Here is a 144,179-nt window from a genome sequence, read left to right on the forward strand (position 1 = left end):
TTGACCGCGTTTGCGAAGAACGAAAGTCAGACCTGGGCAGAATGTTTTTAAGTCGTATTGTCCGCGATTTTGGGTCTATTTTCACCCATAGTTGATCATTTTTGAGAGCGTTTTGAAGGAGATTAAAGAGGGATTCAAGGAGAAATGACTTGAGGTAAGATTTATGGACTTAAAACTCGATTCTATTGTGAAATCTACCTAGAAAATCATGGAAACTTAAGCTAAAAATGGAAGAACTAGGGCTTGGAATTTTGGACCTTTGATTTGGGATTTGAAGGGTCATTTGTAGACGGATTTTGATGTTTTTGGTATGTATGAACTCGTGGGGAGATAAGGAACCTATTGGTGTAAAAATTTCTGAGTTTCGAGAAGTGGGCCCGGGGCTCGGGTTTTGCTAATTTCGGGATTTTTGGTATTTTTCGATTATTTTCGCTTGGGCTTTGTTCCTTTAGCATATTGTGACGTATTCGTTCTGATTTTGGATAGATTCGATGCACGTGGAGGCCAATTCGAAGGGCAAGGGCGTCGCGAGCTAGGAATTTAGCCGGTTCGAGGTGAGTAATGCTTGTAAATGATGTTCTGAGGGTTTGAAACCCCGGATTGTGCATCGTAGTACTATAGTGAGGTGAGGCACACGCTCGATGACGAGTGTGGGGTCGTGTACTAGTAGTGATTTGGACTTGGTCCGTCCCGATTGATGAGTTTACCGCGTATTTGATATAAAACTATTTGTTATCATCGTTTATTGGGCTGATTGCCATATTTGGGCTTCGTGCCAACTATTTGAACCCTTCGGGGCTTTTATTTGATATTTCCTCACTGTTTTGACTTATTATTTGAACTCAGTCATATTAAATTCCACTGTTTTACTACTCAGCCATTTTTACTCAGATTTTGAGATTTAAATGATATTTTAAATGATGTTTGGGCTGAGAAACACTGTTTTACTATTGCCCAAGGGGCTTGTGACTATTTTTGACTGAGTATGGCGGAGGGCCTATATTGTGAGGAGATACTGATACTGATTGGAGGCCGAGAGCCTGAGATATGTACGCCACGAGGTGGCTTGAATGATATGAGGCCAAGGGCCTAGATTTGATGCCACGAGATGGCTTGTTATTGCGCTTGGGCCGAAAGGGGCCCCTCCAGGAGTCTGCACACACCCTGTGAGCGCGGGTACCCATTGAGATGTGAGATTGAGCCCGAGGGGCTGTTACTATTGTGAGTTGTTGCCCGAGGGGCGGATGTGGTGTTACTGTGCCCGAGGGGCGAGCTTTTATTTGTTTACCTTATCATAATTATCTGTCCATTTCCTGTTTACTGGTTTAAAGAGCATTTTTCCTGATTCTTACTGGTTTTCCTGATTTTTAATGACTTTACTGCTTCATTGTAGACTGCCATGTGCTTTACGTGTTTTCTTGCTTTCAGTCATTATTTATATTCATTACTCACTAAGTTGGAGTACTCACTTTACTCCCTGCACCCTGTGTGCAGATTCAGGCATAGTTGGTTCCGCTCCGGAGTGTTGATTTCCTCCAGGTCCAGGCGGGCTTTTTTGGAGATTACGAGGTAGCTGTTGGCGTCCGCAGCCCCGTGTCTCTACTCTTCTATCATTTCGGTTTCTTACAAACACCTGTAGTAGTTGTGACTTTAGCAGACTGTACTGTGACTCGTAGATGCTCTTGACTTGTGACACCCCGGTTAGGGCTGTGTTGGGTTGGATTTCCGCATTTTACTTGATGTTTCAGCTGCTTAGAATTATTAAATCATGTTTAGACTATTTTGTGTTGTTTAATTGCTTTAAAAGATGAGCTGGGTTAAACTGGTTGGCCTTGTCTTCACGAGAGGCGCCATCACGACCGGGTTTGGGGTTAGGGTCGTGACATTCAAGTATACTTATGCTGGAACTCCAGCATAATATACTGGCGTATTTTTCGGGGTTTTAAACAGTGTTTTCGCTCAGATTTATCTTTACATGAAAAGTGGCTAAATTTCGATTACTTTTGAAACTGGCCTATTTTTGAACGACCAGTTGTAAATCTGGCTATTTTTAAATTTCACCCCTATTATGTAGTAATTACCTCTTAAACTATTCAAAGTGTGAAGATGCTATACTCCCAACATTATATAGTTTTTTCTTTGTTGTAGAAATTGTAATAAAAAAGAATTTGTTCGACCGACAAATATTAATGCCTTATAAAACTAAAATTCGCTTGCTAGATTCATGCTTTATTTGTGTTTCTCGTGAAAGTTTTCTTCTCGAATTTTATCCTATCAGCACTGTTTGCATTATATATCTATATGCTCATATGTTTGACTATAAATAACTCATTAAGGGTATCACGTTTTTCATTTATAGTTTTGTATTTTTATATAAATTTATTCTTGGGAATTTATTTGTTCTTTTTACATCTTTAAATCATTTTGATTATATTTAAGCATGCTGATTAGCTTAAGAAACCTTTTTTATTGTTTCTTGGATTAAATTTTTGCTCGGTAAAATATTATAATAAGTATATATTGCATCTACATGATTAAATGATAGCGAGTCACCGTTGTTTATTTTTGCATTAAATAAATAAATTTAAATATTTTAGGACCAAGAACATTGTCTACAAAAAGAGATATTAGGCGAAATACAATAATCTATTATATTTCTATACAATAAACACCAATGATTACAAATACTATATAGCTAACGTAACTAAAAAAATATCTTTGCAGGTTATTCAATTATTTTGAATTTAACTACTCCACCTAAATAACTTTTATTTTTGTCATTTATTTGAATGTTGCATCGATTTTAACGTCATTTGCAATTTTATATAATGTATTTTCTTGTATAAAATTTTTATTAATCAACGCGGTAAACACGTGCAACGCACGTACTAAAACTAGTACTGTATTAAAAGCACGAAGCCCCCTAAGTAAAATGTTGTTCGGCTTTTTTACCCTTTTAAAATAGAAATCACACTAGATGAAATAGTCATTTAATTATTTTCTTACTATTTAGCGTATTGAAGTCAACTAAAACTTTACTTATTAAAGTTTTCCTTATTTGAACATCTACACATGAATTTTAATATTTAGGACATCCAAATTAATTAAGTTATATATAATGCATAATATTGTAGTATAAACAATATAATATTTACGTATTATATTTCCTAAGAAGATGTAAAACAATATAATGGGAACGGTCAAAATTAGAATTGAATAGCCTGGCCATAATTTGAAAACTAACAAAGGCTTGATATTAAATGAATAAATAATTGAGCTATCAGAGAAACTATTCAATTCAATTCTTTTTCAGCTTTATCATATAGGTAAATTTATTTTTTAAGCTGATAAATAACTTTAGAAAGAAACTTGATAAGTGCACTTTATAATCAAATAGTCTAATCTTATCACTTCATTTATTTATATTAAGCATATGCTAATTAATCAAAAATAAAGAAGACAATTGAATAATTAGGTAAGTGGGGGAAAAGCGAGAAATCATAATAAAGCATTTGAGGATTTATGTAAAACATGATTTCTTATAAGCTTGCTAAATAACGTAATATTCATCAATTTTCGGACCTTATATTTTTTGCTGTAATATTTGTAATAACTCAAACACATTGGTAAATGTAGATTTTATGTATTTAAAAATTATGTAGTCATGAATTTATTATACGTTGTGTTACGATTCAATTTCTCCTATAGGCCGTGATGACGCCCAACGTCGCCGCTAGGCAAACCAACGGTGAACTAACCATGTGATTTCTCTTTTTAGTAAGTTTCCCATTAATTAAATTCTATTTACTAAAAAATTAAGGAGTAAAAAATTTAATAAATAAAACGAAGGCAATTGAGTGGCAATCATAGTGATATAAATACTCCAAAACCATAAAGTCTACTAGTATGTGTGCCAAGACCCTGTGATGACCCAAAAAGTCATCACTTGTTTTAGAAACAAATTCAGTGTTCCGAAGCCTAAAAAAACCTTCTTTTTACCTCACCTCGATTTGCGTGCGCAACCCGAGCGCGTAGCCGGAAAGCCATTATATGAAAAACTGTGGAAAACGATGAATTTTGCCCTTAAAATGAATTTAAGTTGATTTCGGTAAATATTTTGAGCAAATGGACCCGGATCCGTGTTCCGACGATCCCGGGAGGTCCGTAAGAAAATATGGGACTTGGGCGTATGCCCGGAATCGGATTCCGAGGTCCCAAGCCCGAGAAATAAATTTTTAAAGAAAATTATTTTTTGAAAAATATATGAGTTTTTGAAAATGAAATGTGTTTGAAATTTGATGGTATCGGGCCCGTATCTTGGTTCCGGAGTCCGGTACAGATCTTATATGTGATTTAAGTTGAGTCTATGAAGTTTGGTAAGAAACGGACTTGAAATGACGTGAACCGGACCTTATTTGAGAAAATTAGAAAATTTGATGTTCTTAAGTGATTTCATGATTTTGATGCTAAATTCATAGTTGTTGATGTTATGTTGGTGATTTGAATGCATGAGCAAGTCCGTATGATGTTTTTAGGTTGGTGTGCATGTTTGGTTTGGAGCCCCGAGGGCTCGGGTGAGTTTTGGATAGGCCACAGGGTGAAATTTGGACTTAGGATGTTGCAGATTTTAACTGGTATATTGCAGGCCTACGGGCTTCGCATTTGCGAAGCCTCGCTCGCAAATGCGAAGGCTATGTCGCAAATGCGAAAGAGCCCAGGCCAGCATTACCTCACAAATGCGAGGTGCCCATCGCAAATGCGATGCCTCCAGTTGTTGTCTTAGTCGCAAATGCGACTCCTGTATCACAAATGCGACTTCGCATTTGCGAAAGGTCTATCGCAAATGCGAAGAAGACCGGAAAATTGACTTGGTCGCAAATGCGACATCTTGTTCACAAATGCGAACGTCTCAGTATTCTGAAGGGTTCGCAATTGCGAACCCTGGTCGCAATTGCGACATCGGAGACATGTAAATTCATAACTTAGACGTATTTCAACCATTTTTCACACTCTTTCAAAACCAAAACACTCTAGGGCGATTTTTCAAAGGCAATTTCTTCTCCAAATCGATTGTAAGTTATTTCTAACTCGTTTTCTTCAATCTTTAACATCTCTTCACACGATTTCAACTCAAAATCAAAGATTTTCATGGGGGAAATTGGGTGTTTTGGGTAGAACCTAGGTTTTTCAAATTTTGGGGATTTGGACCTCGATTTGAGGTCCGATTTCAAAACAAATTATATATTTGAGTTCGTAGGCGAATGGGTGATCTGGTTTTGGTTCGAACCTCGGGTTTTGACCATGCAGGCCCGGGGTCGATTTTTGACTTTTTGGGAAAAACTTTAGAAAACTTATTTCCATGCATTAGAATTGATTCATTTAGCATTTATTGATATAATTAAGTAACTTGTGGCTAGATACGAGCGAATTGGCGGTGGAATCAAGAGGTAAAACGATAGTTGAGGCTTGAACTGTGTTCGAGTTATCGAGGTAAGTGTTTGGTCTAACCGTAGTTTGAGGGATTAGGAGTTGTGTCCTATTTGCTATGTGCTATTTGTTGAGTACGGCGTATAGGCATGGTAATAAGTATCTATACGTGGGGGTCAAGCATGCCCGTGGGTCTTATGTTATGATTAATGTAACTCCATTTGTATTGTTCATGTTTAATGTGATGATTGCTATTGTTGAGCAAGGTTTGTGGAAAGAGTATTGGTATTTGAACATTGAAGAGCGTTGGCTCAAGTGGTAAAGTGATTTGTGGAAGTGTAATTGGCAATTGAACCTTATAGAGCATTGGCTCAAATTGTGAATCGAGTTATGAAGTAAATGTGAAAAAGAGAAGAGGATTATGACATTGTTCCCTTGCCGGGATGTTGTTGCTTTTAATATTGTAACCTTGCCGGGATGTTGTTGCTTTTAATATTGTACCCTTGCCGGGATGTTGTTGCTTTTAATGTTGTTCCCTTGCCGGGATTTTATGGTGATTCTATTTAATTCCTTGCCCTTATTGTTTGTGTTTGTTGTTTGGGTGAGGAAGAGTGTTAAAGTACGAAGGGTGATGCCGTGTATGATTTTGTGAGGAAGAGTGTAAAAGCACGAAGGGTGATGCCGTGCCGCACGATATACCATTCTGTGCCTTTATATGAGTGATTATGTGAGGTAAAAGCACGAACGGTGATGCCGTGCCAATTACACTGATTTTCATGGTGAGGACGAGAGTAAAAGCACAAAGGGTGATGTCGTGCACTTGTCCTTGATTTTCCTGATTTTACTGGTGATTGAGTTATGGTGTTCTTTACGCTTACTTACTGATTTCCTGTTGTTACTTGATTTTATTGTGATGTTATTGATTCCCTTGCCCAAATTTTTGTATGATTGTTGCTTGGGTGAGGAAGAGTGTAAAGCACGAAGGGTGATGTCGTGCCTTGTTTTGGTGTGAGAGTGTTAAAGCACGAAGGATGATGTCGTGCATTGTTTTGGTGAGAGAGTGTTAAAGCACGAAGGGTGATGCCGTGCACTTGTCTTTGAATTTCTTGATTTTTATTGATAACTGAGCTATGGTTTCTCTACATTTAATTGTTGGGTTTCTGTTGATACTTGTTGTACCCCGCAGCATGATCCCCCTTCCTATCTTCAATTGAACTGTGGTGATCCTTATATTTATTCATTGTTCTTCTGTTTTTATTCGATGTCCCCGCAGCATGTTTTCCCCGTCCCATCCTTAGCTGTACATTTCTGCTTGTATTGTTCCGCTGTATATGATTTAACTGCACAGGTTTAATTTGGTATTCTGGTCCTAGCCTCGTCACTACTTCGCCGAGGTTAGGCTAGGCACTTACCAGCACATGGGGTCGGTTGTGCTGATACTACACTCTGCACTCTTTTGCGCAGATCCCAGTGTTGTAGATTTCGGACCGCGGTGAGGTTGCTTCTTGTGGTCCATCAGGCGACCCGAGGTAGTCCTGCAGGCGTCCGCAGGCCTTGGCGTCTCCTTCTAGCTATTATTCCTGTTTCTTTCTTGTATTTCCAGAGACAGTGTTGTATTATTTCTTTCAGATATTTATTTCTAGTAATCTTAGACAGTCTGTGAAGTTGTGACACTAGTCTTGGGTAAAATGGTTATGAAATGGTATTAGCAGTGTTATTAAAACTTGAAATTAAGTCTTCCGCTTGTTAAATTTTGTTGATTATTAACTGTTGGATTATAACTGTTAACGAATTTAAAAATGGAAACAAGGAAAATAATTTAGTTGATTGGCTTGCCTAGCTTTCACTAGTAGGCGCCATCACGACTCCCGAGGGTGGAAAATCCGGGTCGTGACAAGTTGGTATTAGAGCTCTAGGTTACATAGGTCTCACAACTCACAGACAAGCTTAGTAGAGTCTGAGGAATCGGTACGGAAACGTCTGTATTTATCCCCCAGAAGCTACAGAGTTAGGAAAAACTTCACATTTATTCTTTCCTGTCGTGCGACTTGATTTCTCAATGCTAGTTGAACTTCCACTTTTGTTCCTTTGCGAATAGCAAGGTCACATACCGCTTCTTCAGCGAGCAGCAGCACAGACCAGTGATAAATCAGCTACGTCTTCGGAGACTTAGTAGAGAGATTATCGTTTGGCTAGACCAGTTGGGTCACCAACTTTGACTTGGGATCAGATTTCTCAGCTGCTTTTGGAGAAGTTTCTTCCTACTGAGGGAGAGAGAGAGAGAGTGAGGAGGTTCATTGAGGGACTCATTCAGGACGTCAGGGTCAGCAGTCTCAGCAGCCGAGGGCTTGTTATACTTGTGGTGAAATGTGTCACATTGCTAGATTTTGCCCTCGGGCATCGAGCAGCTCTCAGCATCAGGGTTCCCGTGCATGATTCAGGCACCGAGTGTTCCACAGCCCGCTCAGCCAGCTAGAAGTGGAGGTAGAGGTGCTAGAGGTGGAGGTAGAGGTATTAGAGGTGGAGGTCAGGCCGCTAGAGGTGGAGTCAAGCCAGCAGTAGGCTGTCCCATAGATGTAGTTCAGAGTGGTGGGGCCCAGCCCCGATGTCATGCTCTTCCAGCTAGGCTTGAGGCTGAGGCTTCTGATGCAGTTATCACAGGTACTGTTCTGGTTTGTAGTAGAGATGCTTCAGTGCTATTTGATCCAAGGTCTACACACTCTTATGTTTCATCTTATTTTGCGCCGTATCTGGTTATGCCTAGTGATTCTTTGAGTGCTCCCATTTATATGTCTACACCGGTGGGTGATTCTATTATGGTAGATCGTGTCCATCGCTCTTGTGTGGTTGTGATTGGGTGTCTTGAGACCCGAGTAGACTTATTACTGTTGGACATGGTTGATTTGTATGTCATACTGGGGATGGACTGGTTATCACCTTACCACGCCATCTTGGATTGTCATGCCAAGACTGTGACCTTAGCCTTACCGGGTCTACCTCGTTTAGAGTGGAGAGGGACTCCTGGTCATTCTACCCGTAGCGTTATCTCATATATGAAGGCTCGGCGAATGGTTGAGAAGGGGTGTTTGGCCTATTTGGCATATGTTCGTGATTCTAGTGCCGAGGTTCCTTCTATTGATTCTGTGCCCGTTGTTCGTGAGTTTCCTGACGTATTTCCTTCAGACCTGCCGGGTATGCCACCTGACAGGGATATTGACTTTTGCATTGATCTGGCTCCGGGCACTCAGCCCATTTCTATTCCGCCATATCGTATGGCCCCGCCTGAGTTGAAAGAGTTGAAGGAGCAGTTGCAAGACTTTCTTGATAAGGGCTTCATTAGGCCCAGTGTCTCGCCATGTGGTGCGCCAGTGTTGTTTTTCAAGAAGAAGGACGGATCGATGAGAATGTATATAGATTACCGGCAATTGAACAAGGTCACAATCAAGAATAAGTATCCACTACCGAGGATTGATGATTTAGTCGACCAGCTTCAGGGTGCCCAAGTGTTTTCTAAGATCGACTTGAGTACTGGCTACCATTAGTTGAGGATTAGGGCATCCGATGTCCCTAAGACAGCTTTCCGCACTCGGTGCGGGCATTATGAGTTCTTGGTGATGTCATTCGGATTGACAAATGCCCCAGCAGCTTTCATGGATTTGATGAACCGAGTGTTCAGGCCTTACTTGGATTCGTTCGTGATAGTCTTTATTGATGATATTTTGATTTATTCCCGCAGTCGGGAGGAGCATGAGCAGCATCTGAGAATGGTTCTTCAGACTTTGAGCGATAGTCTGTTGTAAGCTAAGTTTTCGAAGTGTGAATTCTGGTTGAGTTCGGTTGATTTCTTGGGTCATGTTATTTCAGCGGAGGGTATTCAGGTGGATCCAAAGAAGATAGATGTTTACCGTGAAAATGGTAACTACAATTAAATTTGTTAAATGGGACTTTAAAAATACGTGATCTATTCCCGAGCTAGTTTGTTAATGCAGATGATGCTAGTATTATAAAATTTAGCGATAAGACGGTAGATAAACGAGATAACGGGCGAACCAAAGGGTCTGCTACCCGGGCGTGAGCTCGGTCGGATGGGACTTCAAGGTCGACCTCGGGGGTATTCGGGCGTAATCTAACAGCTAGAAATATAATCAAACGGAGCTATTTATAACCGAAATTGAGTTTGTACGATGAAGAGCTATTTATATAATGAAGAACACGTTCAAAGGCAAAGGATATCGAGGTATCCTCAGTATCAGTGATAACCAATGAGCTTTTGTAAGAAAAGATATATATATATATATATATATATATATATATATATATATATATATATATATATATATATATATATATATATATATATATATATATATATATTATTCACTTTGTAGAATTGTGGGAGCAACAGCAGTGGTTTACAAGGAAGGGTGAGTCCCCTTTATATAGGAGAGGAGACTTGGTAACGAATACATATATATCTAATGCACGAAATATAGAGATGTGACGGCTTGACTTGATATCCCAGCAGAGGCTAGGGATAGGCCGGTCCTAGCGTGTGCCTTGGGGAACTTCCCTCCTTTGTCTTTGTCTCGGCCTCGAATCGGTCCTTGACGAGCCTCGAAGGAGAGGTCTAAGTTGTGACTTCATATCATCGTGATCTCGAGATATCTTCCCGAGGTGGCTCTATGTTCTTGAGGTCTCGAGGTACCTCTCCCGAGATAACTTGATGGCAGGAAGTCGGGCCCTTCGATTTCACCACGTACAGATAGTCTCCGCGTTTCTCAGAACGAAGCTATGGGAAACGGTTATGACCATTGACCCCTCGAACTCCCCATGGCAATAGTGCATTTGGCGATCCGTGTTGCTGCCCCCTATAAATGGGTTACCTTGGCGTTGTTTTTCCTATTCTAGTGTATTCATCGGCATGCTTTGCCTATTCCTTCTTGCCACCTTCTTTCATCTTCGAACATCATGCTTGGGGCTTATAGCCTCAAGACCGTTGGGAGGGGTTTCCTTCAGTTGCGCTATGGCACTTTGCCGGGACGTTCCTGTGTTGAGCACAATCACGTCGTCCCACTATGGCCGTTGGTCTGTTGGTGTTTGCTGCTGCCGTTTGCCCGAGGTGGCGATGGACGGGGAATTGGTGTTCCCCTTATGTAGACAGTCGTTCAGATTATGCACCGCTGCTCACTCTCCTACCCGGCCTGGTGTGGCACCTCATCCTTAGGGCTCTTTCTTTCCCGAGGGATAAGGTGGCCCTCTCGGTCGTTGAGGTTGAGGCCCGCCGAATCTCCAACTTTGGTTTTGGCGGGCTATGCCTCTTTTCTCTGCCTCCTCTGCGTCTTCTCCTTTCCATCTTCTCCATCTCCTCCGGCGGGGATCCCTTGAGGGATTGAGCTGGGAACCTAGAGGAGGTGGAGGTCGAAGGGATTACCCTCGAGGGTCTCGAGGATGCTGATATCGGAGATGCACCCTCGAGAGCGGACTGGGCCTCCGGGTTTCATCACATGTACATCTTTCCGCTCCCTCGCTGTAGGGGTAAACTCCCATAGGCCTTAGCAATTTGTACGTAATGACCCTTCGGGGCTTTTGTAATTGTATGTATCGACCCCTCGGGGGCTGTTGTATGCCAATTTTGAATGAGAATATACTTCTACTTTCCTTACTTTGTTTTGTTTCAGTATGCTCCCATGCCCTTCGAGGACCTTTGAATGCCTTCACTTATTTGTTGTCCGCTGATATCTGCCTTGAGCGCTTGAGCGTTCATTCTGATCTTCTTCTGATCGGCATGGTTCTCCTCCGACCGATAGTCATACTTCGGACCCATCTTGGAATAATCTGGTAGGCCCAGGCTATCGAGGTCCTCCGAGTTGTTCGAGGATCATGCGTCAAATTCCAGGGCCTTCGGGAACGTCATCCCGAATGAAGGCCATCTTCAGGTACTCGGGGGTCCTTATTGATCTTGATGTAGATAACTCTTTTTAGAATGCATGGGATTGACTTTGGCTGAGGAGTTTGCTCGTATTTGGGCGATTCATCGGGCCTTCGTGGAGCTTTCGCGGTCGGAGCTTCCTGTGTTATTCCTCTTTTCAGGAAGAGGGAATCACGAGACCAGGTGCTTGCCTGGTGTCAAGTATCGGCGTTTAAAGCTTCACCGAGGCCCGACTTCTTTGAGTCGGGGGTTCTTGGCGTAGGATGCTTCCTCGAGCATGGAGATAATTTGAACGGCCCTTCGAGTTTCGACTTTTCGCTGGAGGATGCTTTCTGGATTGGGTACCGACCCGTTGATTCGCATCGAGGCTGTTGGCTTCCCGGGGTTTGCCTCGGGCGGGCGAGTCGTCGTTGCTTCTTGCATATATGTGGGGCGGCTTCAGCTCCTTAGGAAGATTTCGCTACTGTTAGATAGACGCCTTTCTGCTTTGGCGCGGGGTACTTCATTTCCTTAGGCGCAAAAAAAGTGTCGGTGCGCGCTCTTGCTTTGCTCTTTTTAGTATTACCATAGTCATGGCGACCATTTTGGGGGCGACATGGAAGAGGGCGGAGGGTGCTGTTCCCGGCGCCCGGGAGCTGAGGGATTTCATTCTGACAACGGTTTCTTTGATAAAAGGGGAGAATTTGGAGATGGTGAGAAAATACTGTGGATGGAGCGAGGGGGTAACGCTGCAGGTGCCTCCTTCGGGAGAGAACGTTACGGATTTCGCTGTCGGATTATTGAATGTATACCTGTATCCTTTCGCGTTTGGCCCTCTTTATAGGGTCGTGTTTGATTTTTGTATGAAGTATCAGGTTACTTTGGCGCAGATACATCCGTCGTTTTGGCGGGTAGTGCTGATGATGAGATTCTTCGCGGAGAAGGCCGGTCTCGAATTTACGCTCGATCACCTCATCTGGCTGTATCGGCACTTTCATCACCAGGGCCTGTTAATCCTGAAGTGTCGTTCATCCCCGCCTTTTGCTATTGATGACGAAGAGGAGGGGGGTCAAGAATGGGCCGGTTGGTTCATCCGGGCCCGGACGGTCGACAACATTCCCCCGAAGCTTTTACCGTTCCCCGAAGGGTGGAATTACGCAAGTGAGTGGACCGTTGTGGTGCTCTTTTAGGTTGTACGTATAGCGGAAGTTAGTTAAATAACGGTGTTTTTACCTTGTTGTAGCAATTTCATGGACGCCAGGCGAAGTCTCAGATCTGCCCGGCTGGGTTCGGAGGCTGGTGACCCATTCATCCTGCGACGAGCGTCGGTGGCGAGCTGTGCTCCGCGTTAGGTGGGGAGCGAAATACCAAGGTATGTGCGCGTGCTGGATTTGCCTCAGCCTTCATGTATTCGAGGCAACATTTTCCCCTTTTCTACTTACATTGGATCTGTCGCTTGCAGGTATCGGGCAGTTCTTCAGGATGAGGAAGTGTTCTTCCGAAGGTGGGAAGGAGTTGTTAACCTCTCTTCCCTCCCTTTGAGGCGATGGAGCTTCTAGTGGTGTTGGCCAGGCCAGCGGCTTCAGGGGGCGATATTGTCTAAGTCCGCTGCCCCCGGGGTACCTGATTCCAGGTCGTCGATGTCTTCGCACGTATATATTTTGTCCGAGGCCGGTTCTCCTGGGGGCGAAGGGACGGGATCAACAGGAGTATGCTCCGACTTCGAGGAAGTCCGCCGGCTTCACTTCGTGGTGAGTTTAGGCGCGGTCTTCCCTGTATTCCACGTCCTTCATTTGTCATTGAGTTTTCCTTGTGCAGGCCTGTGACAGGCTGATATCTGAGCTGGTCCGTCAAGGGGCCAAGTTTCAGAAAGTTCGGGATGAGGGAGAATCTCTTAGGCTGCTTAGCAAGGAAAAGGAGGACGAGTTGCTGCATTGGCGATGCGAAGCGTACAGGCACTCGAATTACGAGAGTTATCTGATGGAGCAGGTAACTTTATGCAGCTCAAGCTTCGCTTTCTTCGGCATTATTACGTTAACGTCCTGCTTTGTTATATCAGCTGCAGAAAAAGTTGGAGGCCATGGAGTACCTTAGGGGTGATATCGATCGTGTCAGAAAGGCTTGCAGTGAGCTCAGGGTTCAGGTGCAAACTCAAGTTTTAGAGGAGGCGAGTGCTTTGGCCAAGGTTCCTGCCTTAGAAGTCCAACTGTGTTTGGCTCGAGATAATGCCAAAACCCAAGCAGATGTGATCGAGAAACTGGAATCCGAACTTTCAAAGACCAGGGCCGAGGTAATTGATGCCCGGGCTAAGGCAATGCAAAGCCGAGCCAACGTTGATCGAGAGATGGCGGTCCGTATGAAGGATGCTGCGGACGCTCAGGCCAAGCTAAAGCGAGCCCTCGAACGGGAGAAAAATATCGAGGAATACGTCCATTGTAGATCCCGGAGGGAAGCACTCAAGGAGATTGGCGCGAGGGGCTTTATCCTTTCTGATGAATTGGACCGAGCAAGAGCGGATGAGCGTGACGCGTGGTCGTTTCTTGCTGACGGTGTGGGGAGTGAGCCTGGTGAGCTGTAGTGTAGCTCTTCAGAACGGATCATAAATTGTGTCGTTCTGTTGCATTGGTTTTGATGTGTGTAGAACATGCCTGTTTATTGAGAGTGTGTCTCCTCCCCCGTTTTCCTTCTGTGTTTTGTGGAATAAGAGGATACTTTGAAGTCTTATTTCTTCCGCATCTCCTTTTGTTATCGTCTTTGATCAGGCCGGTGTCGATGTCTGGCGAGATCTTTACAGGTCCCGGATCAACCGGGCTGGCCCTGGGCTCCTGGGAGCAAGCGTTGCGGTCCCTGCACTTTGTCCAGCCGTTTAGGTCCAGTCTCCGAGTCGCTTTGCGAGTCGAGCTGTTATTGACCTTTAAGCTCTTTCTTGTCCGCACGGGCGGGTGACGGTGATCTTCTCTGCCTTGGGTCGGAGTGAACTTATAAGTGGGTGACCCGGAGGCTCACTCGGCTGGCGATCGTGGCGTTTGTGNCACTTTGTCCAGCCGTTCGGGTCCAGTCTCCGAGTCGCTTTGCGACTCGGGCTGTAATCGACCTTTACGCGCCTTTCGATTTCGCGAATGAGGTAGTGCTTATTACTTGACCTTGGTCGTTGAGACCTTTCGGTATGTGGCCCGTAGGCTTGTTTATTAACTATTTTGGATCCGGTCTCCGAATAGAGTTACGATTTGAGCTCACTTTGATCCTCAAGTTGTCAATTTGGCTGGTGACAATGGCTCTTATGCTTTTTGGTCGTAGAGACCTTTTTGATATGTGGCCCGTAGGCCTGCTTAGCTGGTGACAATGGCTCTTACGCTATTTTTTGGTCGTAGAGACCTTTTGATGTGTGGCTTTAGTTAACTATTTTGGATCCGGTCTCCGAATCGAGTTATGATTCAAGCTCACTTTAATCCTCAAGTTGTCAATTTGGCTGGCGACAATGGCTCTTACGCTTTTTGGTCGTAGAGACCTTTTTGATATGTGGCTCGTAGGCTTGCTTAGCTGGCGACAATGGCTCTTACGTTGTTTTTTGCCCGTGGGCTTTTTGTAGGCTTTATTTTCTGCTCGTTAAGGTCTTTTTTGAAAGATTTTTTCCTGACCCGTCGTCGGTTCCAGAGGAACCTCGATTTCAAGTCTTAATCGGCGATAGTTCGGGCACCTCGGAAGGTACATAGCCCGTTGTTTGCCTGTTGAGGGAAGCCTGTTTTAACCGGTTCTTTCCGAAATGTATTCGAAGTAATGGCCTGCGATTTTAGCGACGGTCGGGCATCCCGGAGTTGCGTTATTTTGGCTGTATCAGCCGTTTTGACCGTAGTCATGTGCGTTCGGCCGTAGCCATTTTTCATCCCAAGTGATAGTTTAGGCGTCTACATCGAGGGTATGCCCTTTCGGGATTCTTACAAATGCGACGTATAGCCTAAACTTTGGGGTTTTCATGCCTATTGAGGTCTTACAGTTTGTCATGCCTATTGAGGTCTTACAGTTTTTTCAGTGATGTAGTATGGCGATTGTCGACAGTCTTCGAGTCATCAAGCTGTTTATGCATGAAGACCGCTTCTTGTGAACTCGGAGCTGCGTTTTTTGGGGCTTCATGAGCCCGGAGTTCCGGTACTGGAGTTGTGCGAGTGCCCTATTGCAGGCATTGAGTCTCTGAGTATTTCAAGATGCACTTGGCGGAAAGATCCCTGCCGGCAATGTGCTGTCATTTCCCCGTTGGGGGGACGGAGTACTGGAAAACGTCCTTTGATCTTTCGGCGCAATATACCTTGTTGTGTTGGCCCGACCCATATCGGGTCGGGGCTGATTGCTTGCAGATTTGTCCCGTCTGAAATACATTGCGTTCTTGTAGCCTCGTCCCGGAGGCCGTTTTGGGCGTTTTGAACCGTTGGCACCTGTTCCTGCGTATTTCGGGATGTTTCAGGGGGAAGATTAGTTGCTTTACTCTGGGAAGGAGTTCCCTCCTCGAAAAAGCATTTTTGATTTGTTGTACAATAGTAAACATTTTTGCTGACGAGGCTTGGATACACCGATGTTTCGATGCATCGCTTTTCTTACAGGAATCCCTGTCTGGTTTTTTTCCCAAATTCCGATGAGCGGGCCGCTCTTCTGGGGGAAATGCATTCTTGCTTTTTTAGCTGCCGATGGGTTTGTTTCAAAAATCTTGCGGGGTTCCCCTCCCGGTGGCTTGCAAATGTTGCCTCGTTAAAAACCTTGCCGGTAAAAACCTTTCTTTTTAGGGCAAAAACTCGGTCGAAGGAAAAGAGTGCAACGGATGCGCCATTGGGGCGTCGGGGTTCTGTAGTAGTAATAACGTCTGGGCAACTTCTGATTCGGGTGTCTGCGCAAGGGTTAATCTTGGATTTGAAAAATAACATAAGGAAAGGAGTGGTTGTACCTTAGAGTTACGTGCGCAGGCGACGTCTCGGGACTTAGATTATTATAACCTCCCGGGAACGGAGGTGTGACGCAAAATTTTCACTTTGCTTTGTCAAGTTTGACCGGGAGCGAGACCTGGCCTGCTCATGGTTTCATCCGGGGGTGGAAGCGCGAATGCTGGCACTACATCGTGTATAGCGAACATTTCCCTTGCTGCGTGCTATTCTCTGCATACGGTCTTGATCTCGTCCTTCGTCGGGAATTTTATCACCTGATGGAGGGTGGATGGTACTGCTCTCATGCAGTGTATCCAGGGCCGCCCGAACAATGCATTATACCTCATATCTCCCTCGATGACGTGGAACTTGGCGTCTTGGGTTATGCCGGCCACGGTAACCGGGAGGATGATTTCTCCCTTCGTTGTTTTGCTAGCCATGTTGAAACCGTTGAGGACCCGAGTGGCGGGCACAATTTGATCGAGCAGCCCAAGTCGTTCTATTACCTTCGCCCTGATAATATTGGTCGAACTACCTGGATCCACGAGTACATGTTTTATCTAAAATGAATTTATAAGAAAGGAGATTACCAGGGCGTCATTGTGGGGTCGGGATAAGGCCTCGGTGTCTTCCTCGCTGAACGTGAGGGCGTCTTCTGGGATATATCCCCGAGTCCATTTTTCTCTGGTGATGGATATCTTTGTTCTTCTTACTATCGGTTCATGCGGGGCATCGGCGCCCCCATGATCATGTGGATGGCATGTTGTGGTTCGTTTGCCTCATTTTTCTTGATCGCCTCCCTCTCTCGGAATTGATTTTTGGCCCGATCGCTGAGAAATTCCCGGAGATGCCCTTTGTTGAGTAGTCGAGCCACCTCTTCTCGTAGCTGATGGCAGTCCTCGGTCCTGTGACCGTGCGTGTTATGATACTCGCATACTAAGTTGTAGTTTCTCTGCGAAGGGTCTGTCTGTATCGGTTTGGGCCACTTGGCGTCCCTGATCTTGCCGATAGCGAACACGATGTCTGAAATATTGACGTAGAAGTTGTATTCCGATAAGTGGGGCGCATTAGCTGGTGCTATGTTTTGATCGAACCTGGTTCTGTTGATAAGTCCTCGAGGGTCCTATCCTCGATCTATCCTTCGATCGTTGCGAGGTAGGTTGCGTCTTGGGACGTTCCTTCTGTCTTCGAGGTATGGCTGGTACCTTTCTTTGTTTGGTCTCGCTTCTTTTACCGGGAGTCTGCTCGAGTATACTGAGCCCGAAGGGGCTCCCAGTTGGTCGTCCTCGGCCCTGATCTTTGACTGGTACCGGTTGTGGACGTCCGACCAAGTCACGGCCGGGTATTCGATCAGGTTCTGCTTCTGTTGCTTCGAGGCCACTGAGCTTCGTTCGTTAAGGCCTTGGGTGAAGGCCTGTACCGCCTAATCGTCGGAGACGGGTGGCAGCTCCATTCGTTCCATTTGGAAGCGGGACATGAATTCTCGCAGCATCTCATTCTCTCTTTGTTTGATCTTGAAAACGTCAGACTTCCTTGTTGCTACCTTGATGGCTCCCACGTGCGCCTTTACGAAGGAATCTGCTAGCATGGCGAATGAATCTATGGAGTCGGGAGCCAAGTTGTGATACCACATCATGGCCCCTTTCGAAAGTGTTTCCCCGAATTTTTTCAGCAACACGGACTCAATTTCATCAGTTTTTATATCGTTGCCTTTTACAGTGCAGGTATAGGCGGTGACGTGCTCGTTGGGATCGGTGGTACCGTTGTATTTGGGGAGTTCCGGCATCTTGAATTTTTTGGCAATGGGCTTTGGGGCCGCTTCCTCGGGGAACGGCCTCAGCATAAATTTCCTTGAATCCAGACCTTTTAGGACCGGGGGTGCTCCCGGAATATGGTCTACTCGAGAGTTGTAGGTCTCGACCTTCTTATCGTTGGCCGCAATCATTCTTTCGCCCGATTCGATCCTTTTGGTAAGGTCCTCCAACGTCTTCACTATGGTGAGGTCAGCCGTTGACCCGATATCATTTGATCTTTCGTGTATTTGCTCGGCGGGGCGAGCTGTCTCCGATGCTGGTGTGCTGGAAGTCCTCGGATGGCTTTGTAACTGAGCAATGGCCAGTTGTTGTGCCTGCAACATTTCAAAAATAACGTGAAGACTAACTTCCTGTTTGAACTTCCTATCGGTCGTTGTGTTGGACGCTTCTGGCGGCGTGAGAAGTTTCAATGAATTGCTGCGTGTCCTGTGAGTCTGCGTCTGCTAGTATTGGTTCGGGTGCGTTATCGGGATCCTGTGGTGGTGCTCCGGCGGCCGGGATAGCTACACCATTTTCCCCGCAATCATCGAGGTGGTCGTTCTCAGCTCTGTTCACCGAGCCAGACATTTTTACCTGAAATCAAAGGATCTTGGGCAAGAAGAAGCGTAAAAGATGATATGCGTTTGTGTAATGAAACTAGCAAGAAAATAATCACTATTATTTTTATCCCTACGGTGGGCGCCAAACTGTTTACCGTGAAAATGGTAACTACAATTAAATTTGTTAAATGGGACTCTAAAAATACGTGATCTATTCCCGAGCTAGTTTGTTAAAGCAGATGATGCTAGTATTATGAAATTTAGTGATAGGGCGGTAGATAAACGAGATAACGGGCCGTCGGGGGTATTCGAGCGTAATCTAACAGCTAGAAATATAATCAAACGGAGCTATTTATAACCGAAATTGAGTTTGTACGATGAAGAGCTATTTATAAAATGAAGAACACGTTCAAAGGAAAAGGATATCGAGGTATCCTCAGTATCAGTGATAACCAATGAGCTTTTGTAAGAAAAGAGAGAGAGAGAGAGAGAGAGAGAGAGAGAGAGAGAGAGAGAGATATTATTCACTTTGTAGAATTGTGGGAGCAACAATAGTGGTTTACAAGGAAGGGCGAGTCCCCTTTATATAGGAGAGCAGACTTGGTAACGAATACATATATATCTAATACACAAAATATGGAGATGTGACGGCTTGACTTGATATCCCAGCAGAGGCTAGGGATAGGCCGGTCCTGTCAGACTCAACCGCGTGCCTCGGGGAACTTCCCTCCTTTGTCTTTGTCTCGGCCTCGAATCGGTCCTTGACGAGCCTCGAAGGAGAGGTCTAACTTGTGACTTCATATCATCGTGATCTCGAGATATCTTCCCGAGGTGGCTCTATGTTCTTGAGGTCTCGAGGTACCTCCCCCGAGATAACTTGATGGTGAGAAGTCGGGCCCTCTGATTTCACCGCGTACAATAGAGGCAGTCAAGAACTGGCGTCGACCCACATCAGCTACAGAGATCCGGAGTTTCTTGGGATTGGCAGGCTATTATCGTTGGTTTGTGGAGGGGTTTTCAGTTATTGCAGCCCCGATGACCAGGTTGACCCAGAAGGGTGCCCTGTTCAGGTGGTCGGATGAGTGTGAGGCGAGCTTCCAAAAGCTTAAGACAGCTTTGACTACGGCGCCAGTTTTGGTTTTGTCCACAGGTTCAGGGCCATATACAGTTTATTGTGATGCATCTCGTGTTAGGCTTGGTGCGGTGTTGATGCACGATGGCAAGGTCATTGCTTATGCTTCGCGTCAGTTGAAGATTCATGAGAAGAACTATCCAGTCCATGATTTGGATTTAGCAGCCATTGTTCACGCTGAAGATTTGAAGGCATTATCTATATGGCGTGGCAAGTGAGGTGTTCACGGATCACAAGAGTTTGCAATACTTGTTCAAGCAGAAGGAGCTAAATTTGAGGCAAAGAAGGTGGTTGGAGCTGTTAAAAGACTATGATACCACCATCTTATATCATCCGGGAAAGGCCAATGTGGTGGCCGATGCTTTGAGTAAGAAGTCAGCCAGTATGGGCAGTCTTGCATATATTCCGGTCGGTGAGAGACCGCTTGCTTTAGATGTTACGGCTTTGGCCAACCAATTCGTGAGGTTGGATGTTTCTGAGCCCAGCCGTGTATTAGCTTGCACAGTTGCTCGCTCTTCTTTATTGGAGCGTATCCGAGATTGGCAGTATGATGATCCTCATTTGTGTGTCCTCAAAGACACGGTGCAGCACAGAGGTGCCAAGCAGGTTACATTAGGAATGATGGAGTTTTGAGGCTGTAGGGTCGAGTTTGTGTGCCTAGTGTGGATGGGCTCCGGGATTTGATTTTAGAGGAGGCCCATATTTCTCGGTACTCCATTCATCCGGGCGCCGCCAAGATGTATCAGGATTTGCGGCAACATTATTGGTGGAGGAGAATGAAGAAGGACATTGTTGCATATGTGGCTCGGTGTTTGAATTGTCAACAGTTTAAGTACGAGCATCAAAGACCGGGTGGTCTTTTCCAGAAGATTGAGATTCCTGAGTGGAAGTGGGAGCGTATCACTATGGTATTCGTTGTTGGGTTCCCATGGACTCAGAAGAAGTTCGATGCAGTATGGGTTATTGTTGATAGGCTGACCAAGTCAGCACATTTTATTCCGGTGGTAGTCTCCTATTCTTTCGAGAAATTAGCTGAGATCTATATCCAGGAGATTGTCCGTCTTCATGGTGTGCCCGTGTCTATCATCTCGAACCGAGGTACGCAGTTTACCTCACATTTCTAGAGAGCAGTTCAGCGAGAGTTGGCCACACAGGTTGAGCTGAGCACAGCGTTTCATCCTCAGACGGACAGGTAGTCCGAGCAGACTATTCAGATTTTGGAGGATATGCTCCGAGCTTGTGTCATTGACTTCGGAGGCTCGTGGGATCAGTTTTTGACTTTAGCAGAGTTTGCCTACAACAACAGCTACCAGTCGAGCATTCAGATGGCACCTTATGAGGCTTTATATGGTAGGCGGTGTCGGTCTCCGGTTGGATAGTTTGAGCCGGGAGAGGCTCGGTTGTTGGGTACGGATCTAGTATAGGATGCCTTGGACAAGGTCAGGATCATTCAGGATAGGCTTCGTATAGCTCACTCCAGGCAAAAGAGTTATGTCGACCGTAAGGTTCGTGATTTGGCATTCATGGTCGGTGAGCGGGTATTGCTTCGGGTGTCGCCTATGAAGGGCGTGATGAGATTTGGAAAGAAGGGCAAGCTTAGCCCTAGGTTCATTGGCCCGTTTGAGATTCTTGATCGAGTGGGAGAGGTGGCTTACAGACTTGTGTTGCCGCCGAGCTTATCAGCCGTGCACCTAGTGTTTTACGTGTCCATGCTTCGGAAGTATCACGGCGATCCATCCCACGTGTTAGACTTCAGCACTGTCCAGTTGGACAAGGACTTGTCCTATGAGGAGGAGCCGGTAGCTATTCTAGATCGGCAGGTTCGTCAGTTGAGATCCAAGAGTTTTCCTTCTGTTCGTGTTCAGTAGAGAGGTCAGCCTGCTGAGGCCTCGACCTGGGAGTCCGAGTCCGATATGCGGAGCCGTTATCCCTATCTTTTTCGCGACTCAGGTACTTCCTTCTTATGTCCATTCGAGGACGAACAGTTGTTTTAGAAGTGGAGAATGTGATGACCCAAAAAGTTATCACTTGTTTTAGAAACAACTTCAGTGTTTCGAGGCCTATAAAAAACCTCCTTTTTACCTCACCTCGGTTTGCGTGCGCATTCCGGGCGCGTAGCCGGAAAGCCATTATATGAAAAACTGTGGAAAATGATGAATTTTGACCTTAAAATGAATTTAAGTTGATTTCGGTCAACATTTTGAACAAATGGACTCAGGTCCGTGTTCCGACGATCCCGGGAGGTCCGTAAGAAAATATGGGACTTGGGCGTATGCCCAGAATTGGATTCCGAGGTCCCAAGCCCGAGAAATGGATTTTTAAAGAAAATTATTTTCTGAAAAATATATGAGTTTTTGAAAATGAAATGTGTTTGAAATTTGATGGTATCGGGCCCGTATCTTGGTTCCGGAACTCGGTACAAGTCTTATATGTGATTTAAGTTGAGTCTGTGAAGTTTGGTAAGAAACGGACTTGAAATGACGTGAATCGGACCTTATTTGAGAAAATTAGAAAATTTGATGTTCTTAAGTGATTTCATGATTTTGACGCTAAATTCATAGTTGTTGATGTTATGTTGGTGATTTGAATGCACGAGCAAGTCTGTATGATATTTTTAGGTTGGTGTGCATGTTTGGTTTGGAGCCCCGAGGGCTCGGGTGAGTTTTGGATAGGCCACGGGGTGAAATTTGGACTTAGGATGTTGCAAATTTTAACTGGTATATTTCAGGCCTGCAGGCTTCGCATTTGCGAAGCCTGGCTCGCAAATGCGAAGGCTATATCGCAAATGCAAAAGAGCCCAGGCCAGCATTACCTCGCAAATGCGAGGTGCCCATCGCAAATGTGATGCCTCCAATTGTTGCCTTAGTCGCAAATGTGACTCCTGTATCGCAAATGCGACTTCGCATTTGCGAAAGGTCTATCACAAATGCGAAGAAGACCGGAAAATTGACTTGGTCGCAAATGCGACATTTTGTTCGCAAATGCGAAGTATTCTGAAGGGTTCGCAATTGCGAACCCTGGTTGCAGTTGCGACATCAGAGACATGTAAATTCATAACTTAGACGCATTTCAACCATTTTTCACACTCTTTGCGAACCCTGGTTGCAATTGCGACATCAGAGACATGTAAATTCATAACTTAGACGCATTTCAACCATTTTTCACACTCTTTCAAAACCAAAACACTCTAGGCGACTTTTCAAAGGCAATTTCTTCTCCAAATCGATTGTAAGTTATTTCTAACTCACTTTCTTCAATATTTAACATCTCTTCACATGATTTCAACTCAAAATCAAAGGTTTTCATGGGGAAGATTGGGTGTTTTGGGTAGAACCTAGGTTTTTCAAATTTTGGGGATTAGGATCTCGATTTGAGGTCCGATTTCAAAACAAATTATATATTTAAGTTCGTGGGCGAATGGGTGATCGGGTTTTGGTTCGAACCTCGAGTTTTGACCATGCGGGCCCGGGGTCTATTTTTGACTTTTTGGGAAAAACTTTAGAAAACTTATTTTCATGCATTAGAATTGATTCATTTAGCATTTATTGATATAATTAAGTAACTTGTGGCTAGATACAAGCAAATTGGCGGTGGCATCAAGAGGTAAAGAGATAGTTGAGGTTTGTATCCTATTTGCTATGTGCTATTTGTTGAGTACGACGTATAGGCATGGTGATGAGTATCTATACGTTGGTGCCAAGCATGCCCCTGAGTCTTATTTTATGATTAATGTAACTCCATTTGTATTATTCATGATTAATGTGATGATTGCTATTGTTGAGCAAGGTTTGTGGAAAGAGTATTGGTATTTGAACAGTGAAGAGCGTTGGCTCAAGTGGTAAAGTGATTTGTGGAAGTGTAATTGGCAATTGAACCTTATAGAGCATTGGCTCAAATTGTGAATCGAGTTGAGAAGTAAATGTGAAAAAGAGAAGAGGATTATGACATTGTTCCCTTGCCGGGATGTTGTTGCTTTTAATATTGTACCCTTGCCGGGATGTTGTTGCTTTTAATATTGTACCCTTGCCGGGATGTTGTTGCTTTTAATGTTGTTCCCTTGCCGGGATTTTATGGTGATTCTATTTAATTCCTTGCCCTTATTGTTTGTATTTGTTGCTTGGGTGAGGAAGAGTGTAAAGCACGAAGGGTGATGTCGTGTATTATTTTGGTGAGAGAGTGTTAAAGCACGAAGGGTGATGCCCTGCATTGTTTTGGTGAGAGAGTGTTAAAGCACAAAGGGTGATGCCGTGCACTTGTCTTTGAATTTCTTGATTTTTATTGATAACTGAGTTATGGTTTCTCTACATTTAATTGTTGGTTTTCTGTTGATACTTGTTGTACCCCGCAGCATAATCCCCCTTCCTATCATCAATTGAACTGTGGTGATCCTTATATTTATTCGTTGTTCTTCTATTTTTTTTCGATGTCCCCGCATCATGTTTCCCCCTCCCATCCTTAGCTGTACATTTATGCTTGTATCGTTCGCTGTATATGATTTAACTGCACAGGTTTATTTTGGTAGTCTGGTCCTAGCCTCGTCACTACTTCGCCGAGGTTAGGCTAGGCACTTACCAGCACATGGGTTCGGTTGTGCTGATACTACACTCTGCACTCTTTTGTGCAGATTCCAGTGTTGTAGATTTCGGACCGCAGTGAGGTTGCTGCTTGTGGTCCATCAGGCGACCCGAGGTAGTCCTGCAGGTGTCCGCAAGGCTTGGCGTCTCCTTCTAGCTATTATTCCTGTTTCTTTCTTGTATTTCCAGAGACAGCGTTGTATTATTTCTTTCAGACCTTTATTTCTAGTAATCTTAGACAATCTGTGAAGTTGTGACACTAGTCTTGGGTAAAATGGTTATGGAATGGTATTAGCAGTGTTATTAAAACTTGAAATTAAGTCTTCCGCTTGTTAAATTTTGTTGATTATTAACTGTTGGATTATAACTGTTAACGAATTTAAAAATGGAAACAAGGCAAATAATGCAGTTGATTGGCTTGCCTAGCTTTCACTAGTAGGTGCCATCACGACTCCCGAGGATGGAAAATTCCGGTCGTGTCAGACCCGGTATCACAAGTGTTTGAACTAATAGAATATACAAAACTCTGACCACTGTCTGAAATAAAAGTAGACAGAAAATAAGTGCAAAAGAGAGTCTCTAGGTGCTGCAGAACGGCTCAGGAAGCACCTCACCACTAGGCCTCGGGGTAAGGGGGTGCGCGTCGGTATAACTGCCAAATGCACCTGCCTCAGATCCTGCACGGTTAGTGCGGAAGTGTAGCATGTGTACATAAACAATATGTACCCAGTAAGTATCTAGTCTAACCTCGAAGAAGTAGTGACGAGGGTGTTTGCAACAAATTTTCGTAGTACGAAAAATAAACTGCAACAAAAATAATATGAAGAAAAAGATATTTTATTGATAAATATTTGTGAGTACAATTCTATGTATCCCTTGATTCTCCTCTTTATAATTCTCCGTGATTCGAGGGCTTGAGAAGCGTATTTCTCGAATGTAGGATGATGCAGACCTCCTTGTGATGTATTAAATCGCCAAGAACGTTGAGCAGCACGTTGTTGTTACGGGTTGATCTCCGGGAAGAACTCTGTTGATCACTCCTTTGTTGAAGAACTAAGCACTTGATGATTGATCTCTCTGTTTGTGGATGCCTTCACCAATTGCGGAGTGTTCTTCTCCAACTCTAAATGTCTCTTGAGAGTTATGTAACCCCTCTATTTATAGTTGTAGAGGATGGACAGTCAAGCTACACAAGAACTCTCTTGCTTGATTCTGATTGGCCCATGTCATTTTAGCCACTTGGCGACTTGTGGTTGGTTCTTGCTTTTTGACTTGGATTGCCACATCATTTAACACATGGCAATATCTTTTTGGCTTGCAGTTTGACTAGATATGCCATGTCACTTGACACATGGCATGAGTCTGGGCCTTAAGATGAAATGGACATTGGGCTTGAAAAATAATAAAATGGGCTAATTTAACTTGTAAAGCCCAAATTAATTATTTAACCCAATTGAATTTAATCCAAATTTTGTATGGATTAGACCCAATAAGTTTCATATGTCTACAGATGCCCCCTACTTCAAGATTCGTCAAGTATAGGCTTGTCGAAAGTCGAAGACGAGGCTTGAAGTATCCTGGGAAGAAAGTAAATATTTTTTCCGTGAGTGACCTTTCAAGTACTCCAGAGAGTTATTCCTTCACAATAGGCATGTTGTCATATATACCTGCGTCTTAGATTCTACTAACAAAAATCAATTGTCACGTGACTTCGAGATTTGTATGTAATCAACTTGACTTTTGTACTATCACAATATGGTATTGATCCCAATTTAAGAAAGTCAATAAGTAGCTTTTATTGAACTTCATATTCCATTCTTTCCAAAAATTTCAAGTCAACTAGGAAATTTCTTTTTATTCAAGGAATCCTTCGCCTTCTTGGAAAAGAAAATATGAGACCTTGTTCTTTTTTTTCTTTTTTTTTCCTTTTGAATTAGCTCCTTTTAACAAGCAACCCAATTCTATGAGCAACCAAATAAGGAAAAGTTCAGCAACTTTTTCTCTATAAATTTTACAGTGGATCTTGCGTTTACTTTGCATCAACGGTCTTTGAAATTCAAAAGGAGAAGACTTGTTTTGAGTTTTTTTTTTACTCCTTTATCGACGCCACTGCCATCGTTTCAGCTAATATGTAAACTGATGTTCATGGCTGATTTACGTTTTTTCTTTCTTCTTTTTCTTTTTACAACTTTGTCTTAATTTCTTTTTTTTCTCAGTAGTTTCCAGCTTTGCGCGTTTGTGTAAAGAATCCGCATCTTGGTGTAGGAGTATCTGAACTACGAGCTGTTTACATCGTTGGTAAGGAGACTCATTGAGATACAACATCTATAAACGTCGAAGCTCCAGCCCTTTTGATCCAGACGCAACAAATCTTTGTTCAATCAAGTGCCGGAATCGAGAGGATTGTTCGGACAGCATACTTCTTTTTTCCCTTTTTTTTGTTGCAGGCTCGGAGATTATATACACGGCGAGTTCTCCAATATGCATCATGAGAAGAAGGGGATGATCACCACTCCTTTTTTGTAGGTTCATGAAGCGTATGATCTATCGAGATTTGACGGAGAAGTGCACGTCACAATGCTCACAATCTGCATGGAACCGTCGTGTCATTGACATTGGTACTTGCTGCTGAATCAAAGCTTTGTGTCATTGGCACCAATCAATCATGTGGGATCAACAGCTTCGTATCATTGGATCGTGTCGGTAAGCAGAAACGTCGTGCTATGGCACCGATATCCATTAATCGAGCTGATCGTCGTGCTACTCGCACCGTATCTGCAAAAGCGTCATCTTGTTGGCACCGAGGGTTCCAAATCTTTTCTTATTTTTCCAGGTTCTCAAGAGAGTACAACAGCAACTTGGTACATCCCTTCTTGCAGCTTGACGAGAGACATTTAGAGTATTCCTAAGCGAGCTTGATCGACGAGCCATACCCCCACTTTGTGACATACGAGCGAGGACATGGTGCATCTCAGCCTTGCGACTTGGCAAGAAAGAGTCTTGGAGCTCGAGCGACCATATTTCATCCTTGGCGGGCTAGTGCTTGTTGAACCTTTGCAAAATTATTAATTTCTTGATGTAGGAGCAATGAAATCTGAAGCTTCTTGCTTTCAAAGAATCAAAACTTGAAAAGTTACATTCTTTAAAGAATTCACGGATAAATTTCTTGAGGATTAGCTGGAGTCGACTTTTGAAGCTGGTATACATATCTGACATTTTGACTTTAAAGCACTGTATGCTGTCATCAAAACGTATATATCTCAAGATAGGAATGTCCAAATCATAAGCCGTCTGCGCCATTGGAAAGAAGATCAGAGATAATGAAATCCTCAAGATATCATAGAAGAATTCCTAGCAGATTGCCCGCAGCAACTTTCTGAACTTGACCCATCTGTCTGCGAAATTGCTTTTCAGCTTTGCGCACTTTGGTGGAAAAATTCATATCTCGAGTTAGGAGACTCCAAATTGGGATCCGTTTGCGCCATTAGAAAGTATATTCATAGAGCTGCAATACATATGAGTTTCGTGGCAGAACTTCTTTCGAGCTGGAAACAGAAAATTCTCAAATTCCACCTAGCTGCAGTAACTTTCAGATTAGTGTAGTTCCGCCAACAAAAATCGTATCTTGAGCTAGGAGCCTCCGAATCGTAAACGGATCATGTTGTTGGAAACTAGGCATCTAAATCTACAACATATAAAATGTTTGGGGTAGAACGTCTTCTGGATGGACCACAGTAGTTTTCCAAAGTTGATCTCGCCATCCATTGAGCTCGCTTCCCATCTCTATGCTCTCTGAGTTGTCCTTTGAATGTTGTTGTTTTCTTGAAATTGACTCTACAGTCTTGAATATAGCAACTTTAGCTATTGCGCTTCACAAATCTTATCTCTTTATTTATTTCTTTTGCAGACTTGCAAAGAAGTTCAACGAGTCCAGATATTAGTCTGAGATGTCATACAAGATGCGGAGTCACCCCTTCACCAACTGTTGCACTTGATTTGTTGACGGTCTTGAAGTTTATCAATGGCGGATCCCGTGGTGATTGAAGATTTTTTCAAGAGAGATGACTTCTTATATACAAGGCATTGAGGATAGTGTATTAAAATGTGGAGACGTCATACGGACTTGGAAGAAGCATTCAAGACGAGTCGGCCGCAAAGCCTAGTTTACGGCCGTTTTCATGACTTAGGCTTTTGTATAGGAAAACGACTAATTCCTTTTGTCTCTACATTTTTTGATGTATCAACTTTTGTACTATTGAAGCAATAAAACATCTTTTATACTTCAAAGAAAATCGTCTATTTTCCTCAGAGATATGTGCCTCCACACTTGGAAGAATTAATGTAATGATCCGATGACGCCAAACTTTTATTTTTTAAAACTCATGCGACTGAACTTAGAATGAAACTCTAAGCTGCCTACGTACCTCGGTGAAGAGGATCAAGTCATAACGTAGTTAAGAGGGGTGAGTTCTTTTTTTTTTATGTCCTAATTTTTGCCTAGGCCGCCTCTCGCGAGGTTTTCAACCTAGCTGACTTTTTTTTTTTTGCCTAGGCCGCCTCTTTCAAGATTTTCAACCTAGCAGACTATTTTTTGGGCCATACACAGTTTAGACTCATGCGGGCCAGGAGTGTAGCAACGTGCAGTTTAGGCTCATGCATCAAGGAGCCTCATGACTTGCAGTTTAGGCTCGTACGTCGAGGAGCGTAGGCGACTTTCATGGGAAGTACTGCTTCAAAAAATTTCCGTTGATCGGACCAACTCTGAGACCATCCTTATCGACAATTTTGTATACTCCGCTTGAATAGGCTTTCCTTCACAACATATGGCCCATCCCATTTTGAGGTAAACTTGTCGCCTATGCGTTTGTTGAGGATTATGGGTCATCGAACGGCTAGGACTAAGTCTCCCACTTGGAATGATCGTGGCCGCACTTTCTTGTTGAAGGCTCTAGCTAGTCGAGCTTGATAGCACTCTAATTTTTGTTACGCTTCTAATCTTTTCTCATCCAAGATCTCTAACTCTGCTAGGCGAAGTTGAGCATTCTCTTCGGATGTGAGCCCTTCTTGGATTGCGATCCGCAATGATGGAATTTGTTTCTCCAACGGAAGGACTGCTTCTACGCCATACACCAAAGAGTAAGGAGTTGCTTGTGTAGCAGTTCTGAAGGTTGTCCGGTATGCCCACAAAGCTTCACCAATTTTTCTCATGCCAGTCTCTTTTGTTCTTTGCAACAACTTTCTTCAAAAGGTTACCAAGCGTCTTGTTAAAAGTTTCAGCAAGGCCGTTGGCGGGTGCATTATACATTGAAGACTTATGTTGCTTAAAGCCAAACTTCTCGCACAGACTCTTCATGAGCTTGTTGTCAAATGGCGTTCCATTATCGGTGATTACATATCTTGGTATGCCGTACCTAAAAATTATATATGACTTGATAAAATCGACAACAGTCTCCTTTTTCACCTCCTTGAGTGGAGCAGCTTCGGCCCATCTAGAGTAGTAGTCTGTAGCGGCCAATATGTAAATATGTCCCTTTGATGACTTTGAAAGCGGTCCAACAACGTCAAGTCCCCATGCATCAAAAGGCCATGAAGCTACAGTTGGATGAAGAGGCTCGGGAGGTTGGTGGATGTAGTTAGCATGAAAATGACACGCTTGGCATCTTTTGGCATGATCCATGCAATCTTTCACCATTGTCGTCCAGTAGTATCCCATCCTCTTGATGCGGAAATGGAGCTTTGGACCCGATTGGTGTGCTCCACATGAGCCAGAATGTGCTTCCTCCATCGCTTGACGGGCTTCTTCTTTGTCAAGACATCGCAAGAATAGTCCTTCAAAGGAGCGGCAAAATAATGTCCCCTTGTAGAAGATGAATCGTGGTGCCCTTCGCTTGATGTCTGTTCTTTGTCGCGGATCTTCGAGTAACTTTCCATGGTCAAGGTATTCTATCAATGGTTGCCTCCAATCTTCTTCTTCAATCACTCGAACCGACGTATGATGGCTTTCGTTGATTGAAGATCCAGAAGTTTAGGAATAACCCATCGATGACACACATATACCTTTGTTGACTCATTCTCTCCAAGTGCCATCGTCGTGGCCAAGTTAGCCAAAGCATCAGCCTTGCGATTTTCTTCTCTTGGGACGTGGTTTAAGAACACTTGATCGAATTTTTCAAGTAAACCAGAAGCGTATTGATGGTATGGCAATAGATCTTCCTTTTTTACCTCGTAACTCCCCAAAAGTTGGTTGATGATTAGCTTAGAGTCGTCGTAGATCTCCAACTGTAGAATCTTCATTTCTAATGCCATTTCAAGACCGACGATCAAATCTTGGTACTCTGCGGCATTGTTGGAGCATGTTTCACCTAAAACAAAGGAGAATGGCAAGACTTGTCTTTCTGGAGAGATCAACACAACACCTGCCCCCGCACCGTTACGACGTGCAGATCCATCGACGTCCATGGTGGAAACTCTTCGATGAACAAAACGTCTTCATCTGGAAACTCATCCGAAAGCTCCCATTCCGCCGGAAGAGGGTGATCCCCCAGAAAATTGGCTAGTGCTTGTCCTTTCACAGCTTTTGAGGTGTGTATGTGATCTCATATTGGTTAAACAATATGGACCATCTTGCTAGGCGTCCAGAAATAACAGGTCGAGTCATCACAAACTTCACAGGATCTGCTCGAGAGATGAGTTTGATGATGTATGCTTCAAAATAATGCCTTAGCTTCTTTATCGCATAAAGTAACGCTAAGCATATTTTCTCAACAGGCGTATAGTTCATCTCAGCTCCTATCAGAGTTCGGCTAAGGTAGTACAGGGCTTGTTCCTTTCCTTCCTCATTCTCTTGAGCAAGCAGTGCTCCAAGTGAATGTTCCTATGCCGCGATGTAGAGTATCAATGGCTTCCCAAGCATTGGTGCCCCTAACACAGGTAGATTCAACAAGTATTTTTTGATGCTTTCAAAAGCATTTTTACATGACTGATCCCAATGAAAAGGGATACCCTTCCTCAATAGATGATTGAAGGGTTGACACCGTTCGGCTAGATTAGAGATGAACCTCCGGATGAATGCTAAGTTTCCTTGGAGACTTCGAAGCTCTCTCAAGTTCTTTGGCTTGGGCATTTTCTGAATGGCGTCAATCTTTGCAGGATCAACTTCAATTCCACGATAACGCATAATGAAGCCAAGAAACTTTCCTGAGCTAACTCCAAATGCACACTTGAGTGGATTCATCTTCAGGTCGAATTTTCTTAACCTTTCAAAAACAATTCGAAGGTCTTCAAGGTGATAACGCCTATTCTTCGTCTTCACCACGAAGTCATCGACGTAGCATTCAACCCTCTTATGAAGCATGTCATCAAAGATGTTTTGCATCGCGCGTTGGTAGGTGGCACCGGCATTCTTCAGACCGAAGGGCGTCACTTTGTAGCAATATATCCCTTTTGGAGTTCGGAAAGCGGTACACTCTTTATCCTTTGGAGACATTCTGATTTGATTGTATCCGGAGGACCCATCCATGAATGACATAGCTTCATGCCCTGTTGTAGCATCAACCATGAGTTCAATAATTGGTTGCGGAAAGTCATCTTTCGGACATGCCTTGTTTAGGTCTCGAAAGTCAACACAAACACGTATTTGACCATTCTTCTTCTTGACAGGTACAATATTTGATATCCATGATGGGTACTTCACCTCTCGAATAAATCCTACCTCGATGAGCTTGTTGACTTCGACTTCAATTTGTGATACAAGCTCGGGTCGAAACATGCGTTGTGACTGCTTCACAGGGCGTGCTCCACTTTTGATTCCTAAATGATGGACACCTACCTTAGGACTAAGACCAGGCATTTCTTTATACGACCAAGCGAAGACATCTTTGTACTCAGTCAACAAATTGGAGTATTCCTCATCCTCTTGAGGCGTGAGAAGCGCACTAATGAAGGTGAGGCATGGATACTTCATCATCAATGTCAAGGCATGGGCTATCTTCCACAGTGATGTGATAGGTTGTTTCCATAAAGTCTGACTTTTCTCTTTGACTTTCTTGGATGGTCGGCATGGCTTCTTTCTCTTTCTCTGCTTCTTTACGAGGCTGGCAAGTGTAAACAATGGTTTTCCTTTGCACCTTCAGTGGACCATTCGTGGATATTGACAAAATAGACTTCCTCTTCATACGTGATGGGAAAGCACTACAGATTTCTTTGTCAGCAACAACTTCAAAATGATCTTGCTCCCTATGGACTTGATCCTTATGTTTTGCCAGTATCTTTCTAGATGGTGACTTCCTTGTGGTTCCCAAGCGACAAAAGACGGAGATCTTTGAGGTAGTGAAAACTTCCTTTAGATGTTTGGAAGATACACGTTCACCTTTGTGACTTAACCTTTCAAACACCGAGACCCGAGGGGTTGAGCCTCCAATGCGATCAAATACTGAAGTCTGTTATTTTATTTTCTTGCCCTTAACTTCTTTCATCTCCTCTACTGAGGTGTATTGTGATGAAGCTATCTCTTTGCTTCTCTTTGATGAAATTCGAAGAGGCTCTGCCAAACTGAACCCCAACCCAAACTTTGGAGTGGCGACGTAGTGCCCTTGCTTTCTCAACTTCATTTGGGACTCATTGAGCCCATGTATCTTTTCACCTGTGACTTCGTCTTTGAGTTCTCCTAGTTGTGATAGATTGGAGAAGTCATAACCAGACTTTTCAAGCAGTATGAAGGCCATAGGATCATAGTGCCCTTTTATTTTATCAGCTTGGAGATTGCCTTTAGCATACTCATCAGTCACGGATGGGATTTGTGCAACTGGGACAGTCATATGCTCCTTCAAATGTTGGATATCTTTGTGACTCATTTGCTTCTTTGGAGTACATTCCTGTAGCAAAGGTTGCCCTTTCTTTCGACGCTCACGTGGAACATAGCAAAAAACCAGATGCTCCTTAGTTTTTGTCTGTATGTCACCTTCAGATGGTGATATCTTAATGGAGACTTCTTCCGTTCCCTTCTTAGGCAGCTTGGTGATAGTCCATTCAGCCTCATTTTCCTTTTCTGACTTAACATCAGCTTCGTCATCTGATGATGGTTTCTCCACTTTAGGTTCACAAGAATCTAGGTAGAATTTTGCGTCTGCAAAGTATGACTCCGTCTCAGTGAAAGGCTTGATGTCTGCATCAATTTTGACTATCTCACCATCTCTTATGTACTTTAGACATTGATGCAAAGTAGATGATACCACCCCATTCTCATGAATCCAATGACGTCCAAGCAACAAGTTGTATGATGTTTTAGCATCTATGACGTGAATCAGGGTGTTTGAATTCATCTCACCAATGGATAATCCTACGCGGATCATACCTATGGCTCATTGTCCTCCTTGGTTGAAACCTTGGATTGTTAGGTTACTTTTGCATAGCTCATCGATAGAGATCCCAAGCTTTTTTAGCACCATCTTTGGCATGATGTTGACAGCCGAACCATCATCAACAAGTATGCGATTGAGATGTTGTTCCCGAATGGACCCTACAACAAACAAAGGTCTGTTATGTGGCTTAGACCCCAGCAGCAAGTCATCATCTGTGAATGAAATTGTTGCACAACATGGGACAACTTTTCCGTTATCATGATGTTCATATGTTTTCATTGGAGCAAGCTCATCGTTGCTTTCCTTTGTTTCGTCAGTACTAGAAACTACATGAGTTGCACTAACTGACCTCCATGAAGGAATTTTCCTGGAAAGAATTCATGCAATGTGATGGGCTTTCGGAACTTCGGCGATAAGGCATTGTTAATCTTCTTGCTAGTAGAAGATTTGATATTTCTTGGTGATTATAGCGTATCTTCATTGCTCATTATCGCTCTTGAATTGGAATTCGTAGCCTCAAAACTGCCTGATGTTTTTGCTTCTTGTGAGTGACTAGAATCCAACCCTCATCGTCTTTGTCTTTGGAGTAATTGTCTAGCTCTAGTGAACCTTCAAGAGTTTTCCTTGAAAGATCAACTTCAACGGGCTCGAAACTTCCAAATTGTAAGAAGGCAGTGCTTGACAAGTTATGCAACTTTGAACACTTCTTTTCCTTGAGCGCGATACTTGCATGATTTGCTTCTGTTGTTTCATCCATGTCTATGATGATTTTTCCTTCACTTACAAGAGCCATGATTTTCTCCTTCAAAACGATGCATTTCTCTGTAGTTTGGCTAATGATGCGATGAAACTTGCAGTATTTCGGATCGCCAACTTTGCCAATTTCCTCTGGCCTTTTTGATTCAGGGAGATCGACGACTTTCTTGTCCAGCAGTTCATCAAGGATTGTGGGTACGTCTGAATCTGGAAATGGATAAACCTTCGCCTCTAATTCCTTTAAGGTGAGACGACGCTTCTCCTCTTTGGGATATTGACTCGAGGTCTTATCCGCCTTCACTTTTTGCTTAGTAGTGACCATCACAGAAGTTGCTTTCACTGCCATTGATTCTTTGGTATGGTTCTTCGACGCAACATTTTTCTTGAACTCCTTTTGATCAGGAAATGGAGATGCCTTTCCATGACTTGCGATGCTTAACTCCATGTCGTGCGCTCGTGTTGCAAGTTCTTCAAAAGTTTGCTGTTTGATCCCTTGTAGGATGTACAAAAGGCCCCAGTGCATTCCTTGAATGCACATCTCCACAGCAAATATTTCTGAAAGGCGATCTTTGCAGTCCAAACTTAACGCCCTCCAACGATTAATGTAATCCACCACGGGCTCGTCCTTCCTTTGCTTGGTGCCTGTCAACTCTATCATTCTTACAATTCTTCGGGTACTGTAAAAACGATTGAGGAATTCCTTCTCAAGTTGCTCCCAACTATCAATGGACTCGGGCTCCAAGTCAATATACCAGTCAAATTTGTTCCCTTTCAGAGAACGAACAAATTGTTTTACCAAAAGGTCACCATGCGTTCCAGCATTGCTACAAGTCTCGACAAAGTGGGCAATATGTTTCCTTGGGTTCCCTTTGCCATCAAATTGATAGAGCTTTGGTGGTTGATAATTGGTTGGCATGGTTAAACAATCAATCCTCTTATTATAAGGCTTAGAGTAGTACAACGAACTTTGCGATGGTCCGCCATATTGAGCTCTGATGGTATTTGTTATCATGTCTTGCAATTGTTGGACAGATAACGCCGCAACTGAAGTAGATTGCTTTTCCTTTTGAATGTTTAACTTTGAAAATGATTCCTCAACAACTGTTTTCTGGGAGGTGAAGACAGGTGAACGAGGAGGGACATGGCTCGACTCTCCAGGTGCATAGGCCTCCAATTTGTTCATGAGTTGAGCGATTTGAAGGTCTTTGTCTTCAACAGATTTCTTCAAGACCTCTATAGTCTGTTCCATCATGGAAAACTTTTCGTCCACGTTAGTTGCGTCAGTCATCAAGGCATTGACTTTCGTTAAAATTGAAGAACCCACCAAATCCTCAAATCCGCCAAGGTTTGAGGTTATTTGAGAAAGTTCGTCAAACATCGAGAATGGGGTGTTGCCCCCAAAGATTGTGGTTGCGAACGTCATATGAGATCTGCTTTTCTTTTCAATCTCCAAGGAAGCGAAGTATTCGAATCCATCCAAGCCACTAGCCTTGAACTTGCTTCGAGTGATTGGGCCAACAAGACTGAGCTCAGCGGGTGCGGCAACAGTAGCATCTTTGCATGAAACATCACACTTACAGAAGGCCATTGTAGCAGTAGATCTGAAGTTTGTAGTTTTCAACTTGCAAGAAGGATAGGAGTAACTATTTCAAATTTATTATTACACGTATATATATGTATATTTTTATGCAAAGTTTCAAAAATTTAATGGTAAATGTTAATAGTTTGCACTTTTAGTATAGCTTTTTACCTTTACATTCTAGTTTGATTGGTAGTTTTCTTTTGTTAAGTGTAAGAATCAATTTCGTGTTAAAAATAATATAATTTTAATTGAGTCCTTAAATTATTCATCACTATTTGATTCAATTATCATCAATATATCTTGGTAAATAATAGATTTCTCAAAGGCAATTGATTTGATAGTGTTACGTTGAAAATGTGGTCGCCGGAATATGTGTTTGGTAGTGTATGCCTTATTTTTAAGAAAAAACCGACAAATAACCGAAAAAACCAAAAAACCGACAAAACCCGACATAAACCGAATTGAGAAAAAACCGACTTAATTGGTTTGGTTTGGTTCTAATATTTGAAAAACCGACTTACTTGGTTTGGTTTCTTTTAAGGGAAAAACCGATCCAAACCGAACCATGAACGCCCCTAGTTGGCACCTTGAAGGTTTTAAAGTTCTTTAAATTTGGTTTGGAGTAGGTTTTGATGTTATCGAGGTCCGTTTGGAATTCCGATCCTCAGAATAGTTCCATATGGTGATTTAAGACTTGCATGCAAAATTTGGAGTCATTCCAAGTAGTTTAAGTATGTTTCGGCGCGTTTGGAGTAAGTTGGAAGAATTTGAAGTTCATAAGTTGATTCTATTGGTTTTGGGTTGCGATTCTTAATTTTAATCTTTTTACGCGTTCTGAGGGTGTGAGCGAGTCCGTTTTATGTTTACAAACTTGTTGGTATGCTTGGGCGAGGCCCCGGAGGCCTGGAGTGCCATTCGGGCGATGCGCGAAAGCTGTTTGGACTTGGAAGGATTGGCTGAAGCATCAGGTTTCTGGTGCAGTCACACCTGCGAGGCAACGATCGCAGGTGCGAGCTCGCAGCAGCGAGCCAAAGATCGCAGAAGCGGCTTGAGGCTGGCCAGCTTTGGACCGCAGATGCAGTGAAGCTTCCGCAGAAGCGCGGCCCGTCCGTAGAAGCGGGATCGCAGATGCGCGACGTGGCCGCAGGTGCGATGGGACAGTGGTCAAGCGTGTTCCGCAGAAGCAGACAGTTGACCGTAGAAGCAGAGGTCCTTCCGCGGGTGCGAAAATACCGCTGGGCAGAAGGGTTGCATTTAAGTCGAGATTTAGGCTCATTTCTCTCACTTGTTGGTCGAATATAGAGCTCTTGGAAGAGGGAATTTCACCTAGCACTTTGAGGTAAGTGATTTCTATACAATATGAGTTTAAAACATAGATTATAAGTAGATTTTAAAATGTAAAATTATGAAAATGATGGGTGTAGTTGAAAAACCTAGGTTTTGATAAAAAATGAGATTTAACCACGAAAATAATTATGGAATTGGGTGAAATTATAAATTTGAGTTCGTGAGGTTATGGGTAATATTTATCTTCAAAAAATTTCGGAACATGGGCCCGGGTGTGAATTTTAGAATCTTCCAATTAGGGTTGGGTAATTACTCTAATAGTTAAGTTATGAACTTTTGAACATGTATTGATTAAATTATATGATATTGGACTAGTTTCGAATTATTCGGCAACGAGTTGAGGCTTTAGAACAAATTTGTGGGCCGGAGAGCGAGCTTTGAGATAAGCTAAGTCTCTTGCCTAACCTTGTAAGAGGAAATTTTCCTCGTAGGTAATTTAAATTACTAGTTGCTTTTAATTGTGGGGGCTACGTACGTACGAGGTGACGAGAGTACGAGCGTAGCTACTAATTATGCTTATGTCCGGGTAGTTTAGGACCCAAATTATGAAATACTTGTAGTTTGCACCTTACTTGTTAATTAAAATGTCTAAATTATATTGGAACTTGATAGAGGAATTGTAAAAGACCGACTTCCACTTACTTGAGTTTTGGCGGGATACTTGACTGTTAATAGGAATTATGCTTCTTTGTGTATTAGCTTTGTAATAGCTTTAAACCAAATGTTTATAAAGTATCCTCCTTTCTTGTGGAGCGGCCCGAACGCCTCGGCAGTAGAATAGATTCATCTATGGTTCGTGTCGTTCGACCCTCGGCAGTGTACACGTTATTCTGGATCGGACTGTACGACCTCGGCATAAATCGTGCTAATAATACTCAGAGCCTAATTATACTTGATGTTATTTTATGCTGGTGAGGTCATGATTATTAATGACATGAATTGACTGTGAAAGAATTATTTATTCATTGCTTGTTTATCGAGTTATAATTATTATTACATAACCCTTGCTTATTTAGAATTTCTGTATTTATATTGTTAGCCCATAGTAAGTGTCGATGTCGATCCCTCGTCACTACTTCTTCGAGGTTAGACTAGATACTTATTGGGTACATGTTGTTTATGTCCTCACGCTACACTTCTGCACAAACCGTGCAGGATCTGAGGTAGGTGCATCTAGCAGTCATACCAGCGCGCACCCCCGTTACCTCGAGGCCTAGTGGTGAGCTGCTTCTTGAGCCGTTCTACAGCACCTAGAGACTCTCTTTTGCACTTATTTTCTGTCTAATTTTATTTCAGACAGTGGTTAGAGTTTTGTATATTCTACTAGTTTGCTCATACACTTGTGACACCAGGTCTTGGCACACATACTAGTAGACTTTATGATTTTGGAGTATTTATATCACTATGATTGTCAGTCAGTTGCCTTCATTTAATTCATTAAATTTTCTACTCCTTAATTTTTTAATAAATAGAATTTAATTACTTGGAAACTTACTAAAAAAAGAAATCACATGGTTAGTTCACCGTTGGCTTGCCTAGCGGCGACGTTGGGCGCCATCACGACCTATAAAAAATTGGACCGTGACAACATGGTATCAGAGTACTAGGTTCATGTAGGTCTCACAAGCTATGAGTGGGCCTAATAAAGTCTTGCGGATCGGTGCGGAGACATCCGTACTTATCTTCGAGAGGCTATAGGGTGTTAGGAAGCTATTCTTTCTTCATCTCATATCGTGCAGTTGATGTCGTGCTAAGCATCTTTCTTTTATTCTCTCACAGATGGTGAGAACGTGCGCGACAGATGTACCAGATCATGGAGGAGCTGCTCCCCCTGTTGCTAGAGGCCGAGGCAGAGGCCGAGGGAGGGCTCCAGCCCATGGTAGAGGACGAGGACGTCCCAGAGTTGCTCGAGCTATGCCACCAGCTGATCTAGTGGAGGATCCTATTATTGAAGAGCAGGGCGAGATTCCTGAGGCGGAGCCAGCCCCAGCGGATTTCATGTCCGCGCCAGGTTTCCAGGAGGTCGTGGGCCGTATGCTGCGGTTCATGAATTATATGACTCAGGCTGGTGTATTTCCAGCAGACCCGACCACATATCAAGCAGGAGGGGGAGCATAGACCCCTAGCGCTCAGGCTCCTAGGCATACAACTGCCGTATATCAGACCCTGGGCGTACTATCCGTGGGCGGAGCCCAGCCAGTTGCAGCAGCTATACTTGAGCCCAAACCAGCTGCGACCGGCGAGCCGTAGAAGCTATTAGATAGATGGACCAGACTACACCCTCCTGTCTTCAGGGGTGAGCGACATGAGGGCCCCCAGGACTTTATTGATCTGGTGCAGGGACAAACTGCACAACATGAGGATATTAGAGTCCCACGGGATGGACTTTACCACTTTCCAACTAGAGGGTAGGGCCCGTAGATGGTGGCGGTCCTATCTTTTTGGCAGACCAGCAGGTTCTCCTCCCATGACTTGGGATTAGTTCACACGCCTCTTCTTGGACAGATATATTCCACCCTCTCAGAGGGAAGAGTTGCGGTTTCAGTTCGAGCAGCTCCAGCAGGGCCAGATGTGAGTGACCGACTATGAGGCGAGATTCTCTGAGTTGTCTCTCCATGCACTTATGATACTTCCTACTGATGCAGAGAGAGTGAAGAGGTTCATTGCGGGTTTGCACTCTAGTATCCAGGCCACTATGGTCGGAGAGGTTGAGATGGGGACTTTTTACGAGCTAGTTGTGGAGATAGATCAAAGGATCAAAGGTATACGTCAGCGTAGCTGAGAGCAGGCTATGAGGGATAAGCGGTTTCAGTATTCTAGAGAGTTCAGAGTCACCCTGGCTGGGGGCAGAGATCAGTTTGTGAGGGGTCAGTCTAGCAGACCCACATATCCAGCATCGCTTCCTCCTCGGGGTGCTCCATTGCGACCCTATTTCAGTGCCATGCTAGAGAGTTCCTACTGCCCACCAGCTATTTAGAGTTCCTCTAGTGGGTATTCAGGCCATCAGGGCCAGACTTCAGGTCAGTAGTCCACCGTATCGAGAGGTTGTCTCGAGTGTGGGGATCTTAGTCATGTGCGGAGGTTCTGCCCCAAACTTCGGGGCAAGGCAGTACAACAGGGTCAGCAGCCTATGATTACAGCACCAGCTGCCACACCTGCCTTCCGGCCGTCGCACAGAGGCGGAGGGCAGGTGGGTATGGGTCGTCCTAGATGTGGAGGCTAGTCAGGTGGCGCTCCAGCTAGGTTTTCTGCTTTTCCGGCCAGACCAGATGCAGTGGCCTCAGATACCATGATAACAGGTATTATTCTGTCTGTGATAGGGATGCTTCAGTATTATTTGATCCAGGGTCTACATATTCATATGTTTCATCTCTGTTTGCGCACTTCTGGGTATTCCTCGTGAGTCCCTGGTACTCCTGTTTATGTGTTCACTCATGTAGGCGATTTTGTTGTTGTGGATCGGATCTACTGGTCCTACATTGTTACTTTCTATGGTTATCAGACTAGAGCGGATCTTCTGTTGCTCAATATGGCCGACTTTGAAGTCATCCTGGGCATGGACTGGTTATCTCCATATCACACCATCCTTGATTGCCATGCCAAGACTGTTACCTTGGCGATGCCGGAGTTGCCTAGATTGGAGTGGAAGGGTTCGCCTGTCAGTGCTTCTAGCTGAGTTATCTTTTTTTTGAAGGCTCAACACATGGTCGAGAATGGTTGTTTGGCTTATCTAGCTTATGTTCAGGATACTACTACAGAGAGTCCAGCAATTGATTCAGTGCCCGTGGTCTGGGAGTTCTCCAGTGTGTTTCTTTCTGATCTTCCAGGCATGCCACTAGATCGTGATACCGATTTCTTTATTGATTTGGCTCTAGGTACCCAGTCTATCTCTGTTCCACCGTACCGCATGGATCCGAAAGAGTTGAAGGATTTGAAGGAGCAGCTTGAGGAGTTGCTAGCAAAAGGGTTCGTCAGACCGAGTGTATCACCTTGGGGTGCACCAGTGTTATTCGTGAAGAAGAAGGGTGGGACTATGCGGATGTACATTTATTACCGCCAGTTGAATAAAGTGACCATTAAGAAAAAGTACTCGTTATCGCATATTGATGATTGATTTGACCAGTTGCAGGGTGCCAGGGTGTTCTCTAAGATTGACTTGAGGTCAGGGTACCATCAGTTGAAGATTCGAGATTCGGATGTTCCGAAGACGACTTTCCAGACTAGATATGACCATTATGAGTTTCTAGTGATGTCCTTCGGGTTACTAATGCCCCGACGACGTTTATGGACTTGATGAACCAGATGTTCAGGCCGTATATTGATTCATTTGTCATTCTCTTCATTGATGACATTTTGATCTACCCGTGTAGCACGGAGAAGCACGAGCAGCATTTGAGAGTGGTACTTCAGACCTTGCGGGAACAGAAGCTATATGCTAAGTTCTCCAAGTGTGAGTTCTGGTTGGATTCTACGACATTCTTGGGGAATGTTGTATCAGGCGATGGTATTAAGGTAGATCCCAAGAAGATCGAGGCAGTTTAGAGTTGGCCTCGTCCTACCACGGCGAGTGAGATTAGGAGCTTCTTGGGGTTAGCAGGTTATTATCGTCGGTTTGTGGATGGCTTCTCATCTATTGCAGCACCTTAAACTAGATTGACCCAAAAGGGTGCTCCGTTCCGATGGTCCGATGATTGTGAGGTGAGCCTTCAGAAGCTCAAGACCGCATTGACTTCAGCACCAGTGTTAGTGTTGTCTTCTGGTTCACAGATATATATCGTGTATTGCGATGCTTCACGCGTCGGTTTGGGATGTGTATTTATGCAGGAAGGGCGAGTTACTGCATATGCTTCACATCAGCTGAAGCCCCATGAGAAGAATTGCCCTGTACAATATTTGGAGTTGGCCGCGATTGTTCATGCTCTTAAGATCTGGAGGCATTATCTTTATGGGGTGTCCTATGAGGTTTACACCGATCATCGCAGCTTGCAGCATCTGTTCAAGCAGAGGGATCTTAATTTGAGGCAGCGTAGGTGACTTGAGTTACTAAAGAATTATGATATTACCATCATTTATCATCCGGGCAAGGCGAATGTAGTTGCGGATGCCCTGAGCAGAAAGGCGGAGAGTATGGGTAGTTTGGCATCCATTTCAGCAGAGGAGAGGCCATTAGCTTTGGACATTCAGTTCTTAGCTAACAAACTAGTGATGTTTGATATTTCAGAGCCCAGCCAAGTTCTTGCATGCGTTATTGCCCAGTCTTCATTATTTGAGCAGATCATGGCTCGTCAGTTTGATGATTCCCACTTGTTGGTTCTCAGAGAGACGGTACTACAAGGCAGTGCTAAGGAGGTTACTATCAGTAAGGACGGTGTTATGCGACTCCAGGGTTGACTATGTGTCCCTAATGTTGATGGATTGAGGGAAAGGATTCTAGAGGAGGCACATTGTTCTCGATATTCTATTCATCTAGGTGCTACAAAGATGTATCGCGACCTGAGGCAGCATTACTGGTGGCGGATGAAGAAGGACATAGTCGAGTATGTAGCGAGGTGCCTATATTGCCTGCAGGTTAAGTATGAGCATCGGAGGCCAGGTGGCCTACTACAACAGATATTATACCTGAGTGGAAAAGGAAGCACATTACTATGGACTTCCTAGTTGGGTTGCCACGTACCTTGCGGAAGTTTGGTGATGTTTGGGTCATTGTCTACAGGTTGACCAAGTCGGCACACTTCATTCCGGTGGTGACCACGTATTCTTCAGAGAGATTGGCCCAGATTTACATCCAGGAGATTGTTTCGGTTGCATGGTGTGCCTGTTTCCATCATATCGGATAGAGGCCCTCAGTTTACTTTATTTTTGCAGAACAGTACAGAGTGAGTTGGGGACCCGGGTAGAGCTCAACACAACCTCTCATCCGCAAATCGATGGGCAGTCAGAGTGGACAGTTCAGATCTTGGAGGATATGCTTAAAGCATGCGTGATTGACTTCGGAAGGCAGTGGGATTGATTCCTCCTTTTGGCCAAGTTTGCTTACAACAACAGTTATCAGTCCAACATCGAGATGGATCAATTTGAGGCTTTATATGGTCGACGATGTCGTTCGCCCATCGGATGGTTTGAGACCGGCGAAGCCAAGTTATATGGCACTGATTTAGTGAAGGATGCCTTGGAAAAGGTAAAGTTGATTTAGGAGCGACTTCGCACATCACAGTCCAGATAGAAGAGTTACGCGAATCAGAAGGCGCATGATTTATCATTTATGGTGGGCGAGAAGGTTCTCTTGAAAGTCTCGCCGATGAAGGGAATCATGAGGTTCGGGAATAAGGGCAAGTTGAGACCAAGGTTTATAGGTCCATTTAAGGTGTTGAGACGAGTTGGGGAGGTTGCTTATGAGATTGCTTTGCCTCCCAGTCTATCGGGAGTTCATCCGGTTTTCCATGTGTGTATTCGGAGGTATCAAGGCGAAAGGTCGCATGTGTTAGACTTCAGCATGGTTCAGCTAGATGAGAGTCTGGGTTATGAGGACGAGCCAGTTGCCACTGTTGACAGGCAGGTTCGTCAGTTGAGGTCCAAGAAGATTTCTGCGGTAAAAGTTCAGTGGAGGGGTCAACCAGTCGAGGAGGCGACGTGGGAGGCCGAGGAAGACATGCGGAGCAGATATCCACACTTGTTCAGCACTCCAGGTATGATTCTAGACCCGTTCGAGGACGAACGTTTGTTCTGCACTCCAGAAGCGGTCCCGCAGAAACGGAGGTCCTCCCGTAGGTGCGAAAATACCGCTGGGCAGAAGGGTTGCATTTAAGTCGAGATTTAGGCTCATTTCTTCATTTCTATTACTTGTTGGTCGAATATAGAGCTCTTGGAAGAGGGATTTTCACCTAGCACTTTGAGGTAAATGATTTCTATACAATATGAGTTTAAAACATAGATTATGGGTATATTTTAACATGTAAAATTGTGAAAATGGTGGGTTTAGTTGAAAAACCTAGGTTTTTATAAAAAAAGGGGATTTAACCACGAAAATGATTATGAAATTGGTTGAAAATTATATATTTAAGTTCGTGAGGTTATGGGTAACATTTATCTTTAAAAATTTCCGGAATCCGGGTACGTGAGCTGGGGGTGAATTTTAGGAATCTTCCAATTGGGGTTGGGTAATTACTCTGATAGTTAAGTTATGAACTTTTGAACATGTATTGATTAAATTATATGACATTTGACTAGTTTCGGATTGGTTGGCACCGAGTTGAGGCTTTAGAACGAATTTGTGGGCCGGAGAGCGTGCTTTGAGACATGGTAAGTGATCACGGCCAACCCTACACTACTATTAAGTAGCGAGAGAGGTCGAAGCAGCTTTTACCCGATTTAGGGTCGGGATTGAATTCCACAGAGAGCTAGATATTGGAGTTGGGTGTCTATCTAAAGTGGAGTTGTGTATTTGCTCCAAATTGCACTTCTACACATTTTTGGGTTTTAATTATGATTCTAATTCTATAAACTACAATGCTCAATTAAACTACTATAAGCTAGGATTAAACTATTGCAAGTTGTTCAAACGATAAAAAGGGCACAAGGGTAGTGACTTTCGCCTAGGTAGTCAATTGACGGAATCTTGAGTCTAAAGCTAGATTGACATATTTGGGGAGTATGATATAACCATTGCTCGATTCTACTCACTCTATACCTCTCCGTAGTTCGAGTGATTTTGTCCGAATTGACTTTCTCAAGACTAATTGGGTATGCCAATTTGCACAAGCAATTGAGGATCAAGTCGGGTATTACGATCTCTCGGTTTAACCCTTTAATTAGGGCTATCAATTCTCTTGAGTACGCCCCAATTCCTTGTTGGACTAATTCTAGAGACTTAGGCTCTCTTTCTCAAGAAGAGCAAAAGTCAACTAAACACAAACTAGTGTTTGTAATCACTAATTTAACAATTAATCATGGAATTAGTCCAAATATCAAACACCCATAGTCAATCAAGCTCTAAAATACAAGACCCATCAATTACCCACACTAGGGTTGAGCCACAACCCTAGTTGATGGGTCTAGCTACTCATAATTAGAGAGAGAAACAAAGAAATAGATGAAAAACAACTCATATTAATTAATTGCTAAGATAAACTAGAAGATTCAATGTTGAAATGAAGAGAAAATTGCCCAAAATAGCTAAAGAAACGGAAGTCACGAGCGCAACCTTCAGTACTTACAATCTGCTTAACCTAAAAATGGAAAAGAAGCTATTTATACTAAGCTAAAATATCTGGACAAAAATACCCCTGCGGGGTTAGTGCGGACCGCACAAAATGGTGTGCGGCCGCACTAGGGCTCTTGACATAAAACTCCAGCTCTCTGAACTCAGGTAATGCGGACCGCACAGAATCGAGTGCGGCTGCGGTGGCTTCTAGTGCGGTCCGCATGAAATGGAGCGCGGATCGCATTGGCTTCAATCTTCAAAACTGGCAACTCTCTGATCTTTGGTTCTGCAAACCGCACTAAATCGAGTGTGGCCGCAGTGACTCCAATGCGGACCGCATTAAATCTCATGCGGCCGCATTGCCAGTTGGCTTGGAAATCACCTTCTCTGAATCGCACTTGTGCGGACCGCACAGAATGGTGTGCGGCCGCATTGGGCCTATTTTGCCTGAGCTTTGTTTTGTCTTGGTACTTGTGCAAGTTTCACTCCTTTTTGAGCTGAACTTTGACATTCTTGTCACTTTGTTGATCAAAACCTGCAATCAAGCACAACTTGTGAGCCTTTTGAGACTATTTTGTACAGATTTCTAATCAAAACATAAGCAAGGAGGAGTATGAAATGTATCAAAATTCCTAGTTATCAGTAAGTCTCTTGCCTAACCTTGTAAGAAGGAATTTATCCCATAGGTGATTTAAATTACTAGTTGCTTTTAATTGTAGGGGCTACGTACGCACAAGGCGACGAAAGTCCGTGCATAGCTACTAATTATGCTTATGTCCCGATAGTTTAGGATCCAAATCATGAAATACTTGTAATGTTTGCACCTTACTTGTTAATTAAAGTACCTAAATTATGTCGGAACTTGATAGAGGAAGTGTAAAAGACCGACTTCCACTTACTTGAGTTTTGGCGGGATACTTGACCGTTAATAGGAATTGTGCTTCTTTGTATATTAGCTTTGTAATACCTTTAAACTAAATGTTTATAAAGTTTCCTCCTTTCTTGTGGAGCGGGCCGAACGCCTCGGCAATAGAATAAGATGCATCTATGGTTCGTGCCGCTCAACCCTCGCCAGTGTACATATTATTCTGGATCGGGTCGTACGACCTCGACATAAATCGTGCTAATAATACTGGGAGCCTAATTGTCGGTTTGGTTCTGTTTTTTTCTGATTAAAACCACCAAACCAAATTTGATTGGTTTTTAAAATTCAAAACCAAAACCAAACCAAACCAAACCAAAAAGTATCGGTTTTTTTGGTCGGTTTGGTTTGGTTTTCGGTTTGGTTCGATTTTTCGGATTTTTATGAACACCCCTAGTGCCAACTATCAATATTAAGCGCCGAAACGCTCCTGGGTCATCCAAAATCCGATCCGAATATACGCCCAAGTCCAAAATCATATTGGGACCGTCAAATCCCCGTTACGAGGTAGTTTACTCAAAACGTTGACTCAAGTCAAACTTAGTTCTTTTTAGCCAACATTAAGGAATCAATTGTTTCGATTTTAACCTGAACCCTTCCAGACCCAAACTATCACCTCAAGTCATAAAATAGTAAAACACATACTTAGGGGTACGAGATGTAGAACGCGAAACAACCGGATAGTATTTCAAAAGACAGCTAAATATAAAAAAGCGGGCGTAAAACAGGCACCTAACCCACTTTTGCCAGTGGAAACGCTTCAGTTCGAACTTGGAAAGAATCATTTTCCTCTCTTCCATTATCCTCAATGGCTACCGTAACTGCTGCAGCTCCCAGAATTGGAATCCCATGGCGCTTCGCAACTCCAAAGCACCATTTCTTCAACAGTTGTACGAAGCTCTCACTATCTAGTTCAAGCCCTAATATCACTCTTCACAAGCTTTCATCACAACCATTTCCAATGGTGCCCAATTTATTCCGAGCTAACGCTTCCTCGGCTATCGGTATTCTCTCTCACACACATGCGCTCTCGTAGACACACACGATCACACGCTCCTATATGCTAAATATGGTGGATTATGCTTTATATTTGTAGATTCGCTATCAGATACGTGAATGTGATTAATTGTTGTAAATACTTGTAATTGATTCGATTGTGATTTTTTTTTCTGTTAATTAGACCGTATAATATAGAGTTATATAGAATCTTTAGCTACGTGTCTGTACTATACACAGTGTTGTTTGTGAATTATGCTTAAATTTTACAAAATTAGCTTATCAATGTTCGATCCTACTTCAAATTAGGGCTTACTCCATAGACGAATTGTTCCTTGGCTTGCGCGGGATAGAGGGAGGGTGGGCTGTATGCAACCTTCCTCTGCATTTCTGCAAGTTTTCGAGCCTCAATAGGTTACTGACAGGGGCAGAGCCAGCCCTTTGGCTATGGGTTCGGCCAAACCCAGTAGGTTTGGTCCAAACCTTATATTTGTCATGTACAAATTATTAAGTTAGAACCCACTAACTTAAAAAAACTAAAATCCTGAACCCATAAGCTTCAAATCCTGACTCCGCCTCTGGTACTGAGGAAGCAAGTACCAAAGGATGCGGCCTAGTGAGCGACAAAGTTGGAAAAAAATCATGAAGTCTTAGGTTCAAATCCTAGTGGAGACAATAAATACTAGGTGAGAGTTCTTCCCATCTACTAAACTTTGGTAAGCAGAGTGACCTGATACCTGAGTTGGAAGGAGGTAGCATGTACCCGGTGGATACTTCCAGTGGATACTTGAGGTGTGCGCAAGCTGGTCTGGACACGACCGCCATCTCAAATAAAGAAAAAAGGTCGCTGAGGCAGCAACTCTACCATTGTGGGAAGGCTCGCAAATTCTACTTTCAAGTATCAACTGAAATTGGGTTGTTTACATATACACTTGCAATTGTCATTGTATATAGCTTGAAGATGCCACAGAGATTATGCTAGTTATGCTATTTGTTGTTTCTCTTGTAGCTGCTGAAATTACTTCTGCAACCATTAGCTGTAAAAAATTTGGACTCGTGGTTAATTGGATCACATCTGATGGATTATGCTTGGGGGGGGGGGGGGGGGGGGGGGTAGGATTTAGTTGATTATGCCAATTTCCCTATCCAAGTAACTCATGAATTAACTCCCTTAATCCCAATTTGTTGACACACAAGTCAATAGTCCCAGAATGTATGACACCATCTCATTTCTATGCTCCTTGTACAACTTTAAAGAATTCAAAACTCATTAAACTATTCAATATGTTGAACTTTGATACGTGCTGTCTTTATCAAGCTAACCTTTCAAGCATTGGGTCAATATTTTTGTTCACTTTCACTGATATAACATTAAAGTACATCTTAAAGCACGTGCCTAAAAACTGTCATATTAAATGGGATGGAGGGAGCGGTAGGTGTTGAATTGATGTTTGGATGCAAGTGCATAAGTATTTACTCTTTTGATATGCATCTTCATAATGTTCGATTATCTAGTTTCATTGTTTAGTCTTACTTATTGGTTACTAAAGATGCTCCAAGTGAAGAATTGGAGGCTTCCTCTAGAGGGGCCATTGGAGCAAACGACTTGTTAATTGTAGGACCTGGAGTTCTTGGGCGTTTAGTGGCTGAAAGATGGAGAGAGGTACATCCTGAACTGAATAATCATATGATTTCTTTGAGAAGTAGAAACCATCCCTACCTCATATCCTAATTGAAAAGTTACATGCACGTTTATTTCTTGTTTGTTAAATCTGGTTAGTTATGGAAATGTTTGATGTTCATTTTCTGAACTGATATTAGTTGTATGAGTTTCTGCCTTATTAACTGTAACAGACTGGTGGATTTCTTGTACGCTTAGTGGAGTGTGCATCGTAATTGAGACTGCTAAGAGTTTTGGCCCTTTCATGTGGCAGGAACACCCAAGCTGCCAAATTTTTGGGCAGACAATGACCACTGATCACCATGATGAACTTATTAAAATGGGAATTAGTCCATCTTCGAGAGAAACCAAGTTTACATCTAAGTTCCCATATGTTATATTCTGTGCTCCTCCATCCCGGACTGAAGACTACCCTGGTGATATTAGGTAAGCTTGATAGTTCATGCAATAGCTATCTGCTATCGCCTTTCTGTTGTGGCATTCTTTGATATTTTGTTTAAAATATTTTGTGGCTCGTTAGGCACGGTGGTGTCTCGGTTTTTCGCGAACAACAACATCAAGATGGGAAATTTCTGTTACTATCTCATTATAGAGAGCATAAATGCCTTTAAACTGTAGTGCCGCAATAAGCAAATACTTGTGCGTTTTTAGTAAAACTATTGTTTTGTTGTGAGATAGACCCTCCTTTTGTACTGCTGTTGTGATTGCTGCAAATATCCGGGCTAGTCATTAGCCATAAATGCTTCACCTAGCTGGCAGCTGCATAAGTAGTAGTGTATGTTTCTAAAATCATGTGTATGGGTTGGTCAGAACAGTTTTGTGATTCACCTCTGCTCATCTGGGTAGAATTAGTCAGCAGCAAATTCAGGTTTGATGAGTCCAAACATTGTTATTATTTTTCAGCATTATTTTTCAGCATACTGATACTATAATTTGATTTAATTAATTTCTATTTCACACATGAAATGAGCAGGGAGGCTGCGTTAAAATGGAGTGGTGAAGGTTCTTTCCTATTTACCTCGAGCTCTGCACCATATGATTGCTCTGATAATGGATCAGTTGATGAGGTGTAATATCTTACATAAAACATTATAAAGTTTTAGATTGACATTGTAAAGGGATCTACAGTTCTTATTATTTCTGCATTTCAATACTTTTTTAATTTTGCATCTCCTTGATGCCTTTTGCTAACGAAACACCTTATTTCGTCAAAAAAAAAAACTTAAATAAAACATTATATTGCTGGTAACAGTTTCTTATTCTGATTGATTCCTCTTGAAGGGATTTCTAGGCTTGTCGATTAAAGACAGGCTTTGAGAACTGTATTTCCTGAAGGAAGCTACTGAAATTTAACTCGTGTAACATAATGAAGTTTCATTCTTAATATAATTAATCATGTATTTCTCTGAGGAGGTCTGAGCTTTCGTTAAACCTTTTTCGTTGTCAAATGTGTAGGATGGTCCCATAGTCCCAATTGGGAGGAGCCCAAGGACTGATATTCTTCTCAAGGCAGAGGAAGTAGTGCTGGAGTTTGGCGGTTGTGTTGTTAGATTGGCTGGCCTTTATATATCCTTGGATATGGATTTCAAAGAGCTAGGGTTCTTTTTGTGTAGCCTTTAGATCTTTATTTTGTATTTACCTTAACCACTAATACAAGGAAGACAGAGGTGCACATACATATTGGTTACATAAAGGAACCGTGGATATTCGCCCTGATCACATCCTCAATATTATCCATTATGAGGTGAGTGGGAATCCATGTTTTGCATCATGCTTAGTTTAGAGGCTGCACTATGTTCTTAATGTGTCTACAGTTTTGTCAGTGATTTTTTGGCTTTTCTATTCTTACAGGATGCTGCTTCCTTGTCAGTGACCATCTTGAAGAAGAGACCGCGTGGTCGTATCTTTTTGGGTTGTGACAACCACCCCTTATCCAGGTCATCCAATCTACATAATTATTATTATTTGTGGATCGAAAGCCGAAACACTCTGACCCATGTTGCCTTGAACTGTTGTATTATTACCTTGTGTCCATATCAGACAGGAAGTAATGGACTTGGTCAATAAAAGTGGGAAGTTTGAGAAGAAATTTGAGGGTTTCACTGGTAACTGACTCTTTTTGAAATCCTTTAGCCACCTGTTAAATTATGTCAAGCTACAACAGTCATTTGTTCTTTCTTTCAGGAACTAGTGGCCCTTTAGGGAAGAAGTTAAACAATTCAAAAACTCGTGCTGAAATAGGATGGGAGCCCAAATATCCAAGCTTCTCTCAGTTCCTTGGAGTTTCAGATTAAGCTGCTGCAGGAGCTGTCATTCTTTCTAATTATTGAAGAAATGCAGGAGAACTAGTTTCGCAGAGAGGTCTTTTAATGCGGCATGTTCAGCGTACATACAGTTCAAACGAATGATCTACAAGATCATTGTTTTTGTGCATTCAATTGCACCATGTTACACAGATATTGCATGTATAACATATGCCGGCGTTTGGTTTCTGTGTACTGTCTTCACTGTAATTGTTAGGAGAGGATGGTTGTCTTGTCAATAACTACTGACATGTTTATAATGTTGGATTAAGGTACATTCTTGAAATGTTGCTTTTATAATTGGAATATCTAATGGGTAGGAAAATGTTTCGGTTTTTATAGCTTACCGTGCTGTTATTTTTTCCTCTACGGAGGCTTTATGATGCTGGTTTCTAGGCCTTGTCATGATGATTGAGATGCTGTTCTTGGAGATCCAATTGTAAATATATTAGGTCAGGTGTTGTCCAGAGTATCTGTTATCTTTCCAAGTGTAAAAATTAATATAAAATCCTAATTAGTTATGAATACAAAGAATTAGTATGAGAACATAAGCAGAGTGAATACGGAGGATTCATATAGTTGATGATGTTATATTCAAGATTGAGGCATACGCTATAGCTTACCTTGTCGGAAGAACCCCGAGCTTTCGGGCTTTTTCGTTTTGAATGCTGACCATAATCCATGAACCATACTGGAACAAGTATAACATTGAATGCTGACCATAATCCATGAGACCATGACCACTTCTTGGTCCTCTCGAATTGTCAAAAGGGGCCAAAATTTGGGACAAAGGGAATTATTGTAATTTTTTGGAAGATTCTAAAATCATTGATGCTCACAAAAAGAAAACATAGTTATTTGTAACCTTCTTGTTATTTCTGTAAAAAATAGCACGGGCTAGCCAGTTTTCGGATTGGTTATTCAAAAATAGCCAGCGTTTGCAAAGCATTGAAAATAGCCACTATTTTGCTGCAAAAGGGACCGGTCCAGCATAATATACTAGAGATCGGTGCACCTGTGTATGAACTTCCAGCATATTATGCTAGAACTCCAACACGCGGAAAGTTTCAGCATAATATACTGGAGATTGGAGCACATGTGTATGAACTTCCAGCATATTATGCTGGACCGGTATATTATACTGGAACTCCAGTATATTATGCTGGAGTTCCAGTATACTTATGCTGGAACTCCGTTATAATATGCTGGAGTTCTATTATACTTATGCTGGAGTTCTATTATACTTATGCTGGAACTCCATTATAATATATTGAAGTTCCAGTATACTTATGCTGGAACTCCAGTATAATATACTGGAGTATTTTCTGGATTTTGAACAATGTTTTCGTTTACATTTATCTTTACATGAAAAGTGGCTAAATTTCGATTACTTTTGAAACTGTGACTATTTTTGAATGACCACTTGTAAATTTGACTATTTTTGAATTTCTCCCGTTATTTCCCTAAGGCATTAATTATTATTTGTTGTAGGCTTGTAGCCTGTAATATCAGTTGGAAGTAAAAATAACGAATTTAGTTATTCTAACTTTTGATCCAGACAGTTCTCTCTCTTTTGAAGAACTAACTCAAATAGTCGTCTACCCAACCACTTGAACTAAAAATAGCCGGTTGAGATATAAGCTTGCTTGAATTCTGCTCATGGTATTCTTGACATGAGTGTTGAAGGTTGAAGAGTACTGGGTCAAATAGTATGCACGAATAAGTCAGATCTGCAATGGAGACCCAATGGTGAGGAGTTGTTGGACTCCATAATTTCAAAAATTGGTCCCTAACTATGAAAAAGATTTATGTGTATAATTGTGTATAATCAATGTATAAATTATGTATATGGCTAGAAAAAGTAAACATTGAATATGTACGGCTATTTGTATAAAGATCCCTTTATATTATCCAACCAAAAAAAAAGTTTTGCAAAAAATTACCTTTCCACGCACGTTTGATGCAGAAATGCGAAAACAATACAAGGGCGTACCATCAAGGATTGTCATGGGATCGATAGGATTTTATTTTATCATTAATCAGAGATCTCGGGTCTGAAATCTGGGAATACAAAAGATCCTAGTAAAGAGTATTTTTTCCTTCAAAAGTTTTACGCGTCATGAATCCAAATCAATTAGGGCTGCCCGCCGGGTTCGTCTGAACCCAGAACTTTCATTGCAATAAATGATAGGTCTGAACCCATAGCCTTAAAAATACAATAGATTTAATATTAAGAACCTTAAAAATTGAACTCACATAATCTAAATCCTGGATCCGCCTCAAAATATTATAAGTACTGTATACCGAGTGGGATACCAAAAGAATACTAAGGGAAAGTGTTTTGAATTATAAGAGGACATCCCAATATTTTGCTAATAGCTTCGTTTCTTTGAATACATTTTTTCTTTTTCTTTTTTCTTTTTTGGGAGGGAGTGGAAATAGTAAAAACGTAAAATAGGAAAATTTTACCATATTATATCTTCTTTCTTAATTTTGTTTGTATCAAGTTTTTGCTTTTCACTTCTCATAGGCGGTTTCAATCTTTCATAACAGGTGTAATAACTTGAACTCTCCATATATATTGTCGAAAATTTTGGTAAAGTATACATTTATTTTTAAGCTCATATATTAAACGTCTCTATCATGTTGTGCACATTATACATAATTATTAATGAAACTGATCATCATATAAGGGTAAAAATAAAAAATGCACCCACTAACTTAAAGGTTTTTTATTTAAATACGTCTCTCTTCTACTGCAGTGCACATTTTACGTGCTAACTTATGGAACCGACCATCATTCCCATTCGGGTGTTCGTCGGTCGGTTTGTTCGTCGGTCGGTGCGGTACGGTATTTAGACATTTCGGTTCGGTATTCTCGGTATTCGGTTTCTTAAAATCCTGTACCAATACCGTACCTAATTATATTCGGTATGGTTCGGTTTTTCTCCTTTCGGTATCGGTTTATTCGGTTCGGTAACTTCAGTTTATTCGGTTTAAATACTAACTAGTGCATAGAGCCATACACTCTAATATTCCTAATTAAAGTACTCAAAAATACAAAACTGAAAATGTTTGTTGACAAAATTTTTGTCCAAAACTAGCAAATATCAACCGAAATAGAGAAAATTGTACATAAAGAATATTTGATCACTAGAAATGTCTTGTTACTTGTTTAGAATTAATTGATGAACTTTGAGAATAAAGGAAAGTAAAATTTTAGATTTTCTATATTTATGTTATAATTGATAATATGTGTTTTGTGTAATATAATATCTATTTCGGTATGGTATTGGTATTTCGATATTTTATTTTAAAATACCAAATACCATACCTAATACCAATATTTTAAAAAACTTAAACCAAATACCATACCAAATACCAAAATACCGTATACTAAATACCAAAATTTTCGGTTTCGGTACGGTAATTCGGTGTTTACCAAATTATGCCAAGTCCTAATTCCCATATCATATTATAAGAATTTAAGAAATTACTACAAGTGGTAGTCTACCTTGGCATACAACAGAGATGGTCATAAATCACCATTGAATAAGTGGGGCAAGTAGAAAAAAGCCCAAAATAAAAGTTTAAAATATACGTAAAGAATATTTTACGCCATCAGGTCACATTTACCTGTCGTAATAGGTAAATTGTCTGTTTTCAAAATTACAAATTCCACATATTAAGGAGGCTGATCGAGGACATGACCATGGATAGGAAGGTATTGATGTAGAGAATAAAGGTAGAGGGTTAGGTAGCCGAGTGTTATCCTTATTTGTTACATTAGTTTTGATACATCACTTAGTGTCCGTGTTTTATCCCGAGATTGTTGTTATTACTTGTTGCTGCCTTGTTTTGATTTTCTGATTACATTACTTAGTGTTAGTTTGGTATTTTCGCTCTGGTTGTCAGACTGGTTTGTTTGTTATTGCCCATTCCCTTTTTCCTTCTTGAGCCGAGGATCTACCGAAAATAGCTCATCTACCTTTCTTAAAGGCAGGGGTAAAATTTGTGTACACTCTACCCTCTCCAAATCTCACTTGTGGGACTATAGTGGACTATATGAAAATAAAGTCAACTTTACAAAAGAGATACATTTACTTGAGTTACGCAACTCATTGTCAAACTTGTATTTGTTCAAAATGATTAATTATTGAAGGAAGCAAAAACGACGACTCTCTTCACATACCCAAACATGAAGCAAAGCAAATTCTAACAATTATTGTCTACTTGCCTACCTTTATACCTTAAAATAATTGGTTAATTATGGAACAATTTTGTACACTTTCTGGCACTTGTCAACTTAAAATAAGTTAGATTTGTTAAGCATGATTATTAGGGGTCCCGTTTGCTGAAATCATAAGACACTCTTGAAATTTGGCAATAATTAACTAATGGTTATTATAAGAGAATCAATTAAATATAGTTAGGTCGAAAGATCCACTCCCCTCTAAATTAGGTCGTGGGGATTCTTTTTTTTTTAAATAAAAAATTCTTTAGTTGTGACGTACACTTGACCGATCCAAATCTTGTTCGATTTTTCCAAAAGATCTCAACCAATTGCAACAAAAAAGAATTGTAATAACATTTGGTTGAAACTCTTGAAAAATAATTACATTTTTTTTTTTTTTTGTTTTTTCGAAACAAATGGTAATTTCGGTACAAGAGAAAAACTTATAACAAGTCTTATCTTAATCACAAAAGAAAACTACGGTCTGATAGTTCATAGAAGAACACTATTATAATCATCAAAGGTTGTTGCATAGTGATAAGTATTTTTCATTCTTAATATAAGTTTTGGATTCGATTCTTAAGTATAAAGTCACCTTGGACAGGGAAAATCGCAAAGTAGATTATACATACCGGTGTGAATATAAAATTCTAAATTAATCAAGCCCAAAATAGATACCGGACTTAGTCTCGAGGAAAAAAAAAACATTACAAAATAGTGAAATCGGAGAGTGGAGGTATACTGATGTAATCAAGTCAAAGAATCTTAAGGCAAAGTTCCTTTATTTGTTTTGTTCGTCAAACATGGGTTCCAACCATTGTGAGGGCCACCCTCTGATGTAATGTTGTCACTTGTCTCTCTCAAAGCAACTCCATTTCTCACTCATGAGATACAAACAGAGGTACGTGGGGGTCCGATAATTAGTGATCAATGTTTTAAAAGCGTGGGGGTCCAGTGTTTTATTTACACTGGGTCCGATAACAACTCGGTGTAATCCCACAAGTAGAGTCTGAGGAGGGTAGGATGTACGCAGCCTTACCCTGTCACGATCCGGATTTTCCACCCTCGGGAGTCGTGATGGCACCTACTCGAAGAAGCTAGGCAAGCCACGATCTTAGAAATCATTACTCTTTTTGTTTTTAATTCCTTTCTAACCAATTAAATTTACCGGAAATAAACAAATAAATTACGGCGGAATAAGAAATTTAGCGGAAGTCTTAAATAAAATATAAAATCAAAATATCCTGAAGACCAACACATGCCTCTAACCAAAACCTGGTGTCACAACATCCATGGACTGTCTAGGATTACTACAAATAAGTGTTTGAAAGAAAGAACATAGTCTGTCTCGAGTACAAATGACAACAGAACATAAAACTGATAGAAGAGACGTTGGGCCTGCGAAATCCAACAGGGCTACCTCGGAGTCTCGGACCGAAGGATAGCTCCCAATCTACTGCTGGGCCTGGATCTGTGCAAAAGTGCACAGAGTGTAGTATCAGCACAACCGACCCCGTGTGCTGGTAAGTGCCTAGCCTAACCTCGGCGAAGTAGTGACGAGGCTAGGACCAGACTACCAAATAAACATGTGCAGTTATATAAAGTACAGCGGAAAGTAAAGCAGGAATAAACAAGTAAGAATGGGAGGGGGAAACATGTTGCGGGGAGATAACAGTTCTGAATAAAGCATCAAGTAAGGAAAGGAACAACATAACTACAATGTCAACAAGAAGCAGAAATCAAATAAGTGCACGGCATCACCCTTCGTGCTTTTACTCTCGTCCTCACCAAGAAATAACATAATGAAAACGTGCACGGCATCACCCTTCGTGCTTTTACTCTCTTTCCTCACCAAAGCAATTAGAATAATAAAATGTGCACGGCATCACCCTTCGTGCTTTTACTCTTTTTCCTCACCAAAGCAATTAGAATAATAAAATATGCACGGCATCACCCTTCGTGCTTTTACTCTCTTTCCTCATATATAATCAATAGAATTGGCACGGAATGTTACATCGTGCGGCACGGCATCACCCTTCGTGCTTTACACTATTTCCTCACAATAACAAACAATGCACGGCATCACCCTTCGTGCTTTAACACTCTTCCTCACCCAAACAACAATCACAAACAAGGGGCAAGGGAACAAACATAACAATAATAGGAATCCCGGCAAGGGAACACAATTAACCAATTAAATCCCGGCAAGGGTACAACATTAACAATCTCAACATCCCGGCAAGGGAGATAATCCACAAAGCAACAAATATCCCGGCAAGGGAACAATTTAATAACTCTTTCTCTTTTGCTTTCACTTTTATTTCATAACTCACTTTACCACTTGAGCCAATGCTCCAAAGGGTTCAATCATCTCATATACTTTCACAATTCATAATATAACTCGAGCAAATGCTCCATGATGTTCAAAGGTCTCAATTCCTTCCACAAACTTTTCACAACAACTAGAAATCATCACCAAAGCATGAAGAATACAATGAAATCAAGATATTCACAATATAAGGACTCACAGTCATACTAGACACCAACGTATAGATACTCGTCGTCATGCCTATACGTCGTACACGACTCATACCACATAGCAAATAGGACTCAACTCCTAGTCCCTCAAGCTAAGGTTAGACCAAACACTTACATCGATGCCTTGAACACAACTCAAGTCTCAATTATAGCTTTACCCCTTGATTCCACTACCAATTCGCTCGTATCTAATCACAAATTACTTAATTACATCAATAAGTGCTAAATAAATCAACCCCAATGCATGAAAATGAGTTTTCTAAAGTTTTATCCAAAAAGTCAAAAATCGCCCCGGGCCCACGTGGTCAAAACCTGAGGTTCGAACCAAAACCCGTTTACCCATTCCCCCACGAGCTCAAATATATAATTTGTTTTGAAATCGGACCTCAAATTTAGGTCCAAATCCCCAATTTTAGAAAAACCTAGGTTCTACCCAAAACACCCAAATTCCCCCATGAAAATCTTTGCTTGTGAGTTGAAATCATGTTAAAAGATGTTAAGGAGTGAAGAAAATAAGTTAGAAATCACTTACCAACGTTTTGGAGAAGAAGGGTTGTTTGAAAAATCGCCTCTTATGTTTTTAGGGTTTTGAAAAATGAAAAATGACTGATTTATTTATACCCCTCTGAGACCCCCTGTGCAGACCGCATTAAACGGACCGCGGCCGCACAGGCTTATGTGAAGACCTGCAGTTCAGCACCCTGTGCGGACCGCACAAAGCCGACTGCAGCCACACAGCCTCCACCGCGCCCCGCACAAAGGCGACCGCGGCCGCGCTGGCCCCTCCGCGGTCGCACGCAATTTCTCGCGGACCGCATTAAAGGGTTCAGAGACCTGCAACATCTGATTTTCTAAGCCTAAGGCATCCCGAAACCTACTCGAACCTCACCCGAGCCTTCGGAACTCCAACCCAAGTATACACACAACCTCAAAAACATTCTACGAACTTATTCATGCGATCAAATCGCCAAAATAACATCATAAACATCGAATTAAACCTCAAAATCCATGAATTCTTTCAAACTTCGTAAAACATCAAATTTTCCAATTTAGGTCTGAATCACGTCAAACGACGTCCGTTTTCAACCAAATTTCACAGGAAGGACTTAAAACATATATAAGACATGTACCGGGCATCGGAACCAAAATACGGGCCCGGTACCATCGCTTTCTAATCAGATTTCATTTCAAATTTCCTTAAACAATTTCAAAAAATAATCTTTCTAAAAAAAATTCATTTCTCGGGTTTGGGACCTCGGAATTCGATTCCGGGCATACGCCCAAGTCCCATATTTTCCTACGGACCCTCGGAGACCGTCAAATCACAGGTCCGGGTCCGTTTACCCAAAACGTTGACCAAGGTCAAATTTATTCATTTTAACATCAAAACTTAGCATTTTTCACAGAATTTTATATTTAAGCTTTCCGGCTACACGCCCGGACTGCACACGCAAATCGAGGTGACTCTAAATGAGGTTTTTAAGGCCTCGGAGTCATAGAATTCAAATAAAACAGGTGATGACCCCTTTGGGTCGTCACATACCCCTACCCTTGAAGAGCAGAGAGACTGTTTCCTATAGACCCTCGGCTAAAGAAGGTGAAAGAAGCCCTGATAGCAAGTAATAACAAGACAATATAATTAAAAAACTAATTCAAAGATAGCAACAAAGAATATGAAAGAGGTACTGATAACAAGTAATAGCAAGACAGTATATTTAGAAAACTAAATCATAGCAAACAAGAATATGAACGAAGTACTACTAGCAAATTACGGAAGTACCGATGGTAAGTAATAACCAGGGGCGGCCGTTCCATAAAGCAAGGAAAGCAACCGCTTTAGGCCCCATATTTGTGAGGGGGCCCATTTTTATTACATCTAATAGACTATGTATAAGTTTAAAAAAGAGTTATTTAAAGTGAAAAAAGTTTGATTTCTTTCTTTAACAAATATAGAGAAGAAGGATTTGCAACTGCTATGATTTCTATAAAGGAAATTGCACTTGAAATGAATATCGAACCCGAATTTCGCAAGAAACGTGTGATATATAGGAAGTAACAATTTGATGTGCAATGTTGATAATGAAACCTCAAAAGCTTTCGAAGAGTCCTTTAGAGTTGATTACTTTTATACATAATAGATAAGGCTATTTTTTCACTTCAAAATAGATTTGAACAATTCGAAGTATATGAAAAGATTTTTGGTTTTCTATTTAGTGGTAAAAACTAAAATCGCTAGATGTTGAAAATTTGAAAAAATATTGCCTTAATTTTGGTTGTTCCTTAAAACATAATAATCAATTCGATATTGATAGTTTAGATTTATTTTCTGAATTAAAAATATTAAGAAAAATAGTACAATTAGAGAAGATAACAGTTTAATTGATACACTTAATCAAATAAAAAGATTTAATTCTTTTCCAAATGCCTAAATTGCTTATGGAATAATGTTAATAACTCATGTTACCGTTACTTCAGCGGAAAGATGTTTTCAAAATTAAAATTGATAAAATCTTACCTAAGAACAACAATGTCACAAGAAATGTTAAATGGATTAGTTATATTGTCAACTGAGAAATACTTATTAGGAGTTATTGTTGGTAAGAAGATTATTTATAAATTTGTATCTAAGAAAAGCTAAAGAAAATAGATATCAAATAAGTAATAAAAAATTAAAAAATTAAAAAATTAAGGCCCCTCATAAAGTTTGGCTTTAGGCCACAAAATTGGTCGGGCCGCCCCTGGTAATAGCAGAACAAGAAATGCCATAATAGCAACCTAAAGATAAAAGGGTATCATACTAACACTAATACTATCGAACTAGAGAAGACAAAGGAAAACGCACGATTACCTACTAACCTTCTACCCTAATCTTCAACCTCCACATCCTTTTATCCAGGGTCATGTCCTCGGTTAGCTCAAGTTGCGCCATGTCCCGCCTGATCACCTCTCCCAAGACTTCTTAGCCTACATCTACCCCTCCTCTTACCCCCTCCCCCCCNNCCCCCCCAAGGCCAACCTCTCACACCTCATGACTGGAGCATCTGTGTTTCTCCTCTTAACATGTCCGAACCATCTCAACCTCGCCTCACGCATCTTTTCCTCCACGTGGGCCACTCACACCTTGTCAAGAATAACTTCATTCCTAATTCTATACAACCTAGTATGCCGACATATCCATCTCAACATCCTCATTTCAGCTACTTTCATCTGGTGGACATGAGAGTTCTTGATTGGCCAACACACTGCCCCATACAACATAGTTGGTCTAACCAATACCTTGTAGAACTTACCCTTAAGTCTCATGTGTATAATCATGCTAAAATGTGTATGAACTGTACAATTTTATTTACTTGAAAAATAAAAGACATAAAGATGCATTACACCTATGTCATCAAAATAATATCTTAATAGAAGGACACGAAAAGAAATTTTAAATTAAAAAACTAACTTCAAATTAATAAATAAAGAATGCAAAAAAAATGAAGCATAAAGAAGGAAATGCAAGTGTGAAAGCAAAGTAATGATTGGAGGAGAAAAATCTTTACTTTGTAGCTTGCACTTTGCAAACAAATATCTAAAGTGTATTTATTTCTCAGTAGTAAATGGCAAAGAGTAAAAATTATAAAATTGAGATAAACAATCTTTGGCTTTTGAAATTTTTAATTTAGAAGTTTACTATGAGTTAACTTGTGGATGTTTAAGTTATATTATTATTATTATTATTATTATTTAAGATTTATCAAATAATTTTGGCTCAAATTTGAAGTTCACGGGGTTTACGCCGACTTAAGCCTAGCGAGCGCCCCCAATATCAAGGCTTACGTCCTACGATAATTACGCTCGGCCAATGCGTCTAGCTGAGTTTCTGGTACACCTCGCTTTCGGGCTTGCCCAGATAACGCCTTTTAAAATATTTTTAGTGATAACTGTAGGAAAAAAATATTAGATCAAATTTCCCTTTTTTTTATTAATTGATCATGAACGATATATTGTAAAAAAAATGGAATGTTTAAAACAAACCTGTAAATTTAAAATCTTTGTTAATCATCAAACATTGAAATCTATGATAATATTTTGCTTTTGTGTAGGGGTGGCAAATGAGCAAGTTGGGCTGAATTTGGGCGCGTCAAGATGGGTTAGGTCAATAATTGGGTCATTACCCAACCCAGCCCAACGTGTACTTGGGCTAAGATGAGCTGGGTCAAGATGCGCTAAACAATGGGTCATAGCCCAACCCGCCCAACTTGACCCATGTTTTAGAATCACGCTCATCTTGCATAAAAAAGCCTTTTGCCATAAAATATGTGAGTTGAAAATATTTTGCGGATGGGGGGTTGGGGTGGGTGGGCGGTGCAGAAGAACGAAAAAATGGAAAACAGAAAATAAAAAATACAAAAAAAAAGTAAAAAAAGATGTTGAGGGGGTTTACTCGCGGGCGGGCGGAGGGGTAGGGGTATAGGTGTAGGGTATAGGGTGGGTGGGTGTGCAGAAAAATAAAAAATAGAAAATTGAAAATACAAAAAAAAAATGGAACAAATCAAAAAAAGACAAAATCGTCAATAAATTTGAATCAAATTGTAGAAATTAGTTCTGCAAAAGCTCAGTTCGTCGACATTCTCTCTACATCTCTCTCTATTTCTCAATCGCAAATCTCAGTAATACAAAGCAAATGAAAAGAGAGCAGCAATTCCACCATTGACAGCCATTAAAAAGCTTGAAAGCTTTGAATTCAAATTTGGGTTTTCAAAAATCATTATTTGTTTGGATTGGGTTTTGTTGAAAATAATCGGGAATATGGTTTGGAGTTTATATCTCAATTTTGAGGGGTTTTGGTGAAGATTAGACTTCGTTTTGACTGAATTTCAGATTGAAACTCGAAGAAGAAGAAGAAGAAGAAGAAGAAGAAGAAGAAGAAGACATATTGCAGAAATTGTAGATAAATTGTAGATGAATTGTAGATTATTTGTATTCTGATTGTAGATGCTTTATTTTCTGTTTTCACAAATAAAAAACATCTAAAACTTCTACAAATCTTTTGAAAAAATGCAATTATGTCAAAAATACCAATTATGCTACAATTGAATGGGAATTGGGATATAAAAATTCAATGTACCCAGTTTGTAGATAAATTGTAGATTATTTGTGTTCTAATAGTAGATGCTTTGTTTTCTGTTTTCACAAATCAAAAACGACTAAAACTTCTACAAATCTTCTGCAAAAAATGCAATTATGTCGAAAATCCCAATTAAACTACAATTGAATGGGAATTGGGATATTAAAATTCAATGTACCCAGTTTGTAGATATTTTGTAGACAAATTGTAGATTATTTATATTCTGATTGTAAATGCTTTGTTTTCTGTTTTCACAAATAAAAAACGACTAAAATTTTTACAAATCTTCTGCAAAAAATGCAATTATGTCGAAAATATCAATTAAGCTACAATTGAATGAGAAATTGTACCAATGTCGAAAATACCAATTAAGCTACAAGCTATAATCGATTCAATAAGTCCATTATATTTTGATATTTAATTAGAAGGATACTTATAGAATACATATATAGAAGGTATTTTCTCATTTTATGTCGTGACTGAATCTCCTAGTGAGGATTTTTTAACTTATCTTACACCTAGTACGTACAAAAATACATACAGCGACACCATCATATTTTAATATATATATTTAGAAGGCAGAAGGGTAGTTGTAGAATAAATAGAAGGTCTTTTCTTATTTGGTTTATATTAATAAGTATGTTAGAAAAAAGAAGAGTCCTATTTTCATATTTGTTGCAGAAATTAAAGCGTTTTTGGCATTAACCGAAGATTGAATTTCTTCCTATTGCAGAATATGGCAGTTGTAAGTTTCCGACAGGATATTGATTTGGTTCGAGCTTTTGAGGAAAAACTAAAGCTACAAGCTACAAGCTAAAATACACTATGGTATAGAATTGGTAATTTGGTATACTAAGTGTAATTAAGTCAAACCTTAAACATTGAGGGTAATAAGGTTTCCTATGTGGCATAGGAATGTAAATAATTCCATTCTTTAATCTCCAAGAGACAACCCAATAGCTAATACGCCATAATTCGAACAGCGGTGCTATAAATTCGAATATTGAACTTTTCCTATTCCATATTAATAGCCTGTTTGGCCAAGCTTCTTTTTGGACAAAAGTTACTTTTTTTTTGGCCAAAAGCACTTTTGGCCAAAAATTAGGTGTTTGGCCAAGCTTTTGGAAGGAAAAGAAGTGCTTTTGAGGAGAAACAGAAGCAGTTTTGGAGAAGCAGAAAAAAGTAGCTTCTCTCCAAAAGCACTTTTGAGAAAAATACACTTAGAAGCAGTTTTTTAAAGCTTGGCCAAACACTAATTGCTGCTCAGAAGTGCTTTTCAAACTAATTAGCCAAACACAAACTGCTTCTCGAGAAAAGCACTTTTGAAAAAAAGCACTTCTCAAAATAAGCTGATTTTTGCAGCTTGGCCAAATGGGCTATAACTATATGTGAATAACAATCATGCGTTAGTTTAATTGACATTTGCAACCAGGATACAACTAAATGAGATAACTCGAGGCACTCAATTTAGGGGCATAGAGTTATATTCTAACTTTTGTTATGCTAGCAAAGTAAAGGGGGAAAAACTGCATGCACCAACTATGTTAATTTATCATGGATAAGTATTTGTAAATTGAAATAAAATGCTTATTAATTAGCCAATGATAAATGATTAAAATTTATGTTCGAGACACATCGCTTTGATGCATATATCTTGCAAGCACGGGCGGAGCCACCTTACGCAAAGAGATGTTAATTGCACCCCTTTGCGGAAAAAATATAATGTACGGTTACGTAAAAAAAAAATATATGTATATATATTGTATGTTTAATCCCCTTAATTTTTACGTATGTTTATTTTTTTTATATTTTAACATCCTTTAATAAAAATTCTAGCTTCCTTGCAAGTATCACTTGATGGATGTCAAATGTCACATTGAAAAGAGTCGAGGAATATCACGAATATATATTAGTCTAGATTCTTTCTTGTGAAGATTTTGTTATCTTTGCTGTGGATATGGCAGAGTTTTCCTTCTTCTTTTTTTAAATTTGGGATTTATATTTTAAGAGGGTAGCTAGATATATTCTTGCTAAATAGTAACCTTTATGCATTTAATTCCTAAACTATAATGCCAAAATTTTCACTGTTCTGCCTAAATAGACAAGTGTGTGTTTTATTCTGGTGCATTTTTACTTGCAAAATATTTATATTCAATTGACAAATATCTAATTGCACCATGAATATCATATTTAGATATTAACAGGAAAATGCATGTAAAATAACCAGCAGGATAGTGACATTTAGCTAATTGCTATAGCCAACTCTTCTTGTAATTATTACTTAAAATTTAGTTTCAAGTTTGAACATAGGATTGACCAAAACCTCATGACAACTTGCATATTAGTGGGATCTTTAATCTTCCTCCACTAGACATAAAGAAAAGTTGGTCTTTTTTTAGGTTTTTCCCTTAAACAATGGAAAACCAATGGTTTTGTCTATTGAATTAAGTGATTCTATTGAAAAACATGGTGTGGTGCTTGTTTCTCCCTTCCTCTCATAATTGAAATGATTCTTTCCTTATTAAGATTCTTGTAGGCAGAATAGTAAAAGTTCCATTTCTTCTATTTAAAGCTCCCATTTGACTGTAGAGAGTAGCTCTTTATAGTGTATGCTTTACATTGAGCATATCGGTGAGAAAGGTTCGCCCGGTGCACAATGCATTCCGTATTTGTGCAGTGTTCACGGAAGGATCGCACCCCAAGTGGTGTGAAGTAGACAACATAATCTAATACAAAGATTAGTGACTGCTTCCACGGCTTGAACTTGCACACAAAGACAACTTTGCCGTTGCTCCAAATCTCCCCTTCACCAAATCAATGAGAAAGAAAAAGAAAACAAAAAGAGTCTAAAGGGCACAATTTTCAAACATAAGACCCCACTTTGCTTATATTAGCATATAAGTAGGTTGTACAAAGAGAACTTTCCATATGAACAGTACAAACTGCCAACAATAGCATCTTCATTGAATTTACAAAGACATTATGTCAATATTCTACATCTAAAGTTAATAGGTGCAAAATCAAGAAAGAAATACAATTTTCCCACTAAAAGAAAAGGGTATCCCTATAGGAATTAGTTGTTATATATTTTGGCAAAATCAAGAGTTTTCTTGCCTTGAAGCTTGTTAGTAACATAGTGCATGCTGTACTCTCCATGATTGTACCTTTTATACTTGCAAGGGTTATTTTCATCAACCAATTCTTGCAATGGTCCTAATTCAATTTCATAACTTGGTGCATAAAATGTCACAATTGATAGTCTGTCCTTTTCTTGGTGAGTCACTGCTCTGTGCTCCACACTCTTGTATCTTCCATTAGTCAAAACCTATTTTGAAAAAAACAACATTAGACAAAATCGAGTTCGGATGGAACTAAACAAGATTTCGAACGAATACAAATATCAAAGACTTTATTATTGAGAAAGTAAAAGATAGTTATTCAGCAGTTGTCGCATGTTTAGGGGCAGGGGCGGAGCTAGGTAGTCGGAAGGGGTTCAAACCCCTTTGCCGAAAATTACATTGTATATATAACGTTAAATTTTTTTTCATGTATATATATTAGATGTTGAATTCCCTTAGCTTCCTCGAGTGTTTACTTTTTTTATTATTTGAATCCCCTTGATGAAAATCCTGTTTCTGCCACTGTTTAGAAGTATCCATCGGACCTATCACCATATGTATAAAAAAGTAGTAAATATCCAAGTAATGGAAAAAGAATGCATACCTCAATGGTATCACCAATGTTGATAACAAGTGCATTTGGAATTGGTTGGATAGGCACCCAAACATTGTCTTTAAGTATTTGTAGGCCAACTGAGCTGCCTTTACCCTGTTGTAAAACTGTTAGTGCACTTCCATCTGAGTGGGGACTTAGTCCCAAAACAAGATCTGGTCTAGGACATGCTGGATAGTAATTCATCCTCAATGCTTGTACAGCAACTCCAAACATTTCTTCAAAAATATCCTCATTCAGTCCAAGACTGACTGCTATATATTTTAATAAATTCTTGCATAGCTTCCTTATCTCCCTTGAGTATATCTCTACTGTTTCACTACAAAAAGAAAATAAAAATTGAGCTCCAAGAATGAGGTTTAGCGATTAATGAAGTGGATTAAATACTTGAGAAATCAGGGTTCAAATAACGCAAGGTGCTCTTTTCCTATATGCCTAAGCTTAGTGACAGCGTTACTCGGTACCTGTACTGTACTGTACTGGTGATATAATCAAGGTGGTCCCCACCCAATTTACAAAAAAAATGAGCTTTTCTGGTTTAAACTAGTAGTCAATATAAGGTGGTCCCCACCCAATTTACAAGTCTTTTGCACTTGCTTATCAAACAGTTGTATTTTTTAGCTGACCTGAAATCAGCTGGCTTTGTTGGCCAGAGTTTTGGATTCCTAATGAAATGGGGTTCCACACCAAGGGCAAACATGTTACACCAATCAAGCTTTTGATCTTCTGAGAAAACAAAAGCTTGACCATAACCTTGAACTGTGCCAGGAGCCATTGGATATTTCTGTTTCTCCTCTAAAGGTAGCATGAAAAACTCCATAGCTATTTTCTCCATTTTTTCAAGCAAGTCCAAATCAACCCCATGGTTAATCACCTATAACATAATAAATCAAAATTAGAATCCCATAATCTTTTAGATTAAAAAATGTTGAATTGGGAGAAGTTACAACAACAACAGCCGAGTGAAATCTCACAAGTGGGGTCTGTGGAGGGTAGTGTGTAAGTAAACCTTACCCCTACTCTGGAGGAGTAGACCCTCGGCTCAAGAATATGAAAAGAGACAAAATGGGGAGAAGTTAAGTACCTGAAAAAATCCCCACTCTTCACATGAACTAGAAAGCTTCAAGATTTCATATTGGAAATCCTGGCTATTTTTGTTGCCTTTCAAGATTTTGGACAAATCAACAACAGGAATATTGTTAAGATTATAAGAAGATAGAGTAGTAACTGTGGCAAGTTTTGGCCTTTCTATCATATCTCTTACAAATCTTTCAGGAATAGAAGATGGCTTAGTCTTTTTCAGTTCTTGAACATCATCAATGTGACCAACCTTAACAGGAAAACTTGGCACTGGAGCCATTTTCTAACACAACTTTTGTTTTTGGGAAATGGTATTGAAAATTTTTGGTTACAAAACAACTAGTCAAGGTTGTGAAAGTTTCTGCTTTGTTAGGCATTAACTTCAGAAAATGTCAAGTACTTATAGAGGGTAAAGAGTGACAAAATGATGCATCTCTGATTTTATTGTGTAGGTCCCTAGCTGATGCACTTTAATAAATTCTCAGTCATGCAAGTTCTATAGTCTAGAAATGTAGTACTAATATATAAAAACCAATAATTGCTTGCACTTCCATCCAATTACCAACATTCAATATGGATCATAGCATCAGCATCTTGAGTTCTGAGTACAATTCTTTCCTAATAGAAGAATTGTTTTGTTCTTTTCTTTCCCTTTTAGCTACTTTTTGCAATTTGTCTCTTCAAAAAATGAAAAGCATATTAGTTTCATTGATTGAAGCAAAAATACTTTCACTCCCCTGTTAAGTTGCATTAAGGGGTAATCAAATGAGAGGGAGGTCCTTTGCACACACCTTCAGAGGCGGAGCTAGGATTTTAAGTTTATGGATTCGAGATTCTAATCTTTTTAAGTTGCTGGGTTCTAAATTAAACTTTGTACATAATTAATAAATTTTTAAAAGATAAATACAAGGTTTGAATCAAAGCTACTGGGTTCGGCCGAACTCGTAACTGGCTCTGTGGCTCCGCCCCTTCACACCTTCTCGTGTTTACGCAGAGCTCGAGGAAGGGTCACGCCTCAAGAGGTATAATATAGGTAGCATATCCTGACACAAGCATTAGTGGTTGATTCCACAGCTCAATCTCACCTTCCGATCGACAACCTATATCTGCTTATTACGACATGTTCTTTCATGACAGGTAAGACAACCTCTTGCGTGATTAAATTGAATTCGCACTAGATAGACCCACTAAGGGAGTGCGGTGCTCTACCCAATTCTTTTTCAATGTTCGAACTCAAAATCTTTAATTAAGGATGGAGAGATTCTGACCATCATACCACAACCGTCGATAATTTGCCAAAGAATTGACAAATTCAATATGTCAAGACAAATTGGAATTGAATGTAATTGTTGATACAGGTAATAATAGTAGTATACTATGGCTGGTAAGAGTGACCATCTTTGATTTTTATTGTGTGGGTCCATAATTTATGCACTTTAATAGATTCAGTCATGCAAGTTCTATAATTGCTACCATTTCCATCCAATCACCAATATTCAATATGTAACATAGCATCAGCATCTCAATAAATCAACTCTCTTCCTTTTTCTGCAATGGTGGGTGAAAGAATTTAATGTGATTTGGCAGAATGAGTCAGTAGAAATTAATAGAGAGGTACTGGCCACGTTTCTAGTACCTCCAAAAGCATGTTACCAGGCACACATGGCTAATGAAAAACTCTTGTGTTTCAGTCGATCCCTCTATTAGGTTCTAAATAGAAATATCTTAAGAGAAATCATTTGAATTCGAGGCAAAACCTTTATCTGCCGTTATAAAATTCTTCTATTCCAATTTCACAAAATTAAAGAAGTTAGTATTAATTCATGATGAAATAGTTGAAGTGCGCACAAGTAGACCAGACGTCAGACACCATTGGTATCGAATGTAATTATTTGGTACTGATAATAGTAGAGTATAATGAAAAATGAAAGGAAATTGGTGGTAGGGGCCATGGCTGTGATTACAAGTTGATGTCTCCCATTTGTGCAGACCAAATCTAGTGAAGTTGTCATCATCTCCCTTTTGTCTTTCCCAGAGAGCTTTTTAAGCATACCCGTCCATACTAGCATTTGTGAGAGGCCAAATGCCCTTCTTTTTAGTAGCCATTTTAACAAAAAAATTCTAACTTCAAAAGGCATAACTTGATATAATCGAGGCCAATATATTGAACTATTCAAATGGTAGCAACATTGCAATATTGTTTTTATTGTCTACTTTTTATTTCATGATTTTTGCGGATTAGAAAGGAAATCTTGGCGCAACGGTAAAAATTACTGTTGTGTGACCGAGAGGACACAGGTTTATCACACAGGTTTAAGCCGCGGGAACAGCTTCTTGTAAAAATGCAAGATAATACTGCATAGAAAATACGGTTCAGGCCTTCCTCAGACACTATACTGCTCATAGCAAGAGTTAGTGCACCAAGCTGCCTTTTCGTTTTTACTTTGATACAATGTTGGGGTGAGTGGAGGGGGGGGCTGGTTTTCAGAAAGGAAGAAAGGTAAAAGGAGAAGAAAAAGGTGACCTCTGACTGAGTGCAACATTAGATTGATAGATACATTCGACCAAATTGAGTAAACTGAGTTTGTTGCTTTCTGCATTTTGATTCACCAGACAACGCGTGATTCTCTTTACATTTTCTTCCACATTTGCCTTTTGGAACTTTTGTCCCAACTATGGAAAAAGAACACTTCTTGATTTGAAAACTTTTTTTTTTTTTTTTTTTTTTTTTGGTTTTTCTTTCTGCCTTGACTAGAAGAATGTCTTGTTTTACTTCTATATGTTTTGGTCCTTTGGCACTAACTCATACCCTGTATATTAATAACCAAAAAGTAAAAGACATGAAGACAGGATGAAGTACCTTACCTCATTGAGTCCTACATGACTAGCATGCAGTTTAGTTATTACAATCAAACTTTGGATTGGCCGAAAAAGAAAAACAACACTTGGGATTCACTTCATAATATATGATTAAGTGCCTTAATGTTTCAGAAGATTTACCTTGGATAAGTTGCCAAATTCCAAGCCCGAGAGCCCTGGAGCTTCCCAGCACTCTGATATTCATATTAAGCACACCAACTAAAAGAAATCCATTGACATGATTAAGAAAAGAGATTATACAAAAACAGCCGATCCTTATACTTACAGCCAACAAAAGAAAAGAGATTATAGTATACAGTCAATCCTTATACTTACAGCCAAAATCCAATATGGAATTACAGATGTTAATTGAATTGCAGACGTTCAATCGTGCAAGCTACAAGTACAAAACCAAAACTTAAACCAAGTAGCCCAACATATGCTACAAGTGTAACATCCAGTTGTGACCCAACTTGGATCTGTGTGGTGCAGTTTCATAAGGAGAATGTTACATTTGTCTATGATATGAGATTGATGAAGTAGTTGTTCTTCAACTCAAGAAGAAAAAGGAATCCCAGGTACACTAAAATATGCAGATACACGATGAATTCTCATAGTTGTTTCTTTTTTTTTCCCTCACTCTTGCCCTTCTCAAGCGTGGAGCAACATAACAAAATCTCCTCATTTATTCCAGCATGACTCAGTTGACATGTGCCAGTCAGACAAACAGCAAACTATAGTGAGACATCCCCGCGTTTAGAAACATCAGATAAGTTGACAAGAATCCTTCTCAAATTTGAGATTCTGCATCAGGCCATCTCCAGTAAGCACAACCAAGCTCTCATGCAAAGAAAGCTGCCTTTACTGGGGAATTGTTCCACACATAAAAATTTAGCTGGTAGAACATTCTTCGTCACTCATTACGTAGTACATACCTGTGGCAGTAAATCATCACTTTTTGTCCACCTCAGTGTATCTTTCACTGCCTTAACCACTGTAATATAACGACTACATCAACAGGACGCCAACAGAACATAAATAGTTTCACCAATCATCCTATTTCTATTACAATAGCTACTCAATATTACTTCAAGCCACAAAGAACTCACTTCAGAACTAAATCTTCAAAACCATTTCATAAGCAAAACCATGTGTATAGTCGTTCAGTTTTCCAGTGCGGAGACCCTCACACTTAAAGGGCAACCACGATATCCCCCTTTACAAGGTAAATATTTGGGGTTATAACTTTTGCCTTCCCAATTAACTCTGGGGCTTCCTTATCTTTCATCCACATAACTAGGAGTTACAACAAGGACATGATAGAAGTAAGCAATTTGAGAGACTAGAGTTGATCGGAGTGATCTACCCCACCCCCCACCCCGAGGGACAAATATCTTCATCCAAGATGCAGATTCCTTTTCACATGCCTACAGGGAAACTGTTTAGCAGTTGCATAATTGTGTATCAGCACTTGAGCAGAAAATGCTGCAGTTGCATGATTGTATCAGCCCTTTGAGCAGAAAATGACTAAGAAACCATCAACTCAATCAGAGGAGGTTATCAGCTGTAAACATCAAAATGCTCCCATTTTTTTCCTGGAAACTAAAGGGTCAAAAGGAAAAGAAAACTAGATCAAATCCAAAAATGAAAGCTACTCCCTGAGGAAATATTGCTATATTATGAAACTAGCATCCATAACCCTCTATTCTCAAATGTTTCAACAAGGCAATTCTGATCTGTTTTAATTTTGTTGCATCAAGTAATAATTGGACTAGAAACAAGAGTTATTCAGCTCAGTAGACACCTCGATACACCACTATCAAGCCAGAGATGTAGCTTTAGTCACCAGAATAAAACAATAATGCATTTGGGGTCAGTCATTAAACAAGCAAACTTTTGCTGGCACGCAACACAGATTCAATTATTTATTTATCATCTAAGCAAGCTAGAAACTTGAAATCAAATATCTAGTGAAAAGACAGGACCACAGATGATAGCCTTACCTGTCGTGTCTTTCTGGAACACAGGGAGCAACCAGGATTTGACTGTGTCTCAGGCGAAAAACATTTTCCAATTCGTTTACTGGTTTTGCCGTTCCCCACAATAAGATCAGTTGAAAAATCACACAGGAAACATGGAAGGAAACAAAGGCAAGGCAATATGGTGCAACTTACAGCAAAACTTCAAGTTCTTCTGCAGCACTTTCTAAGATCAGCAGATTTAACGGATACCAGCTGTCCAAAAAACATGACCCACACACCCAACCTTCTCGGCTCATTTAGTAAAGAGAGCAAAAGCCGATTAGATGTTGAAGACTGTAGGCGTGCGGACATAAGTGATTAACTCCATGTTATATCCTTTCTTTTACCACAAAATTGCAATTCTATAGCAATCTCCTCTTTTCTTTTTCTCCTCACTCTTTTTTCTTTTTTTCTTTTTTTCTTTTTTGGCAGAATTCCTTAGTAATCTGCTAAGTACATAATATAAATTTGTGAGACAGAATCAGTCGCTTATTTTCACCAGGTAAAAAAATTTAAAAGAGAAGGAGAAAAAAGAATTAATGACGGATAATATAGTAAGTCCACTAAATTCCTCCACCAAAATTGTGCCTTGTGTTCAATTATAAAAAAATGAAGAAGTATACGGCAACCCAAGGATCCAAGTACTCTAACAAAGGATAAATCATTGGGACTACATTGGAACTCGTTTCTCCTTAGATATGTTACCTAATGCTCTCAATATTCATACTCCTATGTTTGACTATTCCCAACAGAAAGAACCTAATATTCAAAACTGGATCTTAAGAATTCCGAGTCTTATCCTTGAAGATTGAAACTTTATACACCTCTTGTCCCCAACCTGTAAATTTTAAGGTTGAGCATGCTATGCCCTTATCATATACCAAAAAGTTGAATTCTCAAAAATTCATGAAATAGCAAATCAATCCCACTTTGTACACATGTACAGGAATATAACACACTTAACAGCATGCCTCTTCACCAAATTGCATTGCAGGTCCTCACTTCCTTCTCATATTCAAGAGCCTGCTTGTGAATGGAGAAAACAAGCAAAACCGCATAATATACAGGGTCGATTTAGCCTCTACTGCCACCAAAACCATTATGGTTAATTGCCTCAATAGCTTGCCGCACCAAACGTATTAGCTCCTCTACATCCTGGAAACTGAAGTCAATAACCCGTTTAACGGAAATGACAGCGTCTTTATTCTCTGCCTCTCCAAGATTTGCAGTGGCAGCTGCAAAAGCATTCTGTGCTTTTTTAGAAGCCTCCATTGCAGAATTTACATCCTTTGTCTGCAAAATTTTACATCTTTTTAATTGCTTACCCTACAGAAATGGGCCAGCTAACACAGAAACAACACAAGAATTTAAACTATATGAAACTGATGGAACCTAAGCGCATCATTTCTTCAAACCCCCCCCCCCCCCCCCAAAGAAAAAAGAACAAGGAAGTAAAGTTCATTTTCATAGTTTCCTCCAAAAACGAAGGAAGAAATCCCTCGACTCCTCCAGTATCCTGTAGTCATTTGACGTATAATAAAGGGAATAAGAACGCTTTAAATATCCAACAAAAGTGTGAACTAGTCCCGATATGTCTGAAATCATAAACGAGTCAACAACTTACAAAGTCAAGCAGACGAACAAAACCAGGACGATTTCGAGGAGCAATAACATGATTCCCAGCATGAGAACCACTGCCTCTTGATAAAGCAGTCTTCTCTACCACTGTTTGATTGTTTGTGTTATCAACATCAGATGCTGAAGATGAAGGAGATTCACCTGAATAAAAGCATGGGCTAAACATGATGCAACTACATAATATCGAGATTACCTGAACCAGAATCACATTACAAACAACATAGGCAAAAACATATCCAAATTCAAGTGGAAAATTCACACGCAAATGAAATTCACCTGAATAACATGTATGCACTAAACATGATGCAACACTACATATATCGAGAATTTCTAGACCAGAATCACATTATAAGCACATAGATGCTAAAACATCACAGCAACAACAACAACAACAACAAACTCAGTGTAACCCCACAAGTGGGGAGATGCGAAAACATTTCTCACAAGTGGGAAATTCATGTGAAGCTATGGTCTTCCATTAAAACAAAGCTAGACCACTATAAACCATGATGGCAAGATTCATAGATATGTCAATCAATCGATATGCTATTCATACAATTATAACATTGTTAGATTTTAATTTTCCCATCTAATTTTGTTTCAGCTCCCGGGGCATTTTCTCCTATCTCTTTTTTTGTTTTAATTTTCCTGCTGCATCTAGATTGTGTCTAAGCATTCGTTGCATACCAGTTCTTTAATCACAATAAAGCCCACTGGCAAGCACGGACAAACTCATAACTGAAATTGGGTAAAACCCAGCCGCTCATGCTTGCTGACTTTATTGTAGACTGAGTTATATCAATCAAAATTAAAGATGAAATTTCTTCTTAAAGTTTCAAAGATTCATTCCCCACTTCCCTCCCAACAACTCTGAGATGTATCACTCAAACATTTATGCATAGTGCAGCTGCATGAATCAAGACTTGTTTTCTTAACCGAGAAATCCACTATTTCCAGCTTCAAAACTTGGTGATGATGGGGCCTGCCCCTCTATCTTTCTGCACAAATGTCAAACTTGGTCACCAACTATGATAACTCGTGAGGTGTGTCTACCACACCTCTCGAGATGTACTACCTCTGCTGCTAAACCAAAGCTGGGGGAATGTTTCAGTCAAGACTGTTTTATATTTAGGATGCCTTATTTCCCCACTTTGGGATTTCTTTTATATTTTTTTATTTTTATTTTTTGAAAGGTAACAGCCCACTTTGGAATTGTTTATCGCTGAAAAAAATTGGCTTTTGGTTCGGATAACTCTTGTGGCCAAAGTTGATGCGAAATGCACATCTATTTTATTTCTCGGTGTGGGTTATCTTTTTAACCACATCTCGGTTAAGCAAAATCCTTTTCAACTTAGAATCACACTCCGTCTATGTTTAATGGTGTCTCTTTGAATGTGGGTATAAAACAACAAAAGGAAAAAGAAAGAAAACTACCAAGAGTAGTATCATGTTCCTGAGGTTCCGTTATATGGTTATGCTAACAACACACTACTGGAAAGTTTGATGGAATTAAGACAAGAAACTCTTATGTCCAGTACTTCATGACAAAAAGACATACCTTGAGGAGGAACTTGCAAGCTTGCTTGCAGATCATGCCAAATTCTACTCGAACTCATATTTTTGCAGAATACCACCCTCATGTACGCAACCTCCATGCACTTAAAGGCCAAAGCAGCAGTGGCAACTTCATCACGTTTCTCATATTCATGTGCACAAGTCCTGCAACATTATAAATATCCATTACAAAGCAGATAAAAGAGCAGTCATCGAACAAGAAGTTATGAGATAGTTGTAACTAACTTCAGACTTGCTTAACCTGTATGGAAAAGTTTATACAGAATATTCAACTTGGTCTGCACTAAACCAGGTTCTATGCAGAAATGGGTCATACCAAACTCTAAACTAGCGGATATTCAGCAGCCTTTACAGGAAAAGAATTAATTAAATAAACAATAGTTTCACTTATACAAATTATTTAACAGTAGTTTCTGCTGAGCAACAACTTGGCAAGGCAGAGGTTCTTTATAAAACGACACGGCCTTGAGCAAAACAGTAAACCAAAAGACAAACCTATCAGTTACAGTTTTAAGGAGCTGCAAGTTCGGAAATTTTCCCCATAGAGAAAAGGTTAAATAAGTGCTTGCGAAATGGTATATCTATCGGTATTGTAAAGCTTGAAGTTACACATACTCGCAAAGTTTGGCTGTGTTACTATAGATTTGTATTTGATTCATCTCCCCGTGTTTGCTACTTTCCCCATTTGAGCTTTCTAAAAGTGAAGCACCCTGAAGAAACTTCAATGCCGCTTGAAAATAAGCTTGATTATATTCAGCATGAAATCCAGAGTTCTGCAAATAGCTTGAATAATTAGGAAAACTAATACATGCACTGCACAAGGAGAAGGGATCATGATTTCTTCAGCAGAAACTCAACTAGATAAAGCAGAGGCAGAGAAGAAATTAACTTTGGGAAATAGACCAGCAACAAGTTCTAATTGAGATAAAAATATAAGATGAAAAGAGATATTAGTATAACCTTAAGACGATCGGCACAATCTCTAAGGTTTTCAGCTTCTTTCAGGACAGCAGAAGCAGTCTGACTTGAGGGCTCCCGTTTTGTAAGGGTGAGAGCACTGGGTTCCAAATGCCCCATGCTGTTGTGACTCACAGTTTGACAAACACCAGTGCCAGGATCTTTTAGCGTAGTTGACACTCTGGCACATACATCTTTGGAACTTCCTTTCTGGGAACCTGAAGCAGGTTTGCTGGTAACAACTGACGTGCCTTGTTTATCTTCAGCATGTGCACCAACTTGAGACCTTAAGTCCCTGGATTCTGACTGAGCTGATCTACCATTTGTTGCATTTCGAGCATCAATTTCCTGATGAGGTTTTTGTTTCATAAGAACTTTTCCTTCCATGTTACATACACTATTCAATTTTGTATTTGATCCAACACCATCATGCTTTAATCGGTGCTCTCTCTTGCTATCACTACAATGTGTGGGATCTTTCTTGCTAACAATCTGATTGTTTTTGAAAGATTTAGTACTGGATTCGAGATAATTGTGTTCAACCTTTGAATTCAGGACTTCCTGGTTGCCCAGTAGATCAGAGATATTCCCTTCTACCCTTTGAGTATTAAAACCAGCATTCCCATCTTTTTCCTTAAATTGCAAAGGAGAATCTTTGGCAGATTTATGTTCATTAAGCATAGAAACGTGTTTCTTGCTCACTCTACCCTTGCCATCGAAGCTGTATGCAGCATGCTTCTCAGTCATGTAGGGGCTACGTTCCTCCAGAACGTCAGCATGACTATTGTCCATATGGCTATTTCCAAACTCAGATGAATGTCTAACACGAGATTCAATTTTTTCCCTGGCACTGGTACCCCGAGAATCTAGCACCAAATTTTCACAGGCCTCCGGATGAGGAACACCAGATTTTTTCCCCTTTATTGAGGTCCTATATTTATCACTCTCAAAATCGCCATCCCTATCCAAATATTTTCTTGGACTTCCAACTGTTGAGTAATTATCTAATTTAGCATTGTCTTTCCCTGAACCCTCCTTTCTTGCAGGTGAAGCCTTACTAGTGATGAACATCCTCATGGGGGATGAGGAAACGGACCCTACTGGTGAGCCTTTCACTTGGTGTTTCGCTCTATTTTTCCGGGAGTCAGAAACTTTTGAAGAGCTTGAAGTGGCAGCTGTTGATAACTGTTCAGATCCCAAATCCTTTTTCAATGAATCAATATCTTCCATAGTCAATCGAGACTGAACCTTCACTCTATACTTCTTTGTCTGACACTCTCTCTCTACGCTCCTATCTATAGGAGAATCCCTGGTTCCTGGTAGAACAATTCTGGTAACTGTACCTCTCGTTCTTGATTTTTCTTTACCCTTGCTAGCACTGGACTCCTCATTTTCAGTCTGAAACACCTTGGATTTCTTCTGTTTTCTAACTCCACTCTCACCGCTAACCGCTCTCACAAAAGCATTGGCATCACTGTCACCCAAGTGATTACCATTACTTTGCGAAGTCATCAGATTGTCTTCATCCCTCAATTTTCTTTTCTTTACTGAAATTTCCCTTCCATCATGAGTTTTTACATTAATTGAGTCATTATCCCTTGAATCCTGGACTCGATTGCCATGCTTCTTTTCCAAAATTTGTAACCTTTCTGCCAGCCCAGGCTTTGTCTCCTTCAAATTACCACGCTCATGGTAGCCCTGGATACCTGTCCCTACTTCCCTAATTGCCACAAAAGCTTGGTCACTTTTTATTTTTATCTTTTTCAGATCCCTGTGATCGGACTCCCTTTTGAATTTCTTATTCGGCTTTTCATCACCTGCAAATATGTTATAATAGGAAGAAAGTTAAATATCTATATACAGGTATGAGAGGAAGGAAGAAATGCAAGCCTGATGATGAATACTATACCATTAGCCATGTGTTCCTTCCGTTTATTCAGATTTTTGCCAAGGACATCAGACGACTTAACTGGAATCTGCACAATGGATTTGCTAATTATATTCGATTCACCAACATGTTGGTTCACATTCTTCAAACTTCTGCATTTGGCCGGCTCATGTTGCATGTTCAAGTTTGTGGTCAACACTGGACCATTATTGCTACTTGTGTTTGGTGCTTCTCTTAATTTGTGTTTCTTCTTTCCTCCATTAGCCACATAATCGAAACCCACATTCTGACTGCTGCCACCGAGCCCATGCATATCAGCTGAAATTACTCCAGTCGTATCTCTACCAGCATGATTTTGAAGGCTATTTAAGTTCTCAGGAAGAGGCATTTGGTACAAGGCATGGAGAGCTCTTGTTGTCTCTTCCTCACTAATGTCACAATGGTTCATTCCAGGCCTACAGAAATTAATTTTGATTTTGTTATCACCAAAATATAGCACTGCAGAAACTATCTACAGAGATAGATAACCAGGCAGAGTATCGGAGCATGTGTAAACCGATATAAGAGAGCTAAGACTTTGTATAAGCCACAAAAAGAGCATTACGATTTTAAAACTGCAGAAAACTTACAGCCAGTTCAACATGTTGCACATCCACCTGTCAGGCAGGTGCTCGGGTTTTGTACCATATGGCAAAAGGCGCCACTTCTGACATTTATCACAGGCGACCCAATCCTCTTCTATAACGACAGGAGCAACTGGTGGCTCAGTCCCAGAAGTCAGTTCCTTAGCACCCATGGCTGAAGGATCCTTCATAGGGGTCGCAGATGCCACATGACTATCAACTTTTTTGCTTGGAACGTCTCTTGATTTAGCAGAAGATGAATGTTGTTTTATACGTGCCTCCAGTTTAGATTTCTTCAACTTATCACCAGGAGGTCTCTCCAGAGAATCCAGTTGATTAGCGGTTTTCTCCAGCTGTGCGTCAAATAAATGAGCCATCCGGACATCCTTCTTAGAACTCTTCTTGTTCTTGAGAGTAGCAGAAACCCCTCTTACGTCTGCCACATCTGCAGCTGGCTTCAGACCAAGTTGACGTTCTGTTAACTTCTTTTTGCCTTCAGATGATTGCTTCTCTGTGTGAGGCATCCTTGGTAGGTCAGGTTTATGGCTTGCAGCTTTCATAACAGCTTTCTTTCTCAGAGATACAGCCCCACTAGAGTCCCTCTCACTCTCGGAAATATCAGAATCAGCTCTAAATGAAGGAACGGATCTGCCGCACTTGCTCCTGCCACCTTCCTTGCTGTCAAAAGAAGCATTTTTCTGAAAGCTTTTTAGCTGGAGTTCCACTGAATTACTTCTTACTTCCTGGTGATCATATTTGTCACCGACTACATCAGATGAAGATTCAAACGAGTCATCCTTGTCCAAGTCACTACCAAACAATTGATCTTTAAGTCTATTGATCTCCCTTTTCTTCATCGGAATTTCCTTCACCGAATCATGTATAGTTCCAGGTGCCCTACCAGCACCTTTCACTGATTCATGAGTATCACATACTAACTCAGGCACGACTCCCTGATTCAAGTCATTTGAGAGGCAATGCGTGTTTTCCAGGCTCTCAATGCCCAAGTTTTTCTCAAAAAAGGAGATCGTGCCATTTCTGACCTCTGAATTCTGTTCCTCGGCATATTCACTCTTACCAACTAATTTAGTTTTCTTCCCTATCAAGACATCCCCATCCTCTATCCTGGAAGTTGAACTATTGCCAGACATGACAGATTGAGGTTTGATATCCTTTGCAGCGGCCACAGGCTCATTCCCCGTGAAAAGTTTATCATTTCTTGACAAAGTCAATAACTTCTCATGGAGAGGTGAAAGCAGCAGGCCTCCAGCAACTGGGAAAGAAGTCATAGTCTGTTCCAACAGACAGGAACAAATAAAGGGAAAGAAGCAAAAAAATAACAAAGCACCAGATACTATTCTCTTTTTGGCTGTGTGGTAAAAGGGGAATTTTTAAGTAATAGAAAACTGGCTTACCTGAAGGATGCTGGCTGGAGAATCACAGGGAATTCCTTCAAACTTGGACAACATCTCACCACTTTCAGTAGGACTATTTTCCATTGACGAAGAGGGAGAAATAAGCCCAAGACTAGTGTGTAAAGCAGTACTCTTCTGGGCTGTCTTATCAGAACCAACTCTAATCCGAAGTTTGAATTTTCTCTGATCATTTGGTTTAAGTGACTTATTCATAGAAACTTCATGTTTTACAGGGAATTTATTAGATTCTTGAGCAGAAAAGCATGGTCTGGCGGAATCATACCCACAAGGAACCCTTGAATCATGCAAGGTATGACCACTGCGAGAACCAGCTGTACTATTCCTCTGAGTTGAGGGAGGATCAGACACAGTCGAAGAGTTCTGAGGAGGCCCCTGGACAGAAATACAATCACCACACAAGTTAAACCAAATATTTCCAGGTTGATAAAAGGTAGACAATATGGCATTCAACAAAAACCAAAGAAAAACTTTTGACAGACCTCGGAAACAAAATGGTTGGGCGATCTTGGTGTCCCTTGATTTTGAGATCTCTGTGGAGATCTTGGCTGAGATAGAATTGAAGGGGAGCGCTGATAAGTCGGTAAGAACGAACCATACCCGCCAAATTTTGCCCCTGCCAAAAGTAAAAGAAATTTAATCAGTCCATCTACATGGAGAAAGAGATACACAACTGTTGTCTATGATAAATGGGACTGATTAACAGCCAACTTACCCAAATTCTCAGCAGAAACACCTCCTTCAAAATCTTTCTGAAAATGACCCAAAACACTTTGAAGTTTCTCATCCTTTGACACAGAAAACCATCAGTTATACTGTCATTGTTGTATAAAATCAATGGCAATAACCATTCATAATGTAGCATACACTTTAACCACAGTATTGCAGAAAGTGGGGAAAGGCAGTCTTAAAGAGAATCTCTTTTTCTCTTACTTTTCTTATTGTTACCCTTCACAATTAGCAGAAATGATCCCAAATTTCACCAGTATAACTTGAAAGCAATATATCTAGCACAATGTCCCAGTAGTATTCATTTTTTCCAGTTCAGTTCCCAAACCCAAAAGGTTCTCTTTTTTTGTCCTACCATAATTATTTCCTGATTCAGTACATTCTTTACAGAATCACAGAACCATCTAAAATGAATTTTGAATTAGTAAAGCCTAATCTTTTACCCAGAACATTGATAATCAACCAAGAAGTTAACTACCAAAAAACAAACTGCAACTATATTAAGCATTTCATGAACTGATTCTCAAAACTCAAAGTTCTTCTCTTTCACTTTAATTCATCATACAGAATACATAATCAAGAATGTTTTTTTGAAAATTGAGTTCAACATATAGCAGGAAAAAAAAAAAAGAACTCTTACAATGTAAGAGAGGGCTATGTCCGGGTCAATGCTTGAATTATCATCATCATCCTTGTTGTAATAACATGCTTCCCCTTCCTCAAGCTCATATTCCGCCATCATTTGAGCCCTATTACTATTTCCCCAACTCATAAATAAAACCTAACCTCAAATTCCCAAACTTTTAACCCCAAAACCCTAACCCTAGCCCTAATTTGCCACCTATCCTAAAATCCAACATATCACTCACAATTCAAAAATCCAACTTCGACCCATTAAAATACTCACAAAACCCACAAAAACCCAGAAAGGAATTGCACAGTAACCTCTCCAACCTTCAAAATCAAAAACTACCATTGAACCTTCCTGATCATCTATGTATCTCACCTGTATATTTCAAGTAATTTTATCAAAAAAATTCAACCAGCAATATACTTTAAAATTAATTTTAAATAAACCCCAAAAGATGAGTGTTGAAGAATCAATGTTGAAAAACCCAGCGATCGAATGGATTTTCGAATGTGATGTTCCGTTCTTCTGTTGTTGATGTGTATAACCAGAGGGGCATACACAAAGAAAGAAAGAAAGGTTTTTTTCTTTTTTATTTTATTTTATTTTATTTTATTTTTAGGTCCCTTTTCTTAATTCATCCGTCTTAATTGCACTATTTTTAAAATTTTGGTTTTTTTTTTTTTTTTTTTTACTTCTAGTTATTGTCTGACCAAGTAGTGAAATTTCAGAAATTATAAAAATGTGGGGGAAAGAAACTGCAGTGGCGCGTTCAAATTGCGCGTTGAAATGAACTGTGAGTGCAAAATCCAGCAAGGAGCCAATGTGTCCAGAATCTACTACCATTTGGCCCCAAAAGAATATATGTTTGCTAGGTTACTACTTGTTTGGATGGATGGTTGTTACTTAGGGGTCGTTTCGTAGAGTCAGTGTTGAATAAGGTGTATTAGTAATGTATGAATTAGTAACGTATGGGTTAGTAATGCAAGCATTAGTTATGCAGAGATGATTTCTTATCTATTGTCTGGCGTGGTGTATTAATAAGTAAAATGCATTGCATAATTTTTAAAAAAATTAGTTATTTAGAAAAATGTTCCGCCATATTCTTTAGCTTTAAGGGACTTTAAAGATAATTTTATATTTAATCATGCTAATACATGCATTAATGGCTTTGGTATTGTTAATACCATGATTTGCTATGTATTAGTTATAATAGGATAATATCAAATAGGTTGTATAACTAATACTTACATTAGTAATATAGACTGAAAAGTGTAACAAAGGGATTAGTAATTCTCTAATGCATCATATTGTTACTTTAAATACAATATTTGGTTGGTTGTTATTTAAATTTTATTGTATCGTATTATTTAAATCCACCATTACCTTGTCTTTCTCTCTCATGTTGCCCTTCATTATTATTAAATGATCATATTTTGTCCTTTGCACTACCTTTTTATATAATAATTCTACATTATATACTTTTTCTTTGTAATATTATAAGTTTATTCTTCATATTGTTGAAATGCGACATCATGAAACGACGGCAAACGATACAATGTATCCAAGCATTGATTCATCAAACGATATATACAATATTATACAATACGATATAATACATTGTGAAACAATTAAAAACAACTATCCAAACAAGATGTTAATGCCATGAATTTAATTTATTCAAAATAAAGGAAACCATTTCAATAAACTTAAAAGGACCTTACTTCTACATTAGCGTACTCGCAGATTTGAAGTGACAAATTTAACTCATGAATATAACTCGCGCAGTTTGTTCAAATATAGAGAGTTGTATAGAACATATATTCACTGACGGTTTAATTTGAATACAACTCAATTTTATTGATTTGGATTTTCCATAAAGCACTATAATTTAGAGCTTAGTAACTATAGTTTGTCTAATTACTATTTGTAGCTACTGTTTAATTGTTACTAGCTTGTATCAAAACATGCAACGAATACAACATGTGTCACAAGCTGTGTCAACTGTATTCGTTCGCGCAATTGTATTCATTTGTATCAATTGTAACCAAGGCGAGTGTATACAAAAGATATACAACCAAGGCGAATACAGAAAAATAAAATGCTCTTGATGAGAGTCAAACTCAAGACCTCCGTTAACTAAACGGACTCTCTAACCAACTGACTGCGAAAGCTTGTTGCTCTCTTATTTCAGTTCAAAATAATTAATCTATTATTTCATGGATTTGCTATAAAAATCAAATATAGCTACGAGTGGTAAATTTGCTGAAAGTATAGCTACAAAAGGTAAATACAATATATATATTTAACGTGTTGCATAGTTTTTCCTATTTATTACTAATTCAACCCATCTTATGCTATCCAGGTTTATCTCAACCGGTCCAATTAACATATCCTAAAGTGGGCATTTAAATTGAATAATGAACCCAAATTAGGGGTGTTCAAAATCGAACCGAAACCGAAACTTAATGGCTTATTGGTATCGGGTTAACGGTTTAACGGAGGGGGAACGGATTGAAATTTTTTTTATTAACGGCTTATCGGTTTGGGGGCGGATTATTCAATTCTCTTAACGGATAATCCGTTAACCCATTAAAAATATATATATACATATAAAATTTATTTTTATCCATATATATATATTAAAAAATCAAAAACCCTTCTTCCTCTAGTACTCTATCTAAATGAATTAGAATAAAAGAAATCCAAATAAAAGGAGTCATGTAACTGTGACAAAAGACAAAATTTGATGTATGAAACAAGATAACAATACCATTTACACCACTACTTCATCAACTTTGCCTGGGTTTTAAGGCATCCTAGAATTCTAAGCATGCCGAACATTTGTTTTAACAACGGCCAATTGGAAATCTTTCACATGGACTAAGGCCAATGTGCATAAACATAAATAAGATTCTAGACAGATGATTTACCCATCACAGTGTCTCTTCTGTTTCGTCCCTCTTAGTACGTCGACCACCTGTTTAAACATACAGAGACTAAATTTTATTTTATTTTGATTGAATTAGGGCGATAAACCGCCCGATAAGAGCTAAACCGATACCAATCCGCCCGACATCTTATCGGGTGGCTAGCGGATTAATACATTTAAAAGCCGACAGCCGATAAGCCAAACCGTTAAGAGTAAATAACCGCTCAATCCGCCCGATAAGCAACCCTAACCTAAATAATCGTCCATGTTCTCTTAAACTAAAAAACTGCCGGCGAATACATAATTTATGAATAATTAGTGTATAATTAGTGTATAATCTATTGTATACTTGCTAGAAAAAATAAACAGTAAATCTGACTGGTTATTTGTGTAACAATCCATTCAACTATGATTATTTTAAGTCCGTGAAATTTGGACTATATTCCTAATTCGAAACATAGTAGTCTAAAAACATGTTATGTGGCAAAACTGAATTAAGTCTACGTTAATTTTTTTATTATTTAAGATTTTAAAATTAATACAATCTTGTCTATTGAATTCTTATTAAAAATATGCAGGAAGATTAACAAAAATCAATTTCATAAGAATCCTCCATATGATAATATTTTACCACTTTATAATATTCAATACCAAAAAAATAAAAGTAATGCTAAACGGACTGCATAAAGCATTGAAATTGAAAAAAAAAATTCTAAGATAATATATTATTATATTATATTATATTTGAACTACTTTCCTACTCAAATAGTATCTTATTATTATCAAATTTTCGTGTAAAATATACCCAATTGTTAAAGAACAATTAAGAAAATTTTTAAGAATATAAATGTGTGAGAAAAGAAAGAAAAAGGTTGGTAAGAGCCAATACTAGTAATGATTTGGCAAACATAAAGATCTAAAAGTGGAATGTCATCGATCTTTTCCTCTTTGGAAATAAAATTTATGGTGCATAAAATTATAACACGGTTAAATATTCAAACGTGAGATGAATTAATATTAAGAATATAAATAAATAGAAAATAGATTATATTTTATGTTAAAACCAAATAATTAATCTTTCAATTAATTATTTAGAAAGATAATCCAATTTAATTATTTTTTAAATCAACATATGAAGTAAAATTATTTTTCATGTTAAAAAAAATTCAGGTACATAAATTTATTCCGTAAAAAGAGTGTTAGAGATTAAAAAAAAAATAGATCACAAAGTAAAAGAGATTAGTATAATATTAAGAAGGCCATACAAGTGTTTGAGGAAGCACAATCAAAGCTAAATCCTGAACAAGAATAAGCTTTCAAGACTATATTGTAAAAAATCGAGTCTAGTATAGCAGGATTATCCTTTGTAAATGCCTCCAGTGGAATCGAAATAATATTCCTACGTTTTGCATTACTTGCAAATGTCATATCAAGAGGCATGGTATTGTTAGCAATAAGAACAAGTGGTGCACCAACAACGACTTTATTATGAGGTCGTACAACTCACTTCGGATTTGACATAGCTCTTCAAATAACTGAAATAATCATCACAAATATATCAAATCAGAGCAATAGTGCTAAATTTATAAGGAAAACAAAAGTGATAATATGGGATGAAGCGCTTTGGGTTAAGCGTCGAATGATTGAAACAATTGCCTAGAGTTTTAGAGATATATTGGATATCGATGAACCGTTTGGTGGAAAAGTAGTAATAGTTTGGGAGGTGATTTCTGTCAAGTACGATCCGTAGTTCCAAAATTGACCAAAGTTGAAACTGTAAACGCTAGCTTGCCAAAATTATACTTATGACCTCAAATGAAAAATATTCAAATGACAAGAAATATAAAAGTAAGAACAGATCCAGCATTCAGTGACTTCTCGCTTTGTGTAAGAAACGAAGAAGAGCATCCAATAAAAGATGATTTGGTTCTTCTAGAACACTTGGTTATCAACCCCAATGGTCATAGTTGTGCATTTAATAAGGAAAATATTTTCATCATTAGATTAAAATGCAATTGTGCAAATTACGTGATAGAAATTAAAGAGCTATCTTAGCTAATAGAAATGAATATATTGATCAACTAAATAAAAGGTTGATTGCTAAGTTTTATGGTAAAAACAGAATATTTTTCAGTTCTGACTCAGTAGAAGATGATACCAACAATAACTACCAAGAAGAATACTTAAATACTTTAATACCAAATGGCCTTCTGCTGCACGTGTTTGTAGTCAAGTTCATTATTTCTTACTTACGTTAGTGTCACCATATATCAAAATAAGTTAAAATTGATCTTCCATTGCATATAGGTTGATTTTGAAGAAAATATGCCCGTCATGCTACTGAAAACTTAGATCCACTAAATAACTTATATAATAGTACACATATGGTATATATAAGTTTTGATAATAACGTCATACATGCAGAATTTATGGTACGAGTCAATGTGCTTCTAAGTATGTGTTTATCCCCGAATTCCACTTTCGTCTTCCAAATTTTCGTTTTAAATTTGTGTGAAAATAATTTCAGTATGTTTATATTTTATAGTTATAATTAATAAAGCACAAAGACAAACATCCTAAATATTGAACTATATTCACCATAATATATTTTCTTACAAGAATAACTATATGTTGCACTTTCAAGAGAGATATCAATATCGGCAACAAGAGTTCTAGTTATGGCAGAGTAACCAAAGCATTAGAAGGAAACATATACAAAAAAACATTGTCTATAAAGAAGTGTTCGGTAAGATATCATCACATTAGATACATTTAAACCACAATACATAAGTATTTACTTAACATGACTAAAATTAATCATTTATATAAGTTTTGATGATATCCTTTCATTTTGAATTCACCTATTATGCTAATGTAACAATATTTTTCGGTATTTAGATGATTGTTGGAGTATTATATATAAAATTTCTCTTATTAATTAAATTTTATTATTCCTTCATAAAAAATAAAATATTTAAACCATCACGTGTCATTACTAACGTGCAACGCACGTTTATAGATACTAGTTATATAAAAAAAGTGCACATACTCGTTGGGCACAAAAATTTACAAGATTACCTACTTTAGGATCAACTTCACACTAGCAGGTATAAATTCGTGCCCGAAGTTGTGAACTTCAAACGTAAAATGAGTCTGAAATTAGCCTTGTCAAAGCCTAACTTTAGATATTTTCAGACACTTTCGTGTAAAGTTTGGCTTGACTGAACAAACTTCAAATATTTTGTTTGAAGTTTGGCTTGTTCACTCATACTACATTTATTTTATTCATGGTACCTTCATTCATTTCAATCATGGTACCTTAATTTAATTTGTCCCTTTTTAATTTAAAATCAATCCATAAATAAATAAAGAAAACTATGGGAATCTGCAATATAATAAATCATGGAATCTCATTAACTAGCATCGAAGAAGAAAATGCATAGATGGTGAAGAAGAATAAAATGAATCAGTGTTTCTGCAGTTATACCTAAACTGGTTACCGATTAAAAATTAAATACAAGTTAAATGGCGCCGAGAAAATAGGATGTCCCTTAATTTTTTTTATTATATTTGTTTAAGTGAAATCTGTTATAAATAGAATTGTATTTATGGTGAATGTCTATATTTAGAGAGATTCTAGGGTTCATTGCTTGGTGGCTAAGTCACCCTCTCCCTATAAATAGAGGGTTATATTCCATTGTAATTTATCCCAAAAATCAATAAGAATTCTCTCTCCCTACTTTTCTCTGCAATATTCTTCTTCTTCTTTTATTGTTTTATAACACGTTATCAGCACGAGACTCTAACCAATTGAGTAGAAGCTTTGGGATTGAGCATAATGATTGTCAATTATTCCATGAACTTCCTTCATGATTAAATTTTAGATTTAAGGTAAGTATTTTACCGTATTTTTCTCTTTTATTCTATACTTTGATTTTAAATACAAGCAAAGACAACAAAGTTTTAATTATAACTCTAATGGAGTTTGTAAGAAATTATAACCACCTGAAGTGGTAAAATTTCTATGCCTCACCACGATCAAATTCATGTATGATTGTGGGCAAAGAATTGAAAACCCGTCCCATTGAATTTGCTCCATTCGATTTCCCTTAAGAGAATGTGATAGCAGTATGTGATAAGTCTGAAAGAAGACAAAATTATTACTATGAATGTATCAATGGATATGGACGTGGCAATAGACGAAATTATAATCGTCATCATTTGTGGTAATGAGAACAATAAGGATTCTCAAAATAATCTTTCACTCTGTGAAAAATATTTGTCATCGATTTGACATGAGATTTTGTAAAGCACATATAGATGATTATGGTCCATTCATGATGTGAATGTGACAACATCTGATTTATGAATACATATTCATTCTTCAAAGAATATGAACGTGCTAGTGGTAGTGAATATACCGCACTCACCTCTAAAAGGAGGTTTGAGATGATCTAAGAATGGCATGAATGGTCATTGGTCACGTACCTATTGTACGCCAAAATATTTTGGCATTGTGATTGTTAAAAGACATAAGTAATGCAAGAAACAGATCTTGCATATAATTTTGACCATAACCATAATGGTATAACTTTCTCTTTAAAAGAGATATTCACCATATAGGTGTTGATGAATATGTGGTACTACAAAATTAATTGAGAACTCTGCAAGAGCCAATTACACTATTTTGGAGAAACACAATTAATTACCAATAAGATATTGTGTTGTAGTAAGTCTCAAAGAAACTTATTCAGTTTCCAAAGTATACGCGAAAGCGGTTGATTATATTGAGACTATAAATAAAGGAAAGATTTAATATCTTCTATTACTACAACTTGTAGCGGGGTAATATATATGTGAAAAACTACCCGCTTTATTCTCCAATTTGTACTATATAAACAAAAGAATACCACAATGAAGTGGATATTTATTGATATAAAAACCCATATCATAATAAACTTGGAGTTTATTCATAATTGCACACATCATGGTGTAAACCTGAAGTTTATCAATATTGATAATTTATCCAGTTGGCATAATTGGTTTAGCCATGTTAATTCAAGTATGATGTGCAAAAATAAAAGAGAATTCACATGGGTAAATATTAAAGAACTAGAAAGTTCTTTACGAATTCTCTTATGTTGCTTGTTCTCATTAATTAATAGATCAACTAAAATTGGGATTGAATCCCATGAATGCTGGAAATATCAAAGGTGAATATGGGCCCATTCACCTGCCATGTATACCACATAAGATGCATCTATGAGATGGTTACATGTGCGACTATTATTAACCAGCAACATGGTGTTTGCGAGGTAACTTGCTCAATAATTTAATTTCGAGCATAATTTCCAGATTTTCTATTCAAGAAGTTCATCTTGATAAGTTGGTTTAAATCACAGTTGGTTTAGCAAAATGATTTATTAAGTGCCTCTACTTAATAGCTAAACAAGTGCTTATGAGACAAAGTTATCTATATCAGTTTGATATAGGTTATATACGAAAGTATATTACATTCTCCCCTCACAAGTGGTTCAGGGTCAGGAACCAAATAATTACATCTTATTATAATTGATGCGCGGTGTATATTTTGACTAACATCATAACGCACAAAGAAGGGTTCTCAAAGTTGAGGAAACAAGTTAGTTTTTCTAACATGAGGTGGAGACATGATAAACAATTGAGAAAAAGTTACGTGGAATGAATTATCATTTGTACATCTAGATCCTCGAATAAAATAATATGAACTTGAAGTTCATAAAAAGATAATTCATTTGCAATTTATTACAAAGCATGCCAGACGCATTTGCTGACCCAAAGAAAGTAACTATATTCTCATTGCAAATGCTCTTATTAAGTCCTAGAAGGACAACGTCTATGGTACGCTTAAAGCATATAGACAAATCGGTTTCAAATAAACTTCTTATTATAGAAGATGAGCAAATGATCAAAATGATCATAATAAGGAGGCAAGTGATCTAGAAGATCACGTGACATAACACTTCATAAAATCTCAAGAGAGATTCAGGTACCTGAAAATATGAATGAAGAGATCTCTATGTTATGTCTTTATGAAAAAAATATTGAAACCGATATATAATGTTTGTCGACAACATCTATGATAACGCTAAATATATATATGAGGATCTTAAGTCTGAAGAAACAATTCAAAGAGAATTGGTTTCATATGAAAGCCATGTAGTTTTGAACATGTAGTTCAAACACCTGAAAGTATAAAGTCAATAGTGTGTGCAATCACTTTTATTTATCTTATATGTCTAGCATGACATGAAAAGTTGATATGCATCTAAAGTCTATTTAAATGGCTTATTTGACTATACTTATATGACAATCCCCAAATGATTTAAATTGCTTGAAGCATATACAATCTTGATCTTGAAGTACCACATCCTCAATGCAATTTATGCACAAATGTATCTTGCTATAACTATAAGCATGATAATGTGATAGCGAGAATACCTCCATAGAGATATTGAAGAGCCATTCTACGATATTTATGAAGACATTATATCTCTATCAAGAATGATGATTTCAAGGTGCAATATATTCATTCAAGTTAATATGGCTGATTGCTTTATCAAATCTCTACCAAAGATCTTTTGAAGATAGTGCACAAGATTGGAATGCAAATGCTTAAGGATGTGAATTGATGCTCTCAACAGCGGGAGTTAATACGCATTGTACTCTTTTTCCCTTACAAGGTTTTGTCCCACTGGGTTTTCCTTGCAAGGTTTTTAACGAGGCAACCAAAAGGCGTATTGTAGATATGTGTACTCTTTTTCCTTCTCTAGAATTTTTTTCCCACTGGGTTTTATTTTAGTTAAGGTTTTAACGAGGCACATTATCTGTTGGATAGACATTCAAGGGGGAGTGTTATAAATAGAATTGTATTTATGGTGAATGTCTATATTTAGAGAGATTCTAGGGTTCATTGCTTGGTGGCTAAGTCACCCTCTCCCTGTAAATAGAGGGTTATATTCCATTGTAATTCATCCTAAAAATCAATAAGAATTCTCTCTCCCTACTTTTCTCTGCAATATTCTTTTCTTCTTTTATTGTTTTATAACAAAATCAAACTTGTATGGTTGAACTCATTTATGTCGATGTTAAATGGCTTGTTTATGTTAATTTATGGACCTTCTAAATGCCACACCATCTAAACTCCAATTTAGTGTCATGTGTTGACTGTGTGAACAATCTAAATCCAAAATTAATATAATCATGTCACGTGTAAAGTTACATAGCATATCTAGTTAAAATAAGGCCTGCCAAGATATTGTAAGTATCTATCTATATTTATATACTATATTAAAAGCATGAAGGCCTTTAGCGAAATGTCGTTCCCCTTTTTTACCCTTTAAAAATAAATTTTACATTAGATAAAAACGTCATTTACGTTTTTTCCTAATATTTAAAAATTTAAAATCAATTAAATTTTGGCTAATTAAATCTTTCCTTATTTCGCTATGTATAAAATTTTCCTTACATAAATTATTTTGTTGGTTTTAAATTAGGGTTAGCGAAGGGCATGTATAAAAGAACTTCAACAATGATCGAAAACCAGAATAACCTTTTTAAGAGATCACCATTATACAAATTTCTCAATCGCTGCCAGCTTCTTATCAGGTTTAATTTTCGATATTAAATTGTGTTTCTCCTTTAGCTTTTACGTTCTTAAAATTTGAGCTTTATTAATTTATTTATTTTGCTTTTGTAATAGCCATGAAATTTTTTATTCTCTTAGTTAACGCTATATTGTGTATTGTGCATCAGTTCGTCGCACCTAGAATTTAAGTGCCCAAGAATTTAAGTTAAATTTTATTGTAATTATAAGTATTCTTTTTAGTCTAAATTGTAGTAATTGTTATGGTAGTGAGTTTATATTTCTCGTGATTTATGGGTGATTAATCCTTCTTGTGATATCCTTGCTTTCAGAGTTGTGCATTACCAAAGTGGCGGAGTCATACATGAGATTAATTTCTGACAATTTTTGACACATGGTTGCAAGATTAGAGTCTGTTTCTCCAACTTTTTAAAGTTATTATTTTGAAAACATATGAAAATTCATAATATAATTTGACATAAATATTGTCAAAATGAAGTTCTACTTATATTTGTCTGTATATTTGTATCACTTATAAAAGTAAATTTTTCGCTAATAAAGTTGCCCAAATAAATGAAAAAATCAATATAAGTACTTCATGCATCTCAAATTGAATATCTATCTCTCGATTGAAAGTTAATTTTGGTTAATGTTTTGTTACACTAACTTTCAAAGTGAAACTGTACCAAGAATATGAATGAATCGGAGATAGAGTTTTCACGTCTCCGTCATAACTTGAGTGGGTAATATCTAAATAGGAGTGGAAATTAAACAATTATCTAACAATTTATATCGGCTCATTTATCGATATTATATTAGAAGCACAAAGGCCCTTAGCGAAATATCGTTCACCTTTTTTACTCTTTAAAAATAAGTTTTACATTAGACAAAGTTGTAATTTAATTAACTTTTCTAATATCTAGCACTTTAAAATCAACTAAAATTTTGGTTATTAAATATTTTCTTATTAAACTAGGTAAAAAGTCCTAATATTTAGATCTTTAAAATCAATAAATTCTTTTCCTTATATAAATTTTTTCTTATTTTAATTGTTAATATCTTACGTCTTTTTTTCTATAAATAAAACTATAATAATAGCGTGTAGATACCCCAGTATTCTCCAACCACAAATAGAAAAGAGTATATGGACAGAGATATTAACACATATCTTACGTCTTATTTTTACTTTTGGGGAAATTATTCTGGCACCTCTTTAATTTTATATTCACAATATTAAAGTCCTATATTTTATATTATACATTTTTCATCAACTCCTTTTAAAAAATGACGTTGAACATGAAATTTTTTTTCCATAATATGTTTAAATTCTAAAAAAGTTGTCTATAGCTTTTTTGTTTTGTTTGTTTGGTTGTGCATAAAAAATTTGTACACCTATATCGAGTTACTTGAACAAAATGTCTTTATATCTTTTTCTATTCTACTTACTATTTAGCTAAAACTAAAATAAAGGATGTAGTATCATTCTATTGTGTTTCTTTATTTTTTTTGTTCGTTATACGAGCATGAATATATACTATCAATTTATTATCTTCTACTTTCATTAGCCGATCTATATATTTTTATATTTTTTTGGTTTAATGTGTAAGAAGCTATAAGCAATTATTAGAAGATACATTAAAATTTACTTTTCACATTATGCTAACTAGCATGAAGGATAAATGCACGGCTATGGACAATAGGGCGGCCTCATTTTGCCTTACCAACCCCAAAGAAACTCCAAATACAGGCCTAGATCATTTGTACAGAAGATTTTTTGGGTGCTAAGATCCAAAGTTGAGAGGAAAATAGTTCAGATCGTACGCTACGGTCCCTAAGCAATCACTTAGTTGAAAAGAAAGTGATCGGGCGATGACAACAGGAGCGGATAAAAGACAATATTTGATTGTCCATAAAACTTGGTTAATATAAAAGATAACATTGATGTATTCAGATGTTGAATCTAGATGCATGGTTATGGATAGAGAAAGAAAGCTCTCCAGAAAAAAGAAAGAGTAGATTAATGGATGCTATTTTGCGATAGTAAGTTTTTTTTATCTGTTGGAATAATTCCTACAATATTTTTTATTGATTAAGAAACAAAATACTTGAAAAGACCTCTTATGTCAGTTAACTTGATCTTTTAGAATGAGCTTGAGAATATATAACTTTACAATTTTTTTTCCAACGGTTATATGTTCTTGTTGAAACTAAAAAGAAAGCATGATAATTTGTGAAATTGAAGTAATAAAATTATAAAATTGGGAAAAATATTAAGTTGAACGGAGTAATTGAGGTGCTAGATTGAGAACTTCTATGTGGTAGAATTTTTTCCTTCTTGAGTAATTGGTAAAATAGGATAAACAATTATTATTTTCACGAATTCTTTTTTTTTTTTTGTAAAATTTTATTTTTGTAACTTAAACATAATTTTCACTATAAAAAGCATATAATTCATTGAATCGGGTTACACGAGCAAAGCGCGTACTTTAAGACTAGTTTATATAATATGTTTTGGCTAATCTATATCTATACTATAGTAAAAGCATGAAAGCCATTAGCGAAGTATCGCTCTCCTTTTTTACCTTTCAAAAATAGATTTCAACATTAGACAAAACAGTCATTTACCTATGTTCTTAATAATTAGGACTTTGAAATTAACTCTTTGGTTATTAAGTTTGGACTATATAATATAATTCATGATATTTGAGATTTTAAATCCAAATAGGATTTTTTCATTCCTATATAATTTTTGAAACCTATTTACCAAAATTGTCCTAATGTTGTATATTACCCGTCCTAAGCAGGAATTTCTTACAACTTATATACAATTCATTATTAACGTTTTGAATTAGGGGATTCAATTACACCCTTTTTCTTTTTCCTCTCATCTCCTCTTTCCATGTTATCGGCCACCTCTCTCACCCAGAAGCGTTTGAATATTGAATCCACAAATGTTACTGTTGTCTTCTTTAGTTTCCGAACAAAGTCAATAATTTTTTGTGTTTGGATTAAAAAGAGAAAGAGCGGACGAACTAAATAAGTGTTTTTGTTTCAGCGAAACATTATGTGGATCCGAAAGAGAGATATTGATTCTTTCTATCTTCTTTTCTTTTTCATTTTGCATAAATATGTATATGGTTGAAAAGATGAATCTTATGTTTCTGCTTTGGGCTTAACTTACAGTATGTAAATTCTAACAATTCCGGCAACATACAAATAAAAATAAATTTTATACAAAATTAAAACAAATTTGATATATCTACAATAACGTACATACTAAAAATAAATTTCATACAACTACTTATATAGTATACAACTTATCTACAACTTTCATACATTATTTTTACCCAGTTAAATTGTCACGATCCCAAATTTTCTCTGTATGATGTCGTGATGGCACCTAGTCTCTAAGACTATGTAAGCGTAACATACATGCAGAATTTAACTGAAATAGTAATAAAACTTTCAAATTAACCAATAGATATCATAAAAAGGACTCTGCAACTCTACCAAACATAATTCCCAAAATCCGGTGATACCAAGTCACAAGCACTACATGAGTATACAGAACATCCTATACAACAGGATCTAATAAAAGGAGAATGAAATAGAACTAGATAGAGGATGACTCTGAGGCCTGCAAACGACGACAGGTATACCTTGAAGTCTCCGATTGTGATGACCTGGTAGGTCATTTTGAGTTTTAGCCTTTATTTCCGTGTTATGGGACCTTGATTAGCTCTGTTTCGCATTCTTCGATTTGCATGCGTAGTCCGTATCTTATTTCGAAAAGTCTTTATGTGAAAAATTTAAGAAAATGTAAATTTTACCTTAAAAATTATTTGAGTTGTCTACGGTCAATATTTTATCTAAACGAACTCGGATTAGTATTTTGACGATCCGTGGATCCGCATCATAATTTGGGACTTGGACATATGCCCGAGATCGAATTCAGAAGTCCCTAACTTGACTTAACGTGATTCGTTAAAAACTAGCAATTTGAAGGTTTAAAGAATTCCTAAGTTAGATCGTAGGTTGACTTTGTTGCTACCGAGTTCGAATTTCTGTTCCAGAACTTGGTATAGGTTCATTTTATTAATACTGACTTGCCTGCAAAATTTGGTTCAAAACGGAGTTGATTTGACGTGATTCAGACGTCCGGTTGTAAATTTGAAAGTTCTTAAGTTTCTTTAAAAATTTCATACATTTTGATGTTCGATTCGTGGTTTTAGGTGTTATTTTGGTGTTTTAATCGCGCGAATGAGTTCTTATGATGTTGTTACACTTGTGTGCATGTTTGGTTTGGAGCACGAGGGGCTCGAGAGAGTTTCAGATAGGCTACAAATGGATTTTTGGAACTTGGATAGATGCTGGTTTGCTGTTGCTGGTGTCTTCTACTTTGTGCTTCGCGATCACGAAGGGGATAATTGGGGGTGGGGAGGAATTTCCTCTACGCGAAAACGGGGACATGGTCGCGAATGCCAAGTAGTGGGGGCTCACCCTTTGCGAACACAGCCGTTCCCTCGCGAACGTGATGAGTTATGGGATCTGGGTGCAGGCTGGACAGTCTCTACGCAAACGCGGGCTTTGGCTCGCGAACGTGAAGGGTTGATCGCGATCGCGATGGCCATTTGTCTAGTGCTATTTGTGAACGCGTCAGGTGCTTCGCGAACGCGAAGAACACCTGACGCCCAGGTATAAACAGTTCCAAAGTCGGGATTTCTTTCATTTTTCACCATTGTCAAATTTGAGCTCGGCCTAGAGGCGACTATGAAGAGAAATTTCATCCCAACTTCATATGTTAGTAGATTTTAACTCGTTTTCTTCCATTTCCACCATTACCTATTGATTTTTAACCTTTAATCTATGCTTTTTCATGGTAGAAATTAGAAATTTGGGTTGAATTGAGAATTTTTGTAAAATTGAGATTTAGACCTTGAATCGAGGTAGGATTTCGAAACAAATCACATAACCAGGCTCGGTGGTGAATGGGTAATCAAGTTTTGGTCCGAATCTCGGGTTTTGACCAAGCGGACACGCGGTTGTCTTTTTCGCAAAATCATTAAAGATTTAATTTTTTCACTCGTGTGTAGTTTCTAAAGCTTATTTTGAACTATTTGAACTATATTTGGTTAGATTCGATTGGTTTGGAGGCGAATTTTAGAGGAAAGGCCTGGGTTGATCTTTGATTTACTTGCGGAGCGAGGTAAGTGTTGGATCTAACCTTGACTTGAGGGAATTATGATTTTGTGAATTATGTTTTGTGTGGATTATTTGAGAAAATGGCATATATGCAAGGTGACAATTGTATATATGTCACGACCCAAGTTCTCCCTCCGTGAATTGTCGTGACGGCACCTAGTCTCAACGACTAGGTAAGCCTAGAATTTGCGGAAAAAGGAAAAAATAAAATACGAAACTAGCAAATTACGAGTAATATAATAAAGAAAGTTATAATGTCGCTCGGTATATACAATAACACTCTTTTAAACTGAACGAAACACTCCCAAAATCCGAAATCTCATGAAATCACAAGCTAGAGAGAATTTACATAGTGTACTAACTCCAGAATGTCTAAACCAAAAGTAAATACAGGAAGTCTAAAGCTAAAGGAGAGAATAGAGAGGGACTTTTAGGTCTGCGGACGCGGCAGATATACCTCGAAGTCTCTGAAATTGCCCGCCTCACTGATGGAATGGCTCAGCAGAAGAATCTGGATCTACACACGAAAAATATGTGCAGAAAAGAGCATGAGTATACCATAGCGGTACCAGTAAGTGCCAAGCCTAACCTCGGTCGAGTAGTGGCGAGGAAGGTCAGGCCCTACTTGTTATATAAATATATAATAAGGCAAAACAATATAAAACGTGACAGTGTAATTAATATGCTAACAGTCAAATAAAGGGAAATCTCAGAAAGAAAATAACTCAGTAAGCAGTGATAACAACAGGGGATCTCCTAGGATAACGTCCTTTAGTCCCAAACATAAATGTGCCGAGGAGCTCGCGGGATACCGTCCCGTAATCCAAAAGTAAATAGCCAGTATAGGGGATCTCTCGGGATACCATCCCGTAGTCCCAAATAATAAAGTGCAGGGGGATCTCCCGGAATACCGATCCGTAATCCCAAAGTAAACAAGCAAGGGGATCTCCCGGGATACTGTCCCGTATCCCAAAGTAAACACACAACAGTCTCAGAAAGGATCAACCATTCTATTCAAGAAAAACAGGGATTTATAATCTAAACATGCTACACAGAAAACCAAGTAAGCAGTTAAGGCAGATAAGGCAGTTAAGTCGCATAATCATGCTTTCCTAAGCGAAACATGAACTTCAAGTACAAGTATTGCAACCCTGAGGGGTAGCTCAACTGGTAAAGGCCTGAGGACAAAGTCCTTCAGGTCGCCAGTTCGAGCCCCCGCAGGGCCACTGGAGGCATTACAAATCGGCCGCGTCTCCAGGGCCCCGTGGAACTAACCGTGGTGCACGCATTGAAACAGCGGGTCCCGGTGGGTACAGCTAGTCGGGTTCACAAAGCGATGCCCGGAAACCACGGTTAAAAAAAAAGTACAAGTATTGCTCAATTAAGGAAAACACAGATATTTACTTAATGAAAACGAAGTTTTTCAACAAGTAGCACGTGTACGCACTCGTTACCACACGTACACAGCATTCATATAACAACAACACCAAAATCCTAAGGGGAGTTCCCCCACACAAGGTTAGGCAAGCCACTTACCTCGAACCAAGCTCAATCAATCCGAAATCACGCCCTTGCCACAAATATCTGACTCCGAGTGGCCCAAATCTAATCAAATAAATTTTATAATGTAAATATAACTACAACCAACAAGATTAGCTAAAGGAATCGAAGCTAAGGCAAGAAAATAGCAAAAACGCCCAAAAAACCTCTCCGGGCCCACGTCTCGGAATCGGGTAAAAATTACAGATTATGAACATCCATTCACTCACGAGTCTAACCAAACTAAAATCACTCAAATCCAATACCAAAACCTCGATCAAAATCCCAAAACTCGGCCTAAGAACTTTTCCTCAATTCTCCCAATTTTTCACCCCAAATCCGAAATTTAACAATGAATTTAAGCTTAGATTAATAGGATACAATCAAAAAGGGGTTAGGAATCATTACCCACTGATCTTCTCTTCAAAATCCCCACAGAATCGCCTTCCCCCGAGCTCCAATTTGATTTTTTTCAAGTTATGAACTCAAACCCTCGATTTTTCATATTTTTGCCCAGCGATTTCCGCTTCCGCTGCGGCTGGGGAACCGCACCTGCGAAATTTCATTAAACCCCCAGGCACCACACCTGCGATCCACTCCTCGCAGATGCGCTCCCGCTTCTGCGGTCCTTGAGCCGCATCTGCGACCAACAGCCTTCAAGCCTCCGACCGCATCTACGGTTGCCTAACCGCTTCTGCGGCGCCACACCTACGGTCCAAACTCCGCAGGTGCTAAACCAACAGGTTCAGCAACTTCAGCAATTGCCTAAGTCCAAAACTACTTCCGTTAAGCATCTGAAACTCACCCGAGGCCCCCAGGACCTCAATCGAACATGCCAAACAATCCTAAATCATTGCACGAACTTATTCCAATCCTCAAATCACATCAAGCAACGCTAAAACCACGATTCATCCTCTAATCCAAGCCTAATGAACTTGAAATCTCAAGAATTCTACAACAGATGACAAAACCAACCAAACCAAGTCCGATTGACCCCAAATTTTGCACACAAGTCACATTCAACACTATGGAACTATTCCAACTTTCGGAATCGGATTCGACCTCGATATCAAAATTTCACTATCGATCCGGAAACTTCAAAAATTCAACTTTCGGCATTTCAAGCCTAAATAAGCTATGGACCTCCAAAACACAATCCGAACACGCCCCTAAGCCCGAAATCACCTAACGGAGCTAACGGAATTGACGGAATTCCATTCCGAGGATGTTTTCACATTGTTCCGACTACAGTCCAAATTCTAAAGCTTAAGCTCTCATTTAGGGACTAAGTTTCCCAAAACACTCCGATACTCAAAACGAATCTTCCCGGCAACTCACAATAGCAAAAATAGACACGGGGAAAGCAGTTAATAGGGTATCGGGGCATTAATTCTCAAAACGACCGGATGGGTCGTTACATCCTCCCCCTCTTAAAACATTCGTTCGTCCTCGAACGAGCATAGAGACATACCTAAAGTGACAAAAAGATGAGGGTAACGGCTGCACATATCCCGCTCGGTCTCCCAAGTCGCCTCCTCGACCGGCTGACCCCACCACTGAACCTATACTAATGCAATCTTTGACCTCAGCTTTCGAACCTGCATGTTCAATATAGCCACTGGCTCCTCAACATAAGATAGATCCTTGTCCAGCTGGACTGAACTGAAATCCAACACGTGCGACGGATCACCGTGATACCTCCGGAGTATCAAAAAATGAAATACCGGATGAACTCCTGCCAAGCTGGAAGGTAAGGCAAGCTCATAAGCAACCTCCCCAACACGTCGCAGTACTTCAAAGGGACCAATAAACCTCGGACTCAATTTTCCCTTCTTCCCAAATCTCATAATACCCTTCATTGGCGAAACCCGAAGCAAGACCCGCTCTCCAACTATAAATGAAACATCGCGAACCTTCCGGTCTGCATAACTCTTCTATCTGGATTGGGCTGTGCGAAGTCTATCCTGTATCACCTTAACCTTCTCCAAAGTATCCTGAACCAAGTCTGTGCGCAATAATCTAGCCTCGCCCGGCTCAAACCAACCCACCGGGGATCTACACCGCCTACCATACAGAGCCTCATATGGTGCCATCTGAATGCTGGACCGATAACTGTTGTTGTAGGCAAACTCCGCCAGTGGCAAGAACTGATCCCAAGAACCTCCAAACTCCATCACACACGCATGGAGCATATCCTCAAGAATTTGAATAGTGCGCTCGGACTGTCCGCCTGTCTGGGGGTAAAATGATGTGCCTAACTCCACCTGAGTACCCAACTCATGCTGTACGGCCCCCCAGAATCGTGATGTGAACTAAGTACCTCTATCTGAAATGATAGAAACTGGAATACCATGCAGACGAACAATCTCCCGGATATAAATCTCAGCCAACCGCTCTAAAGAATAGGTAGTACACACATGAATGAAGTGTGCGGACTTGGTCAGCCGATCCACAATTACCCAAATGGCATCGAACTTCCTCAAAGTCCGTGGGAGTCCAACTACGAAGTCTATGGTGATCCGCTCCCACTTCCACTCTGGAATTTCTATCTGCTGAAGCAAGCCACCCGATCTCTGGTGCTCGTACGTTACCTATTGACAATTGAGGCACCGAGCTACAAACCCAACTATATCCTTCTCCACCAATAGTGCTGCCTCAAATCCTGGTACATCTTCATGGATCCCGGATGGATGGAATACCGCGAACTGTGGGCCTCCTCTATAATCAACTCCCGAAGCCCATCAACATTGGGCACACATATCTGACCCTACATCTTCAATACCCCATCATTAACATGGTCAATACTCTGGCATCGCCATGTAGAACATTGTCCTTGAGTACAAGCAAATGAGGGTCATCATACTGACGCTCTTTGATACGATCGAACAAGAAAGACCGAGAAACCACACAAGCAAGGACCCGACTGGGCTCCAAAAGATCCAGTCTCACAAACTGGCTGGCTAAGGCCTGAACATCCATCACCATAGGCCTCTCCGCTGCTGGTAGATAAGCCAAACTCCCCAAACTCTCCGCCCGACGACTCAAAGCATCGGCCACCATATTGGCCTTGCCCGGGTGATAAGAGATAGTGATGTCATAGTCCATTAGCAGCTCTAACCACCTCCTTTGGCGCAAATTGAGGTCCTTCTGCTTGAACAGATGCTGCAAACTCCAGTGATCAGTATAGATCTCACAAGGAACACCGTACAAATAATACGTCAGATCTTCATGGCGTGAACAATAGCAGTTAACTCGAGATCATGACATGATAATTCTTCTCATGCACCTTAAGTTGTCTGGGCGCGTCCTACATCAATACAGCTCCAAGGCCAATCCTCGAGGCATCACAATAGACAGTATAAGACCCTGAACCTGTAGTCAATATCAATACTAGGGCTGTAGTCAAAGTTGTCATGAGCTTTTGAAAGCTCTCCTCACACTCCTCCGTCCACCTAAACGGAGCACCCTTCTGGGTCAGCCTGGTCATAGGTGCTGCAATAGATGAAAATCCCTCAACAAACCGGCGGTAATAACCCGCCAAGCCAAGAAAACTACGGATCTCTGTAACTGAGGATGGGCTGGGCCAACTCTGCACTGCTTTCACTTTCTTCGGATCCACCTTGATCCCCTCACTCATACTACGTGACCTAAGAATGCCACGGAATCCAACCAGAACTCGCATTTCAAGAACTTCACATATAACTTCTTTTCCCTCAAAGTCTGAAGCACTGTCCTCAGGTGCTGCTCATGATCTTCCCGACTCCGGGAGTATACCAGAATGTCATCAATAAATACAATGACGAACAAATCAAGATATGGCCGAAATACAATGTGCATCAAATGCATGAAGGCTGCTGGGGCATTGGTTAGCCCAAGTGACATAACAAGGAACTCGTAATGACCATACCGAGTCCTGAAGGCAGTCTTAGGGATATCTGGCTCTCGAATCTTCAACTGATGATAACCTGAACGCAAGTCAATCTTATGAAACACACAAGCACCCTGTAACTGATCAAACAGGTCATCAATACGAGGCAAAGGATACTAGTTCTTCACTGTAACTTTGTTTAACTGGCGGTAATCAATGCACATACGCATAGAACCATCCTTCTTCTTCACAAACAAGACAGGAGCACCCCAAGGTGATACACTGGGCCAAATAAAACCCTTATCAAGTAATTCCTGTAACTGCTCCTTTAACTCCTTCAACTCAGGAGGAGCCATATGGTAAGGAGGAATAGAAATGGGTTGAGTGCTCGGCAACAAATCAATGCCAAAATCAATATCTCTGTCGGGCGGCATGCTCGGAAGATCAGCTGGAAACACATCAGAGAAATGCCGTACTGCTGGGACTGAATCAACTGTATGGGTATCAATACTGATATCTCTCACATAAGCTAGATATGCGTCACACCCCTTCTCAACCATTCGCTAAGCTTTAAGAAAGGAAATAACTCTATTGGAAGTATGATCTAAGGTACCCCTCCACTCTACTCTCGGTACACCTGGCATAACCAGCGTCACGATTTTGGCGTGACAATCAAGAATAGCATAATGGGGCGACAACCAGTCCATGCCCAAGATAACATCAAAATCTACCATGCTGAGCAATAACAAATCGGCTCTGGTCTCAAAACAACTAAGAGCAATCAAACTCGACCGATAAACGCGGTCCACAACAAGAGAATCTCCTACAGGAGTAGAAAGCACCCCGAGTAGGAGGCGCACTAGATACCAGAGGTGCATAATAAGGCTCCTGAGGTCTAGGAGGAGCTGGAATACCACTGGCTGCTAGAAGCGCTGAATGAACGGGGCGACTCATATAACCCCTACCATGACGACCTGTAGCTGGGGCACGGGCACCAGAATAATGGCTCGACTTTCGAGACCTCTTGGCCTCCCTCTCCTCTCTATCCTGAGCATGCATGCTCTCTATCCTCCGAGCAATGCTCACCACTTGCTGATAGAAAATATCCATCTCCAACTCCCGGGCATGCTAGATCTGATGCTGGGAATAAGCCCCTCAATAAACCGGCGAACTCTCTCGCGAACCGTAGAAACCAAGGCCAATGCATGCCTAGCCAAGTCGTTGAAACAGACAGCACACTCCGAAACAGTCATAGAACCCTGGTGCCAATGCTCAATCTCTGCGCGCCATGCGTCCCTAAGGCTCTGAGGGACATACTCTCTCAAGAACATATCTGAAAACTAAGTCCATGTCAGGGAAGCTGTCTCAGCTGGACTGTCCAACTCAAAAGTACGCCACCACTGGTAGGTTGCTTCTCGAAGCTGGAAGGCAGTGAAAGAAACCCCACTCGATCCTGATATACACATAGTGCGGAGGATACAGTGACACTCCTCTAGAAATCCCTGAGCATCCTCCGATGCTAGACCACTGAATGTAGGAGGCTGGTACTTCTTGAACCTCTCAAGCCTCCTCTTCTCCTCCTCTGAAGCTACTCCCCTATCCTCGGGCTGAACTGGGGCTACAGGTTGTGCCGGTATAATCTCTGGGACATGATCAACATGCACTCGCTGCTTAGGAGTGCGCGCGGCAGGAGTCTGTGCTCCTCCCACGGCCTGAGATGTGGCTGCAGCAAGGGGAAACAACCCTACCTGAGCTAGAGTGGTGTACATGCTCATGAACTGTGCAAGGGTCTCCTGGAGACCTGGAGTAGTAGTAGCAGTAGGCGTATCAGACGACTTGGCTCTGGCTGGAGCTGCTGGTGGCTTCTCTGTAGCAGCTCGCACGGGTGCTCTAGCTGCACCACGTGCGCGTCCTCGGCCTCTACCCCGGCCCCGACCTCTGACGGCTCTAGCATGGGGCGCGGGTGTCTGGTCATCTCTGGTGGCACGTGTCCTTACCATCTGTGAGAGAATAAAAGACATAGGTTTAGAATTTGATATCAAAATCTCGCACGAATAGAAAATCAAATGAAGTGGAATTTTCCTAACAGTTACATAGCCTCTCGTAGATAAGTACAGGCATCTCCGTACCGATCCGCGAGACTCTAATAAACCGGCTTGTGATTCATGACTCCTATGAACCTAGAGCTCTAATACCAACTTGTCACGACCCAAGTTCTCCCTCCGTGAACTGTCGAGACGGCACCTAGTCTCTATGACTAGGTAAGCCTATCATTTGTTGAAAAGGGAAAAATAAAATACAAAATTAGCAAATTACGAGTAATATAATAAAGAAAGTTATAATGCCGTTTGGCATATATAATAACACTCTTTTAAACTGAACAAAACACTCCCAAAACCCGGAATCTCATGAAATCACAAGCTGGAGAGAATTTACATAGTATAGTAACTCCAGAATGTCTAAACCAAAAGTAAATACAGGAAGTCTAAAGCTAAAGGAGAGAATATAGAGGGACTTTTAGGTCTGCGGACGCGGCAGATATACCTCGAAGTCTCTGAGATTGCCCGCCTCACTGATGGAACGGCTGAGCAGAATAATCTGGATCTACACACGAAATACATGTGCAGGAAAGGGCATGAGTACACCACAGCGGTACCTAGTAAGTGCCAAGCCTAACCTCGATCGAGTAGTAACGAGGAAGGTCAGGTCCCTACTGGTTATATAAATATATAATAAGGTAAAACAATATAGAACGTGACAGTGTAATTAATATGCTAACAGTCAAATAAAGGGAAATCTTAGAAAGAAAATAACTCAGTAAGCAATTATAACAACAGGGGATGTCCCAAGATAACGTCTTGTAGTGTCACGACCTGAATTTCCCTCCGTCGGGATCGTGATGGCTCCTAACATTGAACCCGCTAGCCAAGCCAACGTTATTGATTATATTACCTTTTTCCTTTATCGTTAATAATTTACCAGATAATATAAGAAAATCAACGGAAATCAAAATGCGGAAGAACAGAATTTAACAGTTTAATTTAATACTAATACGAAATCCAGAATAGAAATTCACCCAGAACTGGTGTCACAATTTCACGGGTTGTCTACGAATACTACAAATAGTGGTCTGAACAAGAAAATACAAATATGTCTCAGCAATAGGTAAAACAAAAAAAAAACCAAGATAGAAGGGGACGCCAAGGCCTGCGGACGCCTGCAGAACTACCTCGGATCTCCACTAGACTGAAAGCAGCAACCTCGATCTACGATCTGTAGGGTCCATCACTGGGATCTGCACAAGAAGTGCAGAGTGTAGAATCAGTACAACCGACCACATGTACTGGTAAGCGCCGAGCCTAACCTCGACGAAGTAGTGACGAGGCTACGGCAGGGCATAACAATTTATATAACCTACAACAGTTTATAATAACAGAAAAAAAAGAAGTACGGAATGAAAAATAACTGGAACTTACATTAAAGAAACACAAGACCCAACCAGTCTACTAGTGTTCAACTATAACCAATCCTTAGGGAATTTCAACACCTTAATAGTAACTTCAATAGAAATAAATGCCAAAAATAATAACTGATGCGGCGTGCATCCCGATCCCACCATATAAACAATAACAATATCAATATTTCCAACAAGAACAATATTAATATTCTCCCTTATTCCCCCTTGTTGCGGCGCGCAATCCGATCCCACCTGTCCTCCCTTATTGCTCCTCAACACATATCACCCTTATTCCTCCTGTTGCGGCACGCGCCCCGATCCCACCTGTCCACCCTTATTACTCCTTGTTGCGGCGTGCAACCCGATCCCACCAGACAATCACAAATATCCGTTGTTCCTCTTGTTGTGGCGTGCAACCCGATCGCAACATATGTATGTATCAACACCAATCACAAGAATAAACACAAGGTGTTTCACAAGTTAACTCAATTTCTACAATTCTTATACTTCACTACAAAAAGGAATTTCGCTACGATTATGAAACTTCACTCATGAAACCAAATTAGCGAGACCAACCAACGTGCACCAATTAATCCATATAAACAACCGGGATAATAAAATGAAGCTACGAAACCAATAATGCCTCAACGGAAACATCAACAACTAACATGTAATAATTAAAGAATTCAATGAAGAGAACAATAGTTAACATGAAACAATTAGACATGGAACATTTGTGATCAAGTAGCAATTAAGGCATGTAAGCATTTATGATCAAGTAGCAATTAAGGCATGGGAACATTTTAAGCAGGCAGCAAATAAGACGAGAAATACTATAATAGGAAACGGGGAAGGGAAACAAACAAAAAATGGAAATTTGGTGCCGCATAGGTAATCGTCACGACACCTATACGCCACGCACATGATATTTCATTTAGCACATAAGTCGGGAATTCCTATTCTCTCAATTCAAGGTTAAACCAAACACTTACCTCAAACCAACGGAGAATTCAACACTCAACCACCACTTTACCTCTCGATTCCACCACCAATTCACACGTATCTAGCCATAATTAATTCAAATACATCAATAAATGCTAATTAAACCAATTCTAATGCATGAATATGAACTTACCAATGTTTTTCCTAACTAGTCAAAACTCGACCCCGGGCCCGCTTAGTCAAAACTCGAAGTTCGAACCAAAACCCGATTACCCATTCACCCACGAACTCAAATATGCAATTAGTTTTGAAATCAGACCTCAAATTGAGGTCCAAAACCTAAAAATCCGAGAATCCTAATTTCTACCCAAGAACACCCAATTTCCCATGAAAAACCCTAGATTTTGAAATGAAATCATGTAAAAAAGATTAAATGGATTGAAGAAAATGAGTTAGAAATCACTTACCTATGATTTGAAGAAGTTTGAGTCTTTGAAAAATCGCCTAAGGTTGTTTAGGCTTTGAGAGAAGTGTAAAATGATGTAAAATCCCGTCTGAAATTCCACTTACAGGTCGCAGATATCGCAATTGCGATCAGGGGTTCGCAATTGCGAACCTTTTGGAAGTCTGCTACCTTCACATTTCCGAAGTAAATGTCGCATTTGCGACAGAGGGCCTTCGCAATTTTCGGCCCAGTGTTCGCATTTGCGATGAGGGCCTGCCCAGGCCTGGTTCGCATTTTCGACATAGTGGTCGCATTTCCCAGGCCTGCTCACTTCGCAATTGCAAAGCCTGATCTCGCAATTGCGAGATCAGAGGCCTGTGCAAAAATACCTGATGCACAACTGAGTTTCCTAAGTCCAAAACACTCTGTGGCCTATCCAAAGCTCACCCGAGCCCTCGGCGCTCCAAACCAATCATGCACACAAGTCTAAAAACATCATACGGACTTGTTTGTGCGATCAAATCGCCAAAATAACATCTCAAACAACGGATTTAGCACCAAAACTCATGAATTTCACAAGATAGTTCAAAATTCTACTATCGCAACTAAGGGTCCGATTTATACCAAATCAACTCCGATTCTTATCAAATTTCACAGATATGACGTAAGTATTATATTAAACCTGTACCGGGCTCCGGAACCAAAATACGGGCCCGATACCATCAAGATTTTCTTAAAATTCATATAAAAGCTTTCCAGAATCGCGTCCGGACCGTGCACACAAATCGAGGAGAGATACAAGGAGGTTTTCAAGGCCTCAGAACACGGAAATGGACTTTAAAACAAAAGATGACCCTTTGGGTCATCACATTCTCCACCTCTAAAATAACCGTTCGTCCTCGAGCGGACATAGAAAAGTACCTATGTCGATGAAAAGATGAGGATATCGGCTCCGCATATCGGACTCGGACTCCTTGGTAGCTGCCTCAAAAGGCTGACCCCTCCACTGAACACGAACCGACGAATAACTTTTTGATCTCAAGTGACGAACCTGCCGATCTAGAATAGTTATCGGCTCCTCCTCATAGGTCAAGTCTTTTTCCAATTGGACAGTGCTGAAGTCTAACACGTGGGATGGATCACCGTGATACTTCTGAAGCATGGACACATGGAACACTGGATGCATAGCTAATAAACTCGGTGGCAACGCAAGTCTGTAAGCCACATCTCCCACTCGATCAAGAATCTCAAAAGGACTGATGAACCTAGAGCTTAGCTTGCCCCTCTTTCCAAATCTCATCACGCCCTTCATGGGCGACACTCGAAGCAACACTCGCTCTCCAACCATGAATGCCACATCACGAACCTTACGGTCGGCATAACTCTTTTGCCTGGACTGAGCTGTACGAAGCCTATCCTGAATGATCTTAACCTTGTCCAAGGCATCCTGTACCAAATCTGTACCCAACAACCGAGCCTCCCCCGGCTCAAACCACCCAACTGGCAATCGACACTGTCTACCATCTAATGCCTCATAAGGAGCCATCTGGATGCTCGACTGATAGCTGTTGTTGTAGGCAAACTCCGCTAATGGCAAGAACTGATCCCACGAACCTCCAAAGTCAATAACACATACTCAGAGCATATCCTCCAAAATTTGAATAGTACGCTCGGATTGTCTGTCCGTCTGAGGATGAAATGTTGTGCTCAACTCGACCCGTGTACCCAACTCACGCTGAACTGCCCTCCAGAAATACGAGGTAAACTACATACCTCAGTCCGAAATGATAGACACGGGCACACCATGAAGACGAACAATCTCCCGGATATAGATCTCCGCTTACCTCTCTGAAGAATAGGAGACTGCCACAGGAATGAAATGCGCTGACTTGGTCAGCCTATCAACAATAACCCATACTGCATCGAACTTCCTCTGAATCCGTGGGAGTCCAACAACGAAGTCCACGGTGATACGCTCCCACTTCCACTCAGGAATATCAATCTTCTGGAACAAACCACCAGATCTCTAATGCTCGTACTTTACCTGCTGACAATTCAAACACCGAGCTACATACGCAACAATGTCCTTCTTCATCCTCCTCCACCAATAATGCTGCCGCAAATCCTGATACATCTTAGCGGCACCCGGATGAATAGAATACCGGGAACTATGAGCCTCCTCTAGAATCAACTCACGAAGTCCATCCACATTAGGCACACAAACTCGACCCTGCATCCTCAAAACTCTATCATCTCCGACTGTAACCTGCTTGGCACCACCGTGCCGCACCGTGTCCCTAAGGACTAGCAAATGAGGATCATCATACTGCCGCTCTCTAATACGCTAAATAATGAAGACCAAGCGACTGTACAAGCTAGAACATGAGTGGGCTTAGAAACATCCAACCTCACGAACTGATGGTTAACGCCTGAACATCCAAAGCAAGCGGCCTCTCACCGACCGGTATATACGCAAGGCTGCCCATACTGGCTTACTTCCTACTCAAAGCATCGGCCACCACATTGGCCTTCCCCGGATGATACAATATGATGATATCATAGTACTTTAGTAGCTCCAACCACCTTCTCTGCCTCAAATTGAGCTCCTTCTGCTTGACAAATTGTGCAAACTCTTATGATGCGTGAACACCTTATATGACACGCCATATAAATAATGCCTCCAGATCTTCAGTGCGTGAACAATGGATGCTAGCTCCAAATCATGAACTGGATAATTCTTCTCGTGAATCTTCAAGTGCCGCAAAGCATATGCAATAACCTTGCCATTCTGCATCAACACCACACCAAGTCCAATACGAGATGCGTCATAATATACTATAAATGGCCCTGAACCTGTGGGCAAACCAACACTGGCGCCGTGGTCAAAACTATCTTGAGCTTCTGAAAGCTCGCCTCACACTCGTCCGACCACCTGAATTGGGCACCCTTCTAGGTCAACCTGGTCATCGGGGCTGCTATAGATGAAAACCCCTCCACGAACTGGCGGTAATAACCCGCCAAACCCAAGAAACTCTGGATCTCTGTAGCTGATGTGGGTCTAGGCCAGTCCTTGACTACCTCTATCTTCTTCGGATCCACCTGAATACCCTCTGTTGATACGACGTGGCCCAAGAATGCAACTGAACTCAACCAAAACTCACTTTTCGAAAACTTAGCGTACAATTGACTGTATCTCAGAGTCTGAAGAACGACTCGAAGATGCTGCTCGTGCTCCTCTCGGCTGCGGGAGTAGATCAAAATATCGTCAATGAAGACAATCACGGAGGATCTAAATAAGGCCAGACCAGTCGGTTCATCAAATCCATGAATGCTGTTGGGGCATTTGTCAACCCAAACGACATCACTAAAAACTCATAATGCTCGTACCGAGTGCGAAAAGCTGTCTTAGGGACATCGGATGCCCTAATCCTCAACTGATGGTAGCCAGATCTCAAATCAATCTTCAAAAATACCTTGGCACCCTGAAGCTAATCAAAAAAATCATCAATCCCTCGGTAACGGATACTTATTCTTGATGGTGACCTTATTCAACTACCGATAATCAATACACATCCTCATCGATCCATCCTTCTTATTAACAAATAACATCGGCGCACCCCAAGGCGAGACACTAGGTCTAATAAAGCCTTTATCAAGCAAGTCTTGCAACTGCTCCTTCAATTCTTTCAATTCTGGCAGGGCCATGCGATACGGAGGAATAGAAATGGGTTGAGTGCCTGGAGCCAAATCAATGCAAAAGTCAATATCCCTGTCGGGTGGCATCACCGACAGGTCTGCAGGAAATACCTCTGGAAACTCCCGAACAACTGGCACGGAATCCATAGAAGGAACCTCAGCACTAGAATCACGAACATAGGCCAAATAAGCTAAACACCCCTTTCCAACCATACTTTGAGCCTTCACATACGAAATAACCCTGCTGATAGAATGACCAAGAGTCCCTCTCCACTCCAATCGAGGCAACCCCGGCAAGGCTAAGGTCACGGTCTTGGAGTGACAATCCAATATAGCATGGTAAGGTGACAGCCAATCCATCCCCAAAATGACATCAAAATCAGCCATATCGAGAAGTAGGAGATCTACACTAGTCTCAAGACTCCCAATAACAACCACGCACGAACGATAGACACGATCTACAACAATAGAATCCCCTACTAGCATGGACACGTACACGGGAACACTCAAGGAATCACAAGGCACAACCAAATATGGGGAAAAATAAGATGACACATAGGAGTACGTAGTCCATGGATCAAATAGAACTGGAGCATCTCTACTGCAAACTGAAACCGTACCTGTGATAACTGCATCGGAGGCCTCAGCCTCGGGCCTAGCTGGAATAGCATAACATCGAGGCTGGGCCCTACCACCCTGAACTATATCTCTGGGACGATCTCCTGCTGGCTGGCCTCCACCTCTAGCGGCATGGCCTCCACCTCTGATGGCCTGACCTCTACCTCTAGCGGGCTGACCCCTACCCCTGGCTCCCTGACCTCTACCTCTAGCTGGCTGGGCCGGCAGTGCCTGAATCATGGCACGAGAACTCTGCTGCTGCGACTGAGCACCCACTAATCTCGGACAAGCCCTCCGAATATGACCATACTCACCACACTCAAAACATCTACCCGAATACTGTGGCTGAGGAAACTGAGACTGACCCTGACGGGCTGGCTGACCACGATAATAACTCTGAAGAGGAGGTGCTCTGATGGGAGCTGGCGGTGCACTATGAGCTGGCTGCCCTGAAGGAGGTACATAAGGACCACGACTCCCTGAAGCTCCATGGGATGCCGAAGCGCTTAATGAAACGGCCTGGAATGGTGGCCTCTACCAAAAGAATCCCTGCCTCCAAACGAGGCACCACTCAACCTGCCAGAATGATGTGTCCTCTTGTCAGACCCCTCCGCTACCCTGAGCTAGAACCATCTCGACTCGTTTGGCCACATTGGGTGCATCCTGGAAAGAAATCTCGCTCTCTGTCTTCTTAGTCATCTGCAATCTGATAGGCTGAGCGAGTCCCTCAATGAATCTCCTCTCCCCCTCTCTCTCGGTGGGAAGTATAAGAAGAGCATGACGGGCCAAGTCAATAAATATGGTCTCGTACTGAGTGACGGTCATAGAACCCTGCTGAAGACGCTCAAATTGCCTCCGATAGTCCTCTCTCTGAGTGATAGGGAGAAACTTCTCCAGAAATAGCTGAGAAAATTGATCCCAAGTCAAAGCAAGCGACCCAGCTGGTCTAGCCAAATAGAAATCCCTCCACCATTTCTTGGCGAAACCTGATAAGCGGAAAGCAGCAAAGTCGACCCTATTGGTCTCCACTATCCCCATGTTCCGGAGAACCTTATGACAACTGTCGAAATAATCCTGGGGATCCTTTGAAGATGTACCGCCATAGGTAGTAGTGAAAAGCTTGGTGAATCTGTCCGACCTCCATAAAGCATTTGTAGACATGGTTGCTCCATCGCCGGTCTGAGCCACAACACCCGGCAGGACTACCCCAACTGGCTGAGCTGCTAGAGTCTGAAACTGGGGAGCCATCTGCTCCTGTGTGTGAGTAGCGGGAGTCTGTACTCCTCCCCCAACACGAGAGATGGCTGGTGCTACTGGAAGTATGCCTGCCTGAGTGACACTCTCCATAAGGCCCACTAGACGGACCAGAGCATCCTGGAGTACCGGGGTAGCTATGAACCCCTCTGGGACCTGAGCTGGTCTCGCTAGAACGGTCTGGGCCAGAACCTCATCATCAAACTCAACCTGAGGCTCCATCGCTGGTGTTGGTGCTCTGGGCTGTGCTCTACCTCTGCCTCGGCCTCTAGCACGGCCTCGGCCTCGTCCTCTGCCCCTCGTAGGAGCTGCCATCGGGGGCTCTGGATGCTGATCAACTGATGAAGCGGTACGCGTTCTCTCCATCTGCAAAAGGATAGAGTAGAGAGTGCAATTAGCATTGAGAGATCAAACTGCAAGACAGAGACGAATAGAAGCGAAACTGTTCCTAACTTCGTAGCCTCTGGGGTATAAGTACAGACGTCTCCGTACCGATCCCCCATATTCTACCAAGTTTGTCCGTGAATTGTGAGACCTAAGCAACCTAGAGCTCTGATACCAACTTGTCACGACCCGAATTTCCCTCCGTCGGGACCGTGATGGCACCTAACATCGAACCCGCTAGGCAAGCCAACATTATTGATTATTTTACCTTTTTCCTTCATATTTAACAATTTACCAGATAATATAAGAAAATCAGCGGAAATCAAAATGCAGAAGAATTGAATTTAACAGTTTAACTTAATACTAATACGAAATCCATAATAGAACTTCACCCAGAATTGGTGTCACAATTTCACGGACTGTCTACGAATACTACAAATAGTGGCTTGAACAAGAAAATACAAATCTGTCTCAAAAATAGGTAAAACTAAAAGAAGCAACATAGAAGGGGACGCCAAGGCCTGCGGATGCCTACAGGACTACCTCGGGTCTCCACTAGACTAAAGGCAGCAACCTCGATCTACGGTCCGTATGGTCCAGCACTGGGATCTGCACAAGAAGTGCAGAGTGTAGCATTAGTACAACCGACCCCAAGTACTGGTAAGTGCCGAGCCTAACCTCGACGAAGTAGTGACGAAGCTACGACGGGGCATAACAATTTATATAAATGCAACAGTTCATAATAACAGAAAAAAGAAGTACGGAATGAAAAATAACTGGAACTTGCATTAAAAGAACACATGACCCAACCAGTCTACTAGTATTCAGCTATAACCAATCCTTAGGGAATTTCAACACCTCAATAATAACTTCAACAGAAATAAATGCAAAAACAATAACTGATGCGGCGTGCATCCCGATCCCACCATATAAACAATAACAATATTAATATTTCCAATAGTAACAGTATCAATATTCTCCCTTATTCCTCCTTGTTGCGGCGCGCAACCCGATCCCACATGTCATCCCTCATTGCTCCTCAACACATATCACCCTTATTCCTCCTGTTGCGGCGCGCAACCCGATCCCACATGTCCACCCTTAATACACCTTGTTGCGGCGTGCAACCTGATCCCACCAGACAATCACAAATCTCCCTTATTCCTCCTGTTGCGGCATGCAACCCGATCCCAACATATGTATATATCAACACCAATCACAAGAATAAACACAAGGTGTTTCACAAGTTAACTCAATTTCCACAATTCTTATACTTCTCTACAAAAAGGAATTTCTCTATGATTATGAAACTTCACTCATGAAACCAAATTAGCGAGACCAACCAACGTGCACCAATTAATCCATATAAACAACCGGGATAATAAAATGAAGCTACGAAACCAATAATGCCTCAACGAAAACATCAACAACTAACATGTAATAATTAAAGAATTCAATGAAGAGAACAATAGTTAACATGAAACAATTAGACATGGAACATTTGTGATCAAGTAGCAATTAAGGCATGTAAGCATTTATGATCAAGTAGCAATTAAGGCATGGGAACATTTTAAGCAGGCAGCAAATAAGACGAGAAATACTATAATAGGAAACGGGATGGGAACACCTATATGCCACGCACACGATATTTCATTTAGCACATAAGTCAGGAATTCCTGTTCCCTCAAGTCAAGGTTAAACCAAACACTTACCTCAAACCAACGGAGAATTCAACACTCAACCACCGTTTTGCCTCTCGATTCCACCACCAATTCACACGTATCTAGCCATAATTAATTCAAATACATCAATAAATGCTAATTAAACCAATTCTAATGCATGAATATGAATTTCCCAATGTTTTTCCCAAAAAGTCAAAACCCGACCCTGGGCCCGCTTAGTCAAAACTCGATGTTCAAACCAAAGCCCGATTACCCATTCACCCACAAACTCAAATATGCAACTAGTTTTTAAATTCGACCTCAAATTGAGGTCCAAATCTCCAAAATTCGAAAATCCTAATTTCTACCCAAGAACACCCAATTTCCCATGAAAAAACCCCTAGATTTTGAAATGAAATCATGTAACAGGTCGCAGATATCGCAATTGCGATCAGAGGTTCGCAATTGCGAACCCTTGTAAGTCTGCTACCTTCGCATTTGTGACAGAGTGCCTTCGCAATTTTTGGCCCAGTGTTCGCATTTGTGACGAGGGCCTGCCCAGGCCTGGTTCCCATTTGCGACATATTGGTCGCATTTCCCAGGCCTACTCAGTTCGCAATTGCGAAGCCTGATCTTGCAATTGCGAGATCAGAGGCCTTTGCAAAAATACCAGATGCACAGCTGAGTTTCCTAAGTCCAAAACACTCTGTGGCCTATCCAATACTCGCCCGAGCCCTGGGGGCTCCAAACCAATCATGCACATATAAGTCTAAAAATATCATACAGACTTGTTCGCGTGATCAAATTGCCAAAGTAACATCTCAAACAACGGATTTAACGCCAAAACTCATGAATTTCACAAGATAGTTCAAATTTCTATTTTCGCAACCAAGGGTTCGATTTATACCAAATCAACTCAGATTCTTACCAAATTTCACAGATATGACGTAAGTATTACTCCCTCCGTTCCAATTTATGTGTACCTGTTTGACTAGGCACGGAGTTTAAGAAAAAATGAAGACTTTTTGAATTTGTGGTCCTAAACAAGTCAAAAAGGTCCCCAGAGTATTTTTGTGGCTATAAAAGCTTCTCATTAAGGGTAGAATTGTAAGTTTATGCTAAATTGTTACCAAATTTAGAAAGGGGTCATTCTTTTTGGAACGGACCAAAAGAAAATAGGTTCACATAAACTAGAACAGAGGGAGTATATTAAACCTGTACCGGGCTCCGGAACCAAAATACGGGCCCGATACCATCAAGATTTTACACCATTTCATTTTCAAAAGTCCTTATATTTTCCAGCAAACAATTTTCTTTAAAAATTCTTTCCTCGGGCTACGGACCTCGGAATTCGATTCCGGGCATACGCCCAAGTCCCATATTTTACTACGGACCCTATGAGACCGTCAAATCACGGGACCGGGTCCGTTTACCAAAAATGCTGACCAAAGTCAACTTTAATCAATTTTAAAGGCCAAATTTAATATTTTTCTTAAAATTCACATAAAAGCTTTCAGGAAGCACGCCCGAACCGCGCACGCAAAACGAGGAGATATACAAGGAGGTTTTCAAGGCCTCAGAACACGTAAATGGACTTTAAAATAAAAGATGACCCTTTGGGTCATCAGATGTAGTCCCAAACATAAATGTGCCGAGGATCTCCTGGGATGCCGTCACGTAGTCCAAAAGTAAATAGCTAGTACAGGGGGATCTCCCGGGATACCGTCCCGTAGTCCCAAATAATAAAGCGCAGGGGGATCTCCCGGAATACCGTTCCGTAGTCCCAACGTAAACAAGCAAGGGGGATCTCCTTGGATACCATCCCGTAGTCCCAAAGTAAACACACAACAGTCTCAGAAAGGATCAACAGTTGTATTCAAGAAAAACAGGGGTTTCTACTCTAAACATGCTACATAGAAAATCAAGTAAGCAGTTAAGGCAGATAAGGCAGTTAAGCCACATAATCATGATTTCCTAAGCTAAATAGGAACTTCAAGTACAAGTATTTCTCAATTAAGGAAAACACAGATATTTACTTAATGAAAATGGAGTTTTTCAACAATTAGCACGTGTACGCACTCGTCACCTCACGTATACGACATTCATATAATAACAGCACCAAAATCCTAAGGGGAGTTCCCCCATACAAAGTTAGGCAAGCCACTTACCTCGAACCAAGCTCAATCAATCCAAAATCACGCCTGTCGCGCCCCTTTTTTCCTCCTCGCGGAGAAGTCCGGGTTTCGACATTCATGGGGGAACAACTCGTTTCCTTTTGGGAATTGGGTATTTGAAGAATCGTCACCTAACGGATTACGGTGCGTTAGGGCACCTAGAGCGATTAACTCATGTAACTAGTTTGCATTACCAGAGGTTAGGGTAAGGGCTCGAAAAAACCTTGAGGGGAAGGTGTTAGACACCCCTCGCGGTCCACAACGGTGGGTCCCGGCCAAACTTAAACTATATGAATTAGTCAAATAACAAGTAAGCAAGTATTTGCAAATAAAGTAGCTTTCCCCATCTAAATGCATATATGGTCAAGGATGTTCAAATAGTGAAGATAAAAGAAGTTTGGACAGCTTATACATGTATAAGTAAAGAAAAGAAAATTTAGAGAATTTAAACACACACAGAAATTGGGAGAGGGAAGTCTTAAGTTGATTAGCCTACAGGATCATACCCATGCAATGCCCGGTAATCACTCCTCAATGAAAGGGGCTACACGTGACATTAATGCACAGGTCATCATATCCTTTTACTACCCATTACCCTCCCCCTAGTGGTTATAAGCGAGTTTAATTAACGGCCTCTAAGCGTGCTGCTACCTGTCCCTTCCTTGTGGTCCTGGAGGAATTTGGGACCTCTAAATCTGGACAGTTTTAGACAGCCTAAGGTTTATAAAAGGTAAAAATCTAGGCGACAAGCAAATAACATATAGGACAAGCAAATGAAGACAAGCAGTTAGAAGGCTCACATTTACCTCCGCATGTATATAGGCAAACAAACAGCACGTCTAAAACACAGGTTTTGAAGAAAGTTCAGAAATCCTAAGAGCATGGTATCTAGATGAATGTAGATTCAGGATATGCATAAGGAAAGAGGCAGAATCCTAACCAGTTTGCCTACTGGTTTTATAGCCTGTTAAGCCTAGATAATTTCATACATAAACAGAACTGGTTTCAATTTTAACGCCCTAAGGTTTGCCTAAGTGTGTATATGCAGTCACAATTCTGGAAAACATTTTAAAGTCCTTTATCCTATAGGCATGCTTTCTAGTGACATTAATTAACACAACGTAGAAGACCATTAAAGAAACGAGTAGGATAATTAATTAAACTGATTCAGAACCTATAGGCGTGAGTTCTAATCAAACTGATTTTAGATCCTATGGGCATGAGTTCTAATTAAAACTGATTTTAGATCCTATAGGCATGAGTTCTAATTAAAACTGATTTTAGATCCTATGGGCATGATGTCTAATCATGTAAAATAAAGAAGGCAGAACTTATTTGAACCAAAGAAAAACCCTATAGGCATATTATCTAACAAAACACATTTGAACCAAAATGAACCCTATAGGCATGTTATCTAACAAAACATATTTGAACCAAAGTAAAACCTATAGGCATGTTATCTACCCAACTTTACCCACAGTATACAACTACCCTCCCTTTTCACTAGTCACCCCATTATCTGTTTATACTTAATTATTACAGACCAATGATTGAATAAAAAATACATAAATAGAATATAAATTAAGCTATAGGGAGCCAGAAGTAGGCCCAAAGCAAATCCTGGTGTACCAGGCCTTCAGTAGTCTCAAATGCCCAAGATTCATTGCCACATTTGTGTCCATGTGTGTCAAAGTTCCCTAAGGACCTCAAGGATCCCGGGCAGGGCTCACACCCAGACTTTCTCAAATAAAGACTGATTATGTGCATTGTGGAAGAGCCAGCCCTGATATGTCAGAGTTCAAAGATATCTCAGGGACCTCTAAGCAATATACATACTAGAGGGGCAGGACTTAATAACCTAAGAATAAGTGAGAGTGTTTGACATGATTTGAAAGAGTTTTGGTAAACAGTATGGAGAGGATTCTTAGAAGTAAATAGGTTTTCTAAAAATACAGTACTGATTTGGAGGTAAAAACAGCTTGAGAAAAAGTATGAGAAACACTTTTAAGTCAAACACAAATCACAGAACAACCATTATTCAGAAACACTTGGCAAGCAGGTTCCACACAAGGAAAGAGGGGTTGGGGACACATAGAATACACCTTAGTGTATAGTGGAGCACATAAACAACAGGGTGCATAGAATTCTCAAGGGGTTCTACAGAACTAATAGGTTAGATATAATGTAAGTCATTAAAACATGAAGCAAAGATCACAGCAGAAATATGTTGAGGACACATAAACAACACAATTAGAGTTACCCTGGAGAGACTAGATAACTTAGCAGGAGTAAGGCAGAACATGCAAGAACTTAAATGTACAGACTAGGCGAGTATCAACAAGTGTAGACATGCTAATCACACGCTTAACAAAACAAAGTTTAGGCATGCTCCATAAACAGTAGTCAGGCAAACAGGCTAATCACGTATGGAGCAAGACAGTGTTAGACATGTTAACCAAGATAGTAAACAGGCAAATAAAGTGGAGACATGGTAATCACATATTGAACAAGGTGTATTAGGCAAGCTAGATAAGCAGTAAACAGAAGCAGGAATGAACTCAAGACTGATGAACTAAGGCAGTAAATAAACACATAGGTTTAGATTCTAAAATTTAATCAGAGGCATACCAGTTAGGGAAAGAGAACACGAGATGTAAGATAGGTGTTGTGCAATTTTCAGCCTTGGCTTACAGCCGGCTAGACTAATGAAGATCACAAGTAGCAGGAAGAACATGGAACTTTTTTAGAGTGTAAGAGTAGTTGATGAACTAATGTTCGTGTCTAAGAAGTTAAATAAAAGAGTTTATATAGTAGTCCAAAAGTAGAGCAAATAAGGTAAAATAATCAATAATCAGCAATTAAGGGATCTCAGAATCTATCACACAAAGAGATTCAGCATAGTCTTCTCCTTTAATTGAGGAAAATTAGCCAACGGTAATGACAGGAACTAGTTAAGGCAAGAGGTTCAATCAGACTGAGTAAAGAAGTAAAGAATCAGAGGCCTTATTAAGGAAATGAGTTCAAATCAAACCAAATAAAGAATTTCAGAATAAAATAATCAAGGGTTTAATTAAGAAAATAATCATGTAAAGAATCAGTAAATATACAGCAATCAATTAAGGCAAGAATGGCCGATTAAGGTCATAAACATGGAAATAATCAAGAATCATGCACACGAAATTCTGACAGAGCATATCACTCAACAATTCTGGAAAGAACATGTCAATTCTCATAAACAAAATAGGTTGAGTGAAACTTTTAGGAACACAGAGAATTTAGACGGAAAATAATTCAAAACCCTAATTTGAAAACGCTTAAAGAAGGAAAACAACCATGGAAAACTTGAAAGCATGTCAACACACAGAGGCTTGAACAAACAGAAATCATATAAATCAAAACCTGAAATAGTGTAGTGTTTAAAAACCGGTTAGTAGTAGATAAGTAAAAGAACCTAAAAGAATAGCCATGGAAGTTTGAAAATACTTCACATACCCAGAGGTTCGACCAATAAACAACAAGAAAAACAAACCCTAATATAACAAAATGTTCAAAAATCGATTAATCAGTAGAGAAATAAAGGAGCCTTGAGGAAAAAGCAATGGCAAACTCAAATCGTTCCAGATCTACAAGGATCTGGACGGATTCAAGTCCAAATGCTAAGTTTTGAAGAAAAGAGAGAGGGTAAAGAGAAACTGGCCCTTGAATCAAAGATTTGAGCCGTGAAACTTTGATAGAAAGCACTCACAGACCATAGACAGGCTCTTTGAAGAGTTTTGAATGAGATCTGGACCAGATCTCTTCGAGGTCCTTCCACGAAACCACACAAATCGAGCAACCAGGGGAGATAGGAGACGAGTAGAGGCCTCGTACAGCCATGGGAAGCCATAGATCGGGTAGGCATCAAGGGGATTAGGGCTGGTTCTGGGTGGCGGCGGATAGGGTTAAGTTTGGTTTCAGAGAGAGTTGGAGAGGAAAGGGTTTCAGGGGCGGCGGGTGTAAGCAAATGGCTAGGGTTTGGGGGTCGTTGGGACTAAAAATGGAAAGGGGTGATGGTGGCCGTTGATCTCTGTGATCAACGGCCACGATTAAAAGGGTTTGGGGGCCGGTTTGGATGTTATGGGTTTGGACTGGTTTTTGATTTAATTGGGATTTTGGGGGGTGTTTAATTTAGGCTAAAAATACGAAAATAAGAGGTTCATTTATTAAATGCCCATTTAATTGATAAAACAATTTTTAAAAATAACTAATAGGTTGTAAAAAATGATTTTCATGCCTGGAAATATTTTAAAATAATTACTTAATATTTTAAAAATATAAGAGGATATTTTGTGGTAAAATAATATAATAATGCAAGCATAGGCTATAATTGCAAAGTAATTGCAATTGCATCCTAAAAATACAAATGTGGCTATTTTTGCAATAATTGAAACTTAGTACAAATGCAAATGATAAAAGTAAGCCACAAATATTATTATAAAACTATTGTTGATGCAATCAGTGATTCTTTTATAAATAAAATGCTGGGAGACATTATTTAAAATATTTTAAAAATGCAGAAATTGTATAAAAAATACTAATTGATGCCAATGCATAGTTTTTGAAAGTATTATGGGAAAAATTGGGTATCAGCAACGCCCTTGCCACGAGTATCCAACTCCGAGTGGCCCAAATCTAATCAAATAAATTCATAATGTAAATATAACTACAGCCAACAAGTTTAGCTAAAGGAATCGAAGCTAAGGCAAGAAAATGGCAAAAACGCCCAAAAATCCTCCCTAGGCCCACGTCTCGGAATCGGGTAAAAATTACGGATTATGAATACTCATTCACTCACGAGTCTAACCAAACCAAAATCACTCAAATCCGATACCAAAACCTCGATCAAAATCCCAAAACTCGGCCTAAGAACTTTTCCTCAATTCTCCCAATTTTTCACCCCAAATCTGAAATTTAACGATGAATTTAAGCTTAGATTAATAGGATACAATCATAAAGGGGTTAGGAATCATTACCCACTAATCTTCTCTTCAAAATCCCCACAGAATCGCCTTCCCCAGAGCTCCAATTTGATTTTTTTCAAGTTATGAACTCAAACCCTCGATTTTTCATATTTCTGCCCAGCGATTTCCGCTTCTGCGGTCATGGGGCCACATCTGCGGCTGGGTAACCGCACCTGCGAAATTTCATTAAACCCCGAGGCGCCGCACATGTGCTCCACTCCTCGCAAATGCGCTCCCGCTTCTGCGGTCCTTGAGCCGTATCTGCGACCAACATCCTTCAAGCCTCCGACCGCATCTGCGGTTGCCTAACCGTTTTTGCGGCGCCGCACCTGCGGTCCAAACTCCGCAGGTGCGAAACCAATAGGTTCAGCAACTTCAGCAATTGCCTAAGTCCAAAACTACTTCCGTTAAGCATCTGAAACTCACCCAAGTCCCCCGGGACCTCAACCAAACATGCCAACCAATCCTAAAACATCATACGAACTTATTTCAATCCTTAAATCACATCAAACAATGCTAAAACCACGATTCACCCTCCAATCCAAGCCTAATGAACTTGAAATCTCAAGAATTCTACAACCGATGACAAAATCAACCAAACCAAGTCCGATTGACCCCAAATTTTGCACATAAGTCGCATTCAATACTACATAACTATTCCAACTTTCGGAATCAGATTCCGACCCTGATATCAAAATTTCACTATCGATCCGGAAACTTCAAAAATTCATGTTTCGGCATTTCAAGCCTAAATAAGCTACGGACCTCCAAAACACAATCCGAACACGTCCCTAAGCCCGAAATCACCCAACGGAGCTAACGGAATCGATGTAATTTCATTTTGAGGCCGTCTTCACACTGTTCCGACTACGGTCCAAATTCTAAAGCTTAAGCTCTCATTTAGGGACTAAGTGCCCCAAAACACCCCGACACTCAAAATGAATCTTCCCGTCAGGTCACAATAGCAGAAATAGACACGGGGAAAGTAGTTAATAGGGGATCGGGGCGTTAATTCTCAAAACGACCGGCCGGGTCATTACAATATACGCCGTTAAAATATTTGTTTTCCATGTATTCTCTTTATTTCGTGAATTATCTTATTTCATGCCTTAATTGTTACATGCTTTAATTGCCTTCTATGTCGTATTTTGTTATTTGTCATTTAATTATTCTTATATTGAATTGTTCGTTCCTTCCATGACTCTGTGCTTATTTGCTACTTGCCTTAACTGTTTTACTTGCACACCTTAATTGTCTCGTGCTTTACTTGCCTTGTTGTTTTCGTAATATTTTTTGCATCCTTTTATTATTACATGATTCCTCTATTGCCTTGCACTCATACTCTTTGATTGTAGAAATTCTTATAAATTGAGTTATTGGATTATTTATGTTTGTTGAAATTGTTTGTGGATCGGGTTGTACGTCGCAAAGGGAATTAAAGGATAGTAAATTAAAATGGTGGAATAAGGAAGGATTATGATATTAATAAACAATGATATGGTGGGATCGGGTTGCGCGTCGCAATGGTTTGTGTACGTAATACTTGATTTTGATAAATGATGATATGGTGGAATAAGGGAGGATTATGATATTGATTAATTATGATTTTGATAAATGATGATATGGTGGGATCGGATTGCACACCGCAACGGATTATTTAAGTTATACTTGATATTGATAAAGGATGTTACGGTGGGATCGGGTCGCGTGCCGCAACGGATTGTGTGTGTTGTACTTGTTGTTGTTGTTGTGTTAGTTTCAACATTTTTATATGAGGTTACGAAGTTTGTTGTTCTGGGCTTTCTAATAGTGAGTTTGAATTTATTTTCATAAACCAACTGGTTCGCCAACTTTTCCTATTGTATTCATGAATACATTAGCTTAAATACATCGAATACACTCTATAACAAGTTAAAACATAGCTATAGGAAGTAATTTAGTAAATGGTAGCTATAGCAAGCTAATAATCACTAAAACATAGTGGTTTCTGAAAATTTCTCTTATTGAAAAGTAACAATCACTCTCAAGCTATTAGAATTAAATAAAAATATATAAAAGAAATATTTGTTGGCTTCACATTATGTATAAGTCAAACTCGAGAATAACTCGCAAATTGACAAATCATTTAGTACAATTAGATAGAGTAATGTTAAATTTTTAAAAAAAGTTCGGGGTTATATATTTAGTATTCTGATAATATAATATCACATATAGTTTGAATTCGAATCAATAGATCAAATTCAATTGCTTGATTGTTTCTTTAAAATTGCATTAGCCTATTGAAAGCAACTTTTAACATGCAAAAAAAAAAAAAAGGAAAATATTACCATGAGTCTTTTTCAATTGTGTCTAAGTGTCTAGCAATATCATACGATATTTAAGTTTATATTATATTCACCTGATATATCAAGCCTTCCTGAAATTTAATAACATTTATAACTATTTGGACAAATAACAATTAGGGACATGTCTAATGAAATTTAAGTTGGCTTCTCAATTAATCTATATACATGTCATTTTTTAATTTCATTATATTAATTTAAAAAAAGAACTCATGAAAACATTCTCCCACTTCATCAATCTCAATTTGAATGTCATATTTAAGTTCTTGATGTGCCAAAATATGATTTGACTTTGTTTGAAATAAAATAGGTAATGCATTTTGAATATTATTATTTTTGATAAAGTTGTTTTAATTGTTATTACTTTGAAATGATAACTTTTATTTTATCTAATTTATACCCTAAATAATTATAAAAAGAATCTACGTAAAATGAAATATATTAATAGCGAGATATTTGAAGGACTACAGTTTCATATATCAAATTTATGAATGATATAATCATGTTGATTTTGTACATACATAGTGAAAAGTTGCCTTAAAGTGACTTTTTAAAAAAGAGAGGAAAAAAAAACTAATGATAGAATATTTGTAATGTCAGAAATCTGTAATTATGAAAAAAACAAGAAAGCCATTAAATAGTGAGCTTGGTGTTGTAAACTCCATTAAAAAATATCATTTATATAATTATTTATTTATTTATTTTATTCTCAATTATATGGATAACTCATTTTGGTCGAGAAAAAAAACAATCTTCTCATATTGTAACTTTTACTGATTTAGTTTTTCAATCAAAACAAAAATTCATGTTCCATAATTCACTTTACACCATCGTGACTGTAATTCTTACTCTTTCAATTTCTTTCATCAGAACGAAACATTTTATGTTCAAGCTAACAATTCACTTTACAAGCCATTCATGACGGTAAATCCTCATCAATTCTTTCGCGTTACACCATCATGACTATAAATTCTACTCATTCGATTCTTTCGCTTTAAACCATCTTGACCGTAAATCTTACTCATTAAATTTTTCGCTTTATACCATCATGATAGCAATTCTTACTCATTCAATTCTTTCGCTTTACACCATCATCCCTATAATTCTTACTCATTCAATTTTTTCGATTTACACCGTTACAAGAGTAATTCTTACTTGTTCAATTCTTTTCATCAAAACGAGAAATTTCAATTCTTTTGGCTACCCTCCAAAAGAAAAACACAAGAGCAACACTAGCAGTAATATTAGTGGAGTGTTCAGTTTTCAATTTGTCACTTTCGGGTCTGTACTTGCCCCGTTTTCGCTCCGTTTTGTTGCATCTCACATTACTTCGTACGTGTTGATATTATATTTTCTTTTTTTTTTTAAAAGAACATCTTCATTTTCAATTCAAGAAAAAAGAATTGGGAAAAATCCGCTGAAGCAAAAACAAAAAAAATTATAGGATTAGGGTTTTCTCCTATCTCTCTCTATAATTCTTCATATCTCAGCATTTCCTTTTTTCCTTTTTTAAATAAAATTTTAACTCAATTCTCCATTTTCACATTTCTAGGGTTTTCATTTCCCCTGATCGACTTCCCTTTCGTCCCAAAGATCGAAGCCTTTTCACCATTTTATCGTTCAATCATATTGGAAATTTTAAATTTCAAATTTTATTTGTCATTTCATCTATTAATTTGGGTATTTGCTTAAAATTCCTTTTGGTGTGTAAAGTTCTTAGCTTTTTCCTTTTCTTTACCTCTAGTGGGTATCTGTTATTTTATTTCCATTTAATTTGGATTTTGCTGGTTAGTATTATTAAAGTTTGAGGCTTTTTTCGTGTCATGGGTCAACTGTAATTATTGTCTTTGTGCTGCATTCATCAGGTTTTATATAAATTTCAGCATTTTAGAATTTAGAGTAGTACACTATTTGGGGTTGTGTTTTAATATAATTTGGAGAGTGAATGTATCCTGCTGGTATGGATTATGCACGGGACAGTGGTACGGCTCTGATTCCTACACGTTTTGTGTGGCCTTATGGGGGAAGAAGTGTTTGCTTGAGTGGCACATTTACTGGGTACTAACTTTAAGCTGGCACAATTCATTTCATTACTGTTTCTTGTCTTTTTTTTGTCTCTGTGTGCGCGCGCCGCCTAATATCTTGTGTTTCTTTTGGATATTTTTTGAAGGTGGTCGCAATGGCCGATGACTCCTGTTGAAGGATGTCCTACTGTATTTCAGACTATTTGCAGCATACCACCTGGTTACCACCAGGTTTGTTTTGTATTATGGATTAATATTATAATGTTACGTCTTTTATAGAAGTGATTTGAGCAAATGGTAGTACTATTAGTTTCAGTAGTTATATGCTTTGCTAGTGGATAATAATCAATTGTGAATGTTATTCTTTTAATTTGTAAGTAGCTGGATAGCAGGACTAGTTTTCACATATTTGTCGATTGTCTAAGGCTGTCATGCTGTCTATTGTGGCAAATCATTTAGTTCTTGTAGATATCGATAGGTGACCTAACTTCAATCTAGAGCAAATTAGAAAACACTTTCCCCGATTTGAGATTTCTTAAGCCTTGCTGCTACTTGCCGAGACCATTAACCGCCTAGTCCAGTGCGTAAACTTGCTGATGAGCTACTTAGATAGTCATAAGATGTTTTATTTGACTTACTACAGCAAGTATGTGGGCCTGTCGTAGGATATTGGCTTTCATTGCTTGCTTTATTTAAGGATTGAAATTCTTTTCTGGTGTGAAAACTCCTGCCATCAAGTGAGAATAGAGATGTATTGGAGGAAGCATCTGAGTGGGTGCTGGAGCCTGGAGGGGGATCCTAGTAGGCTGTCTTTTTTTTTTTTCGGGGGGGGGGGGGTAAGTACGCCATTATTCATCTAAACCAACGCCAAGGAGCAGGGTATTCTAGATCATACATATTCATTAGGTTGCACCAAACTGATAAAAGATACAAGCTTTTGTATGTAAGTCCATACTGCGGCAGCCTTACTTTAAAGATGATTCAATTTTTTCCTCATTGCCAAAAGGCAAGCTGCTATTGCTAATCAAGCACACCTACGGTCCTTACTCATTTTGTTCCTAGACCAGCATGAAAGCATTTCCTTTGCTGGTGTTGGCATCATCCTTACTTTAGTCTGTATAAATTCAAAAACAGACACCTGAGCTGCCTGGCAGATGGTTAATTAGTTCTTCTAGGCAACTGTAGTAGACAGAGAGTTCATACTCAGCTGTGAATGTTCAGTTTAAAGGCTTGCCAAAACTTTGGTTTCAGAATTAAGAAAAACAAGAAAGAGCCTTTTATAAGTATGAGGTCTTGCCAGCAATTCCCATGCACTTTCTCTTTCATGACGAGAGAAATATGGGACGGCCTTCGGAAGTCTTGCATCTTACCCGTGTCTTGGATTTGAGAGTCATTTTTATCTGTGTCATGATTTTGAGTTTTAATATCAGTTGCCTTTTCTTGATGCAGCACTAGTTTTTTTGTTTTGCTTCTTTTCCTCATTAGATTTGGCATGTCAGCTTCCTTAGATGAACTGATAAAGGATTTCTGGTTACATACTTTACTTGCAGTACAAGTTCATTGTTGATGGTGAATGGCGACATGATGAGAACCAACCTTTTGTGAGTGGAAGCTATGGAACAGTTAATACTGTCCTCTTGGCTAGAGAATCGGACTACCTTCCAGCAGTACTAACTCCACGAATACCTCCTAGTTCTAGCATGGATGTGGATAGTCAGGCTTTTCAGCGCTTGGTAAGAGAATGCTCTACTCATGCAAATTTCTGAACATTGCGAGTCGTTCATGAATGCTTAGGATATTGAAACTTTCTTAGTGTATCTATTATCATTTTAATGGATTTTCCATCACACTGTATGCACTATTCTGTAACTGGAGCTGACGATTTATGCTTTTGTATGTATATATTCTTTTGGTGCATCAGCCGTCATTCGTCATCAATAGTTTTCTACTTGTCCTGTTATTTTGAAGAGGTCAGACATGAAGCCTCCATATTAACTGTATAGTTTATGTTTATTCTTTGCTGAACCAGCTCATTTGTGGTATGAGGGTGTCAACAAGATGGTTATCAGAATCTTCTTTTCTAGCCCCTTGTTTTCTGAAGCGGGATGACTTGATGACATTTTTAAGTACCTCTGAATCTATTTGTGAGACACCAGTCACTTTGGTCCACTAATTAAATGCTAAAACAAGTGATCTTAAAGCACCTGGTGTTCAACCATTATTGCCTATGTGACTTCTTTACCCCCTTCTTAACAAATTCTCTTATATCCTTTAGAGGGGGAGCTAGTGACTCTGCCTTTTGACTTGTTAAAAATCTTTTCGCTTATATCTGTTGTAGGTAAGAGTCTCAGATGGTGCTTTGCCAGATGATGCTTCTAGGATATCACAGACTGATTTAGATATTTCCCGTCACCGTATATCTGCAGTCCTATCAACACATACAGCTTATGAGTTGCTTCCAGGGTCAAGCAAGGTTTGATTTATTAATCCTATATTTTGTCTAGGTGATGTGATGGGTATGAGTGTTTTGTTGCCTTTCCTGATTAGGCCTATTTTTCAGGTCATTGCTTTGGATGTTGACTTACCCGTAAAGCAAGCATTTCATATTCTTCATGAGCAGGTATATCTTCTATCATGCTAGATGTCCTGTTTGTATCATGATATGTATGGTACTTTCAGACTTTGTCACATTTGAGAACTGTTCTTCCGTTGGGTCCAGCCTTGAAGCCTCATTCCCATTTAAAAGAGAAAAGGCAGGATGGTCATTGAACTGAAGTGTTGGATGTCAGAACATTCCAAATATGCTTAATCTAGTGCTAAGCACCTTCAGATTCTCTTATAGAATCATATTTTGTAATTTGTGATTTCTCATGCATTATTGTATGAGCCTTGTTCATTTACTAGAATAGGGAATAGAATGACTTGTTAATTAATACTTCTGCTTTCTCTGCAGCTATACTCAGTTTGTTAGCATACTTTGAAAATAAGATTGTGCATTTCCCTATTCACTAAAAATAAAAATAAAAAGATTAGGCTTTGCCTTCTCCATTATGCTGTTTATACTTCTTGTTATTCTCTTCCTGAAAATCTTGTAAGATCTGTTTCTGAGCCGTATTATTTTCAGGGTATTCCTATGGCTCCTTTATGGGATTTCAGCAGGGCACAATTTGTTGGAGTCCTTAGCGCTTTGGATTTTATTTTAATCATGAGAGAGGTACACAGAGCTCTTTGCAAGTTTTAGTTATGTCTTTTTTTTGGTCCAGGGCAGCTTGCACGCACCTTGGCTAAAGTTTTGGTTATGTCTTTTAACTGACAAATTCCTTTAGCACTAATATGCTGCTATCAGTATTTGTATTTCTTTCAACATCTTGTACCGCTTCTAATTGTTATGAATTGAGTGATGCTGGTCCCTTTTTTTTGGGCTTACAATGTGGTCTGGCTTGTTCCCTTTGTGGTTCTATACTTTTGTTACTGCTTTGGAGGTGCCCTTGTATCTGTCTTATCTATAGACATGCTGAAGGTAAAGTATGTGTAAAGTGACATTTGAAGGTAGCCCTCTGGTTTGATTTTATGCTTGCTTCCTATCATAACATGATCCAGTATGCATTTTGGATATACCAATGCTTTTATTTGATTTATGTATGTTTGAGCAGCTTTGGCTTTGTCTCCCATCTATATTGTTTCAAAACTGTACAGAAATAATTTTTCCCTCTCTTTAAGCTGAAAAACCTGCACGATGTAGGAACTTGACCATCTCCAAGCTAAGAAAGGTGGAAATTTTCAAAAAAGAAATGGATTATACCAAAAGTTTTATTTGATAACTAGGCAAGTGTTGTAATTATGCCATTTTGGTAATCTAGCCAAATTACTTAACTCTTGACTTAGTATCTTTGCACCTATGCTGTTATTTCTTGTGAGTTCTATGTTAAAAGTTTCCCTTGTTGACATAATGTGCCCTTGCATTCCATCAAAAGGTGGGTTTATGGGGTGGGATGTAGCTAAATTTATGTATTTTTTGTTTCCCTAACGGCTGTGGTCTTATGGTCATGTTTCATTTCAAAATCAACAATCAGTTAGTTGAAATCAGCTGGTAGGTTTATGGGGGCATTCATTTCGTCTTCTGGCTGATTGCCATTTTCATGGTTAATCTTTTATGTCACCATGCCATGATACATCTAGTGCTAACTTGCTACTTGAAGTTGTAGAATTTCTTGCAATTTTGTCATTTTAGTTATAGTTTCATAATGTTGTTAGTAGTGAATCCTTCATGTAACACATATTGTGAGAATCTAGGGTGCATTTGCCCTAATTAGTATGTTTCTGAGAAAGACATTCGGATGTTTTACTTTTTGCTCTCGTGAGTGATGGATTTAAAAAAAAAACCCGTGGCCTATTGCAGCTTGGGAATCATGGTTCCAATCTGACGGAGGAAGAGCTTGAGACACATACTATATCTGCATGGAAAGAGGCAAAATCTTACTTAAGCAGACAAGCCAATGAGCATGGTAAATCAGTTTCCCGACGACTTGTCTGGGTGAGTTGATTTGGCCTGCTTGAAAATGTCAGTGTGCATAGGGCAGATTTGACCTTATCCTTTCGCCTTGCAATTGTGATGGATATTTTTGGTTATTGTTGAACACTTAAAATCCCCATACGTTCTCTAGCACTTTGCTGTAGTATTGCCATTCATATCTGTAACTTACAGATTTTGGTTGAAGGAAATCTTCAAGCATTTGAACCATGCTTATTTGTAATAGATAGGATAAAATTGAGGGTGGATAGCCTGGAGAATAAGATCCTGCTCTTTTATGGACTATGGTTCTCTAAGAGTAGATAATAAGACTAATATAGTTTATATCGACTTGTTATTGTATCCTATACCTTGTAATCAATGATGAGTTTGATGATTGAAAATGAAAATGATGAAGGCCTACTAAGATCATCGCAATTTTGCTGCTATGAATTGCACACTTTTTGTATTTTGTAGGAGAGAATAGCATTCCCTGTGCCTATTTAGTCATTGCTGATGCGCTGTATTAATGTGAGATCAGTTGATTAAATTTGTTTAGTTGCATCTGGTTATTATGGCACTTTTCTTGCTAAAGATGCCCATACTTCTTTCTTTTACTTCTGTTAGTCATCTGTTTTTTATAAGGTAGGTTAAATTTTATTGAAAGACGTACCAAGGAGGTACAGAAAAGTACAACAAAGAGAATCTGGGATAGCTGTTACAATAATCAGCTCAGCGTATCCAAGACCTCCAAATACTGAAATAAGTTTTCAGCTACACTTTCCTTACACCAAAAGTATAAAACATTGTTAGTCTTATGTCCTGATTCATTGATCACAGACTTCTGTTGTGTATTTAGGACCTATTGCTAGTCATTTACTTCTTTTACTTGACTTGATTTTCAATATGCAATGCAGGCAGGGCCAGATGACAACTTGAAGAATGTAGCATTGGAAATTTTGCAAAATGGGGTGGCTACAATACCTATAATTCATTCACCAGCTCAGGATGGATCATATCCTCAGCTATTATATCTTGCTTCTCTTTCTGAGATACTAAAACGTGAGTTTTAAATTTTTCTTGGGTGTTCACTGACTCTTGGTATCGTGGCTCACAACTTTGTTAATTTTCAGATATTTGCAGGTATTTCAAGCATTCTCCAGAATCTTTGCCAATTCTTCAGTTGCCAATTGGTGCAATTCCTTTGGGCACATGGGTTCCAAAAATTGGAGAGCCAAATCGACAACCACTGGCAATGTTGAGGCCTAGTGCCTCTCTAAATGCAGCATTGGATTTGTTAGTGCAAGGTTATCTTTTCTCAGTCTTTTGGCTAAGATCATGTATAATTGCTAATTAATATACTTGCCCGCTAAAAAGTTTACTTCACAATGTTATTGCTGAAGAATGTGAATTCTCAATTTTTGGAATCTTAATGTTATTTGTCTCATGGTGATAAGTTTTGGCTAGTGATTCAATACACTGTCTGATCTCAGTTTTCACCTTACTGCATCTCTTATGTATGTTTTTGTTCCCTTTGCAGCTCAAGTTAGCGCTATTCCCATTGTTGATGATAATGACTCCCTATTGGATATATATTCCCGAAGGTTTATAAATGAATAGTTGTTTTGCCATACTTCACACTGGTAGATTTTGTAGTGTATGTAGACTTTCATTGGGTTAATTTGCTGAATCTATGGTTGGCAGTGATATTACAGCTTTGGCCAAGGACAAGATTTATACACACATAAGTCTTGAGGAAATGAGTATTCATCAGGTAGTGCCTTGAGCTCATGCAGTATTGATGTTTGTTTACATTTAAGTATATTTGTAGCTTCAGTGGGTGTAGTTCAGTGGTATGACTGCTGTGCCTGGGCTTTTATTCCCTTCCTCTCACCTGCGGCTGAGCATTCCCTTTTCAGAAAGGTGGAATCTTAGTTTCTTCGAACAATTCTCAATGCAACTATGCCTCAGTCTCCAACTAGTTGGGTTGGCTGTATAAGGTTCTCTGTATCCTAAAAGATTCACCGTGATTTGACTATTTATGCTGGCTGTTAACCTTCCACGGCCCTCCTCCTGAGATCGGCTTTGCTTTTCACGTAGGCAGAGTTACTCCTCTCTTTAAACGATTCGCAAAAATACTAGAAAATCAGCACATGTATATTGCATATTTGCTTGGATGGGTACAACAACTATATTTTGTGGATAAAAGGACAGCCCGGTGCACAAGGCATCCCGCGTTCACTCAGGGTCTCAGGAAGGGCCGCACCCCAAGGGGTGTGATGTAGACAACCTACCCTAATGCAAGCATTAGTGGCTGCTTCCACGGTTCGAACCCGTGGCCACGGGGAGACAACTTTACCATTGCTCCAAGACTCCCCTTCAACAACTGTATTTTGTGGATAGTTTTATGAAACTCGATCGAAGTTGGACGCCAGCAGAAATGAACTTTCTTGCCAGAATATATGTTATGCATTTGGGTAACAGAATAGTTGCGTGGTCTATGCTGCTATAAGCTGTTAACAACGCCTAACAGCTGGAATATTTTTCTTGGTGGAAATTCCTGTGTTTTCTTTTTTAAATCTATGGTTAATTTTATAATTTTTTACCCATTCATTCAAAAAAATATATAGTACAGAAATCAATTCATTGTCAACTCTATAGTCGTTGGTCATGTTTTGGCTCAAGGAAAAACATCTCTAATTAGTTTGTTTTGGTCAGATACAGGAACAATGCTGAGTTTATAATTTGCAGCTTATGTATGTAAACATATGTTTAGGTGCAGAGCTACATTGGTATATATACTCGAGATGTTTTTTCTGTTAATCTCCCTTTCATCTGTATATGTTTTTGTAGGCGTTGCAGCTTGCAGAGGAACCATATGCATCGTATGGGTCGAGCAGTCAAAAATGTCACATGTGTTTACGTTCTGATCCATTGCATGAAGTGATTGAAAGATTGTCCAGAGCTGGTTAAGCCTTTGTCCTCTTTTTTACTATGATACTACTGACTACAACACTCTTTTAAGTCTCTTATCTGTTTAATCATAGTATTAAATCTTCTTTGGCCTGTGATCTTTTCATGTGTTAAACTTGTTGCATGTTGCTTGCAGGGGTCAGACGACTTGTTGTTGTGGAAGCGGGAAGCAAACGTGTAGAAGGTATCATATCACTCAGTGACATTTTCAAGTTCTTGCTTGGGTAGCTGAAGCAAATAATTGACGGCAGACGCAATTTTGATGACGGTTGCCTTAATCTGTGTTGCTCATATATAGCTCATGGTGCACCCCATTTTTTATGGGGATTTGATCCCGATTCTTTCGTGTATACAATTGATTGGCCTCAAAGTATAATGGCCTGGTCTTTTAGGATGTTAGGCTAAAAGAATGAGGCATGTAAATTTTCACAATTATTTCTCTCCTTTCACAGTTACTAAAGGATTAAGATCAGCTGGCCATATTTTCCTTAATAAGTATTATTAGTCAGGTTATGTACCCTATATACCTTGCAAACTAAGAATCACAGTACCTGTTAATAGTTTATCATGCAGTTACTATGAAAAAATGAAAAAAAAAAGAAGAGTGAGGGAGAGAGAGGTGTTTTACAGTAATTATCTCTATTTCTATTTTTGGGTGGCTTGGGGCTATTATTATCCTAATCGTGTGCTGGAGCCTGTATTTGTTGTAATACTAAAAGCTGAATTTAGATTAGCAAGTGCCATTGGTATTATATATAATGAATAAGCAGTTTGTAAGAGTGTAATTTGTTATATGAATGTCTCAACGGATAGTTTAGTTCGAAATGTGTTGTGTTTGGTGTTAACAAATAAAATAAGTTGGTAGCAGGAATTACTAATTTTGTTTGTTCCAACATTCAACTTGTCAATGTAATATAAAAGGGGACTATTATTCTGTATTCAACCAGTTATTATCATCAACAATCACAACTACTAGATTCTCTTTTGTGATTTGTACTCTAATCTTATTCTTTTCAATGATTTAATTTTATTTTGCACCATAAGCTCTTTATTCCTTGCCAACTAAATCACTCTTTTCCCATGAGAGTAAAATATGGAAAACTGCACTTTATTAGAATGTAACATATTATTACATATAACTTGAATTCTCATATGAGTCAGAAATATAGATTTTGGCAACCAATCTGATTCCTACTGCATTTTTGTTTAAAGTTGGCCCAATTTTGTGTCGGTTCCATGCCTCCTACCCCATTACTACAGTTGTCTCTTGTTCCCTTTCTTCATAATTCAGCTGAGCAACTCATCACATCACTATTCACTGGTACAATATTCTATGCTAGTGTGCAAGTATCATGTTCAGATACTAACAAATTTTTGCTAATTTATCACGTATATATCTTGAAGTATTCACACATTGAACACATGTACATCAATACACAAATGATCCATCATCCAAATAACATAGCATCTCATAATTATATTGAAGTATATACAAACGGACAAGCACAACATGAGAAACTTTCTAATGAAGATCCACTAACTCATTGTTGGACTTTAAAGCATTGGGCTTCAAAGACTTTAAGCATTGGGCTTTAAAGTCTAAGAGTGTGAATTGGAAATGGTGGGAAATAAAATGGAGGGAAATGAAAATTTGAATGAAGTGAGCTTTTGTCTTGAACTTTGTCCCTCATTGGTGAGGGACAACTACATTTGTGTGTATATATATAGAATCACTTCTTAAAGCTCTTAAAAGGAGTTGAAGAGAATGAACCCTCGCGCCGTCGTCGTCGCTCGCTTGGCTCGGCTTTGGATTTGGATTTGGATTTGGATCGATGAGATTATTTTTGGACAAAAATGTCAGTTAGTTAGCCGCTGTCCGGGCGTGACCGCGGTAGGACCGCGCCAGAACACTGCTGCAGATTCAGAAGGCCACTCTGGCCGTGGTCCTGGCGTAACCGCGGTAGGACCGCGGCAGGACGCGCAAACTTCTGAACAGACACCTTTTCCAGAACAAACATCACACCTCTTCCAATAATTGCCTATAAATTCTGAGGCATGGCTTCATTTTTAACACACTGAAAAAATTACAAAACTTCCTTCTTTCTGAAAATACTGCATTCTAATTTGCAGTCTCTCTCTCTCAAATTCGTAAGTGTGATTTTGCTCCGTTTTTTGAGTTCGTTGGTATCCTGCAGTTTGTATTGCCACTGTTGCAGGAAGGTTTATTCCGTTTCCTCCTGGGAGGATTTAATCCATTACCTTGGCAACGTGTGAGGGGGTTAAAATTCCTTAAGGACGCACAAGCAAATTGTGGACTCGGAATATTTCTTATTCTTTACTGTTTTTCAGTTTCTTTTATTCTTCTAACAGTTTTTTGATTTTGTGTTTTAACACAGTAGCGGATAACAAGCTTAAAGAATTTTAACTAACGTTTCTGTGTTGAAATATATATTAAACTGTTATTTATATTTTGTACACTGGTTTGGAGACTAAACCCTTCGTGCTTTCTACTCCAATAATTATTCTATCCGGTTTAAAGTATATCAAAACTTTACCGGAATAATAAACGTACGGGTTTAAAGTACATAGAAACTTCACCATTGTTACGTGTTGTATGTATGGTTTGGTATTCAGTTTGAAGATATCAAAACTTCACTGATTTAACAAAGTTCTGTTTTATTTCTAACTTTACAGAAAAAATGACGAATGAAAACCAAACTAATGGAAATGTTGCGGGAACGGGTGCTACTGTTACGAATGTTGCTGCCTCGTCAAGCCTTCAACTCCTGCTCATGCTATGGCACCAGCAGAAAAACCCGGAAAGTTTTCCAGTATCGACTTCAAACGCTGGCAAATGAAGATGCTCTTCTATCTTACTACGTTGAGTTTGCAGCGATTCATCAAGGAGGATCCTCCGGTCCTGGCTGAAGGCACTCCGGATAACGAACGATTTGTTGTAACTGAAGCATGGAATCATTCTGATTTCTTGTGCAAAAACTACATTTTGAGTTGTTTGGAAGATAGCTTGTACAATGTCTATAGTGTCATGGAAACTTCAAAAGCGTTATGGAATGCGCTTGAGAAGAAGTACAAGACTGAGGATGCCGGACTTAAGAAGTTCGTGGCTGTAAGGTTTTTGGATTTCAATATGATTGACACTAGGTCGGTCATAACTCAAGTCCAAAAATTACAAGTCATTGTGCATGACCTCCTTGCTGAAGGTATGGTCATAAATGAGGCCTTTCAAGTTGCTGCTTTCATTGAGAAGTTACCTTCGTTGTGGAAGGACTTTAAGAACTATCTTAAACACAAGCAGAAGGAAATGACACTAGAAGACTTGATTGTTCGTTTGAGGATAGAAGAAGACAACAAAAATGCTGAAAAGAAGTCACGTGGAAGCTCGACAATAATAAGAGCTAACATTGTTGAGGAGGCGCCACAAAATAAGAAGAGAAAGAAGGCTTCTGGACCAAAGAATTACCCAAGCAAGAAAAAGTTCAAGGGTAATTGCCACAACTGTGAAAAATCTGGGCATAAGGCCGTGGATTGTCGTGCACCAAAGAATGATAAGAAGAAGAAGAATCAAGCTAACATGGTTGAAAATGCTGAAGAAATGGAAGACTTGTGTGCCATGTTGTCTGAATGCAACTTGGTAGGAAATCCTAAAGAATGGTGGATAGATTCTGGAGCCACCCGCCATGTTTGTGCTAACAAGGAGTTATTTTCTTCTTATGCCCCCGCAGGACCCGACGAGACAATTTTCATGGGAAATTCGTCTACAGCCAAAATTGAAGGAGTTGGCAAGATTGCATTGAAGATGACGTCGGAAAAATAGTGACTCTAAACCAAGTTCTCCATGTTCCAGAAATTCGCAAGAATCTTGTGTCTACCTCACTTCTTGTCAAGAATGGATTCAAATGTATTTTTGTTTCTAATAGTGTTGTACTAAGTAAGAATGATATGTATGTAGGAAAAGGTTACCTGAATGAGGGCCTTTTTAAGCTAAATGTAATAGCAGTTCCTATCAATAAAGTTAATGTTTCTTCTTACTTACTTGAGTCAAACACTTTATGGCATTCACGCTTAGGTCACGTCAACTTCAAAACATTGCGAAAAATGATAAATTTAGAAGTATTGCCAAAATTTGATTGCATTAATTCCAAATGTCAAATATGTGTGGAATCAAAGTATGCTAAGCATCCTTATAAGTCCGTTGAAAGGAATTCAAGTCCTTTAGACTTAATTCACACAGATATTTGCGACATGAAGTCAACACCATCTCGCGGTGGGAAAAAGTATTTTATTACTTTTATTGACGATAGCACAAGATATTGCTATATTTATTTACTTAGTAGTAAAGATGAGGCAATTGATGCTTTCAAGCAATACAAGAGTGAAGTTGAAACACAACTAAACAAAAAGATCAAAATGATAAGAAGTGATAGGGGTNTAGTCAATATGGGGCCTCAGCACCCATCAATGCACGGTGTTCTTCGACTCATCGTTACTCTAGATGGTGAAGATGTTGTCGACTGCGAACCAATATTGGGTTATTTACATAGAGGGATGGAGAAAATTGCGGAAAACCGAACAATTATACAATATTTGCCTTATGTATAGGTTGAGTGAAACTTTTAGGAACACAGAGAATTTAGACGGAAAATAATTCAAAACCCTAATTTGAAAACGCTTAAAGAAGGAAAACAACCATGGAAAACTTGAAAGCATGTCAACACACAGAGGCTTGAACAAACAGAAATCATATAAATCAAAACCTGAAATAGTGTAGTGTTTAAAAACCGGTTAGTAGTAGATAAGTAAAAGAACCTAAAAGAATAGCCATGGAAGTTTGAAAATACTTCACATACCCAGAGGTTCGACCAATAAACAACAAGAAAAACAAACCCTAATATAACAAAATGTTCAAAAATCGATTAATCAGTAGAGAAATAAAGGAGCCTTGAGGAAAAAGCAATGGCAAACTCAAATCGTTCCAGATCTACAAGGATCTGGACGGATTCAAGTCCAAATGCTAAGTTTTGAAGAAAAGAGAGAGGGTAAAGAGAAACTGGCCCTTGAATCAAAGATTTGAGCCGTGAAACTTTGATAGAAAGCACCCACAGACCATAGACAGGCTCTTTGAAGAGTTTTGAATGAGATCTGGACCAGATCTCTTCGAGGTCCTTCCACGAAACCACACAATGGAGCAACCAGGGGAGATAGCAGACAAGTAGAGGCCTCGTACAGCCATGGGAAGCCATAGATCGAGTAGGAATCAAGGGGATTAGGGATGGTTCTAGGTGGCGGCGGATAGGGTTAAGTTTGGTTTTAGAGAGAATTGGAGAGGAGGGGGTTTTAGGGGCGGCGGGTGTAAGCAAAAGTGGTTAGGGTTTGGGGGTCATTGGGACTAAAAAAGGAAATGGGTGATGGTGGCCGTTGATCTCTATGATCAACGGCCAGGATTAAAGGGTTTTGGTGCCGGGTTGGATGATATGGGTTTGGGCTGGATATATTTGGGTTGGTTTTTGATTTAATTGGGATTGGGGGTGTTTAATTTAGGCTAAAATCCGAAAATAAGAGGGCCATTTATTAAATGCCCATTTAGTTGATAAAACATATTTTTTTAAAATAACTAATAGGTTGTAAAAAATGATTTTCATTCTTGGAAATATTTTAAAATAACTACTTGATATTTTAAAAATATAAGAGGATATTTTCTGGTAAAATAATGTAATAATACATGCATAGGCTATAATTGCAAAGTAATTGCAATTGCATCCTAAAAATACAAATGTGGCTATTTATGCAATAATTGAAACTCAGTACAAATGCAAATGATAAAATTAATCCACAAAAATATAAAACTATTTGTGATGCAATCAATGATTGTTTTATACATAAAATGCTGGGATACATTAATTAAAATATTTTTAAAATGCAGAAATTGTATGAAAAATACTAATTAATGCCAAGGCGTAGTTTTGAAAATGTTTTAGGGAAAAATTGGGTATCAACAGCTGCCCCTCTTTACCGGGGAAGAATGAAAGAGTTTTCGGGTAAAGAAATGATGGCCAATTTTGATCGGATGTGATGTTTTGAAAGATAGAGGTCGGACTCTGGTCTTTGAGCTGCCTACATATTCCTGGTTTTACAGCAATCAGGCCATGTGTAGTTCTGGATCCATCGGCGGGATATACCGATGAAGTCTTTGCAAGAACGGATACGAGATTTCGGAATAGGTGGTTATGATGAATGGTCAAGTTTGAGATAGTTGAAGGAACTGGAGCGAGTTCGCTCCTGCTGGGATAGCGGTTGCTTATCGGTAGCCTGCAGATAAAGAGACGCTACAAACATGTATTTGTGCGAAAATTTAAACATGATGCAGATTCCCTTTGGACCATGAAAGTTGTCTTCGGACGGTTAAGGATGACGTCCTCAGACCATGATGTCCTGGGCCATGAATTGTTCAGTAAGGGATTCGCAGGCCATGAAATGATGTTCTCGGGCCATGAAGATGGTGCCTCCAAACCATGACGCCTTTGAATAATGATATGCAAATTTGAGAGATCCTCAGGCCATGGCATGGTGTCTTTCGGCTATGAGGATGAAGCCTTCGGACTATGACGCCTTTGGACAGATTGGCGATATTTCAGCCCATGAGATGCAATAATATGATGTTAACAAGACAAGGCTTAGTCTTGTGAAATAAAGGGCAGAGCTTAGCCCGATAGGAAAGCAAATAGATAGTACCGGGGTAGAGCAATATTCAAGGAGGGACAGTGCTTAGTCCCATGCAAATGGGGAGGCAGGGATTAGCCTCATGCAGATATGGAGGCAGGGATTAGCCTCGTGTAAATAAGGAGGCAGGGATTAGCCTCATGAAGATATGGAGGTAGAGATTAGCCTCATGCAAATACAGAGCCAGGGATTAGCCTCATGCAAATGTGGAGGCAGGGATTAGCCTCATGCAAATATGGAGGCAGGGATTAGCCTCATGAAAATAAGGAGGCAGGGATTAGCCTCATGCAAATATGGAGGCAGGGATTAGCCTCATGCAGATGTGGAGGCAGGGATGCAAATATGGAGGCAGGGATTAGCCTCATGCGAGTATGGAGGNAAACGAATCGCTTCTCCCATCTCCCTCACCAAATAACGCCGCCCCTGAGCGAATCAGCCATGATCGCCGGCGAATTAGCTCCAATCACCACCATAATTTGGTCATGCAATCACCACCCCTTCCTGCACCCTAATCCATCACCTTTTTTTCCAAAACCCCCGTCAAATCGGACTGTTTTCAAATATGAGATTGAAGGAGTAGAAAGTCTCTCGAGTCCTCGAGTTCTGATGAACGGTTGGGTTCGAAACGAGTGTTGCTCATTTGCTCTCAAAGTGTGACGACCCAAAGGGGTCATCACCTATTTCCTCATCCATTCCGTGCTTTCGAAGCCTTAAAAACCTCATTTTTTTACTTGCCTCGATTTGCGTGCGCAGTCCGGGCGCATAGCCGGAAAGCTTTTATGTTGAAATATGTGAATTCCGTGAAAAATTTGAAGAATTTTGATATTAATATGATTATAGTTGACTTTGGTCAACATTTTTCGTAAACGGACCCGGACCCGAGATTGGACGGTCCCGGAAGGTCCGTAGAAAAATATGGGACTCGGGCATGTGCCCGTAATCGAATTCCGAGGTCTAGAGCCCGAGATATGAATTTTTCCGTGAAATTGTTTTTCTGAAATTATTAAGGAAAATGGAAATGAAAATTGATTAAAAGACTATGGTATTAGGCTCGTATTTTGGTTCCGACGCCCGGTACAAGTCTTAAATATGTGTTAAGCGGTTTCTGTAAAGTTTGGTCGAAATCGGACGTCGTTTGACGTGTTTCGGACTATGAGTTCAAAGCTTGAAAGGTTATGAAGTTTAGAAGAAGAATCATGTGTTTTGAGGCTTGATTCAATGATTTTGATGTTATTTTGGCGATTTGATCGCACGAGCAAGTCCGTAGGATGTTTTTGAGGTTGTATGCGTGTTTTGTTTGGAGCCCCGAGGGCTCGGGTGAGTTTTGGATAGGTGTCGAGTTGCATTTTTGAAGTTTGAAAAAAAATTGCAGATCAGGTCTGGTATTCTCGCATTTGCGAAAGATTCCTCACAAATGCGAGACTCGCAATTGCGAGTTCCCCATCGCAAATGCGAGATGGAAGGGTTTCAGCTTGGGTCGCAAATGCGACGCCACTGTTCGCAAATGCGATATGGCCATGATCGCAAATGCGATCGGATGTTCGCAAATGCGAACCTAGTCCACCAGACCCGAGTTCGCAAATGCGATCCCTGTGGTCGCAATTCCCAAGCCTGTGATGTTCGCAAATGCAAACTTACCTTCGCATTTCCCATATCCGAGGCCCAGCAGATTTTATACTTAGTCGAATTTTCATCACTTTTCACCATTCTTTCAAAACCCAAACACCATAGGCGATTTTTCAAGAGCAAACTTCATCCCAAATCATTCGTAAGTTGATTTTTACTCAATTCTTTCAACTTTTAACATCATTAAACATGTTTTCCACTTGAAATCAAGGATTTTTCATGGGTGAAATTGTGGTTTTTGTAGGTTTTCCATAAATTGGGGAGTTGGACCTCGATTTGAGGTCCGATTTCAAAACAAATTATATATTTGAACTCGTGGGGGAATGGGTAACCGGATTTTGGTTCGAACCTCGAGTTTTGACCACGTTGGCCCGGGGGCAATTTTGGAATTTTTTGGAAAAACTTGGGAAATTCATTTTTATGCATTCAAATTGTTTCATATAGTGTTTATTAAAGTAATTAAGCAATTTGTGATTAGATTCGAGCAAATTGGAGGTGGAACCGCGAGGTAAAGCGATAGTTGAGTATTAAGTGGATTTCAAGGCTTTGAGGTAAGTGTTTGGTTTAACCCTAGCTTGAGGGAATAGGAGTTGAGTCTTGTTGCTAATTGCTATGTGATCGAGTACGATGTATAGGCATGGTGACGAGTATCTATACATTGGTGTCTAGCAT

General features: G+C 39.7%; 4 protein-coding genes across 9 annotated transcripts; 2 read left to right on the top strand and 2 right to left on the bottom strand.

Moving 5' to 3' along the window:
- The first annotated feature begins 47,173 nt into the window (after positions 1-47,173).
- Positions 47,174-51,794, top strand: LOC109208031. 2 transcript variants are annotated; one of them, XM_019371028.1, is made up of 9 exons: positions 47,174-47,474; positions 49,032-49,129; positions 49,401-49,573; positions 50,121-50,214; positions 50,603-50,713; positions 50,802-50,891; positions 50,999-51,084; positions 51,188-51,252; positions 51,332-51,794. In XM_019371028.1, exons 1-9 carry the CDS (start codon positions 47,279-47,281, stop codon positions 51,439-51,441), a joined length of 1,023 nt encoding a protein of 340 aa, XP_019226573.1. In that variant the 5' UTR covers positions 47,174-47,278; the 3' UTR covers positions 51,442-51,794. The 2 variants fall into 2 exon arrangements, with proteins under 2 accessions (XP_019226573.1, XP_019226572.1); XM_019371027.1 differs by having other exon boundaries at positions 47,176-47,474; positions 49,017-49,129.
- A 14,484-nt stretch (positions 51,795-66,278) lies between these two features.
- LOC109208032 (protein SRG1) lies at positions 66,279-68,633 on the bottom strand. The gene is made up of 4 exons (XM_019371029.1): positions 68,152-68,633; positions 67,694-67,941; positions 67,059-67,386; positions 66,279-66,660 (listed from the first exon to the last, which is right to left on the bottom strand). Exons 1-4 carry the CDS (start codon positions 68,425-68,427, stop codon positions 66,409-66,411), a joined length of 1,104 nt encoding a protein of 367 aa, XP_019226574.1. The 5' UTR covers positions 68,428-68,633; the 3' UTR covers positions 66,279-66,408.
- A 2,593-nt stretch (positions 68,634-71,226) lies between these two features.
- LOC109208034 lies at positions 71,227-83,104 on the bottom strand. Of its 5 annotated transcripts, none has more exons than XR_002065098.1 (12): positions 82,511-83,104; positions 81,857-81,929; positions 81,624-81,757; positions 81,124-81,516; positions 79,715-81,000; positions 79,107-79,540; positions 77,201-79,014; positions 76,856-77,013; positions 76,224-76,384; positions 74,652-74,806; positions 73,181-74,320; positions 71,227-73,088 (listed from the first exon to the last, which is right to left on the bottom strand). XR_002065098.1 is itself a non-coding variant. In XM_019371030.1 (11 exons), the coding sequence occupies exons 1-11, from the start codon at positions 82,640-82,642 to the stop codon at positions 74,102-74,104; spliced, it is 4,959 nt and encodes a 1,652-aa protein (XP_019226575.1). In that variant the 5' UTR covers positions 82,643-83,104; the 3' UTR covers positions 71,227-74,101. The 5 variants fall into 5 exon arrangements, 1 of the variants encoding a protein (XP_019226575.1); XR_002065100.1 differs by having other exon boundaries at positions 71,227-71,941; positions 73,010-74,320; XR_002065099.1 differs by having other exon boundaries at positions 71,227-72,000; positions 73,010-74,320.
- Positions 83,105-127,010: 43,906 nt separating this feature from the next.
- On the top strand, positions 127,011-135,802 carry LOC109208035 (sucrose nonfermenting 4-like protein). The gene is made up of 13 exons (XM_019371031.1): positions 127,011-127,694; positions 127,807-127,891; positions 129,211-129,393; positions 129,999-130,133; positions 130,221-130,280; positions 130,785-130,874; positions 132,060-132,194; positions 133,088-133,232; positions 133,304-133,477; positions 133,711-133,774; positions 133,875-133,944; positions 135,024-135,138; positions 135,280-135,802. Exons 1-13 carry the CDS (start codon positions 127,582-127,584, stop codon positions 135,369-135,371), a joined length of 1,461 nt encoding a protein of 486 aa, XP_019226576.1. The 5' UTR covers positions 127,011-127,581; the 3' UTR covers positions 135,372-135,802.
- Positions 135,803-144,179: the final 8,377 nt, after the last annotated feature.

The sequence above is a fragment of the Nicotiana attenuata genome, unplaced genomic scaffold, assembly GCF_001879085.1.
Source record: "Nicotiana attenuata strain UT unplaced genomic scaffold, NIATTr2, whole genome shotgun sequence".
Taxonomy (NCBI): Eukaryota; Viridiplantae; Streptophyta; class Magnoliopsida; order Solanales; family Solanaceae; genus Nicotiana; species Nicotiana attenuata.

What these genes read in the sequence shown, in the direction of transcription:
- LOC109208032 (XM_019371029.1), bottom strand. Translation starts at nt 68,427, where the DNA reads ATGGCTCCAGTGCCAAGTTTTCCTGTTAAGGTTGGTCACATTGATGAT. An exon ending in ACAAAGCCAGCTGATTTCAG is followed by an intron (nt 67,387 to 67,693) that starts GTCAGCTAAAAA and finishes TTCTTTTTGTAG; the next exon opens with TGAAACAGTAGAGATATACT. An exon ending in ACATTGGTGATACCATTGAG is followed by an intron (nt 66,661 to 67,058) that starts GTATGCATTCTT and finishes TTTTCAAAATAG; the next exon opens with GTTTTGACTAATGGAAGATA.
- LOC109208035 (XM_019371031.1), top strand. Translation starts at nt 127,582, where the DNA reads ATGTATCCTGCTGGTATGGATTATGCACGGGACAGTGGTACGGCTCTG. An exon ending in TTGAGTGGCACATTTACTGG is followed by an intron (nt 127,695 to 127,806) that starts GTACTAACTTTA and finishes TATTTTTTGAAG; the next exon opens with GTGGTCGCAATGGCCGATGA. An exon ending in TTATTTTAATCATGAGAGAG is followed by an intron (nt 130,875 to 132,059) that starts GTACACAGAGCT and finishes GGCCTATTGCAG; the next exon opens with CTTGGGAATCATGGTTCCAA.
- LOC109208031 (XM_019371027.1), top strand. Translation starts at nt 47,279, where the DNA reads ATGGCTACCGTAACTGCTGCAGCTCCCAGAATTGGAATCCCATGGCGC. An exon ending in TGGCTGAAAGATGGAGAGAG is followed by an intron (nt 49,130 to 49,400) that starts GTACATCCTGAA and finishes TTCATGTGGCAG; the next exon opens with GAACACCCAAGCTGCCAAAT. An exon ending in ATAATGGATCAGTTGATGAG is followed by an intron (nt 50,215 to 50,602) that starts GTGTAATATCTT and finishes TCAAATGTGTAG; the next exon opens with GATGGTCCCATAGTCCCAAT.
- LOC109208034 (XM_019371030.1), bottom strand. Translation starts at nt 82,642, where the DNA reads ATGAGTTGGGGAAATAGTAATAGGGCTCAAATGATGGCGGAATATGAG. An exon ending in CCAACCATTTTGTTTCCGAG is followed by an intron (nt 81,517 to 81,623) that starts GTCTGTCAAAAG and finishes ATTTCTGTCCAG; the next exon opens with GGGCCTCCTCAGAACTCTTC. An exon ending in ATTGTGCCGATCGTCTTAAG is followed by an intron (nt 77,014 to 77,200) that starts GTTATACTAATA and finishes AGCTATTTGCAG; the next exon opens with AACTCTGGATTTCATGCTGA.